The sequence below is a fragment of the Anguilla anguilla genome, chromosome 1 (genome assembly GCF_013347855.1).
Source record: "Anguilla anguilla isolate fAngAng1 chromosome 1, fAngAng1.pri, whole genome shotgun sequence".
Classification (NCBI taxonomy): Eukaryota; Metazoa; Chordata; class Actinopteri; order Anguilliformes; family Anguillidae; genus Anguilla; species Anguilla anguilla.
In genome coordinates, this window is record NC_049201.1 from 26,818,968 (window position 1) to 26,922,753 (window position 103,786).

The following is a 103,786-nucleotide window of genomic DNA, read 5'->3' on the forward strand; positions in this document are numbered from 1 at the left end:
TGAACAAAGGGTCCGAACCTAATTGACTGGTACCGTAGAGACTTAACCCCAGCTCAGCAGCTGACCGATGTATGAACCTGAACATTGTGGATGTCTCATTTGTAGATTTCCTTTTTAGTTGTTGATGTCATTTAAAAAAAGGTTTTTTTTTCAGTTTCCTTGAGACTTTCCTCTATTTGTTAATTTTATATTTCACGACGGCCTATCGGTAAGATTTGCTCTGACCAAGAGCTCCATCTGTGAAGAGAGCTGCAGCCAGGGTGGAGAAACCTCCAGGAAGAATGTGGTGGGTGGGGTGCATGGTAATTTGCAGGGAGGTTGCCTGGAGAAGTGGGCGCTCCCTTATTTCTGGGGTGACACTTCGTGACCGAAAGCTTGATGAAAAATACCAGGTTTCTGAGAAATCTGTAGCTTGTCAGATTAAAGTGAGCCTGCACCCTATAATTTGTAAATGTGTGAGAGTATGGATTTTATCTGTGTGTGTGTGTGTGTGTGAGAGAGAGAAAGAGAGCAACTAAGAGCAAATGAGAGCAGGAGAGAGGGAATAGAGTAAAGAAAAAAAGATAAAATCTTAAATGTAATAAAAGATGTACCTGCTATATGCAGAGAATGCCCCTGAAAGAGCTTTCAAGAGGTCTGCGGATACGACTGCAGAGAATTGAATTGATTGCTTTAAATGATTGACGGCTGATCCACAATTAAAACCTCAAAGAAGTGTTCCAGTGATTGAATTGTTTTGTCAGTATTATTATTTTTAAAATCTATATTTTCTCTTTTTTTTATTTTCAGTGTATGGGCAAAAAATGAGTATGGTTCAATAAAAAGTGAGTTTTTGTGATATCTGTGTGCTGCATGCGTGCTCTCTTCAGTGACCCTGTCGTCCTTGAGTTTGTACAGATGTATAGAGTACATGAGCACGGCCATTTTTTCATAAGAGGATGTAGATGCTGGATCTGGCGAGGACAGAGGAAGGCATGTGGCATGTGCAGGAAACGTCTGAAAGGAAATGGGCTGAGCGTGACTGCATTCATGCAGGCTTGTGTTTTTAGCCCTTGGAGCCCATTGGCTGTTTGGTGTACCATTAGAAGTGCATAGATTATTATTATTATTATTTTCTACTGTTACATGGTCACTGTCCTGGTGGCCCTGGCCCGTAACTCTTTTGGATGCTAGACTCTGGGGGTGGCGGGGTAGTTTGGGGGGGGGGGGGGGGGGGGGGTACAAACTGAATGGACACCCCTTACCGAAAACAAGAATACTATTATCATTCATGCCCGTGTGAATGTCAATGGTAGTCCTTCCACCGAGGTGGGGGGTTCCAAGGGAACAGATTGCCCCCCCCCCCCCCCACAGAGGGAGAAGAATTATAATTTCAGCTGAAAGCCCTGATGAGGTGAAGGGGGAGCTGAAAAGCAATTTATCCCTCCCTGATTGGTTTTGGCCTGCAGGAGGTAAAAATGTATTCTGCAGGAATAATGGTTCTGCTGATCCCCAGGCCTGATTTCCATCAGGCCACACTTGTCCTCTGCCCTGACCCTCGCCCTTGAACGACTTGAAATGCCTCTGCTCCCCTTCACCACCGCGCCTACGGACAGGCCGGACCCTCCAGCCCGTCCCGTGTACAGCGTTTTTACGCACCGTCCCGCGATGACTTTGCGACGGCATTTCAACGACAGCTCTTAGTTCATCGATCAGAGTTACGGTCGTCGGCGTTATGACACCTTTAACAACCGCAGCACGACCGTGCGATCGCACTTCTCGAAACGAGGCGCGCACGTGTGCATATTATTTTTAACAGGAAGCCATAACGGGGGTATAAAACGAAGGAATATGTCAGGCATCACTTCCTGTCGAAGTTGAAGGATGCGGACTGCCGTCTTTCAGACGCCGGCCTGCGAAAAGCACAGACGCGAGCGTCTCCGTCGCCTTGTTGAGGTTCTTCATCAGTAGACCCAGGCCACCCTGTCTCTTAACCTCAGAGGTGATGTGACCTGTTCCACCAGTAGTCTCTCAGTCTGGCTGCCAAGAGGTCGGGTCAATATAATCTCATCTCCCAAATTTGTTTTGAAACTCGAGTGGAGAAGTGGCACCGAAAAAGGTCACCGAAGCAGTGTTTACGTGCGATATCGTTGCTACGGGGTTATTTTTCTCCTCCCCTGACTGAACGCGCGCTGTCAGATGGCCATTCATTGTCATTACGGGATGCCAGATGGGATAAAACTATTGTGTCGCCTGAGCCGTGGCCCGAGAAAATCAGATTTATCCATTCATGTACGCTGGCTTGCCTGAAGCAGACTCCCTGTCCCTGTGCCACTGAAATGGGATGATGGAAATGGAGAGAGAGAGGGAGAGAGAGAGAAGATAAACCTCTTTGTTTAATAGCTGTCAAAAAGAGCATAATTAAATTGAAGAGAGGTGGGGTAAGGAAAAAAAAAACAAAACCCCAAACCACTTCTGTGTCTGCGTTGTACAAATTGCCCAGGATATTGCTCAAGCAAATCAAGATGATCAACACAAAATAGAGACAGAGGGCAGCCTTTTCTAGCCAGATGTGAGGATTAAAACTACATTTTGGTTAATTCCAGAAAACACTTTTCCAAACCCTCAGTGAAGTTTAGTATTGCAGCCAAATGTTAAAGCCTGGGGTACAATGATCACTGAAGCCAGACTGCTAGTCAGGAGAAATCAATATTTCTTTTGCTGTTTTTGCTGTTGTCCTTGCTACTACTAGAACAGAACAGTAGTATATTAACACTGGAAATGTGTAGATCACATTATAACTCACCAATAAATCATTTTGTAACAAAATGAGAGAGATTTCAAGGTAGGTATGCGCTGTATGTTTGCGCAAGAAGAGAGAGAAGCTTCTTCTTATTAACATCATTCACGTCATTTTCTTCTTCAGAAAAGCTTGTCCTCTTGTCAGGCAAATTGAATAATTTGATTATGAGTTCAAAGATCGATGTTTGTTCGATGATTAAAAAGCATGCATATCATCATCAAATAGGTCATGAGACCCAGGTACGTGGAGAAAGGCAACCGCGGGGAGGGGGAAAAAGAGGGGGAAGGAGGAGAAAGTGAGTGGGTGGAGAGAGAAAGATAGAGAGAGAGAGAGAGAGAGAGGGGCGGGCACATTGGAATTCCCTCTGCAACAGACCGGTGATGAAGGCCACAGGTCTCCATAATGTTCCAATTTAATAACACACATGACTGTGCACTGCAGCCAGAGAGGGGCGAGCAGCAGTCCTCAGCCTTCAGCCAACCAAAGGAATGGCATCTGATATCCGCAAGACAGATTCGCACAGTATAATACTTTATTAAGCTTATTCAGCTTGCTCTAAGCCTTTAGCAAGTGCACAAGGACCAGAAAGCATGGTGGGCATATCTAGAATCTGTCACTAAGCTACTGAAGAGTCACATTCACAACAAACAAAGAGTTTTCATTCACACTGCAAACGAATGTTCTCGCTGGTACTGTGGCACCAAAAAATTACTCACAATGACAGTCATAATTTGCCCCAGAACGGCGAATGTACTCCTTTCCAAACTGGTTTGCACAGACGGCAACTTGGCCTCTTGTCAAAGGATTCAGCTCTAGACTAGGAATGGAGAATTCTTGATGGCAACATTTAACTACAGTCAGACAACACAAAACAAGTTGGTATTAAACTAACAGCTATGTGATGGAATAGAGAATAGAGAAAATACGTGTAAAACGTTTTTTTTATATGGAGATAGGGATTTATGGGAGATGGGGGGGATTTATTTGTTACATAGTTTACCATCCTGTTTTTTTTCCTGTTGGCTCAAGAGATCACTGGAAGGACACATAGGGGTAGGATGGTAGTTCATCCAAACATGATGTGCTACATGAATCCAAGATTGATTTGCAGCATGCAGAGTCAACATGGGTCTAAAAACAAAAATATTTAAGTATATATGGGGACTACATGTATTATCAGCCTGGTGTGTATACCTATGTTACATCAAGTAGTATGACGATTCTATAAATAATGTTTTACATGGGAGGACTGACCAATGTAACACTACCGTGCTCAATGTAGTGTTAGTACCTCTACGTTATCACAGCCTGATGCCAGATGGATCCCAGTGGTGGAGTGTCGTTGCGCCCCCTAGTGGGGCCATGCCTCCTTTTTGGATTTTTAAAATTTATTTCGTCCTGCCAATTATGCGCCTTGATCACCACTGTGATCAGCATGTAAGTAGAGATGTGTCTGATAGCATGTAGGTAGACATATGTCTGATAGTCTGTAGGTAAAGATATATCTGGTAGCATGTAAGTAAAGATATGTCTGATAGACTGTAGGTAGAGATATGTGTGGTAGCCTGCAGTCATATGTATGTCTGTATAGCCTATAGTCATAGGTATGTCTGATAGCCTGCAGTCATACGTATGTCTGTATAGCCTATAGTCATAGGTATGTCTGATAGCCTGCAGTCATACGTATGTCTGCTAGCCTGCAGGTAAAGATATGCCTGTACAGCCGGTAGTCATAGGTATGTCTGCTAGCCTGCAGGCAGAGATATGTGAAGTAGCCTGTACTGTATGTAGAGGTACTGTATGTCTTATCGCCTGTAGGAATGCTGTCTGGACCCCTGCCTGACCTACACAGGCAGAACACTGCAGAGCCGCTACGGACTAAGACTGAGTGACAACCCAGGCTCTAATCCTCAACCTCTTGACCACGGTGCTCAGCCCGTGCTCACGGCAGACACCGAGCCTCCGGAGCGCAGTGTTCAGAAATGCGAAGCGCTGGGCCGGACCTAAACCCTCGAGCATTCCCCAACGCCTGATTAAAGCAACGCTCTCGCCCCGGGGGGAGTACCGCGAGTACAAGCGCCCCGGCTTCTAGGGCTTTCAGAAGCGAGAGCGCTCCCGGGGAAACGCAGTAGGACTGCCGCCGGTAATGGAGCACGGCTGCTCCCCCGCAGGCTAACAGGTACTGTGTGTCCAGAGGGTCTGTCGCTCAAGCGCTAGCCCGGAGGAGCTAATGAACCGCGGGAACCCCGTACCGTTGTGTGAAAGGTCCATCATAGCCCCCAGTGGTGAAGGTCCCTGCGGGGGGTCGTCCCCCTTTCGAAATGCGGGAAGGGCCGACGCTTAGGCGAGACACAAAAAAGCTCCCCCGAGCACCCGAGGGCCGCCGCCGCGTCTGAAGAGAGGGGGCCCGTCGAAATCAAACATCGAGCGATGGATCATAACGTGTCTGCGATCGTTCGATGCGCCGTGAGGAAATCCCTCTCGTTCAGCGGTAGCCAATCCTGTTCCCGCAGATCTACCGTCCAGTAGGTTTTCACTACAACCCTGACAAAGCAGCGCACCTCAATTCAACAGCTAGACATCTTGTTCAGCTGCAAATTAATAGAGTCAGGTGTGTCAAATTAGGGTTGAAATGAAAACCTACAGGACGGTAGATCTCCAGGAGCAGGGTTAGTTACGACTGCTCTAGTTTTAAAGCTTACCCGTGCGCTGGACTAGCGCCTGTTAAGACGCAACCAGAGGGGAAACACACCAGAGAAGGGGCTCTGGGAAGTGAAAGGGCCTGCTGGCTGGGTCACAGCCCCGCCAAATTTAATTTAGTGTGGATGGGCTCCTGCTGCACCACTGCTCCTTTTCAACTCACTCGCTTCTTTTCTCCACAGTTTTCTCCCCTTTTTCTTTTTCTCCCAATTCAAAATTGGCAATTATAACTTCCGAGCCACCACTCAGACCCCGTACACTGGGAGCACTGCAATGTGGCCAGGAGCTCCAAAAATCTCGCTTTTGACACACACAGAAAAGACACATTTCTATACGATAACTGGTCTCCAAAGAGACGAGGAGTGTTTTCAGAATTGTAGGGGGGTTCCCCGGAGTCCTGGCTAAAATTCCCAACCTGGCTCTCTCAAACTTGCCACCTAATCATCCCCTGATTTATTTGGCTAAAAACATGTTCTCCCCCTCTCCACCAGCTAATGTGTGGTAAGCATTCTGGCACAAAATGGCTGCCGTGCATCACCCAGGTGGGTGCTACACATTGGTGGTGGGTGTGGTCAGTACCCACTTTGAGCCTTCTGAAAAGTGCTATATGAATGCAATGATTCATTCATTCATTCATTGTACCAGAGTCATAATAATTTTTATAGATACAAAAAGCCCATCATGTGGAGATGCATACTAATACAAAATTTAAGCCCTGAAATGTACAGTATGTCATTAATTTATTTATTTATACAATGAATCAAAGTTTAAACATAAATAAACTGTCAATCAATTAGGTAAATTGACACTGCCAAATCTCCCCCTGAACCCTCCCTGTTTTGTGCGTTTCTGATAACCCGCAGTATTTATGGTCACTTCCCAACAGTGGAATGAAAGAAAGGAATAAACAAAGAGGCGATTTTGCGCAATGTTCGTACGGCTCCTCCTCGGGTGGCCGTAAAACACGGAACGACGGCGCGGACGCGGCGAGGCCGCACCGCGCGAGGACGCGGCGAAGACGGGAGGAGGCACCGAGCGGGGGAACTCTCCCTGCTGTCCTCACCTGACACCGGCCGGACAGAAAAGCCCAGGGCGGCGAATGGCGGAGCTGGAGCTGACTCCCTCTCATCCGTGCGCTCGGGCAGACGGAGGCCTTCCTGAGTGATTTGTTCTTTTCACACAAATAATTCACTGAACCGTGTTTATATACTCTCCTCCCCTATTAGAGCCAGGCCCCTCGTGAATAGCGAAGTCCTTGATCCGCAAACGTGCACTTACCGGATCCGCTGTCGGCTAGCCCCTCGAAGACACGCCGCCTGTGTGCACTGACTGCATATTTAATGGCAGCCTCAAAGCAACTCAAGTGGGTGACAGACTGGAACGGTTCCTGGTTACACTGGATGTGTGAGCGCGGGATATTGCTCTCTGTTTACTCCCCACAGGAGCAAAACTTTTCAAAGCAATTATCTCGGGGAGCCATGTTTAGCAGATAGGGGATAGGTGTAGATTTTGAGTGGGGGTCCTTTCCACCCTAACGATACATCATTTTTATCCGCACTGTGAAAGGCACGATAAGTTTTCGTCAATTCCGTTATATTGCTACCACCCTACCTTCTGCTATTCTTCAAAAAAAACTGAGTATGGTAATGTGATCCACTTGGATAGAGACATTTATAAAACTGCGAAGCATGATGTCATTGGGTCGTCAATGCACAGGAAGATAAACAGGCACGACTCTAGACGGTCTCACAGCGAGATTGTGGACCCAGTGCAGGTGGGGGGCCAAGAGCAGGGGTACAGGTGCAATGGGGGTGGGATTGGGTTGACAGCCTAGACAGATGATGCCCAAGGCGATCGCTTAGACTGCCTATGATTAGAATTAGCTCTGCTGATAAAAGGTATTGAGATACAAGATTTTACACTACATATAAGCCTTCTTATTTGTGAGGAAATTGCTACAGGTATCATTGCTAAAAGAAAGTTTCATGTTTAAATAACATTCATGTTTAAATCCAAGGACTAAACACAATGGCTCAGTAGAATTGTTAGGTATGCTAGCCAGCTAACTAGTCAATGTGTAATGAATAAATCTTTATTAATAAGTAAAGTTTTTTGATGGAACTGTGAATATTTTCTCTCTTAATTTTCATGTTAACAGCTCAGCAACCCATCCCCTTCATTGTTCAGATTCAAAAAGTATCAGGAGGCAAACAAAAATGATCTCTCTAATAGAAAGCATAGCTCAAAAGATATGGTCTGGGTTCTAAAAACAGACACAGCTATAGGCAGATCTGTAACAACAGATAATGTACTAAAACTGGATAAGCAATAATGTTATAATGCAATTACTTTTAATTACTTCATGTCATGTAATGTAATTTAATGACTTAATGTAATAACATTGGATATGTAATAACTTGATAGATAATGTAATAAGCTTATTGAAAGGATAATGTCATAACCTTTCTGGATAATGCAATAACATTACATTATCTGGTGGTGGTATATTACGTTATCAGGTGGGTAACAAATTTTAAATGAGCATTGTTATAACTTCAGTGAATAATGTAATAACTAACCAAAATCACGATCTCAAGTGTCTCTCACAGACCAAGCAACCACACAAATGCACATGACGATCCCAGTATAGCTTTCTAGACTGAAGCCATACACAAAGCATACCTTCTGTCCGTCTTTAAAATTCCCAAATTCTTGAAAATCTGTCTCTATGCCAAATCATTGATATCACAGTGATGCCACGTTACAACTGAACTTTTGCCATCTCTTGTATTCCTGCATCTAGCTATCAATAAAATTTTATCTTTATGCACATGATCAATGTGCACAATCTTCATTAGAAATTTTCTATCATTATAGTTTGAAGGAGGGGTTAATGGTTATGTATACATTTTTAAAAGATACACACATTATCCATTTGTCTCAACCCTCAAGATACCATGTCAAGACAGAAACAAACTCTTTTGTTCAGACCATGATGACCAAATAAATAATTTAATATTCGTATTTGCACCTTTTTTGGCCACTACCCGTAGCTACAAAATAAGCACCCGATTTAAAAAAGAAAGCTAGAGCAATGCAAGTAGCAATTCATTGAAGTTATTCAAATTAAGACTGGTGCATTTTGACTGCACTGAGTTATGAACAGGCCCCATTCCCAAAGGATTCGTATCTCAGAGTATGTGAGGGCTAGTGTGCAGTGAGCAAGCACGTGAGAACTGCACAGTAAAATGTTCAGCGTTAAATCCACTCTTACTAGAGTAGACTTACCTCTGTACATTTTACTGTGCACGAGAAAACAAAAAAGGGTTCTTGTTGCAATACTTGCTGAAGTCAGCTTTTCGCTTTTGCTTGGCAACATAAATATGATGTGGCAACTAAAGCCTGCACTCAGAAGTTCTCCAGAACCAGGATTGTAGAACACTTTATACTGCACAGCACGGTTCTAGTTATATTGTTTGTAAAGCAATCCATTGATGATAATATTCAGATTATTACTTTATGAAATCATATTTTTGAATGCCTACTGTCTACAAGTAATACTCATATTATGAATAAATCTCTTCTTACTGCAATATATATATATATATATATATATTAAACTCAAATTCATATTCTTTCTTTCTACATTGCATGAATGAGGGAAGAAAAGAACTTATAGAAAGAAAAAGATCATGCTAAGGTAAACTGTGTCACTGTCAATGGCCGCCTAGTGGTAGGTAATAGAAACTACAACGAGAGGCAATCAGGCATTACATGACATTACATAGCAGACCAGCAAATATATATATGTGACGTCACTAAAGCAAATATGCAAATTAACTATGCTAAGTAAGATCCCAAATACAAATTCTGAATACATACAGGTCGCAGAAAAAAAGAAAACACAAGAAGAAAAATCTAAAACCATAATCTGAACTAGTACAAAATGCATGAGCAATGGGTGTGAAGATGAGAAGGAATCAATTCTATGTTTCGGAGAAATTTGTAAAATGTAAAAAATAATGTAAAAAAGTTTTTACATTATTCATCAAAAAAGTTGTTACCCCCACATTTATTGCATTCAACTGTTTAATACAATGGCAAGCCATTATATTATCTGGTTTTATTACATTATAAGTGCAAAAGTTAATACATTATAGGGATATGACATTATCTGTCATTATTAAGGCCATTCAATGGAATATTATGCTGAAAAGAATATTCATTTTTGAAGGCAGTTAGAAAGTTACACCCCATAAGAGCTAGACAGACTCCTGGTGTTCGCCCAATTTTTTAAAAAATGTGTATGATTTTACTTCTGTTTATTGTGAAAGTAATATATATGAAATATAGCTGGGTATATTTTATAAGGTTCAAACTGAATGTTTTTGCAATTACAGAGAAACTGGACTTTCAATTTAGCATTGCTATGCAATTTCTATAAAGCATTTCACAAACATCTCATTGACATTGTTGATAAAGTTTTAAATAAATAGGAGCCCAATGCAAGGGACACATGGAAACGGCTGCATGTCTTTTGAGATAAGGTTTAAAAGATAGGAACATCATCTTGACAGGCTTGCTTGCTTGAAGTGGAAAATGGGGAAAAACATTTCTATTCAAAAGAAGACTCCGAATATACCATGCCCTTCATACTGTTTGGCACAAGGACGTATTGTATATTGATTCGGCTCTGTATTCTACAAAATGTGTAATCAAATAATTCACATGTGACATGTACATTCACACACACATTAAAGTACAGATTCTTGAGTTTCATTAAAGGCTATTTTTATAGCCCAACTCCCCCCAACCCCCATAGCAGGGCACCATAATGTACTGTTTTGGACAAATGGCTTCACTGGTGTTTCTGATTAGTCAGGTGTGTTCACTTGTTTCCTTACTGAAGGTATAAGGTATTCACTTGTATCAGATTGAAGGCAAGTGTAGTGGCCAAAAGGAACTGCTCAAGATCCAAAGCCCCTCCCCTCATCTGTGAACCACGGTGGTGGGGGTGTTACGGTTTATGTATGGCTGCCACAGGTACTGGCTCACTTGTCTTCATTGAGGCTTTAACTGTTGATAGCCGCAGCTGAATAAATTCTGAGTATAGAAATGTTATCTCCTCAAGGTCAAGCAAATACCTCCAAACTCATTAGACAGTGCTTCATCCCACAGCAAGACAATGATCCCAAACATACTGTTAAAGCAAGAAGGGAGTTTTTCAAAGCCGAACACTGGAAAATTCTTGACTGGCCAAGTCAGCCACCGGATCTGAATCCAATTAACATGCATTTCATAGTGTGAAGAGAAAACTTAAGGCAACTAGCGCCCGAAACAGGCAGGAGCCGAAGATGGCTGCAGTACAGGCCTGGCAGAGCATCCCCAGAGAAGATGCCAAGCACCTGGTGATGTCTATGGATCACAGACTTCAAACAGTCATTGCATGTAAGAATATGCAACAAAGTACTAAACATCACTACTTTCATTTACATAACATCAATATGTCTGAAACATTACAGTGCCCTGAAATGGGGGGGGGGGGGGGGGGGGGGGCTATAAGTAAAAAGTGCTGTAAAATCAGTGCTGTAAAGTACATGGTAAAATCAAAATGTACAGATACAGTTTATACTGTACATTATATAATACTTTTTTAAAAAAAGCTGGGAATGTACACTTTAACCACAAGTGAATTGTTTGATTGTAAATATAAAATAGTGAAGTACAGAACCAAATTAAGAAAAAATATGTCATTGTCCCAAACATTATGGAGGGCAGTGTATGTAAATAACTATATTCCTCTTGAAGCAGGGTGTGACTTTTTTCATGAATTTTGAAAAAACACAGCATACCAGCAAATATCCTTATTAGATGTGAAAAATCTTTGTTCTAGACTAAGGTGTGCTGTACATGAAGAGTTTTTTTGTGCAGCGGCCCAAAATGGTTCACACTTTTGATAAAAATGAGCAAAGAAGGCTGTACAAAATAACAATGCAGGTAATGAGCTATAGTGTCTGCTCAAAAATATTATTTCTCAATTGCTCTGAGAAAATAGATAATATAATAATCATATATAAATTATATAATAAAAGTAATATTTCCCCCAAAAATATGTCACAATTATTCACACCTCAAATTATTATTTTAAATAAAAACAAACAAAATAGATCTATATTTTAACATGGCATGGTTTTATGTTCATCTCAATCTGGGTCTCCCCAGACTGACATAAACTGGGCCTCCATGTAGCTTCTTGTTTTACTGGGTTATAAAAATGAAGTAACACGCATTTAAAATCCACGTGTCATCCATCACCAGGCAAATAACACTCAGAAGAAACAAGACATAGGCTTGTTCACCCTAGGCAGACAGGAAATAGTTACAAACATATTGGAAAAATGAAGATTCCAGTTACATCTATGACATAAATAATAAAGAGTTTTAAAACCACTGGGGGAGGTAAAAAAAAGAGCTTTTGTTGAGGCTTTTGCTGAGCTTTTATAGTATATTATATGATGATTGTTATAATGATTGTGTCTGTACACTGAAAAAATGCATAATTGGATAACTTTTTTATGTCAGTTTGTTACACCTATATATTTTAGGTTTTTTCAATTGAAAATGAAACCAAACATTTTCAGCTGATAAAACGTAGCTAAATAATGTAGGCGCAGCAAACTGAAGTAAAACTTTTAGGTACATCGAATTAAACATTTTTTCAGTATACCTTCAGCACATGAAGCCTCTTTCTTATCCGACTGCCCGTTATTCAGTAGTGTTTAAGTGCCACAAATGAACCAGGAACCAGTGCTATGACATAATTATCCAACTTAATGATGATAGTTGATTCATTAAAGAGAGTTTGAGAGCAAGTACACCAAAGTTCACTTCAAGCAATTATGCAGGCCCCTCATGGAGTGGACCCCCTAACAAATTATAAAAAGAGTTACATTTAAAAAAATTCATGAAGATCACAAAACTGGGAGTGAGAGTGTAGTCACTGACCCCCTACAGTACCTTTTATGACCAATCAGAGGTTTGTGGATGCCCTATTGAAAACCCTGGTCCTAAATGACGCAAAGTAAAGTCATCCAAGTTCTGATGCTGTCATTTACTGTCTGTGAGGAAACTGTGACAAAACTGTTCTCCGGTGACCTCTGTAGCCCCCAGAGGCCCTGCAGAAAACAGTTAAAGTATTGCAATAGTTTGCTGTAATACAAATGACTAGGATGACAAAAACATGCAGCAATTAAATGTTTTCAGAAATAATATTTACTTTATTTTTAGTGGATGTCCCTTGTAGTGGTGGTTTGAGCTAAGCAGAATATATGGTTCTTGAAATTAAGACCAGAGACTCATGTCCCCTACAGGGGACTAAAATGAATGCTGTGGCTTTAGGAGGTTAAGCGAATGAAAAGCAAAAACAGAAACAAAAAAAAGGGAAAGAACTTACACATTGGCTCACACATCATGCCTGAGCACAAAGACAATTCAGCTGCTGGACAAACACTGCTTAAAGCAACATCACATGGACAGCCTATTCCCTAGACTGCCTGCAGAGTACAATGTGTCCTGTTCTTTTTTATTGAAGAAGCCATTGACCAATTGAAGATGACAAAAGACATCAATAATCCATGATTCCTGTGCATTGAAAGAGGTTATGTGAGATGTAGGCTAGGTCCACATAGCTATAAAGCACTTCACCTCACTAGAACCCGTGGGGCAATATCAATATATAATGCTCAGCCTTAAGTTCATTTTTTAAACAGGTTAATCCTGTTACTGTATATCTGATTTATGAACAGTTCTGTATCATCACAAATTATAAAGATGCACAGGTGCTCATGTCTGTATTCTAGACATTGAATTACCTCTCTCCCAGCTACTGTTAAATATGAAATATCCCAATTTTATGCATTAGAAGTGCTCATGAAGGGTCATGGTCAAATATAATATTATGGATATCGTAACATAATCCCAGAACCTCTTGTTGCCAACAAGAACATCTTGCCCTTCAGCAGTAGAGAAAGTGAAAAGAATGTAGGAGATGACCATCTGGTCGGTCTATGGAATTTGTATTTTTGCCCATGGATTATCACACATGAAGTAGATTCTTCAGGTAGCCTTTAATTAGCTTCATGAGGGAGGAATGAAGCACTGCCAAACAATTCTGCTTGCACATGCAAACGTGCAACAATGGCGCACGTGGTTCGATTAAAGAGGTCGGGATGCTCACTTTAATTTATATTCAGAATTCACACCGCCTTCATATTTCACTTTTTGTGAGGAGCTGGAGCAGCCAGAGCCGGAAAATGTTTTCTGATGGCAATGTTCCAGCTGGAGGAGCACATACTCATCAAATTTTCCGGCACAGCCTCTCAGAACACTTTGAGGAGTTAGATTAGATTATATTAGATTAGATCAATTAGGTTAGATGCTTTTATTTTCCGTTAAAACGTCATAAATTAGAAATGTGTACTCTTTGGGTCATGGCAGCACAAATACAAACACAAGTAGAGCACACAGAGCACTCAAAAGCATACAACATAATGCGATTGAAGAAAATGCCCTTTTGTAATGGAGACAGTGGCAATGGCTTATCAGTAGTTCTTTTCCCAGGCCTGTCAGGACTTGAGCCAGTCACCTGCTGGTAGCTACAGTGTTGAGAGGTGGGATCGATGGGTAGAATCAAATCAATTTGAAGGGTCTCGCGCTTTTCGTAGTTCCTGCTAATTGGTTCATAGTTCTTGCCTGTACAGAAGTTTGTGGTGTCCAAAAGAACTGCGCCACTATAATAAAAATTTTTTTATAGAGGACGTAATTCATTTTCTACCTAATATTTTTTTTAACTGTGCCATTTGAAACCCAGTAATTAAAATGTCACTCTTATTTATTACCCCCATAATATTTGATGTTATAAAAGCAAGGAGGAGTGCACATGTAACATCAAGCCCCCAGCACTGGCACACCATGTTATTCATGTGACAGCTACTGAGATTCCACAGATTGCGTGTGTGTGTGTGTGTGTGTGTGTGTGTGTGCATGCGCGCCCGTGTGTGTGGAACCTATTTAAATCATGAGTCATCATTCTCTCCCAATTTGGAATGTCTAATTGTATTTTTAGGCTGACATATTGCTGTCTGGTTGGTAGAGTGGAACACACTCTTCAGAAACAGCGGCCACTAGTTCTATTTCTTGGTTTATATGGCAAGCCATATTTAATCAATATTGTCTTATCAAGCCTATTACTACTGTGTGAGAATAATAAATCTGACCAGATAATGGCCTACAATGCTGCAGTTCTTCAGTACTACAATATTGTACACTGTACAGTTCATGAGACATCATTAACAAATATACTAAAAACTATTTTGAACACCACATTGTTAGGAAGGTTCAAAAATGGAAAAAGGAGATTATATCAAATGATTTTAGTTTGAATAAACATCCGTTTGAACCACCTCTGCCCCTGAATGTGAAATGTGTTCGGTAACGTATGATTATATCAGAGTGGGTCGTTCCAAAATTAGGTTGATTCCACACCGACCGTAATGCATTTAATGGAAAATGGTCTTGTAAGAAAGCAAACTAAATAAAAGTGAAAGAATAATGTTGTAGTTATTGCATTGCAATGTTGTTACAAGCTTTGCTCTGTATTAACATTACTTTTTTTTGGAGAACATCAGTAGGCGCCGTGAGTAGATTATTTTCGTCTAAATCATGAATGTTGCATCAGTCTGGCTTGGCTTTTCCGGCATCATCGTAGGCAGGTTGTGGAAGTGCATTGATCCCTTCATTTTCACCTCCTCCTTCTCACAGTCCTCCCCCTCTCTCTTCTTCTTTTGTTCGCTCTCTGTTTAGGAGGAAAGCCACATCCCTCATTTGCATATGCTTTTACATATTCCCCTGGGCTTCGCCTACGACTTACAAAACAATATAAAACACAAAACAAACAAACAAAACCGCCCAAATTTGACATGACGTATTAGTTATTGCATATTTTATCGGATTGACACTGGACCCCACTCCCTGAAGTAACAGCACACAACACCCTTCCTAAAACATCTTCACTTAATATCAATAATATTCAGGTACTGCTGAATATTCAGGTACATAACTTTATCTATTTTATTGCTTGCCCTCCTTTGCTCCTCCCTTAGTTATCTGCTTGATTCTTATTTGCACTCCCCTAAAACTGCCTGGTCTTCTTTTCTGCTATCTTCACAAAAATCTTTTTTGTACTTGTCTCATGAGATCATTATCTGCGTCATCTGCATTTTGCCTGTGTTCCTTCTTTATTTTGCACCTCGAAGGCTAAATTGCTCTGGCAAACTGAAACTGCACAATTCTTTTATTTTACTCTCTCCAAAAGGAGGACACTGTGCAATGTGTTCACTGCTTGGGTGTAATGTAATGTGGGCTACTGTACTACTCTGATAGTTAGCCAGTTCCCGTCCACTATTCATAAATCAAACAACATTAAAGAATCAATATAACAAATGTGGGGAAATATCAGCCACCACAGATTGCAATATCAGCAAGGATTATTATCTAGAATGAATCCCCTGATGGGAATCTTGCCTTAAGCATGGGCATTTTTTATTAGAATGGTGAATTTTTACTAGTTCAGCCAGTCGACTTGTCGCATATACTGACAGACAAGCTATTTTCAAAAGAATGTGATTGATGGTCACCAGGTGCCGGGTCCTGTAAAACTGACCAATAAAGGTGGAGTGTTTCTGCATTAAATAAAGGGATGGAATTGGCCATTGAGTGAAACAGCTGTCCATATAATTGGACAGCACTATTTCAGCAGGAAGTGACAGCCATTTTTATTTGAGAGACTGTGCCATCACAGGGTTAACATCACATAATAAATAATATAATATTGGCATTTAGACACTCTGACCCAGATGGACTTACACAGCTGACATTTGTACATATAATCCATGTACACAGCTGGGTATTTACTGAAGCCATTTGGGTTAAGTGCCTTGCTCAAGGGGATAACTAGCAGTGGCCCACCTGTTTACTGAACCTGCAACCTATCAGGTAGAAGTCCAGTTCCCTAACCTTTTACTCTTAAAATGTGTTGTTAAAAGCCGCTAAATTGTCAGCCACGGCAATTCTATTGCTAATGACCTGGTTTCAATCAACGTTCTTAACTATGTTTAGCAGAAATTCTTTTTTTGAGTGAACAACCCAAATGAACTCTAAAATGTGTTTGCAAGTACACATTTTGGTTGAATCCTGAGTAGTCTCCAATTTACCCTGTGCTACAACCTCTCTGCTTTGCTACAGAAGAGCAAGGTGTTATGAGTGTCTGTTTTCCCACTCCGCCCAACTTTGAATCACTATGGAATGACTATGCATTATTTGCGTTCAGACAAAACACTTACCATTAATGACACGTTGTAACCGTTTGGGAGGAGCTGTGCAGCTCCCTTCTCCATCTTCAAAAAGCCATGCCCTTTTCAAGCAGAAGTGTTTTTACGGAGCTCAATGCAAGGGGGGATATTTCCACACATTGCAACCTCTCACATGACGCTAGTTCCCATTTAGCTCAATAACCAACCACACGAAGGCTATCGCTAAACACTGTTTACTACTGTAATGTTTAAACTGCTAGCAACCGTAATTCAAGATTTATTTCACATTATCAGCCTGAATATTGTTGTGCCACACAGAACTCTGGGAAAGCGGGTGGCTGTAACTCTGGAACAGCGCCGGGTGCTACAATATTAATACAATAACAATAAATTTTCTCAAACCGTGTTAGAGAAATAAGAATAAAATCAATACTTATTATGTTTTTAAATTTGAGCACCTTTTAAGATTAACAGTTGTTTTCCTCATTGGAGCGAGCAAAAATAGCTTTGGTATCTCTGATCTACACAACTAGCCTTGTTTGACCTCGCCATTGATTTTGAGCTTGCTAATAAAGGATTTCTCTTTTGCAAATTTAGTTGAACTTTGTAGTCATCCCCAGAAAGGAGCAACTCCTGACACATTGCTACTCTTTTGAACTACTAATACAGTATAAGAACTACAGATATGAGGAAAACAGCATATTAGCACATTTCACCAGATTTGGATAGCATGATTCTGAGATTCATAACATTATGACACCGATGGAATAGATGATCATTTTTATGTCATTATACTTGCTTGTTCCTGTTTCACTGTGTATGACCTGCAACATTGCAATGAGTTCACGGGGCTGGCCATATTGACTGGCCATATTCCATGCTCAACAGGGGAGGGCAAAAAATCTCTCACAAGTACTGGCTTGGCATGGTGTCAGAAACTGAGGCGCTAAATGAAAAGAACTGAGATAGGATGACAAAATGAGTGGGAGAGGCAGCGCTTTTAAGTATCTCTCTGAATGAGGAAGCAAAGGCCTTTCTCCTTGTTTACTGATGTAGGCTTCAGCTGTAAATGAGTTTAGAAAGCGTGAACGTTACACTATATGCCCTAATGCCTACATACTTCACTCATAAGCATACCTGTCATAACCAGTAATAACATTGCAGGCTTAAGTCATAATGTATTTAGCAAATCTGAGAGAACAAATATGACACTATGATGCTGACATTTGTGAATGACAATCACTCTAACATAATTACAACAGGATATGTAGGCTTTATGGCAATTAGTTACTAAACTATGACCACACTAACAGCATATTTAGATTGAATGGCATTCTAATTTTACTACCTCTATACCTCCATTATAAGTATGAATGTGTGCATTCATCCAGGAACAGGAATAAGCTTGTTTAAAATGATTGAATATATCATTGTGCCATTTCTATTCTTGTGAAATGTTGCCAGACTAAAGCGGACTTTCTTTATTTTCAGAAAAAGGTGCCATTAGTGCACCTGGAACTGCCCCTGAAGCAGTTTCTGTGGGAACAAAACAACCCACATGCAGCCAGTAGCTTACCCGCTCCCTGGGAAAGCTTCTTTTTCATTGTCATTGTCTTCAAACACAGTACCTCTTCATCCCCAGCCCTGGGCGACCAATAGGTTTTCCCTAATGTCTCATAGAAAACCCTTTGGCCAATAGCCTGGAGGCTTAGTGTTCAGTGGATTATGACATCTTATTTCAATTCCCCAATTACTGAGCAGTTTTTCTGGTAGCAAGTGCAATTTTGGAATCCTCTTGGGAGCACAAACGCCCAGAACTCCGGAAGACGGAGCGGAATATTGAAACTATCCGAGCATTCTCTCACACCCCGGAGGAGAGTTTGATGGAGAGGATAATCCACAGCGCATTTTCTGTTTAAAAAAGCCTCCGCTGGCTAATTATAATCATTTGCATTTTTCAGGGGGCGCATTTCCTGCCACAATTCACAGGCCTGGTGGAAGCCAAGGAAAGTTAGCGCAGCTGTACCAAAGTCTTCGGCTCCCGCTAATGCAAACTGACCTCCCCGTGAACTCTGGCCTGTTAACGAAGGGCATTAATTAGCATGTGTAAGTGCTGCTGATGCTGCCGCGCTTGGGCTATTGGCAGGGATCTATATTTCGCGCCATTTACACCCCCGCGGGGGAAAGAGCAGACTGCAGCATACAGGGAAAAATTCTACTTACGAGATGCGTGACATCAGAAAATATTAGTCTGACAGAGATGGACATAAAGTCCCACGGCCTACATACTGGAACACACTTAAAGTGTGCTTATGGCATGCATCAACCTCATATCACATGTACGTGATTAGGGATTAATAACTGATGTTTGGGAATGTGAACCACGCCTGATTCTACGTAATCTCACGAAGCACAGAAGTATAAATGCTCTCTTCCTTTTTCAGCAGACATGGCTAGTTGCGAGCTCTACGTCAGTCCAGTGCTCGGGGCCACAGTTGCTGTTACATGCTGGGAACTACATTCATTATTCAAATACAATATGAATGCTTAAGCCATTATCTTTGGTGTGGTCTGTTCTTAGTCAATGTGAAATATTTATGTGTGTACATGTGGGCGTGTGCAAATTACAGATCCAATTCCTTTTTCTTTAATTATCGCCATTAAAATGATTGAGATAGGGAGAGCATGTACAACAGACTGCAGAGAACAGGGTCATAGGCCAGTGCTGGTATCCAGGCAACAGCGAGCCTGGCAACTTTGCTCGTCCATGTAGGGATTACATTTTTTTTACCAGTGAAGTTTGACCATCTGTTTGCTGCTTAAAGCAAACCATTCTGGGGCACAATCGAACATTTAACAATTCATTATCATCAATGTCGAGGACCCTGGCAAACGCATGCATACAGATGCGTGGGAGCCACACGCGACACTCCGCTGAAATGCATGTATTCCTTCTTTTAAATGCTAAGGGTTGTGTTTCAAATGCTCCTCAACCATCCTCAATTCTGCTGGAGCTCTGAAGACAATATGCACTTACTCAAGATATGTATATGGTATACACACACTTCAGAGTGAGAATGGAGATGGCCCTCTGTATACGATATACACAAACTCTTTATTGGCAGGTAGAGTTCTGCCAATAAAAGTCAGGAAAGCCCTTACGAGGCTGAGAAATGAGAAGAAGAAAAAAACAGTCAGGGACATAGGCCAAACCTTAGGCATACCAAAATCAACTGTTTGGAACATCATTAAGATGAAAGAAAACACTGGTGAGCTCAGTAATCGAAAAGGTCCTGGTAGGCCAAGGAAGACCTCTACAGATTGATGACCAAAGAATTTTCACCATAATGAAGAAAAAATCCCAAACATCTGTCTTGCAGATGAGAAACTCTTCAGGAGGCAGGCAAGGACATGTCAGTGACAACTGTCCTCAGAAGACTTCATAAACAAAACTACAGAGACTACATTGCAAGATGCAAACCACTAGTTAGCCGCAAAAACAGGATGAGCAAATTAGAGTTTTCTAAGTACCTAAAAGAGCCTCGAGAGTTCTGGGAAAAAATCTGATAGACACCTGAGACCGAGATTCACTATCGGAATGACGGCAATAGCAAAGTGTGCAGGCCAAAAGGAACTGCCCAAGATCCAAAGCTCAGGTACCGGCTCACTTGTCTTCATTTATGATATAATTGTCGATAGCAGCAGAATAAATCCAATTGAACATGTGCTTCATATGCTGAAGAGAAAACTTAAGGCAACCAGCCATCAAAACAAGCAGGATCTGATGATGGCTGTAGTACAGGTCTGGCAGAGCATCACCAGAGAAGGTAATCAGAATCTGGTGATATATGGGTCACAGACTTCAAGCAGTCATGGCATACCAAAGATATGACACAAAGTACTAAAAACGACTACTTTCATTTACATAACATGAATATGTCCCAAACATTATGGTGCCCTGAAATGGGGGGACTGTGTATAAAAAGTGCTGTAATTTCTATACGGTGGAACAAATAACCTTAAATAAAATCTGAGAATGTGCACTTTAATCACATGTGAATTGTTTGATTACTGATCTAAAATTGTGAAGTACAGAGCTTAATCCACTTTGTTCCAAACATTATGGATCTTACTGCATGTGCACTCCACAGACATGGAATAGAGAAGGCCCTTTGTAGAGGATATACACACACTCCACAGAGAAAATGGGGTACACAGAAGGCATACACATATAACCAAATTACCACTGATGAATTAACATTTTATTTACGTCAGAGGTATGGGGGGGTTTAAGTAGAGCAGAGGTGGTGACCAATCATCAGAAGACACACTGGGTTACACCTGGCAGAACTAGCAACAACATATCTGTTTGTTGGAAGGAACCAGGACCATGCACCTTGTGCATGAACAGCCTGTGCCCAAAAACAATCCAAGCATGTATACATGCACCTGTATCAGCACCGCTGGTGCAAGCATCATGCCCCTGGGCAAGGTTTGACACCTTTATCAATTCTGTAGAAATAAAATGTATAAAATGAATACTGTGAATGACTTAAAACAAACTACTCTTTTCAAACGTAAAGGGAGCAATACTGCATACAAACATTTGAAACATCAAGCCTGACCATGATTGAATACTAATGAGAGACTTAGATTTCAGAAGAAATACTGTAAAAGATTAATTACATTATTTTTAGGGCAATGGAGTCAAATGTAATTACTTGCACTCACGCAAACTCCTACATGCAACCTCACAGCGAGAGTCAGAAACAAATGAATCATTTGCAAGTTTCAATCATCTGCAAGTTTTCCCCGGTGGCTGCCTGGCAGCTAACTACCTTATTTTAGAAGCAGCTGAAATGCATCATTGTCTTATCGTTCATAATGCAGTGGCAACACGGCGCATTTGACTTGACATCTGTGTTTTAAAACATGCTTAAATTGCCTAATTAAATTAACGTCATCCAAGCAACAGAAAGGGAAACGTTCTCAGAGATTTTACTCGCTGTCAGTTTATAGTACTGTAGAGGAAAATGGAAATGGAAGAAACCTGAAGAATTAAAGTCACAGTCGAGCGGCGCTGCTCAGAGCTTGTTTTTCAAAATGTCGTGTGGCACTGCTGAGTTGGCCCGATATTTATTAATAACACAAAAAAAAAATGACACGCTAAATGAAAAATAATTCATACTGGAAGTGCCGCGCTGAAAACTTATTTTTAGGCTGACGGTGAGTTTCGTATCTACCTCAGGGCTGTGCAAGCTGTCTCGGCTGCCTCGTTCTCAGGTTGCTATGATTCTCAGTCTCAGTCCCCTCTCTTTAAAAGGTGAGGAAACTATGGCGCATGCACCGTTGATCATCATCAAAGACGAATTACAGTGAATTCAACCTTACTGTAGTGCTGGTGACAGCGAGCACTGACATCAAAAGAATGAGTCTTCCTGTTCATTGCGAGGAGAAGCAGCAGAGGCCCGTTTTTGCCAGGAGAGGAACATCAGGGTTGGCCAACCCTGGCCCTGGAGAGTTTCCAGGATTCACCAAACTCTGTTTGTACCTTAGGTCTTGCAACAAATGCACACCCAGGACGCCAGGTGAGGTAACTGTGTGAACAACTGCTTTAATCAACCGAGTGCTGAGCGATAACAGTGAGAAAACAGCAGAACATGGCAGCTCTCCACGACCAGGGCCGGCCTAAAATGGCTGGCCTGACGGAGAACCAGTCCAGGAATCTGTAAATAGTTAAAGCATGAACTGAAGAGCGCTTCCAAGACTAAACCAGATGGAGGCAAAGCCTGAAAATTTCTCAGGGTTTGTTGAGCATGAAAGGCGGTGAGGTAGTCCCTCAAGGAACAGGAATGGATCTCGCTTTGTTGCTGTGAAGATCCAGGAGCTGTGTAAGAATGTAGACAGCAGGGGGGGACTCCTCGCAGAATGTTGTCAGTCTGGTTGGGTGCTGGATTGAAGAAGCAAAGACCTTTGAAGAAGCGACGGTTGGCAGCCTGAGTTCAGGTTTGCACCTTTGAAACACTGCGCCTCAGAAACTAATTGCGTGTCTGTTATTGTTTAGGTAACTTCGAGTAAGTTGTTAGCATAAAGTTACCTCCGTCCCTCGCGGGTTCCAGCCTGTCACCGGGGAGGAGCTGTTGACTGGTCGCACGGTTGAGGTCGGCGCGCCTTTATTTGATGCGACTGACTGAATGTGAGCAGATGCCAACGCGGCACAGCGGGTGTCGCCACTCCGCGAGCAGGCGGGTAAGCCGCGCGCCTTTCATCGCACCTTCACTCGCTTACCTCCCGATGGCCTTGCAGAGGTGTCGCAGTCATTGCGGTTTGACTGCTCTTCCGCTGGAACTCTTCTGCGAACAGTTTGTCTTCATTCCAGATTCCCCGCGTGTTGCGAACTCTATTCCCGCACAGCGTATTTATCACGTTTCTATTAACGCTGAGGATATTTACCATGATCGTAATCCAAAACGAAAATATTTAGCCATGATTCTAATGCCACATGGCATATATCACATCATCGCATTGCTCCAGCATATGTGCCATGATTGAACTCCCACAGAGGGTATTTAGCATAATTCTACTCCCACACAGGACAGGATTCACTAGGATGTACCAGTCCTGTTTTCTATTTTTCTGTTTTCTGTTCTATTTCCATACAGCCCATTCAGAAATCATATTCCTGTACAAGATATTGACAAAAAATATTGTATAACACCTGAAATAAAGAAACATATAAACATATTTTTTATGTCGATGTTATGGGATCCTGGCTATTTTGACATTTAAAAAAAATATCCATAAAGGTTTCTGTTGACCTATGTAAGCAACATGTAAATCACATAAATGAAAAAAAAAAACCACCTTAATCTGTTGAAGAGGAAGAAAGGGCTAAATAGGATTTGCTTTATCTGAACACTCCATGGTCCAGTTGAATTAATGATTAATGTTCTGCTAAACATGTTGCGCTTTCTCTTATGGGGCAGGGGATTTGTCATATCAGCGGTTTTGGAGGTCTGCACCTGTGATATGGGTTTGCATATTACCATTTCATTCAACAAAGCAATAACTGACATTTCAGTATAATAAATTGGCAACCAGCTGCCACGCAATTATTCTCACAGTGTGGGGGAAGAAAAAGAAACTTTATGATAGTATTTCTGCGATACATTTTAATGGACCAAACAAACTCTGATTAAAATGTCAACGCGTGACGTTTATTTTAAGATGCTTTAGGGACATGAAGTTCATAACAGGGTGGGACAAATCTTGTTGACAAGGCTTCTGCTCCCTTTGACGTACCACTGTATGCAAGAAAGCAATGCCAAAATAGCAACGGAGTTGCCTCACTGCCCGTGGACTGTCAGCAAATAATAATAAATAAAATTTTCAAAATGTAAAAAATAAAAAAAATTGAAAAGAAATAGAAGGGAATGAGGAGGGAGACAGGAATTCATGTGTGAATGCAGGTGGGTGAGTAGGGAACACACAAATATTGGCCACAGTTTTTCAAAGTAAATATTTAAAACATGAATGTTCTCAATGTTCCATGTGAAACCTTGGTAGACACAAAAAGAATTGGGGTCAGGTTTTTACATGCCTGCCTCTGTCCAAAGGGGGGCAGCACCGAGCACAGGGGTAGGCAGAGGTTTGTCCCTGTTCTTCCCTCAACATAAACACTGTGCTAACCGACTCTCATCCACGCCGCAGGGTTTCGGTCCCGCTCCGCGTATCAGGCTGTCTCGGGGTGGGCGGAGTCTCGGGGGTCGTGGAGGTCGTGGAGGTCGTGGAGGTCGGCCTGCTCCGGCCAGCCCCCCGGCCGGTAGACGAAGCGGTACTCCCTGCGGGGCTCGGCGTAGTGCAGGTCGGACTTGACGGACAGGGGGAGCTCATCCGGGCCCAACTGCCGGGCTTGGCTGTCCACCAGGACCCACAGTCCGTGTGACTCCGGGTCCGCCACCTCAAACTTACCCGCGCACTGCTCGCACAGGTCCCGCACCGTGGTGTTGGGGCACACGCACAGGGTCTTGGGGTCAGCCCCGGCATCTGGGAAGGACACGTTGATGAAGTCCTGCGAGGAAGAGGAGAGGTGAGAGGCAGGGAGGGCACAGAGGGACAACTCTAAACTAGGGGGAACTGGAGCAGATGGACAACTCTGACCTTAACTGTGCTAACCTAATGTTTGTGTTTTCATTCATTAGCATTTGAACAACAAGGTTTTTCATGTACTGCCATTTCATTCTGGTTCATTGAATGTATTTCAACTGACCGTGTCTTCAAAGTGCAACATGGACCAAGTACAGTTAAGTTATGTAGGCCCATATGCATTCATGTACAAGTTTCCTTCATGGAATGTATATATTTTCAATGTCTTTTCAATGCAGACTATGAGGTGCAGCTGAAGGAAAATTTCTACTTCTGGGTGGACGATAAAGCTGTTCTATTCCATTAGAAGTTGGCTGAACAGTGGAGACCATGCAGTATCAATAGTGATAGAAATACATTACATTGATCGGAGCATAGCCGCGAAGCGTTGAAATAACTAAGGCTGGATGCTCAATAGCAAGCACGACGTCAAGTCCCTCTCTCCAAACGGTTCACACATCAGGAGGTCCGGTGCGACCATATTCACATTGCCGAAAATGCACGCGGGTAAGTCAATAAGTCGTTAAGCACCCCACGCGACCCGCGAACTGCATTTTACACCACGGTTTCTCTCCTTGCTTGTTTCCCTGCGTCTAACAGGTGCTGCTGTTGCTATTATCGTTGTTTTCTGCATGTATTGTTTTTAACATTATGATGCCAAGCACTTTTACCTGCGATTTTCCTGCGAACCCAAAGGTTTATAGAAATACAATTTGCTTTATTGTTGTACATGAGAGCAATATGCTTTTACAATACAAAGCGGGGACGTGTCGCAAAACAGAAGAGGGCAAAATGAATCACAGGACCACCAAAGGCACCTTTTTAAATTGCTTTTACCTGCATGAGCGAGCAAGCCAATGGCAAACCAGGTACAATCATTTCTTTGAACGGCAGACACTGTAATCATTAGACTAGCAAAACGCACGGTGCGGCATGGTACAGTAGATCTCTCAGCGCCGAGCACCAGATTAATAACAAGCAGATAACTGTCTGTCCATCAGGTCAAAGCAACGCAATTTCACCTCCGGTGTGTCAACAACTATGAAAGGCCCGTGTGCTGCCCATTAGCCAAAGTGGGCTGGCAGAGTCAACGGCTCTGTCAGTCTCCTCGCCTTTGTGTCCAGTGTTGCAAAATGGTGTTGTTGTGCCTTTTAGCAGAAATAAGTTGAAAGCACCTTTTACCCGAAAGTTCTCTCTCCTCGAGAGATAAATGTCCAGGGAATGTGACCCCCCTCATGAACGATTGCAGAGAGGCTCAAAGTGCAGGAGAAGTTCTGAACATTGAAAATGCTATACACTTTCTTTTCATCTTCTGGCTAAATTAAAGGCAGGAAACCTTCAGAAACTGTTGACTGGCTGACCAGCTGGCAGGTCAGGTTGAATGTATCTGGCACTATTACATGGAAACCTAGAAGCACTGGCAGAATTTGACGCTTTTGCCTTACACATAGTGGCTTTTCACACCGTGTTTGTTGTTGTTTTTTCCCCCTTAAAAGCTGTTAAATGGCATATGGGATTTTTCAAGTGAAGAAACAGTGTTGGACTGGCCAGGAGACGCATAGCAGAGTAAAGATGATTCTGGACCGGTTCCCTGTTTTTGCATATTTTTATGAAAACAACCTTTTTTGTTTTCAAATGATTTTTAAATCATCGAAACTGCGGTGGTTTTTTTAAAATTGGAGATTCAGAATTGCAATCTTCAGGGACAGCAACATTAACAAGGTATTAAACTCACATTTTTCATCGTACTTCTTTTCTGATGTTAAAACATAAATTTTTGGCAAAAGTCCTACCAGGAAGATTAACAGTGGTGGGAGTGCCCGTGTTTCGACAAACTGCCCTACCCCTCAAGATGACTTACCTGCTCAAACTGTGCAGTTTATCTCCTTGCTGTCAATTACGTTACTCTCGCCCATAAAGCCTGTGCTACCTTGCGGCAATGAAACAGAAAATCCGACAAAATCAAACTGGTCTGTGAAATATTTCAACGTAACCTGAACTAAATGATCTGACAAGCTGCTGTCTACGGTTATAGGTACATAGGTTGAGTGGGAGTTTCTCTTCCTGGTATTTTAGCGATTAATTACATTTTAGTTCTCCTTTATATAACAATTCCATACCGCGTTTGCCACGATATCCTAAGCATGTATGTTTCAACCAAGCCGGCACGGTCCGAGGGGCCTGTCTTTCAGAGCGGTCTGACCGCTTTGAGTGGCGGGTAAATCCTCCGGCCCCCTTTGGCCGTGAAGCTCCGCCCCGTTGGTCCCCTACCTGCACGGACGAGCGGGAGAGGCGGGCCTTGTTGTGCGTGAGCCGTCGCTCCCAGCGATGGATGGAGTCCTGGATCTCCAGGGTCAGCTGCCGGTTCGGCGGCTGCCTGTCATAGCTCTTGATGTGCTCCAGCGCCCCGTACGTAGTTGTCAGGTAGTAGGAACCTGTGGTGTGAACGCAGCTGAGTAAATATGACAGGCTCCTTGAAATGTGTCGGTTGTACCGTGTCATTAGTTGGCCATTAGTTTATTCAGTTTTGTGAATAAATATGTTGGAACTGTTAACTTATTATTAGTATGTTATCATGTATCTGTATTTCCAAAAACAGCAGACACTGAGATAAAATACGATTTTAAAAATTAGGCTGGGGTTGTGCACTGCCTGCAGGTATTTGTAGTTTTCTTTCAATCAGCAGCCAATTTAGGCCTTGGAAACCAAGTATGTGGACAAGATGCCTATCAGTGAATTAAGGTAATCACTTAATCACGCTGAAAACCAGCAGGCACTGCACCCCACCAGGACAGGATTCTGTTTTACAGCCACAAGCAAAAGTGTTCCTTGCTTACTGAACACACTGACATGGCATACACCATGTTCACTTAGATTTTGGGACTGCTGTAAATCACGCTAATAATGTTCATACGTCCGTGTAACAAGACCTTGAGTGCTGACAAGGTTGTTTGTGTGTGTTTCTGAATGTGTGTGTACATTAGTGTGCGCCTATGTGTGTGTGTTATGTGTGTCTGTGGGTGTGTGCGTTTGTGTGCGTGTGTTTGTGTGTGTGCATGTGTGTGCGTGTGTTTGTGTGTGTGCGTGTGTGTGTGTGTGTGTGTGTTTGTATATTTGTTTTGTATGTGTGTGCCCAGTCCTGCGTAGCGTGTGAGATGGTTCAGCGCGGTTGGTGTGTTTATGTTGTAAATGGTCCTGCCTTCTCCCAGCTGAAGTGCAGGGTCCATGAGCTCCATCATGTACTCCACATCCAACAGCAGAGCGGCAATGTTACAGCGTACCAGCACATACATCAGCACTGGCAGGAAGTCATCCGCACCATGAGCCTTCCCTGCAGAGAGATAGAGAAAGAGAGAGAGAGAGAAAGATAGGGGGGGTAAGAGAGAGGGAGAGAGAGAGGAGAGAAAGAGAGAGAGAGGAGAGAGAAAGATAGAGAGAGAGAAAGAGGGGGGAGAAGAGAGAGGGAGAGAGAGATGAGAGAAAGAGAGAGAGAGAGAGAGAAAGAGAGGGGGGGAGAAGAGAGAGGGAGAGAGAGAGGAGAGAAAGAGAGAGAGAGGAGAGAGAGGAGAGAAAGAGAGAGAGAGGAGAGAGAGGAGAGAAAGAGAGAGAGAGGAGAGAGAGAGAGAGACTTACAAAGGTGTGAGCACACGCGCGCACACACGCAGCGCAACATCATGCATATCACCACCGCGCGGCCTCCCTGCAGAGCGAGAGACAGAGGGAAAGAGAGAGGAGACTCTGAGTCACACAATCACACAGGCATCCACACAGACGCAAGCGCTCTCTTTTGTACATGCACACGCATACACAGAGAGCCGTGATGCCGCGGCGCACAGGATTCTGACAGTCGAACACAAAGAAGCAGGCACACGCGCACACACACACACACACACACACACACACGCGCGCCACAGTAAACATAGGAAACGCATGCAGCACCCTGCTGCTCGGCGAGAAGTCACTGTGGAGCTCATCAAGCCTGTCGTACGTTTGAAAAAGGAAACGGCAGACTGTCATTCCAACACACACTAAGAGGCGACAGGAAACAGAATCGAGCGGCAAGCTTCTCGACACGTGTGTCGCTCAGGACAATATCAGACCCTTCCCAGGGTACGAGGAGCAGACCATCCCCTGAATATCCACAATTACAGATACCATAGGAGACTCGTCAGACGGCTGTCCCAGAAAAGAAACTTCACGAGAACAGGAGTATGTGTCATTACAAGAGCTGGCCGTTCAGCCCATCCAGGTGCACCATTTTACATACTACTGTAATAATATGTTTTACCGTCATTTGACAGACAGCAGCAGTGGCCAGTTCTGGTCCTGAACCCCCACAATCACAATCACCTTTCTCCTACCAATCATCAATTTCTTTTGTCACCTTAGGGCAGGGGTTCCAAAATTGCGGGTCATGACCCACACTTTTGTTCCCCAAAATTTTCAGATGACCCCATCCTCAAAGCAGAGAGTCACTTGAAAATTTTGGGCAACAAAAACAACAAAAATAATAAATAAAAAGCCTACATGTCTCTTTAAAATATACAAAGTAGGCTACTAGATTATTAATGTTGAACATCACAACAACCCGACTATAATAAAGCAATGAGGTATGAGGGGGTCATGGTATATTGCCAATACAGTTGCGGCTACACGGTTAGGCATGAGGCGGTTGTATTGGGGAGCATTGGGGTCACATGAATTTGTGGCCAGTCATTTTGGGTCACATCAGAAAAATGTTTTGGAGCCCTTGCCTTGGGGAAACATGGCTGCAGTGTCCATGAACAACAGACATTAAACAGCTTAAACCTTATTTAAGTGAAAGGGCATAATCAGACCCACAAGGCCTGCTCAGATTTATTTTCACCTTCGAGACAGCGACTAATTCAGACCCAAGGAACCAGGTGAGGTGAGCCAACGGCGCAATCGATCGCATGACTAGATCAATTAGTCGCAGAGTAATAAAAGAAATCCTGAAGTCCCTACAGCTTTCAAGGAACAAGGCTGGCCACCCTTGACCAACAGAACATCCAGTACTACAACAAACTAGTTTTTTAACACACAACGGGTCTGCGATTCCACTGCATATCCATTAGGGGTGGAAATAGCCTGTCAACTCGCCTACAAGGCATTTAAAGGTGATACATTTTCACAACTCTAATTTTAAATATATATACATATATATATATATATTTTTGAACACACTGTGTTACTTGTCAACATTCATTAAGAAACGTTTTGCATAATTTAGTGTTGATGTTTTAGCTCTAGAGGGCCCCCCCATGGCTGCACATAGAAGTGCGCCATACCCACAGCACCCCGTTAATTTCGCTTCCGATTGGACCGCAGAGTGGCTGCACCGACCCCGCGGACGGATCAACAGCTCAAAATGGCCGCACTCACTGGGGGAGCCCACGGACATGGACTCGTAGATGATCTTGCAGGTCTTGAGCAGGAGGGAGATCTTCTCCTTGGGGGAGTACTTCCTGTGCAGCATCTCCAGCTTCTGGTGGATCTTCTCCATGACGGGCGCCTCCGGCACGCTGGTGGTGATGCCCAGGTCGGTGGTGGTGGTGTTGAGCACCACCTGCTGGTTCTCCTTCAGCCTCTGCAGGGAGTCGTCCCGAGTGTGGATGTCCCGCAGGACCGAGTACACCGACTCCCGGATTGGCTTCAGCACGCCCTTGTACAGGGCCGTCTCTGCAACGGTTTCTGTGGGGCCCCAAGAGAAATGACTGTTACCCATAATTGTCACATCTGTTTTACTCAAGCATGATTACGGATTATTGACAGTGATGGATTGTCCCCTCTTTCCCCAATCAGCAAGAATGGATCACTGCTTATGTGTGCAATGGGATTTTGATAGAGTAAAGATTATTTATTTATGTATCAGAGGTAAATATATAGGGAAGTTCGTAAGTATTCAGACACTGACACAATTTTTATTTTGGCTCTGTACTCCAGCACATTGAATTTGAAATGAAACAATGAACATGAGGTGCAGACTGTCAGCTTTAATTTAAGGGTATATACATCAATATCCATTTATCCATGTAGGAATTGAACCTCTTTTGATACGTAGTCCTCCTAATTTAGGGGACCAAATTGGACCAATTAGCATAATGTTAAATAAAGTTGTTATGTTTATTACATGGCCGCAAATCTTTTGCATTCAATGACTGCCTGAAGTCTGCGACCCATCATCATCACCTAAAGCTGAGTATCTTCCCTGCAGGCCAGTTCTGCAGCCTTATTCAGTTCCTGTTTGTCTTGGGGTTTTTTTTTTGCCTTCGGTCTTATCTTCAGAAAGTGAAACACATGTTCAATTAGATTCAGGTCAGGTGACTGACTTAGCTAGTCAAGAACATTCCACTGTTTGGCCCAGAAAACCCCCTAGTTGATTTAGCAGTGTGTTTGGGGTCATTTTCCTGCTGAACGGTGAAGCATCGTTTGATGTGTTTTGAGGCATTTGGTTGGATCTGAACAGATGCTATGACTCTGGACACTTCAGACTCCATACTGCTGCTGCCATCAGCAGTCACATCATCAAAAAAGACAAGTGAGCCAATTCCAGGGTCAGCCATACATGACCAAGCCATAACACTACCTCCACCATGTTTCACAGATGAGTGACAAAGTACTTTCAGTCATGAGCAGTTCCTTTCTTTCTCGACATATAGGCCTTTACATCACTTTGGTACTGGTTAATGCTCACATAATCTGTTCATAAGATTTTGTTCCAAAACTCTTTTTAACAGTTTTTTATTTACTTTTTTAACAAGCTCTAACCTGGCCATTCTGTTCTTGCCAGGGGTTTGGGTCTTTCACTGTGCCCAGTGAGGATATGCTGGTGTATGCTGGTCTTCTTTGACACATCTATGCCTACATTATTGAAAGTATTCTTTATTTGTTTGTCAGTTGATTGGGGGGTTTTCTTCACAATTGAAAGCAATCTTTGGTCACGCACTACATTGACCTTTCTTGATCTAGCAGGGTGTTAATTAATGTTGAGTTCACCAGAGCTCTCTTGCTTCTTAGCAATGTACCAAAAAGTTTGTTTTGATACACCCAATGTTTTGGTGACTCTCTGATCAATTTAGTGTGATTGTTTTACTTCATGATGGCCATATTTTACTTCCATTGACACTTCTTTTGTCCCCATGTTGCAAGACAATAGCAACAGACTCCAAAGGCAAATTCTACACCTAATATCAATTCTAGACAGTTTGGGCCCCAACTCCATATTAGGAAAGATATGTGGCCCAACTATTTTTGTTTGGTGAATCATTTCACTACCATCTGGCCCAACGAAAGATTCACTTTGCGATTAATTATTTATTATTCAGAACTGACAGGAGCAGAGAAGTGTCTTTATCTTTTACACTTCCTATTGCTTTAAATATCAACACTGTGGGTGAGATTTACTGTCTGTTGCTTGTGAAGCTAAAGAGAACCATTAGATTCAGCGCCTGTCCACCATCGGTCATTAAAGACGTTCATTAGAACTCATTACGTGGTCCTCCTTGCACTGTGGTAGTCACCTTAGTGACACCTCTCACCAACAAATAGATCATTTTGTGGTTTAGCACAGCATAGCTGAACATAGCCAGTGTCTGGTTATAGCCGCTGATGTCATGGGTAATCCAAATGTGTTTTTAACACGCTGCTATGTATAAATGAACAACATTTACAGCACATGTACACTGGCTCTGTGTGAAAATATAGCATGGTGAGCGGTTGGTTGGACATGGCAAGTGTTCATAAATTTCCCCTTGTTAGGAGCATTGCCTAATTTTGGGCTCACTATGTCCAGCCGAAGCAAAATTTTTCCCTTGGGTGTTCATTTTCAAGTAATCGACTACTAATTAATTGGCTATTTTGGGAAAATTAGACATTTAATTCGAGCTCCAATTATGTATGCATGTTAAACTAATAAGTGACTAATAATAAATGAATGACTGCAGTAAAACTGCATATAATATACATCTGCTTGGCTCCAATTATATATGACTTCAATCATATTTGCACATTACATAATTATTGTAAACTGCTGAAAAGTGTGTTGAACAAAGTGTGTGATTGTGTGTCTGTGTAGGTGTGTGTGTGTGTCTATGTGGGTGTCTGTGTCTGTGTGTATGTGTAGGTGTAAGTGTATGTGTGTGTGTGTGTGTGTGTGTGTGTGTGTGTGTGTGTGTCCGGGTAGGTGTGTGTTTACGTGTGTCTGTGTAGGTGTATGTGTTTGTGTGTCTGTGTAGGTATGAGTGTATGTGTGTGTGTGTGTGTGTGTAGGTGTATATGAGTGTGTGTATCTATGTAGGAGTGTATGTATATGTGCCTGTGTATATGTACAGTATGTGTGTGTGTGTGTAGGTGTATGTGTGTGTGCGTGTGTCTATGTAGGAGTGTGTGTACATGTGTGTGTGTGTGTGTGTGTGTGTGTCTGTGTAAGTGTATGTGTATGGGTATGTGTGTGTGTGTGTGTGTGTGTGTGTGTCTGGGTAGATGTGTGTGTATGTGTGTGTGTCTGTGTAAGTGCATGTGTATGGGTATGTGTGTGTGTGTATGTGTGTGTGTGTGTGTCTGGGTAGGAGTGTGTGTATATGTGCCTGTGTATATGTACAGTATGTGTGTGTGTGTAGGTGTGTGTGTGTGTGTCTGGGTAGGTGTGTGTATGTGTGTGTGTGTGTGGATAGGTGTGTTTGTGTATGTGTGTAGGCGTATGTGTGTGTGCGTGTGTCTATGTAGGAGTGTGTGTACGTGTGTGTATGTGTATGTGTGTGTGTGTGCGTGTCTGGGTAGGTGTGTGTATATGTGTGTGTGTGTCTGTGTAAGTGTATGTGTATGTGTATGGGTATGTGTGTGTGTGTGTGTGTGTGTGTATGTGTATGTGTGTGTGTGTGTGTGTGTGTGTGTATGTGTTTGTATGTGTATGTGTATGTGTATGTGTGTGTGTGTGTGTGTGTGTGTGTATGTGTATGTGTAAGTGTATGTGTGTGTGTGTGTGTGTCTGTGTAAGTGTGTGTGTATGTGTGTGTATGTGTATGGGTATGTGTGTGTGTGTGTGTGTGTGTATGTGTATGTGTAAGTGTGTGTGTATGTGTGTCTGTGTATGGGTATGTGTGTGTGTGTCTGGGTAGGTGTGTGTGTATGTGTGTGTCTGTGTAAGTGTATGGGTATGTGTGTGTGTGTGTGTGTATGTGTATGTGTAAGTGTATGTGTGTGTGTCTGTGTGTGTGTGTGTGCTGAATTGCATTAAGACGAGGTGAGGTTACCGAGCTTCTCCTCGGAATAGGGTGCGGCCTCCTGCAGGGCGTGCAGCTCGGTGCTCTGGATCAGGTAGCTCTTGAGCTGGGTCAGCATCTGCCGAATCTCCTGCAGCATCTCGGTGCTGGAGCTGTGCTTGGTCATGGTCTCCATGGTGAAGGTCTGGTAGTCCCGCACCAGGTTGCCGAAGTAGGAGTCCCGGTCCCGCGCCAGCTCCACGATGCGCTTCTGCAGCTTCCAGTCGGCCTTCATGAACCTGCTGAACACTTGCGGCAGGGTCACCATGGAGAGCCTCTGTTTGGCCCGGTCCAGGATGACGGTGGGGTTCCGCCTCATGGTGGGCGTGGTCACGCAGTGCAGCTCCGCCTCCTCCTCCGTGCTGCTGTTGGAGCAGGAGTCCAGGCTGAGGCCCAGGGCCCCGCACTCGGGGGAGTGCAGCGACGTGTCGGAGCCCTTCAGGTTTTCGGAGGAGGTGGAGGTGGAGGCGGAGTCGGAGGCGGGCGCGGAGGGCGTGGCCGTGGGAGGGCGGGCCTCGGCGCCGGCCTGATTCAGGACCTTCTGGGTCTTAGGCGGGGCGGGGGCTGCCAGGGAGGCTTTCTTCTTCCGAGGTGGGGGTACTGGGGGAGGTGTCTTCTTGGGGACCAAGCCTGCCGCCCCTGAGGCACGCTTCTCTACCCGGGACTCTTTCTCTCTGCGGGTCTCTGCAGGCGCCACCGGCGGCCCCTTCCCCGACCGGGGGGCTGACATCATGGCGGCCGTCTCCTGCTGCTTCTCCCCCAGAGGACTCTGGGACAGAGACAGACTGGCCGACTCTGAAATGCTCACCGCAGGCTCCGGTGGAGGGAAGGCTCCCAGGCTGACTCCCTGCGCGTCGTGCGGCTTCTCTGACGCAGGAAAAATGTCGACTCCTTCCCCTTTCAGCCCACTTCCGTCCGTCTCCGTCGGGGTTCCGGCCTCGCCCGCCCTCCTGCCCCTCGACGCGGGATTCCCCGGGGGGTGTGACTGGGACTGGCAGGGCGTGCTCAGGCTCTGGCTCCGGGACTTGGGCTGGGCGGCCGTGCTCGCCAGGCCTTTGAAATACTCCTCCATGAGGATCGGGTTGACGTACCACAACCTGGCGCCCCCGTCGCCGGCCTCGGTCTCGCCGGCTGGGACGGCGCCGTGGCGGTCCTCTGAACGCGCGTTCAGGGCGGAGCCCCAAAAATCTGCGGGGAGGGGGCAGAGAGAGAGAGGCCAGGGCGTTCTTAACACGTTCGGCCACTGCCGAAGCTACTTCCCCTTCTGTCAAATGCTTCAGGAGCTTGGCCTACACTTAAATCGGTTCATCTGCAGTCTGATCATACCCACTTTTTTTCAGTTCCTACTTTGAAAAAAAAAAGATTTCACGCCATTAAAACGTTTGTTTGTTTGCTCGCTTTCAAAGATGCTCAGAACTCGCATTCTTGTCTCTGATAGAGCAGGATGTCAGAAAATGGGAAAGATTGCACGCTGTCAAACTGAGTGACAAAATACAGTTATGAAGAAACTGGAGAGGATGTCGGGACACAGCGATAGCTTTCGGACCCAAAGTCAAGACTCAAACCAACAAACAAACAAACAAACAAACAACAAAGCAAACGAATGAAGCACTTGAGGGAAATGGGATCGCTTTAGGCTGTGCGTTTCTAAATGGAAGCACTTCAACTCTACGAGCTTCCCGAACAGTCACGAGAAAAAGCGCTGGCAGAGAACTTGTAGAGTCTGAAAAGCATCGAGAGGTCCAGCAGACGCTCGCTAATCTTGCCTCAGCCACCGGAGTGTGTGCAACAATGGCGATTGTGTCACTTGCATCAAACGTACATAACTGTAGATGGCTATGGCTGGCCACGATAGAAAGATAGATAGATTTACATCTAAGATGCAAGAAAAACAGACAGAAGTCCGATAGTTATAGTGATTAACCAGAAATATGAGCAGATGGCGGATAGACAAACGGATGATCGATGCACAGAAAGACAGACACGACAGAAAAATAAATCGATGAGGGTGAAAAAAATAGAAGAGGGTGATTTTCTGTTCCCATCGCGGGAGCAGAAGGCACGCTTAAAAAACAAGGATAATAAGCACCTGGCCAGACCTCAAACTTAATCAGGAAAAAGCCAGCAGCCACGCACCTGCTCACAATCTACAAAAAATACTGCAGACACTAGCTATAAACTATAAACTTTTTTCTTCATTCATGCTCCATGCAGTTCATGCATTTTATATCAGCCTAATTTTATTCCTGTGCAATCATTTTAAAAAGATGTATATATATATATATATATATATATATATATATATATAATCACAATATATTAATTAACATTTTTCATACGTTGTCTCTTTTACCTTATTTTCTTTAGGGAATTTTGGGAGAGCTCTTCTTTAGAAGCGCGCAAATAAATGCACAATAATAAAACACAGCTGACGTGGCTATCAAGGAAGGAAGCTCTGCGCTGGCTGTGTCAACACAGTCAGGGTTGCGTAACTCAAACTGCCAGTGTGGTTTACGCCACAGGAGAGACCCTTTGGAGGAGAGCAGCGGCGAGCCGTTAATTCTCCTTTTCTTTTTCTGGGTGAAAGGAGGCCCCGTGGACGCCCCTCCCGCCCTCCCCATCCCCAATCCCCTTTACCAAAGGCAGGTCTTCATTACCACTCCACGCTACTTTCGCATTTCTCCCTTCTCAATTTAGAATCTGGCAACCCGAGATGGGGACACTGTGTTGTAGGAGGCACCGTCTTTTCAATGGCCGCATACTACGCAATCATTACAGATCCAGTAACACTAATCAAAAGAACAGGCATTCAATGCACTTGTATAATTCTCAAAATGGCTCTTCTGATCAGTGCAAATGTTTTCTCTTACAACTGATTGGCTACACATATCATGGGAATTCCCTCCCCACCGTGATTCCCCACTGTGAAGGAGAAATGAGCTCTCGGTTTTTCAAATAATACTCCAGGATAAGCAAAATAATAATAATAATAAAAAAAAAAGATAAATCATAACTACCTGGCTCATCTCAATCTCTTCTGTGAGTCAATCTATCGCACCAACCACCCCCTCCCCCCACCACCCATCCCTCAGCCAACGCTCACTTACTTGAACCCAGGCTGGAGATGATGTCCATGTCTTCGTATTTGGATGCCTGGACAATCACCTGCGGCAATCTCAGTGTAAATGAGAGGATGTCTCTATGGAACGGAAGGTGATGATGCAATGGTGACACCATGATACCGAGAAAACATGCAAACAATTCCGCCTCACGCATTCTAATACCCACATCAAGAAACAAAGGAACGCACAACAACTCCACGCTCTTTTTTCCAGATCGAGTTTGTCTCTTATCGCCCAGCGTGGCAAGAGATTGAACAAAAAGCAAATCCAAATGAACTATAATGGATTAATTTGCCAAAGGAGATTCAATTATCCCAGAAATGACCATGATAAAGCCCAGCGAGTTATCATGCAGAGCAAGGTCATCCTGACTTTGATCTGGAAGGCAGCAACCCAAGGTTTCAGGGTCTCACTATCTCGCTTGTACATTCTGAGAACAGAGGAGAAAATTGCATAAAAGCATAAATTAAAAGGATGAGCGGGGGGGTCGAGTTTTTGGTTTGCCCTGACTGTCATATAGCACATTGCAGGGGTAAGTCTTATCTGACAGCAGGGGGCAGCATTATGCAGGAATGCGCACTCGGGGTCGCTGTTGAAGGTGACTTTGGAGTGGAGCTTCTTTCCTGTCTTTCGCTGCAGTTTTCACTGCAGGAGTTTTAGCGCTGAGGCGTACAGTATACAAGCCGTGGGAGAGAGGACAGACTCACCGGCTAACGCAGTAGAAAGCGATGAGCTTGAAGATATTGTCAAAGACCAGGACGGAGCCCTCCAGATGTATCACTGTGGAGACGCGGCATGAGGTGACTCACGTGCGAAAAGCACTAGCATTTTAGACAGTTCTTACGCTGTGGTTATCAGACCACTTATTTTAGATGCCAGTCAGTAAATGAATGAATTTTTCTCGCACTCAGGGTTGAGTTTTACTGTTATTATCAAAAACAGGGATAAATGCGGGTGGGGCCACTGTACTTAAAACTTTAATACCACATGCGCATGGATGCGTGCATGCACACACACACACACACACACCCACACACACACACACACACACACACCCACACACCCACACACACACACACACACACACACCCACACACACACACACACACACACACACACACACACACCAAGTTAACAGATTATTCCCCGTAACATCACAATGGAAACTTCAGTCATCAATGAGCCACACCATTGCGCCACATGGTTATTGTTAACAAGTTTCCACAGGAGAGGAGAAATACCATTATTTTCTAATTTACTTGCCCCTTCACAATGCTGACTCTCTCCTATTTCCCGGTTGTTTACTTGTGGAAGACCAATCGCAAAAAAAAAATATATATGTGGGTGCTAAAACAGAGGCATAATATCAGTCTGCCAGAAATCAAATTTTATCTCAATTGCACTGATTCCAGCATGTTTCAGAATGCAATGTTCCGGAGCTAGCAGGAACTAGTCTACAGACCCCCGTGAATTTCAAATAACATTTCAGCTCCAGGCCTGAAAATTTTACGGTATTCTCGATTGCCGAATATTTATGAACATCTTAAATAAATACATAAAAATTAATAAACATTAATGTGTACGTAGCTTATCAAAATGGATCAGACAGAAGTAATTATTTGCACATAAAAGACATGGAATTAATAAACCATGGAGCTTATTAAAATGCTCGGAAGTGTAATGATAATGAGTCCAAAATGCTCAGGGGCTGTTAAACTACATTCATAAACTACATCACCCACAGAGCACAGCTGTGGGAGGGAGAGAGGTAAATGGAAAAGTCTATGTGAGCAGTGGTATGTGCTGCCAATTATTATTATTATTACTATGATGATGATGATGATGACTATTATTATTATTATTATTATTATTATTATTATTGTTGTTGTTAATAATAACAACAACAACAACAACAACAACCTAGTCTCACGTAGTCAAATGTCAGGTCTCACAAGCATACTAGCTAGTTTAGCAATTAATGCATATGAAAATATTCTGGATGACACGTCTCCCTGTTTCCCCCTCAAATCGACATGTGTAACTATGGGTAAAAGCATTGCATCGTTATTTATTTGCTAAGCAGACACCCTCATCCTGATAAAGCATTCCTTTTATTATACAGCTAGGTATTCATTGAGCCAATTCAGGCTAAGTACCTTGCTGAAGGGTACACAGGTAGTGTCACACTTGGGACCTGAACCTTTAACCTTTAACAAGTCCGGTTTCTGATCCATTAATATACACTGCTGGCCGTTACTGCACTACACGTAGAGATCAGTGCGACAGTCTCACAGTCCTTTAAAATGTTGGGTTTTGCCTGAGGCTGAGATCATTCAATAGTTCGATAGCCAGAGAACTGAGTAAGTCACTCTTACATGATTTCTCCTCTTTGATGAGTATTTCCTGGACCATCGGTGCCCCCTGCTGGTCAGATAGCCGTACTGACAGGATCATCATCCTCAGGGCCATGTTCTTTCTTACTAAGAAGATCTTTACAACAGAAAAAAAACAGCCTTAGTCACTATCCTGTCACGATGCATGATGATGTCTGTTTCCTGTTTCAATGTCCAGTGTGTATGTGTGGGTGTGAGAAAGATAGTGTAAATCAACAGTGAATTCTGTATGTGCATGGACAGTTGTGTACAGTGCTGTTAGTGTTATTCAGTCAATCCTGGTGTTTGTGTCTGTGTGGGCTTTGTGTGTGTGTGTGCATGTGTACGTCAGTGTGCGTGTGTACATGTGTGCCTGTAAGTGTGCGTGCATGCGCGCTTGTGTGTGTGCGTGTGTACGTCAGTGTGCGTGTTTGTATGTATGCGTGTGCGCATGCCCGTGCGTGAGAACACATCGCACTGCCAGTCTCACCCCAGGGCTCTCGTTGTGCAGGATGAGGGAGGCTCTCTCCTGCGACATGCCCAGCTGTAGCCACACAGGGCAGGTCTTAATCAGCTTCTCCAGAGTGCTGATCGCTGGAGGGGAGGGCTGAGGGAAGGGATAACAGGAAGGAGCGGAGGCGAGGGGTGGAACCCGGTCAGCGAGGGGGGGCGAGGGGGGGTCAGCGACGGGAGACAGAGAGCGGGCGGTGAAGGGGGCCGAGGAGCGGGCGAGGAGGCAGGGGGAGCGGGGAGTGGGGGGGCGTTTGGAGGGAGAACGGGGGCCCTGAGGAGAGAGGGGCATGGTGGGGACGGCGGAGCTTAGCCGAGCAGGTGGAGGTACGGAGGATTTTGAGACCAGGGCGGGAAAAGACGTGGGATTCACTGGAGACGAGGACATATTTGGGGGAGGCAGTGAAAGGCAGAAAGGACAGAGAGGAGGGGTAGGGTGCGTGAGGGAGGTGGGAGGACGACTTGACGGTCACCCTGTGGAGACATGTGGAGAGGTATCTGTTAATATTGCATACATTACAGGGTGGCACAGTGGTGCAGTGGGTAGCACTGTCGCCTCACAGCAAGAAGGTCCTGGGTTCAAATCTGGCCTGGGCATGTGCACATTCTCCATGTGTCCGTGTGGGTTTCCTCTGGATACTCTGATTTCCTCCCACAGTCCAAAGACATGCAGGTTAGGTTAATTGAAAACTCTAAGTTGCCCATAGGTATGCGTGTGAGTGAACGGTGTGTGTGTGAATGGAGAGTGAATCGTGTGATAGATCGGCGACCTGTCCAGGGTGCATTCCTGCTTCTCGCCCAATGTATGCTGAGATAGGCTCCAGCACCCCCCACAACGCTGATCAGGATAAGCGGGTATAGATGATGGATGCATACATTATACTTCTCTGACCCCTTGAAAGGTGTGTCTCATGGCTCAACAAATAAAGCTGGTTCAAAATTCATGACTAAACGTTCATGTTGTGTTGGTAAGTTTAATTTAATTCATTTTTTTGTTTCTGTGAATACCCAATCTAGATCCTCTGAATATAAAATAGATCCTCTGACATACAAATTATTTGGGGATGGGCGTTGTTCAGAACTCTGCAATGTTTGTAATGTCAGACCAATTTAGATTATTTTTTAAATTGTAATGAATCTTTTTTGATTGGCATGGTTAATTACATCTGTTGTAGCCTTTTTTGTAAGCAGTTTACACTCATTTTTGAAGCCATAGTAGTTTGATAAGTACAATAAGCAGGGCGTCTTTTCTCTTTATCAGTTTGTTGAATGATACAGCACTTTTTAAGAACCTTCTTCAGCCAGATTTGCAAACCTTTTGGTTTTGTTCTGGCTTTTATTTCAAAATATGACCTTCCAACACTGTATTTTTTTAAATTTTTTATTTTTAGCTACAGTGATAAGAGATCCCCCTTGTTTCCTGTTGATAACATTTCCTCTTCCTTCAGCAGTGCAGTGCGACTTGCTTCTGTTTAATGCTTGCCTCTTTATAGCAGTGATAATAGAAAAGTTAGGCTATGCCCTTGATAATAAGGCCATAACTGTGTGCGGAATTTCTGATTTCACACCTGCTTGTTTGACTGGACAGCCCATAACTCTGAGTTTTGTGTCTCAGAGGTCCTACTGTACAAGGCCTAACACTGAGGATATATAAAAGAAAAATGAAAAACAACTACAGTGCTGATATCCCCTGAATGCAAGCTGAATGCAAGTGCCATTTTGTTGTCAGTCTTGCCTGTGTTTCCCCCTTTCGCTAAATAATCACTGGTAACTTCAGACAAATATGAATCAGCCGAACCATTGTGTCATATGTTGTGTTATTTATACATTTATATTTTTGAGCCTCCGAGAACCTTCGTGTCATATTTAGTGTTCTGCATATACACCTACTGGGTTTGCAACACATTTTTAAAGGCTGCCTCCCAGTTGCGTTGCAACTATTCAAAAGCAGCCTTGCGTTCAGTGGACACTTGGGGCTGCGCAACTGTGTTCTTGACACATTCACACAGTGCTATTTTTGCAGAAAGCAGGAAGGAGAGTGAACAAAAAAAAAAAAAGCAATCTGTGGTTGAAGGTCTGGGGGGGCGGGGGGTAGCTTTGTGTTCCGTGTCCACCAAGAAATGAACATGCTAGAGCGTATGGCCTAACTGAAGCATGGACAGGACGTGGTTAGCACACCATAATTGTCACAGTAAGATGAGCCTCAATTGATGATAGAAAAGCGTTTGCACACCTCTGCGCCATTTAGGTAAATTCTGCTTTTAATTCACTTGAGAAATATAGCCCCCTTCACAATATATAACTCTTATCTACCGACTAGAAGAGGTGAAATGCCAATGCCTATCTCCCAAGTTATCAGAATAGCTTTTTTAACGGCATATATATACCTAGCTCTCACCTTTGTGCAGAGAAACGATTTAAAAAGTTCAAAATGTGCAAATGGGTAATGCGCAAGCAACAACACAGACGAAGCTGTTTCCAAGGCGCAATCAACCCCTCAAAAACACTGAATATGCTACCATTTTCTCCACGCAAAAAGTGACGCAAAACACAGAAGTGAAATCCACAAATTGCTTTGAAAAAATTCATTAAACAATGAATAAATAATTGACAGCACTGATTGATCTCTGTGCGTTTCATCGCCCGCCCTCAGCATTTCCGACAGAAGATAAATTTACAACAGGTGTGGCACAGCACTTACGCCCGTCACAGGGGGAAATAAAAACGTCTACTGTACATACCCTGAAGCCGACCCAGAGTCCTGACTGGAGACGGTTCTTCACAGCATGTTGTCGTTGGTAGGGGAAGCAGGGGCTGCATGTCTGTCTGTCTGTCTGTGTGTCTGTCTATGTGTCTGTCTGTGTGTCTTCACACCGGAGGGTTCACCCACAGCCGGGCCCTCTCGACTGCCAGCGCTGATGACGACAGAAAGACAGTCGCTCATCAACTCTGGCTGGCTGGTCCCGCCACACCCTCCCGCCCCCACCAAACATCACAACCCCTCCCCAACCTCCATCAACATCACACCCTCTCGAACGTGGGTCTGGGCCCCGGTATCCTCACCTGTCCCACTGATCTTGGTCCGGCTTTTTTTTTTCTTTTTTGCAGCCCAGCGAGCTAGCGCCAAGTGTGCACCCTTTCAGCCGGTTTCACTTCGACTCGTTTGACGTCTGCGGTCCTGGTTACGCCACAGCCCTGCTCCCTCTCCCCCCCTCTGATCGGACACCACGTGACCCGTCTCCCTGCTGCCCAGGCGGTACGGCGCTGCCGCTGACTCCGCCTCCCGTCGACCTCCGTCGTCCAATCCCAGAGCCCGTAGCGGGATGGGGGGGCAGGCTGTGGAAACCACACAGCCTACCTCCGCATTCGCCGAGTGTGATTATTTCACGATTTTTTTTGGGGTGTGTTTGCCGTGTTTATTTGAAAGCAGAGAGCGTGTAACAGCAGATGTTTCCTGTCGCTGGAGTGTGACTGATTGATGCGTGCAGTGGAGGATTGTTCACTCAGCACCGAAAGGACACGCGCAGAGAATACGCTTACTTTTTTTTTTTTTGTTAATCGTGACACTGAGTTATAAAAAAAAATCCTAAAGTTCTGTGGAAAAAATAAAACCTCTGACTCACTTTTCAGTTCCAAAAGAGTCCCCTGCTGCAGCAGTTACCACTTCTGCTTCCTCAGGCTTTGAAAGAGGGATGCAGTGGGAACAGAATGCTGAAGTTTTCATGCCGCATCAAAAGAGCTGGTCAGCAGAACTTACCACAGCCTACGCCAGCCTTCCTCTTGGCCAGGCCAAACCCAGCAAAGAAATTAATGTCTCTGCCAAGCAGTTATAACCGTGTGATAATGTTGACAATGAGTAGCACGGAGGTGGGGAACAAATTCTGTACACGTTTCTGGTTTCATGCCAAACATATGGCCTTACTTGGCCCTAATATTTACTCCATATGACATTTTGACAGCTATGTTTTCTGATAAATGTACAAATGACAACCGAAGACTGTACTTGTTTTAGTGTGATCTAATCCACGAGTCAACCAGTGTTGGTGAGTACAGCCAATTAGCTCATTCAGCCAAGGTAATTGGCGGGAACAAAAACCTGTGAACACACCAGCTCTCCAGGACCAAAATTGCCTACCCCTGGTGCAAAACCTGTCTAAATACCCATGGTCCCACAATCAAAATGATTTCTCTTCAAGTCGATCTGCAAAATCGCATTCGTACTTTAATTGGCAGTATAACACTTGCTTTTCAACATTGCTGGATGTGCAGTGTGATGGTTCAATGAGGCCCCATCATAATCAGCTTGTTTGTGCTGACAGAACCATCGTACGTTTTACTTTCATTCATCACTACTGAGTGACATCATCAAATCATTTCAAATACCTCAAAGGTGAATGTAGGACAAAAGATAGTGTGGCATGGCGGTGGGTGTGGCCACTGTACTGGGAGATGCAAAAAAAGGTGACCAAAATATTAATGAATTGACCGAAGGGCATATTACTAACCTACTTTTTTATTGGGAGGCGGGGGTGGGTGGGTGGGGGGGGGGGGTAATTAGGGGACATGAGGAAAACACCAACAACAACCGAAAAATGTGCAATTCAGACAGTGTGTTGGTGCTGAGTGAATCCCATAAAAATAAGTGTTAATATCTCAAGAGCAAAATTAGAGCAAACAATGGGTTTAACGGCACAAGACAGAAAATGGCCAGCACACAAATGAAAGAGGCCATGTTTGTGTAATTCAGGCAATGTAGGGGGTGTTGAGTAAGGTCACACATCCAAAGAGAATTTCTGTGAATATTTCACGAACAAAAACAGCGGAAATTATGGCCCATCTGGCACAAACCATTGGCAGGTGACTTGAACCTTTATGACTGCCCAACAGTAAATTACGGATATTACTCAAAGTCTGCATTTAACATGCAATTACACAGATGAATGAGTACAACTTTGTAAGCCACAGCACAGGCCAAAATGCAACAAAGAAGCATAATTCATGTTTTACATACAATATTTATTTCATGATTTATATAATGATCTTCATTACAGAAATTCTTTGTTATATATTTTCTTTCTGTTTATTGCTTTACAGTAAAATGCATTGGTAAGATACACTGATAGCAAGACAATACATTCATATAAGTTATACACAGATATCTTTAGTCTCATAGTAACTATATTCTATATTCTTGTTCATTTATTGTTCTGATGGATAATCCCACATCATTTCGTGCTCACAGTGCATTAGGTCACATTAACTCACAAGAGTACACACGTCTCATGTGCATGTATGTTTGTGTGTGTGTGTGTGTGCATGCATGTGGAGAGGACAGAAAAAGTTGTGTGAACACATGTCAATAACCCATTAAAACTGTAATACATGTATGGCTCCCATTTAAACCTCATTGAAACTGACTCCCAATAAAGATGTACAGTATGCAGTAAATATACTGCAGAATCTCACAATGACAATTGCAATTAATGTGCAGACACTGCTGGCAAAAAGGATGTGACCACACAGGAAAGTGATTCATCTTACCTTCTAACACTTACTGGCCTATTATTATCATCATCATCATCATCATCTCATCAGTGGGAATATACAATCAGCATTACTGGCGCTTGAGCCTGGGCAATAATGATAATAATAATAATAATAATAATAACAAGAGTGGGTGGGATGCATGATACTCACAAAAAGCAAAGAGCTGTTAAAGGTCAGAGGTTATATGAGCTCACTTCCTCCAAGAGCACATGACTAATCCCCAGTAACTAAAAGCTGCGGGGCTCAGATTCCATTACATGGAGAACAAGACTAATTACTTTTTGCCATAAACAGAATTTAAAAATTATAGTTGTAAAGGAACTGGCTTCTCCTGCCACTGGCCCAAAATCCAAAAATAAAAAACAAGACCAGGTCAAAACGTAGTCTATGGCTTGACCGGCCGACCAATGGTGTAACTTCATCACTCAGTCACTCACTCAGTCACAGACATTCATGTTTGTAGGGCTGGCCCCGCTGTTGTGGTCCAGCCAAAAATAAATTGTAACTCGGGTAGAGATCTAAAACTTCTCCAGAATTGAGGATTGTAAGGTTCTGTCTAATGTGCTTGGGCAGAATTAGTTCATGTAATTATTCTTGATTTTGCTATATAATTTTTCATTTAATAATTTTTATTTTAATATTAATTTTACCTAAATTAAAAGCGAGTTGAAAATCATATGGTAAAGAATAATGTTAGGATGTGGGACTTTAAAATTCTGAATGCTTGTTATCATAAAGACAACAGATTAAAATTGTTTTCGGTTTAATCTATTGCAAAGTTCCCTGGGTTTTAACAACCTGTGAGAAATTTTCACAGGACACCTATTGTACCAGTGGCCCTGTAACATTCATCTTTATTTGACATTATATGCCTGAACAAATGAGTGCGATTCAACAGAACAGCAATAGTTTTCCTGCACAGAGCATGTGGGACAGCTGTAGACAGTTTCCTGATAAGATCTGTAAATTCACCCAGCTGCTACTGTGACAAACAGCCATTTTTCTCAACCACTCCCTGTAAAGTAGCAGCAAAATTATACAGCAGTGGTCGACAAATGTTCAGAGCCCAGAATCCTAATTTGTTGTGCAGGTTAACGTAAATTTGGAATTACAATATTTTTAGCAAATGCAAAACAACTTCCTATACACTGTAAATAGTAGAGCGAATGCAACAGTGTTTTATCTAGGACTGGGAGTTTTAAATGTAAATTGAAAGTATATGACATTCAGTTATTTTATTCATAGTTATTTTGTGAACCATTCCAATCCCTCTCAGAGACTGCCCGTGCATCCCCAACCTACAATTTTAGAAAAACTGAGACAGAGGAAGAAAACAGGTGAATACAGCGGTCAGGAAAAACCCTTTGATGACAACAGGTTGGGGGTGGGGGCATTTGCATCAGCTTCTGGGAATGCATATTATGACCCTTTGACAGGAAACCATCACCAGGGCTTATCCTATTGAGATTGCATATATATATGTATATATATGAACATTGCAAACACCTGCCTTTCAGCAGTGACACAGCGACACTCACATTTTTTTAACACTGACACCAACAGCCACGTTCACCACATGACACCGACATAATTATGACACTCTGCTCCAGACAGGTGCGTTTCTGTATGAAATTAAACGACTAAAACGGTCCAATAGCTGCCGAGTTGTGAGGTGAGCAGGGGACCGTCTCCCAGGGTCCGAATCCGAATGCCCGGGAGCGTCTCCACGCTTCAGCATATGCCCCGGACCACGGGATTGCGCATTTCCCATCGTACACTGCCGACGCACCCATGAAAGTTTTTTTGCAGTGCCCGGGGGAGAGGTCGGATTGGTTGGCGCCTGACAGGGGGGGGGGGGGGGGGGGTGAACAGGAGAGACGTGGCGCCACCCGCTGCCTGACCAGAAGGAAACGTCGTTTTCCACAGGAGAGGTGTGCAGCTCGTTGAAGTCTCTTATTTACATTCAGGCCTCTCTGTCATTCAGAGCAGCAGCAAAAAAAAAAAAAAACAACCATGGGTACACCTTGCCTGATGTGTGAGGGAACCCCAAAAATAAGGGCTGTTGAGTACACCCCTGTGATCCCCACACAAGGTAAAGGTTGGCTGATTGTGGACAGATGTATATCAGAGATGGCCCAACGGGGGTGACTGAGAACATATTGACACCTGAAGTCTAGGACTATATCAGCCATGCTGAAGTACACCAACATTACACTCAACATATTTACACCAGATGCCATGGGTTACAGTTCCCGAATCAGTCATACTCAGATGGATACCAAGACTGAAGGCGATGGATTACAGATCCCTGATCAGTCATCCCAAGGTGGACACCATTCTGCCCTGTCCTGACTAAAGCCCTGAGATCCCCCATTTAACAGCTCCAGGGGTGGTAAAAAGGACCAACTTTGTTAATGAAATACGCAAACCAGGGTGACCAAACTCATGTGTGATGAACAGGGTAGCAGGAAGACCAGTGTGACTCTTGTGACACTGCTGAGCCAATGAGATTAGACCCATTGATTTTCGCTATGCAATATGTGAAGCTGGGTGACTGAGCTCATGTGTTGAACAGGGAAGCGGGAAGACCCGAGGGACTCATGACACTGCACAGCCAATGAGATTTGACCCTTGGACTTCTCTCCCAGGTAGAAACATGGTCACTCCCCAAGTCCTGAATGTCATGCTGCCACCTTTCGGAGTTGGGGTCATGACGGTCAATCAGTAGAGATGTTTACAGGGCTTCAAACAGTAACTCAGTGACAAGCATGACCATAGCGGATGGATCCAGCCGGTATGACATAACAGTAGGTCTGTGACATGGGTATTTTTAAAACCCATGACACGGTGCAATAGAAAGTCTGTTGAGATGTGGCACTTCAGTCCTCTATCTGTCGGTACTTCATCACCGGCGCCAAAGTTTCTCTCGGCATAGGGAACAGACATATCCTTCAGTGCACACACAACTTGCTGCTCTGAATGTACAAGGGGACTTAATCCATCCCACACACACACACGCGCACACACACTCGCGCACAAACACACTTACCGCACAGACATAACAGTACGTGTGCAAATTTGCACTCACGCAGCTCACACGCGTATATAATTTGTAACTTGAGATATCATCTCGGTGTTATGCATCGTTTGTGCAGCTGTCTCAGCCAGAAAGGGTGCCTCTTTCCCTAAGGGAGGAGAAGGGTGGAGCAACCCTGAGAGAGGGTATCACCAACAGCCGCAGCCCTCTCCTTATTGCACCCCTCGCGGAAGGACTGGAATGTTTCCCGAACCAAAAGACATTACAAAATGTAGTCGTTTTCTCTCTTTTTTTTTTTACAGCCCATTTCTAAAGTGCAACATGTTCTCCTGACATGTTTTTTCTTTGCTCGTTTATCTTTAAATAAAAAAAATACATAACGAAACAATGATTAAATAACAAAAAGAATACATTTGTGCAGTAGATATGTTTGATGCTGGCACCGAGCTGCCTGACCAAAATACAATCATCTAAAAAAGTGTGCTAGAAAAAGAAAATGGAGTGCAATGACCTACAGTGGAGAGGAGAGAAAGAGTACCCTGTTGTTAGGACACGCACATGCGGGACAAGGGTGCACACTAGCAGATCGGCGGTTCAGAGTTCAGAGGGAATTTGTCCACTGTAAGGTGTCTCGGGGGAAGAAGCTGAGCTTCTGGAGAGATGGCCGTCTCCCCTGAGCTGAGATATTAGGGGTTCTCTTGGCAGGGTTGACGTGCTCTGGAGGTGGAGATGTGATGAGGGAAAGGGGAAACCCTAGGCTTCCGACATCCACCCAGGACCAAAAGTACGTGCAGACAAGAATGGAAAAGACGGGATATGGGGTGGGAATCGAGAGGGATGAAAGTGAGGCCAAAGCAGAGGTTGAAAGAAGGGAAAAGAGAGGAAAAAACGGTGATGGGAAGGCGGGGTGAGGAGTGGGAGAGGGGTGCGGCCCGGCCTACAGCAGCTCCTGGCACATGGGCAGGTTGACGAAGGTGAAGACGTTGTATTCGATCATGATGGAGAAGCAGAGGAAGATTGCGTACATGATCAACACGTACACCCCCAGCTTCAGGTCCAGCTTCCACCCGTTCACGTGAATCCCCACGACCTATGGGTGGAGGAACACAGAGTGAAGTGCAGGCCAGCAGGTGAAGTCAGTAGGCCGTACAAAGAGCTACATCTGGCCAGACAAACGACTTCACAAATGAATAATTTGGACACAACGTATGGCACAGTATATAATACATTTCTTCAATTCTGGCCTCTGTTCATAAAATTACACAAGCAGTACAGGATGTCAGTAATTTCTGGATGTCCAGTGTCTTCATATCCTATGAGTGACAGGGAACACACACGCATGCACGCACGCACGCACACACACACACTTCCTGGTGCTGTATCAAATTATGTGAAGCATGGCTTGGGGGCCGTAACAATTATCCTTACCAATTAAGTGTATAAATATGCGAGCAGTTCAGTGTCTTCAGATGTCTCCGTTTGTCTCCCTGGGGGCCTAATTCTGCGTGTTACTTGTTCTGCGTGTTACTATTACATTGTATGCTACATCTTGATGACAGGATTAGGTGTAGGTTGTGTAGTTCTCAGCTGACAAAGCTAAAATCTTACCATCTTATCTGTGCTACTGTAGGGTGTACTTTTTCTACCATGGTACATTCTGCAAAGCAGCAGTGTATGCATAAGTGTTCATTCTTTTCTGAGCATCGCCTGTTGCAGTTTCGCTTATGGAAATGGCTCCTCCACTCCAGCTACAGGAAGAGAAATAGCCTAGCAATTGAAAGTTGATAATGTCCATCTTTCACAGGCCAGTGCAGAGTCCCAGGCTCTGTCATCAGTATTACCTGGTACCAGTGGTTCTAACCCTGATTCTGCATCCTGTCTGTAGTGCTAAAGTTCATGAGACAGAAAGACTTGTCTGTGTGGGGACTTCCTTTCCATGAAAGGAAGTCCCCTTCATTTTGTGGTAGATCTGGTGTAAGCATCAAAGTGGATTGAAGAGGCCCAGTCCTACTATCACTAGCCTATCACTTGAAACTACTGACTGAGCTTACTTCATCTATGATCATTTAGAGTGACAGGCTAAGAATGAAATTAAGTTTAGACCAAGGGCACGTAGGATCTCCTCGAAAAGTGGGTACACTATAACGTGATAGAAGAGCTGTTATTCAGCAGGTATCCTACCATATGGGGGTCCAGGGTAGGTCTGAAGTCTTATGGGATAAAGCTGCTCAGGGGTTTGCATTGGGATAATTATAGGAAATGGTGAGAAAGCAATAAGAACAGCTGAAACAACTCTTCCAATGCATGTTAGTTTTACAGAACTCCCAGAGTTCAACCATAATTCACAATACTTGTAAATTCTGTTGAAAACAAAGGTCTGTGATTGTGAACATGTAACCCCATCAGTCATACCCCTTTCTCCCATTGTCTTATGAATGCATCAGCCTCAATCCAGCCAGCAGGAAACGGGCTGATATGCTGGTGTCACAGTTCAAAAGGGGCCATTCCTGGCTCTTGGAATTCCAGTCTGATGAGTGACCCTACCATGTCTCCATTGTTACAGTAGGTCCCTGTCCACATTTCAATAAAATGATCTTTGAGAAGAATTTTAGTCGGGGGGCCACAGGTTATGGCTAATGGTCTCTACGTTGGGTACTTCGAGCTTGATATTGAAGTATTGGCTCAGACTATTCCAAAGAGTTGGGTACTGATGATTAAAGATCCCCCAGGTCCTCTTTCCAAGCCATGGGTGCCTAGTGCATTCATTGTGAATATTATACATGAGTGATATGACAAGCCATTTGAAATGCATAGCCTTACTCTTCAGTCCAACAGGAGAAATTGAAGACCTTAAAGCCAGATTGGAGACAGCGCCTGTATAAGCGTACGCAAACTTCTCTCGTCCTGTCATCTTGGAGGAGGATGCAAGCTATGGCAACCTTGGAGTAGTCTCACAGAAGCAGGGTGGCAAGGCATGACCCATGGAAATTCACCTGAACACATGGTCCTAGGTGGCCCAGCTGGCCGCCTTCAATTATACCCTGTTCCTGAGGTAGCGTCCTGCTTGCTCCATTGAAAATGTCAGCTTGCTCTCCAGGCAATACCTTCTGAATGAGCCCTGTGATTTCTCTGAAGGACTGGCTTTTAAAATTCCCCGACAGAACACTGCCAGTAAGAGGTGACCCAAGCAGGTAACCTAAGCTGCTATTATCTACACTTTCTTTCCACTCTGTTGCCCTGCAGGAAGCCAGAACTCAGAATGTTTCTGGAGTACTGGAGGAAGACCTCTTCTGTCTATAGTGAATGGCAGGGGCTCCATAACATGGTATCGGAGTTACTTAGAGGATGTCTCTTTCACTGCTTCAGTTTACAAAATGATGCTGGAGAGGAGGTACTTCCAGCTGAACCTACAGAGTGTTGAAAAGGGAACTCCTACATCAGTTGCATGACTGCCATAGACCCCAGTATTGACTGGGCCATTGATTTGGTAAGATAGAGGTGATATAAGCCAATAATGCCCAGGGGCCTCAAACTGTAAATGGTAAATGGACTGCATTTATATAGCGCTTTTATCCAATGCGCTTTACAATTGATGCCTCTCATTCACACTCACACACCAACGGTGAAAGGCTGCCATGCAAGGTACCAATCAGCTCGTTGGGAGCAATTAGGGGTTAGGAGTCTTGCTCAGGGACACTTCGATGTGTACTTCAAGCTGGCTTTTGAGCTAAATCAGATATTAGCTATTGATTTTACTCCTCAAGATGGTAGGGAACAGGTCCTGATTATAACGTGTCAGACATCAGTACATCAAGGCAATCCCAACCAATACCACCCGTAGGGGGACAGTCGGTGTGACCATTTTAGCCGAACCTTGCATAACCTCATGCGCACTCAGCCATCAGCTAAAACACTGGGCCGGACACCTTCCTCAGGCAACGTTCTCGTGTAACGCCACAACACACCGGTCCCCAGGCAATTCAGCAGCCTTTTTGTCCAGAACCTTCAGTTACCTGTCGACTTCCTCCATTATACGACTAAACCCGTCGTATAATGGAGGAAGAAAGGGTGGTGTGGAGAGGTGGGTTCATGAGCACCAGAGAGAGTGCCAAACAGCATTAGATAGCGCCATGGAGCATCATTTAAGGAAGGCCAGGTGGTGTATCTGTGTGACTACAGTGAGACAGGCAGAAATAGAATCCAGGATCTGTGGGACCCAGCATTCTACAAGATGATAAAAGCACCCATGGCAAGACACCCCATGTTTGCTATGGCTCCGGGCAACAGATTGAAGCAGGTACAGCATTACCATCAAATGCTGCTTAAAACCGTTTGAGGGAGTCTTTTTGAATTATGTCCTGTTAGGGATGGATCATTTTCCTGGTAATCCTCCACAAACACCACAGTGGTGAATTACCCTGATGATGATGGGTTCTCTTAGTCTTAACCAAAGCAGCACCAAGGAATTTATGACAAGCAGCACTTCTCAGGAAATACGTATTGTTAAAATCATATTGAATGTAAAACTAAAATATTGTCTCGTACTGTCTTTACGGTCTATACAGTATGTGGCAATAAAAAAACTGCAATACTTTCATTAGAATCTTTTGCAAGCGGTAGTCTATAAATGAATGGCTTTCAGAATGTTACGTGCATGAATTCATGCTATAACGTAGGGCATGCAGGTTCATTTTACATTGCAGTTGTAACTGCGTGCATTTTTGTATTTCCATGGGAAAATGCCTACACTAAGTGGAAAATAAAGCTGAATCATCTATTTCCACATACACTTCCTTTAAGTCTAGACATGCTGATGCACACATGAATGTGCTTGTCACGATATTTGATTATGAAAAACGTACAGCAGATTGTAGAACTTTCTGACAGGTTCTAAAATTGATATATACTTTTCTGCTGCTCTTACTAATTTATTGAATATGTACCTTGCATTGTAAGAAGGTTCGAAAAAGAGCACCTGCCAAATGAACATACTGTAAAGTACTTACAGTAAAAGCTACAGAACCCAGCAGCAGGACCACTGAGTACACCAGCCCCTTACTGTTGATCTCCACCTACAAGAGACAGACAGCCCACCATTTCAACACCAAACTTTGTGAATGAAATCCAACACGCTTCAACACATTCATCCTGCTGGGAGCCTACAACACACACAGAGCTAAGGGACTGAATTCCTTTTTTTTAAAAAGACGTTATTGACGACGGCCTGCAACCACAAACACGAATAGGACCGCAGGCGTTTGAACACCAGAAGGCTCAGTTTTGAGGAACTTTAAATAGAAGTTGTTGACTTGAGGGCATTCGTTTACTCTGCCTACCAATGATTGTGTGACTTTTTCCCATGTTGGGTAACAGATGTACATAAGTGCGCAGTGGCTTAGGGAAACCACTGGATATGTGACTTTTGTGTAGAACTTTTGGTGTGAAAAATCTGATGTGAGTATTAGTCTGCTTTAGATGTGTCATCTATTTAGAGGAAGAGCAAAAAAGCTCGAGACTATGATGAAATCAAATTACTCGCAAGGAAATGTATATGGCAACACTTTGTTACAGGCTGTGCTGTTTGCTACAGTGGAAAAAAAGAAAGGACTCAGTAAATGTCCAGGTAGCATTCTCAAATGAGAGCGAGTCTCACCTCAGAGCCAAAATCGACAGCCATGGTCTGGATTGCCCATGGAACGCCCAGGCCCACCAGGATGTCAAAAACATTGCTGCCAATGGTGTTGGAAACTGCCATGTCCCCTAGACCTGTGGAGAGGAAACATTAGACTCTCTCTCTCTCTCTCACACACACACACACACACACACACACACACACACACACTATGCATCCATTGCCATTGTTAGACAAACAAAACACACACGAGCAATAATACCCACAGAATACCAAGCGTTTTATTTAATGGAATGGAAAGAGTGAGTGGCACCTTGCCGGGCGACGATGAGGCTGGCGATGCAGTCGGGGACGCTAGTGCCAGCTGCCAGAAACGTAATGCCCATGATGACATCAGGGATGCCCAGAGTGTAGCCAATTACCGTCACCTGCGCGCATGAGTGCAACAATTAATGACCTGCCATCTGGTGATACCCATTAAAAAAAAAACACACCTCAGTGACCTGAAAGGTCATGCCAAGCAATCATGCACACACATCAGAGTTCTGCAAATCAAGGCACAGTGCATTGAGAAAAATTTGCATAAGGGTCTCAATTCACTGCTGCATCTTGGGTTCACAAACAGCCAAGTGAAAGTAAATACTTGAATCGTATTATTCATGCTCGTTGCAAAAAGATCTCATGTTTACATGTTTAATTGATCAATGATAACTAGTGAGCATATCACCAAAATCATCACATTTATAAAAAAAGTACTCAAGAGAGCAAAGTTAGTTTACTGAACAGACTTATCACCAACCATGTCTAGTTGGTGACTACTGCTGCAAATGTTTGCCTTAGTGGAAAATTTGTTGGCCAGCTATCTTGTATGTTAGCCATGTGATACTGAACATTGGTTTATTTAATAACACTCAATACAACTATAATTTAATCAAATCAACTTGTAGTATTGGTAGCTGTAGATTTGCATTTAACTTACGGTCAGTAAAGGACATTCACAGCTATTGCTATCACAGTATTATGAATATTAGCTTCAAAATGTTGTTTTTCAGGAGGAAAATAATCTCTTTAAATACTCTGGGGTGTTTATTTGGTTTACAGTTCATAGTAAGGATTTGAAAAATGTAGTAAGCGGTTTGTTTTAAGCAATAGTTTTGAGGAGCAAAAATTAATAACCACAGGAAATAAGAGTGCAGTCTAAGCTTGATGCTGTAATAACTTTGGGGGAAATGTGGTAGGACACCTTTACTTCCTGCCTAACACATACACAAGCAAAAGTTACAATCTCTCCTATTACTACAGCGTGGCTGCCCAATAAAATCCAAAAATGTTTACAACTCTGAAACTACTACAGTACATGCCTCTAACTCTCATGAAGTTGAAATGCACAATACCATTGGAGGAAAATAGTTAGGAATTTGAGAGACAGACAAATGCAAAGTGTGCACTTCTCGTCACAGTTTAGCAAGTTCAGCAGTCACCAAAATTACAGTATGAATAAACTGTGCCTGTGGAGAAAAACGTTGCATTTGTTTTTAATTAAGGCAAGTAAAAAAGCTGATTGAACCCAGGTCTTCATGTTATTCAATACATTCAGTGGCTCAGCTTTCGTTTCCTCAGTTAGAGGCCGAGGGTGACATCTGCTGGAACAGACGGGCTATGGCAGTCTGTGAGAAAATGCGGTGTTGCCTACACTAGAATGCACAGGTGCTATTGGAAAAGATGGTCTCAGTCTAAAAAGCGCTCACCGTCACAGGGCAGTAGCGAGTGCTCAGATAATCCTCAACTGACACCGTTCTGCTGTCTGATTAGCTTGGTTAAAGGCAATATGCTGAAAGCCAGCAGATTCTCCCAGTAGAATGAGGGGAGAGGACTACCCACTGTGACTAGGGAAATTGTTTTTGCCTGACTGCATGGTGGCCTAAAGTTGGCTTAGTCTGTAGTGGCCTTTGCTCTGGTCATTTATCTGTGCTCGTCAACTTCCTGTTGGAAAATATCCTTTCTAGACTGTGACTGTGAAAGCATCATTGTTTTTTGAAAATTTTAATTCCCAATATTTGAAACAGATTTTTTGCACAATTGGGCACGAACTGGCATCCTGCTTTAGAGCAGACTTGCCAAATGTTCATTGCAAAGTGGTTTATTTCTGTTCAGATGGCGGCATTAACTTCCACAAGCTCAGTAAATCCATCTTCGACAGCACCTGGCATTCAAAAGCACGCCCAGGCATGGACTGTTTGTACAACATCTTAACCACCACCTAGCAGCCAATGACAAGGAGCTTTCATCTCAAAGCAATGGCTCAGTTGTTCTGACCCTCCCATATGATGTGGAGAGCTCTGGGGCTGCCTGACATATGCCTATATATGCAAAACAGAGCTTTGAGCTAATTTTAAGCTACGTGCAATATTTGCACCTGTACAACAGAGCTTTAAGCCACGTCCAACATTTTGCACTTTTAGAAGAGTAGAACTACATTGACAAATGCACTGCTGTCTATTAAACCTGACTTAATAACAAGGAATCCTTGAAATCAGCACGGTCTGTGAATTCTTGAAGGTTATGACACCAAACTAAGGAAACACAAAACACAAAAACTCAATTTCAGAAAATTAAACATACTGTACTATCCCAGTTCAAATTAAACAAGTTCTTTCTCAGCGTAGGCTAAGCATCTCAAATGCTGCCAAAACAAACCCAAAAATCCACAAATGTTGCCAGTTTAATGAAATGGTCTCTAAACTTGTATTAAAATGTGTTTTTATAGTTACAATATCAGATGATGGGTTTGTAATAATATTTTGTTTTGTTTATTATTTTCACAATTTTCTGGCCTCTGAAGTGTTAAAGAATTGCAGATACATATCTAACCAGAGGGCTGCTAACAGTACATATACTCAAACCCATGAGCATGACTCACCATCCACACCATCAGGTAGGAGAAGATGGCAATCCAAAGCGTGGAGAGGAAGAAGGACAGCATGAAGCACCGTTCCCAGCGGGGCTTAGAGCAGTTTGGCACAGTGAAGTAGAGCAGCAGCAGCAACGGCCAAGAAACCAGCCACTTGCCCTTGTCGAGGATGCCCCCTGCAGGAAAAAGAGAACAACTACAACCCAACTACAAAAGTGCCTCAGCATGGTCTCTCTGTTCCGGTAGTCTGTTCCAGTGGTCTTCAAGGTGTTGGAACTCACCTCCCCTGTGATGGGATGCGACAAATGATATTTGTCATCCCATTGTAACTTTTGATAGACTCAGTTTGATGAATGTGACGGGACTTATAAAATATTCAACTCAACTATAGAAGAAGCATACATGAAGCACAGCATGTTAGTTACACGATAGTTGACATGGCAAGTTTTTTTATTTTTATAGTGAAGCTAGGCTAGTGAGCTTGGAAACCAGCTGATTAATAAACATCCTAAAACTTGCTAACACACTCTTCAGTTAAAAGCTGCAATCGCATTCAAAACCCTAGCATTAGTCCTTAATGTCCTTAATGTGGTATTCTGCTGCGCCGGTAGCCTTCAGACAGCTACCAGGTGGCTCATCTTGCTAACAGATGGATTTCTGTATAGCGCTGACAGTGGCCAGCATGCCCACAAGGTGGCTCCTATTTTCCAACATCCCCACATCAGAATAATGCTCATTAATACATGTTGATTTTGAATAGTAAAAACTAAAAATGATGAATTCACTAAATTTATATGCAAATTCAGATTTATTTTATTTTTTTCCCCTCCAATTTTCTCCCCAATTTAGTATTTATACCAATTCCCTGTGTGTATCACAGCCCTGGTCGATGCGCTATCCTCTGTCGGTCTGGGGAGGGTGTAGACTACCACATGCCTCCTCCGATACTGTATGTAGAGTCACCAGCTGCTTCTTTTCACCTGACAGTGAGGAGTTTCACTGGGAGAGTGTAACGTGCGTGGAGGTTCATGCTATCTCCCCCAGATCCCCTCCCTGCTGAACATGCGCCCCGACCAACCAGTAGGAGTCGCTAATGCAGCCATCAGGACTCATACCCTCACCGGCTTCCCACCCGCAAACACTGCTAATTGTGTTCGTAGGAACAAGCCGGAAGTACCGCTGCCAGGGATTGAACCCCGGTCTCTGCGGTGGTAGGCGAGTGCTTATACCTCTACGCTACCCAGGCGGCCCCGAAATTCAGATTTTTTGACTTCATAAAAAAAATCTTCATAAGCTATGACAACTCAAACAAATAACATTGTTTACAACTTTTCTCGGGTAACAAAGAAACAATTTCTGGGCACCTGTACAACACAGGTTAGATTCAGTACAAACTTCAGATAAAAATTGTCTCGTTATTCATTCCACTGTAGTCGCTCAAAACTACCCAGTCAATCTTCCCCAGCCAGACAATGTCATAGAAAATATCAGTGAGTTTAGTGCACCGCTGACACTTGTACTTTGACTCTACTGAGAATAGGAACATGACAGGAAGAGTGTCAGCCGGTCCATTAGTGTCTGGCTCTGTGAACTTCAAATTGAAAGCTCTGTCTCAGCGGTCACGTTTCCAAGTCTTCCCATTTACCACCAGATTCGGGGTTACTAAAACAGAGTTCAGACATAATGATACATGTCAAGCTGAACAGTTCCACTTGCATACATAGCTAGATTTGGTATGAGATTAGATGCAGTGGTCTGTCATATTCTGACTTTATGAACTTAGTCTTCATTGATAATAAAGCAGGGATAACAGATGTGATGGCACCTTACTTTGCAGGCACGCACCATAGAAGTAAGTATCCACCAATAAGCAATCGTCCTTGTTCAATTTATACCAATGTATGTAGTATTCAGTGGAGCTCCTCTGGTTTCTATTTGAAATAAGGTAACCATAAATTATTCCACGGTGATGACATCAACAAGCCATCCATATTTCATTATCCCTGCCTAGAATGAGGAAGAACAGAAGATGGAAGGAAAGAGTAGACAATCTGGTTTGTTTATACTTTTGCATTGCAAGCAGGACCATTGGCCAAGACCATTTGAACCTCTGTCTAAGTGTTGCAATGGCACATGGGGGTGTCTCACCTGGCACAGTGAAGGGAGAGGATATGCTACTCTCCTCCTCTACCTGCTTGTCTTCTGGAACGTTTCCATTCTCCATGTTGTCAGCTTTCCCGTCCACCACCGTGTTTTCCACCCCGTTGGAGGCTTGAACCAACCTCTACGCCAACCCCAGCAGCAGAAAGCCCAGCAGTGGCACATGAGGGGAACAAGGTCAGGCTGTCAATCTATTATTCATGCATTTTTTAAATACATATTCACTTAAATTCTAAATTGATTCCTAATTAGAATTCCAAATTAGAATAAAACTATAGGCCCATCTCACAGCATTGTCTCATCGCTTTGGGACCACAGTGGAAGACCATCTTCCTCTTCAAAACTGCAGGACCGTTTCACTGTCTAATGTTGAACCCATTCTTTCTCTCCCCTCCATTGCCACCCCCCCTCCCCCTTGGAAACATCCCCATCCAGCCCCCCCACCTCGTTGATGATGAGGCGGCTGGCCATTCGGAGTCGGGTTTTGGGGCCGAAGTGGTTGGTGATCATGACGCGGAGCCCGGCCTCGGGGAAGCGGTAGTTCGAAGAGCTGGAGCGTATCATCTCGTCCACCATGACTACAGAGCCCTGTCTGTACGTCTTATCGGGCTTCACTGGGAACACAGAGACATCGTCACACCCGCGCGCGAACACACCACGCGTGCAGAACAGCCACACTAACACGCGTGCAGTACCACCAATATGTACGCAAGAGCACACGGTCGCTGATGCACATACCTACACCATGCATCCAAACACAAAAAAAAACAAAGTGCAAATATACATGACCAGACTAATCTGAGTGCAAGGTACTGTACAAACCTGCATCTGGAGATACAAGCACATCCAAAAACACAGACATTGACTAATGTGCATGCATGCAGCAATCACCTTCAGCAAAATGTATAGCAAGTCACTTTTAGGAATAAACACGTAAAACACAGATGTACACAGACACACGCAAACAATATTTACAGGCAGACCCACATAATAACATACACACGTATGTATGAACACATGCCAAAGTGATATGTGAATGTCAGTGTGACATTCAAACCACCGACCAAGAAATTCTAGCTAAAGATTGTATAATTTGTCTTCAGGACTTTTCCCAGATAGTTAAAAATGTGTTAAACATTTTGACTCTCACAGATAATCAGATTCAGCCCAGCCAAGAAGAGTTGGACGAGAAGCCGGCTGCAAAACATCAAATTTGGGTATGGCTAGACATACTCTCTGAGATTATCCACCATTATCCATGCAAGATGAAAGAGACGCATTAAAAATTTTACAAAATGGAAAAAATCGGACCAGCCAGTGGGTTCACATATCAAGAGATGAGACGAACATAAAAAACATCAAGGACTACACATTAAAGACACTGCAGCAAAAAAGCAGAAGCGATGTTGGGTTTAGCAAGGCTAAGCAGACAGGCTTTTGTGAGCTTGTGAATTATAGTCAGGTTAGTTCTGGGATTAGCGTACAACAGCAGAGAACACCAGAGAAGGCTTTAACAGATTAAATCATTAGAGAGCTGTTATAACAATCAAAAGAAGGGAGCTAACATGAGCCATTATCATCATAATCATGATGGGCAGTGCTACCGTATGCTGGGTGACTCACCGACTTCAGCCAATCATTGCGCTCCACAGTAGAGCGCAAAAACTTTTGATCTTTTCAATCTCTTTGGTGACAACTCAGCTCACTGTAGCCCCACCCATTACGGGTTTTGTGAAACCTCATTTGCCGATCATTAGCACCAATCATTAGACTGAGTGAGTTCTGGAAGACTAGGAGAGGGAAAAGGGACGGGAAAACTGCAGTTGACAGAGGAGGAAAGAGGAAGGTAAAGGCCTGGAGCTGAAGCAACAGCACAGTGACATTTCCAGCACACTGAACCCTAACACGAGGGCTCCATTCAGGCCTCCGTACCAAACATACCTTAACACATTTACTCATGCTGGCACTGGACACTACTTAATATTGCATTTATTAATTTGGCTGATGCCTTTACCTAAAGTAATTTCCAATGCCATTCTGCCCAACAACATTAATTGCAAATAATCAGGATAAATAAAAACCACCATGAAAGAGCAGACAGTGTTGCTATAGTTACTTATTGCTGACCTAATAGGACTCCACTTCTGCTTAACAGAATGAAATTTAATGCACAAATATTTGACACCATGTTTCGATATTGCCATTTTCAAGAGATCTAAAATCAGCCAGATCCCCAAGAAACAGCCCAAGTCAAGTAAATAAAGTAATCAAATGTAATTGTCATCCTGTCATGCCAGATAACCTCTCTTGTTCATAACTGACCCGCTGAACCTCACCCCTCTATTCGTCAAGAGTCTCAACCCCACCCCCCAACATCTTCGGTCAGGACCCTAGGGACACAAGGTGACCCACAGCCTGTCTGTTTACCCTTACCTGGGTGTAGTAATGGCACTGAGGGGTCATCCCAAATATTGTCATAACATGCATTACCATCTTCCAGCTCATTGGCCACTGTGTTACCGTTGGCCACGCCCTTATCCTCTTTCCCTGTGAAGTAGTTCTGCATGCTTGTGTTAAATCTGAAAAGAAAGACAGCAAGCAGCCTTATGATGCAGGTAATAAATGTTCTGACAGTAGAGAGGAAATTTTTCAAATGCATGTGTGTTTCCGAGCGCAGATAGGTTAGCAGTTTTGTCTTGTAATAAGAGTAGTGTGTGTATGTGTGTGTGTGTGTGTGTGTGTGTGTACACGTGCGTGTGCGTGTGTGTAAGTGTTTTATTTGGATAAGCCACAAGCCGTAAGAGTATGTGCTGCTTGTGAACAAAGCGCATATCATTCCCAAACACAGAGATAGGCAATCGCGTCTTGGCCCATGAATCATGTCAGGGCGTTTGAGGATATTTAAACCCAGAGAGAAGACCAGTGCGTTGAAGGTCCCGCCGGCCCGCATGACATACAATAAACTTTTACTTTCTTTCATTAAGTGTTTGTTGTCATTGGTGAGTTCATACACTGTCCTGATTTGGATTCCACGGAAGGAAACGGGTTCGTTACAGTGCCTGCCTGCATATGTGTATGCATGTGTGTATTTAAGACAGGAAAACTAACTGTAAACTGAACCCCAAACACTCAGTCCTTCTAATGAGGGGACCACACACTTTAGCCCAGCTATTCACAGAGACAGATGCATGAAAGCACTTTAACAATGAAAATATCATGGTATGTTTTTACCATAAGCAAGCCTAAAAAGATGTGTGAATAGACCCTATAATGGGAAGGAGCCATATCAGAGTCTTTTCCTAGCTTTCCTAGTGTTCTGATGCTGAAAAGTCCTTTCTTTTATTACCCTTAATTTGCTGCAGGATTCAGCAGTGGGGCTTTCTGGCCCAAACAAAAAGCCTTGCCTTGCACATATTGATTCAAAATAAAGCATTGTGGTTAGCACAGACTCCACAAGATGTTTATGACTGTTCAATATCTAATGTGAAGACTATCAGAAATGAGAGAACTGGAGTTCTACCGGAGCTGGGCTTACTGTGAACATTACGTCTACATTTAAAAATGTAAAAATGTTATAAACTGCTTTATGAGGGTCCCCCCAGATTACACAGCCACCCACTCCTCCCTGTGGTGACCGTCTGAGGCCAGGCCATCGTTGGACTCACTTCATGATCAGAATGTATCCGGCGTACATCACCACCAGCACCAAGCTTTCCCACCTGAGAAACAAAGCAGAGTCAAAGCCCACGCCTCCTCACCGCAACCGACCAATCCCCTTACACTGCCCCGTGCATTCCATCCCCTAACCCCACCCCTCCTCACCGCAACCGACCAATCCCCTTACACTGCCCCGTGCATTCCATCCCCTAACCCCACCCCTCCTCACCGCAACCGACCAATCCCCTTACCCATTCCATCCCCTAACTCCACGCCTCCATTACATACCCCTAACTGCCACCCTCCTGCTTCACTACACCCATTTACCTCCACCCCCCACCTCTCCAAACACCTCCTCGCTCTGCTCAGCTAACAGCAAAACAATTAGCGGAGGTGCTTACCACACAATCTTCTCATCATAGATAAACTAGGAAAGAGAGAGACAGAAATTGTTTATTGTTAAGTGCATTACATTACAGGCATTTAGTAGACACTCTTATCCAGAGCAACTTACACACTACTTAGCATTTTTACCAAACATCCATTTATACAGCTGGACAGCAATACAGGTACCTCAAGAGCAGGGGAATGGAACCGCAACCTTTAGGCTACAAGGCCAGTTCCTAACCCATTATACTATGCTGCCATCCTAGTACAGTGAGGTACAGTGGCCGAACACCGATGTGATCATACGTGCGCTAACGAGAATGCGGTAGTTACGACAGACCAGTGGCCACGTGTTCACATCTGGGTCAACGGCGTTCTGAAGAGAAGAACCAAGGAACCAAGGATTCTGGGAAATGCACTGATGAAAATATTGTAGGAATAATGGAACACTCACCACAATCAGAAGCACCACTGACAGGATGTAGTAAAAAGAGTCACGGAAAACCGCCCACCGTGTCAGATACACTACCTGGGGAGATGAAAGAGAGACAGCGGCAGAGAAAGGCAGAGATATATTTTACACCTTTGTAGTATGGTTAGTCTTTGGCGATAAAAATAATGAAGCAAGTAATACAAAATGTAAATAGAAGTTCAGAGGGGAGGAGAGAGAGAGAGGGAATGGAGACCGCTCCACTCATTTAAACAGCGACTTCAGGGAACGAGGGAAAAAGTAAAGTTGCAGACCTGACCAGCAAAGATTCCACACACGCCTATGATGCACAGGATGTTGAAAACTGCCGAGCCCACAATCGTGCCCACTCCCACATCGCCGTGGGTGATGAACACACCTACGGAACAAAAAAAAAAAAAAAATTGTGAAAATTCATCGCCTGCACCTGAGGTGTTTGTTTATGTGCGTGTGCATGTATGTCTAACCGATTATAGAGGCAAAGAGCTCAGGGGCGGAGCTTCCTGCTGCCATGAAGGTTGCCCCGGCAACATCTTCACTCAGGTGTAGTTTCTGCACAGGAAATGAGAGGAGCAAAGTTAGGCGGGTCACAGTCACTTTTATCACCACATATAAACTTTCTCCTGCTGCTGTGTTTGTTGTAAGTGGTTGTGGTAGCCAAAGCCACAACTTCATTTTCTACTTTTGTCACAAATACATTAATTTCACACATTTGCTTCACTGCTGACTCCACAATTCTCGTAAATTTCAGACTTAAAATGCTCAAGGAAAAAAAGGAAAAAGCAGTATGTTGGCAAATGTTAATATTATGAGAGACTCAGAGGTGGAAACTCCAAGGGTCAGAAAGTAAAAGGGGCTATGTGTGTTTTGAACGTATGAACTCAACCAGCTGATTTTACTAATTAGTTCTACCTCCTGGCTAAAAAAATGTGCTAATTAGCAAATCCAGGTGATTCAAAGAAAATACTGGGGAGGACTTTTACTTTCTGAAGATGGATTTTCTGGATTTCTCTTTAGATACATTGGAATTTTTTCAAGTAAAGGAGATGATATTACTAAATAAATCGAAATAAATGAATAGATAAAACCAACAAAATCATTCTGTGTAAGAAAGGTCACTGTTTTCAAAAGTGGAAAAGAAATGCTTTGTTCAATTTATGTACAATGAAGTGGTCTCACACTTCACTGCTACATACTGCAAGTGTACATTTCTTAATCTGAGTTATTGTCTCCATCTATGGATCTCCTACCTCACAGATCTTCTCTAGGGACGTCACAAAAAAGTCATCACAGACAATCGCGAGGGCCAGGAACATATAGAGCGTCTGTAACATGGGAGATAGAAGAGGGTACAGGTGACGAAAAAAGGGAAAGAACACTTTCACCAAACAATGGCTCTGGTCCAGGGGTGGGGGCAAGGAGGGATATCAAATTCTGTTCACTGTAACCAAAATCCAATAACTTTCACTGATCAACTCTTAACCTCTTTTTAAATGGTAGAATCCGAAGCGACCCACACCGCTGACCTGCTGAACATGTGAAATAGCATGATGATGTTAAGCTAATCAGTCCGTGCTGGGAAGTCCTGCAGCAACGCCGTTCAGGTAAGAATGTGCTGTGCTGTATAGTGCAGTCTGTACTCTGCTAGGTTAAATGGACAGGCCTGGACCATATGTATAGAAGCAGTTATCTGGGGTTTACAAATGCATATAAACATCAGTTTGGAAGCAGTCAGCTAACCAGGCACTGCATGGCCACTCGCATGCAAATTCGCACACACAGAGACACATACATATGAGCACTTGCACAGCTCAATGAGCACGCACACAGATATGTAAATATACAGCAATCACACACACAATATAAAATCCACTGTTTGTGGTGAAGCTGAAGGCATGGAGGAAATACACAATGAAACTGGTGCGGAGAGAGACAGAGGAGGAGGAGGGAGGAGAGGAGATTGATGAGGAAGAGGAACCCTACCGCTACTATATGCAGCAGCACTGCTCCTTGCCTGCGCTGCATGTTGGTGAACAGATCTTCTGGGAACTCGTGAATCGCTGAAATACCAATAAAAAAAAAGAAGGCTACAGTCAGCCACGCAGTCAGCATTGCTCAAAATCGTGGGCCACCAAAACAAAATTTCTTAGTTGGTCACCACGGTTTGGGAGTCGCAATACGGACAGGAGGATACAGAACGAGACTAACCTCTGCATTTCTGCTTATACTTTCTGAAGAACCTTAGACTCCTCCTCCAAAGAACGCACAACTTTCAATGGTTATCAACTACCCATTTAAAAATTTTTCTTCTATTTGGAATGCTCAGGCCTCAGAATTATAGTCCTGTTCCATCACTGCAACGTTGCTGTCCATTTGGATGCAGGGAGTATCAAACTACGTTTGGAGGCAGGAGTGTATTTAACTACTTGTAATTAACTGCCACATTAGTTCTCACAGGCCATGCTTGGTGTCCACTGGCTATGAGTTAGCTAGAGACATGCTTTTCCTTCAAGCTCTCCAATGTACCCCTGTGCCCTGTATTGTGTAAATAGTCCCTGACACATAGACAAGGGCACTGGAGGAATGCAGGAAATGCCCATCCTGTGGGTGCAGGTGGCGCAGTCACTGCCTCCAGACTGTAGAGTGAAAAAACAGGATTAATCTTTACGCAGAATAGTGCCAAACTTCAGGCCTTGGTTATTTCCTGGAATATTCAAATAATGCTAATCACGAAAATGAAGAATGACTGACCAAAAATAGAATGCCGGCATTGTTGTGAGCACATCCAGCCTCTGGGGCGATAATTCCCTTGGACTTAAGTCATTAACATTGTGACATCACTCAAAGGAAGTAGCTTAAAAATAATTGTACACATAAAATCCCCTTGCAAATAAACTGGGCCGTACATTGAAGATGCTAAAAGCCCCTCGCTTATGCAATCGCAACTGCTACGAGGGCAGATTGATATATTAGAGGGTCACAAAAGAGGTGCAAGGACATTAGGTGGTATTTATATTCCTGTTTTTTTTAAGTGCTCGTGCTTGGTGATTGGAAAGGGGGCTGAGTTGGTCATTAGGGGTTGCGTATAGGTGCAAACTCATGGTGCAGTGGTATCTTAAATTTAAGGGGCCAGATTCAGCCACCAGAAATCAGTTCTGAAGGAAGAAGTGTTGTTAGTACCAGAGTGCTCATCTGGGGGAAAATTTGGCAGAAAACAACAATCTGTTAAAAATTTTGTGGAGGCATTCACACATAGATAACAATATCATATTTAAAGCAATGCATAACTTCACTGTATCTTGTAGGTCTTGTGACTTTGCTGTAGTGGTGTTGTAAGCTAACACCATCTACCAAATGACTAAATCGTCATTTTTGAAACGTGCAGTACATTAGAGATTGATTCACATGTGAAGGTTGTTTCCTGCTGGTAAGATTGCCTCCAGGCCATGTAAAGCCATATGGGAAACCTGGTTCCTGTGGAGTACCATTTCAAATGCATCAAATTCTATTCAAGGTTTATGGAGATGGAGATTAACAATACACACAGCACCAGCCCATTAAAGGAGCTTAGGACATTGTTGGAGGGTATTAACGGTTTCGACAAACAGCTGTCTCTCACTGCACAAAATGGCAAGAGATTGACCTCATCCAGAGATCTGAGAGAAAGGAAGAATTCACAAAAAAAAAACCTACAATGAACTCCAGCAGCTGATAAATGCATATAGAACATTTACACAACAGGTTCATAGCACAGACGGAACACTCAACAGTGAATGTATTAGGCTAAATCATTCAATGAGAAGCAACAGAAAAGCTCAAAGAACGTCACAACTGTGATATGAAAAAGAAAACACTGTCCAGTCAATCAGCTCAAATTTCTGTAGGTCAACAGGATTTTTGATCTTAAAAAGCTTGTAGCCTGTATGCAAGCCTCCCACTTGGTACTATTCCCGTCTGTCTGAACCTCAATATTACAAAAAGCATTCTGAGAAAAATACCCAAATGCCTTCGGACATATTCTGAGATACAAAATGAAAAATTCCCAGGCCAAATGCTGCTTGTCAGTTGTTACTGAATCTGTCGAATCCAAGCGCATCTAATTATACAATTAGGGACTAATTATGAGTAGCGCCTGGATAAATAATCGTGGTATTATTTTGCATGCATTTTAGTCCTCCACAACCAAGTGGTCAACAGAGCTTCTTTTAGAAGTCATGTCAAACGATCACTAATTAATTAAATTAATTATAGCAATGATCTCACTTAATCAGTCAATTACCACATACCAATTACAGCCAGGGCCAGGCACATGGGAAGAGGTGTATTAGACAAGTCTGCTGTAAATGCTCACTACATTAAATATAGTTTTTCTTTGAGGGGATAGTTAATGTATATTTAAAATGAGCACCTCCTCTACGGTGAAAAATATAGCAAGTTGAAAAATTAAAACAAGCAGTTTGCAGCAGGGGCACACCAAAAACAGGAGCAGGGAGAAAAGTCATGCAAACAGATCATTTATTTGGACTTTAATAATGATTAGTCCCTAATTGTATAATTAGTTGCGTATATGCTGATTGCCAATTACTAGAAACTAGGAGTGTCCACAGGGACACCTAGAGTACAACTGCCAAAATTAAAGTTGACAGCCCACTGGTTAAAGGCATGCAATGCAGGATTTTTTTTTTTTGGGTCTGCTGTGGTACGGTTTACATTTTTAAAAGTCTCCTTCTCCATCTTCAGCTCCTCCCTCACCCCGAGTAGGCTACTCGACCAAGTCACTGACACGTGAATTCATTAGAAACTACCGGTAAATTTCTACAATCGCTCACTTGGGACCATGGACCAGGCATCTACAAATAATTTGAAAACTGGACATTATGGTAAAAAACCAGATGTCTGCCAACCGTAGCTGGATAGCTACAGGTAACATTACTTACAGGTCCAACAGAAAACAAGCCAACTTCACGTCGCTAACACCACCAAGGAAAAGCAATTCCATGGTTCCACAGCTCCAAACTCTAGTTCTTGAACGAGGCCGGTCAGCTTGTCTTTTTGCTTCGCTGCATCTAGCAACAAAGACTCCACTGAGATCTGATCCAAAACCACAGGCTCTGTAGCCGCACCCACCCCTCCCCATACAGGTGAGAGTGCCATGCCCAGAAATATCTCGAACACATTTTAGAATAACAAATACAGGTAAAAGGTGCAAAGACAGAGATTGATAGTGCATCAGTTATGTATTAGCATGGTTATTTTGTTATATTTTCAAGGTTAAAATCCTGAATAGTATGCCTTTAACATGCATATTATTGGTGAACATCAGCATACTTCAGTACATGTAAGAATCAATCATAAACCAAGAGAACTAACTTTATCTGCAATATCTGCAATCAGAAACACCAAACTATTAAATTTGCATTCTACTAAGGGCAAAACAGTCAAGCCAGCAGAAAGGATACACAGTTTAAACAAAGAGTGGGAAACAAGGATACTGGACACAACCTTTCATGTAAAGGGAATGTGTAAAGCATCTGGATTGGCCAGTGCGTGGTCACACCTTCATCACACCTTTACCAACGTGATGCAAACTGAAATGCTGCATTGATGCTCCATGCACCAGCTTGTACTAGTCGCGTTAGTGTTTCCAAAATACCAAAACTGATTCAGACATGCACCTCCAACACCGTCTACCCTGGGGTTTTTACAATTATCTTTGTGCCCTTAAAATAAAGAACTAAATGCGGGTATAGTTTGCATAAACTGCACCCATTGTTCTCACGTGTGCCCAAGGCCAACCAACTGTAAATTGTAACTACCATGCTAATAAGATTATAGTCTTTAATTAATGATTTTATGATCATTCAAAATGAGCCTGTTTAAGTTATTATTATTATTATTATTCACTGTGTGAAGTACACTGTGAGGTATATCTGTGCATACAGTACACTGCTGTGTACACAGGTGTATCGTCCCCCTCCCCCCCCCCCCCGATTCCTTCTCCTGCAGGATGAGGTTTCCACATGACACAGATGACACCTGCTCCCTGGTGTGACTAACTACCCACCTCAATCATGGCTGCACGGAATCAACCAATCACAGCTAGGCACTGCAGACCCACCCAAGGACAGCTGCTGTATTGATTATCACTGTACACCAACTGGGTCAAGGTCACGTCTACGACAATCCCGTTCTTGCTGTGAATTGCATAAACATCACACTCACTGTGGAGGTACACTTTGTATGGACATTTATATAATATATACAACATATGAAATACTATATTTCATTGCGTGGGAATGTAAGCTAACGTTAGCATAACAAAGTGAGACTGTGATTTGAAATGTATAGTACTATAGTGTAGAACAGACAGGCTGTGTGTGTGTGTGTGTGTGTGTGGGGTGTGTGTGTGTAAATTGCATATGATCTAAATTATGCTCTGACTGAGTAACTTGGGCTTGTAATCTTGAATCAATAAATACTTTTCAAATTAGGGAAGAGCATTTGGAGAATTTTCCCCTGATTCACTTGAAAGATAAATCCTTTCATTTCAGAATGAACTGTCAGAGGTTTGCGATATCCAATTTCAAATGACTGGACTGGCTAGATATCAAACTTGCCATAGGCCCAGGCCTGCCCCTTCTGTTGGAATGAGGCTTAACCAGGAGCGAGACCTCTATTCAGCATCTTTTCCTGTACCTTTGTGACTGGTGCAATAGTATACTGTGTTGTGTTATTAGCTTTGCTAATAATATACTCAGCTTTTCTTTCAGCTGCACAAACTCGCAGTATATTGTGTGTTACTCTAAAATAAATATGCTCCTCTATTTCAAGAGTGAGTAGTGTTTTCACAAGTGAATTTCTCACCTAAGGCCGATTCAAAAAATTTCACACCTGCTTAAATGCTTTTGAGCCCAAATGCTCTTATCTCTGGCTAACATGGGACATCTCATACTCTGCCCCATGTGTGTGTGTGCGCGAGTGCGTGTGCATGTGTGTGTGCGTGTACTCCCATTCACTGAACCACCCAATTCAAAATGCAGTCAAACTGCCAATGTCTGCAAGTTTGGAATTAAGTAGACTTTGTGCTTGCATATCTTAGGACTGAATATGCCCCTAAGAGCAGAGAATCAATGAGAGAAAAGACTGCATTAGCTGAAAGAATTCTCTCAGTCCCTTCATTCATTAGCTACGGTATGTGCCAAGTGCCCGCTGCCCATTTCCATCTACCTGTACCGGCTTAATTCCCTTTGGAGGATTAAGACGTTGGCTCCCACCCTTCCCCTGTTCTCCCACCCTTCTCTCTGTGCGCACAGTATTCCTGAACAGGTGGTTACATTCGTCTCTGAGCGATAAGTCTCCCCCACCGACCAGGCTCTGCGTGTAAGCTGCTCTGGACAGACAAGTCGAAGGCATCGACCTTCCTCCTGTTCACAGCGTGCGCACGGCCCCTGAACACTTCTGCGCATTCTGCATTCTGAGCTAATTTCCCCCCCCGACCTCGATGGGCGCTTGTGTTGAGTCGCCCCGGAGGAAAAGATGAAAGCTCAAACTTTCCTCCTGTTCGTACCCTGAACACAGTCCCTGAACGGTCTATGTTCAATTCTGTGAGTAGCGCCCCCCCCCCCTCACCGACTTCCATGCATTGAGTCTGAGAGTCATATCCTGGAGGAGAATGGTATAGTCTTTGAAGTGCCAATCTTACTGGTTGTTAGCACGGACCCTAAGCAAGTCCCTGAAGCTCTCTGTGATTCCACCAGGAATCATCCATCAATTCCCACCGTACCGCACTTCTGCTCATGACTCTGCAGTAGACTCCTCGCAGCTCTTCTCAACTTAATACATGCTGTGCGGTCGTTCAGTGAGGAAAGGCAATAAAAACAGTAACACTTTGTCCCGGGCCTCTGGCTGCGCATAGGTAATATCTTCACTTGGTTAAGCGAGCTTGATAATGCAACCACGTAAAAAGACAACACACTGCGCCGAGCATCTGTCTTTGTTTTGCCGATATCTTGCCCCCTGATCTGAGCCTGTTAGAGCACACCGTGCATGTGGCCGCATGCATAGCAATAAACAAATATTGGATTACCAGTATTTATGAATTATTATTAATGTGCACTGAGGTTATGCACTGCTATCACTTCCACTGACTTAAGAGATAGTTCTTTGGCTGGTGTTTCCATGGCCAAAGAAAAAAGAATGCACCATCTAGCACTAATGAATAAAGGAACGCACTAGCATGCACCATCCAAGCTTCATTCAGGGGATAATCACCTTCATGGGAGGTGGGGGAGGGGGGGGGGGGGGGGGGGGGGGAGATGGGGTTGAGGCATTGTGTCTTGGGCCCCCCAGTATGCAAAGGATGGCCTCACAGATGATAAATTTAATGCAATGTCCATGCTAGCTTCAGCGTACTAGCTGCAGTGCTGGCTGGAAGAACATCTCTCTGGTGCCAGTTACTCCCCATCTCCGACAGCCCCCTGCCGTCAGGGCCAGCCTCCGATTCACCTCTCAAGTGATTAATGACCCAGGCTTCAGGAAACGAGGGCAACGTGCAGCACACGCTGCTCCACCCCAAAAGAGCCGCAGGAAAGAACGCTCAAACCTGGAGTTTCTCGTTCCAAACTCGCCGACTCGTCTGCACGGGCGACAGGCGTGTCCGCACCGTCCGGGTTACATTCGCGTGAAACTCGCCATGCTGGTACCGGCCCGAGCCGCTTTCGGCACAGCAGGGGGCCGCTCTTGAGGAGGCCGTGCCCCCCCCCACCCCCCACAATGCCATCCTCTCCCTCGCGTGCTGGAGACTGCGGCAGAGAAATCGGTCGTCCGGTGAGAGTTCCCGCCTCCCGCTGGGGTTCTGCCAAGTTCACGACCGCGGCTGGTGCAGAGGAGAGAGGGCTGTGCAAAGCTCCCTCTCGCCGACCCGGTGCCAGGAGATTTGTGCAGCGGCTGCACGGACGTCGGCATGTGTTTGTTAGGACCGGTTCTCTTGAAGTTGCAAATCCCGTGGCTCAGACACTGCTTCTGTGCAGCCCGGCGGCAGGATTTCTCTTAATATCCTCCCAGCCGCATGTTATTGCTTGATGATTGCTTACAAGAATTGCTGCGTTCAAACAGACAACACAGTGGGGGTTTTGTTTTTACCACCTTGGGCCACAGAGAGCACAGAATATTTACTCAGTGCTGTACACCCTTGTCACAGTAACGTTGCCGTTAGGGCTGTGTCCCGAAGGGGTTTCCGCATGACGGCTCAGGTACACATCCCCAACCCTGTGCTAGCCCATGCTGAAATGAAAGGGAACGATGGGTTACTCATGTAACCGCGGTCGACCTGAAAATTGAACAGACTACTGGGCAGCCTCGTTGCTCTGCCCCCCCCCCCCCCCCCAAAGACATCCAACATAGAAAGCAGCGGTCTTCACCCCCAAAATAAGGTTCATGCCAGGATAAAGGGCATGCCTGGGGGCCTGCAACAAAAATGGAATTTTGTCATTCGACATAAGAGACCCCAAACCCCCTGGCAGTCCATTCCTCTGCCAAACAAGTACAGTTACATGAGTAACCCACCATCATGTGACTTGTCACAGCCCAAAACTAACAGAGTGGAAACTACGTACTGTACAGTTTTAAACTAACCAGAAAACTATACTCGGAGACTTTTAATAGCCAGTGTGCAGTTTAAGTTGAATTTCAAGAACTGGCCTGTTATTTCATCTGTCTCAATGGACGAGTTCTTCTCCACATCAGTTCACAAATATGGGACATTGGTAGACTGAGGCCAGTCCACCAGTACAAGTAGCCTGAGAGGAGTGGGGAGAGACAAAGGCAAAAAGCAAATGGGGAAAGAGAGACAAACCAGGGATGTGGAGCCAGGGTAGGTAAGGTAGACACAGGGCATCGCTGCTTTCCCTGCGTCACCTGACTTCTCTCATTTGAGTGTGCAGAGAATATTAATGCACACATCCTGGTGGAGGAACATGCAGTGGAAGAAGCTTACGGAAAGAAAACTGTCTTTAATGGAGTGTGATACTCGCTGCTTTCCAAAATACATATTTCATTGCACGGCCCTGTAGAAGGCAGTCTGGAAGCTGCAACCAGAGCCACTTGTCATATGAACATTCATAACGGGGAATTTTAAGGGTTCATTTTGGGGCGAACCATCATTTAACTTGACAAGAGAACCTGAAGAACTACAAATGAGAAAAGGAACTGAGTACATCCGCTATCCGTTGATGATCTGCTGGCCTTCAGGCCCGGTGCATTCACCATACATCATTGTTTATCGGGAAAACATTCAGCAGACAATTTTAACTTTCAAGCTTTTCAAATCACACAATTTTTCAGGCTTCAAAATCTCAATCCAAAGTGATGTAATATGTCTGCCAGACAAGCTAAAGTAAAAGCAGTCAGCATTAAAAATACAAAGCTTTGAACTGGCAGTGCTGTACAGAGCTAGACTCACTAAGCAAATGCAAGGACATCTATTTCTGATGTAGAATGAGTCTTGCAGTTTTAAATCAAATGGCATTTTTGACATTGACATCATTTTAAGAAATAATCTAAACTTGCCAGTGCCAAAGCTGGCACCACTGAGCATTGCTACACTACCAGCCTCTCACTAAATTGCGAACAGCTGAATAGCAGAGCATGCCCAAAACAGACTTCACGTTCCCAACCCATAACAAATTACACCTGTGTGGGTTCAGGACATGAAACAATCTATGTACTTGTACTCGTGTCATCATAAACTTGTTTTCCAGCCAGTGAGTTTTAAGGCATTTGGCAGGATTTGAACAGATAAGATGTCACTGTCCACAGAATTCATCTTGCTGCTGCTGCCATTAGCAGTCATGTCATCAATGAAGACAAGTGAGCCAGTTGCAGTGGCAGCCATACATCCCCACACCACCATGATTTACAGATGAGGTGGGTGCTTTGGAGCATGAGCTGTTCCTTTCATTCTCCGTACTTTCCTTTTTCCATCACTTTGGTATAGATTAACACCAAGCAGCCAAAACTAGGCTTGGTTTTTTGAAGCTCACTTCCTGGTCTTGTTGAGAGACGTTGCCCACTAGTGCCAGTGCGGTTGGCTCCAGTATACCACTCGTTTCAATGCAAGTCAATGGTAACAATACGGTCAAAATAAGTCAAAAATATTTTCCCCCACAAGAAAATGTAGTCACAATGGGAGTTCTCTTTGTCTAATGTCTCCCCACATTCCAGTTGGTTAAGTTATTGTGTTACAAGACTAATAATTTTGTGGACAAAATATTTGGGCCACTGTCCAAATACTTACGGACTGTACAACTCTTCCACTTTTTAAAATGAAATATATATTTTTTGTAACTTTTTTTAACCATTGGTTCTTGTGCATCACATCTTAAAGGTTAATGATAGCTGAATAATTGTTTTTAAATTCTTTAAAAGCAGGCACATCTAATTTTTTTAGATATGTACAGTCCTTGGTATGACTGGAGAATACATACTAGATTGGGTTCTCTGTAAATACTGATTGCTGCTTCGGTTTCAGTATCCTGCCTAAAGTTGCCTCAATTAAAATTATTCAACTACTGAGATGTTGCATTCGAGAGAAACAAACTCACTGAAATACTATGCAACAACAATCTGACTGGCTTTGAGTAGAGAAAATGCTGGGCTGCTGAATGCTGCACATGCAGTGCTAACTTAAGTATTTTCAAACAACGGAAAAAATCGAAATTTAAAATTGACAGTAAGGGTGTATTTTGTGTAAATGGACCCGGATATTTGAAATGCATAACCCTAATCCTTCACTCCCCCGAATTGTTCACTTGGCATAGGAATAACTGTGACACACCATTAAAAGATTGTGAGGAAGTCCCAGTGTACATTACAGTCATGGTGCACATCAACCCGCATCGAGGAAGATGCCTCTTATCAGTGACTGGCAGAAACCCTGGTCTGGGCATGAGCCATCTCTGCTGCTGGAGGGGTGGGGCTGGGGTTGGACACACAATGGCCTGAAAAACATCATGACCCACGCTGATAGAGAATGGCGGGCACTACTATGTATTATTGTTGTTGATGTTATTAATATTAATATTATTATTAATGAAAGTGTTAGAATGTTGCATATCCAGTGCTTAAGTTATGCACTGGATATACAACATTATTAAATGGTCGGTGTGGTCTGCCAGTTTGGAATGCACATTTATGGAGGCAGTCCCAGCTCCATGCCATGCCGAGGTCAGTATACAACTGCCGTTGACACAAGGATAATACTTTTCCCAAAAGGTAGAAATTACACCACCGCCTAGACAGCCATCACAGTAGAAAATTTCCATCTTGTAGAGGTATACAATAGCTGAGGGGAATTACGTCCTAACATATTCATATGGTCACATTAGAAAGAGGCCAAAACCATGAATCTTTTGATATCTCAGTGCTTAGCCCTGCTTTCAACAACATAAGATCATGTTAATTAACAAGCAAATTGTCAGATTTTAGATAGGCTAGTCCTTGTTGTAAATTAGCCTGATGTCCACCCGCCCGCCCCCTTTTTGGGTTATTTCAAATCAACATCTCATTTAAGGTCTTCTGTTTAGTAAATGCTAAGCAGGGAGCCTATATTCAATAATGAATTAATTATTTCAATTGACTGTTTCTCACGTAATAAAATGATTTAACTTCAGTCTGTTTTGACTTGCTGGTTGATTCCACCAGGCTACTGTTAGACTCACCTATCAATAAAGTTGGCGATTTAATTGATAATTCTCATTTTCAGTAAGAATTATTAAATTTGTGTTCAGCAGTCAGAGTGCTGAAGATTTTAACAAGGGCACTGACAGTTGGAACCGCTGGATTCAGGAAAATAAACATTTTTTATTTAATCCTCACTTCTCTAACATGTAGTAGCCACAGTTGTAGCAGTTGTCTTGTCATAGTATTATTATATGTTGAATTTTCTAGGTAGGTGCAAAAAAACACATGTTCAACATATCACATTATTTGCCCCCAAGATGAACAGGCAGTAATTTCACCTGTAAAATAAAACTTAGGGACATATTTACAAAGCAGGCCGCAATTACAGTCAGGCCCTCAAAATTCTGCATCGCTGCATGTTTTCAATTTAGCAGAGTATTTAACTAAGACTGGTTATGCAAATGAGCACAGCCTCAGGGAGTTTATTTAAATGCACTGCCGGTATTTAAGATACATGTTGTTCCAGCATAAAGAAAAACAGCTAAAGCAAATACTGTCAGCAAAATGAAAAGATCTATAATTGACTTAAAAAAAAATGTTGGCAAGACATTAGACTTGCGACAGACCAAAGAAAAGATGGCATACAGTAGATCATTCATTAAAAGGATAGTTCACCCAAATCGCATAATTCTGTAATAATTGTCAATGGGTTGTAGCTTCCACAAACCGGCCCTTCTGCCCCCCCTGCTATGTTGCAGCCAATAGTGAAATTGGACCCTGAAGCCATTATTAGCTGCAGCGTAGCAGCAGTGGGAGAAAGGCTAGTTTATGGAAACTACTGCCCATGGACTATTATTACCGCAACTCCCTACTTGCAAGCCTGCCAGTCTGTGCCATACAGCCACTACAGATGATTCAGAATGCTGCTGCCTGACTTGTCTTCAACCTTCCTAAGTTCTCACACGTCACCCCCCTGCTGAGGTCACTCCACTGGCCACCGGTCACCGCCAGATCAGGTTCAATGTCCTGACCCTGGTCTGCACTGCAGCCAACAGGACAGCTCCTGCCTACCTCCAGGACATGATTCAATCCTACACGCCAGCTTGACCACTCCATTCTGCCAGCAGGGTGACTTGCACTCCCTGCCATCCGGGTGAGTGGTTCTCGCTTCTCCACCCTAGCTCCCAAGTGATGGAACAAACTCCCTGCTCCTCTACGAACCACTCAGTCATTGCCCATCTTCTGCTGTGGTCTGACGACGCATCTCTTAAGACTGCACGCGGACTAACTATCAGTACTCTGCAGGGCACTCCCAATCTAGGGTCGCTGTTATGATTTGTATCCTTCTAAATGTGTTACTGTAGCACTTTCATGTTACACTTGTACCTCCATCCAGCGCTTACAGTATATTGCACTTGAATTATCTTGATGTTGCAGCTTGTTGTCATGCCTCTTAGTTTGACTTACCATACCTTTCTGACCTAGCCTATGCTTACTGTGTGAACTGGACTTAATGTGGTCATGACTATGGATAACTGATACATGCCGAGTATTGTACCTTATCGGACTTGTGTTTCGTAGTAGTTCCAATGACCTTCGGCATGCACTTATTGTAAGTCGCTTTGGATAAAAGCATCTGTCAAATAAATTTTATGTAATGTATTATTGCATAATGCTATTTTGGTAAACCATCCCTCGGACTTATTTTGCAAAGGGAAAAACTAGGGTGAAAAACTCAAACAATGCTCACAAGAAACAACTGCAAGTCACTTCTGCACGCTTCGGTCTACCATCTCCCATACACATGGGCTTAGGAGCCCCGCTCTTCTCCTCTCACTCCACTTCAAACAGTTTCTCTGCCCTTCCATTGCGCACCGCAGTATTCTGGAGCATGCAGCAGACCACACCAGCGCCACTTCCTCTGGGCTGTGAGCTCCACCAGTACGGTCCAGGCAATGAAATGAGCTCTTAAGGATGCCAAATGTGCAGTCCACCATATTTCTGGCAAAGATGTGCGCATCCTTGTACCACTCCATCTCTAATGAAGTTGGATTTTGGACAGGTGTCAGCAACAGATGGCCACTGTCAGCTTCAAATGTGCAGGGAGAATGTTAACATGTCTCACAGGTAACCACTTCAGAAAACAGTTTTAATATTTCATGTTTAATTCCACACCCAATAGTCAACCATCTTCATCACTGTCTGAACTTCTCAAACAGGTGACTGTTCCTAAAGATGAAGGACTCACTTGTGTATTTGCAACCACATTGTGATGACATTGTGGAAGGCACACACAACCTGGACATTGATAGAATGTGTGTGCTTTCTGTTTCTGTACACAACCTCATTTGCTGGTGGGGTGTCAGCTGAACATGTGTGCAGTCAGTTGCACCTCGCACATTTGGGAAAATAGCGATGGTATACAATCCCCACAAAGCATTTGCCAATATCTCTCCCTACAATCACCATTTGGAACATCACTGACTACACCAGTGAAAATAAAAAACAAATTTGTAAATGTCTGTTCTGTCAGAAAAACTACAGTATGATGCTATTTTTCAAATCAAAATCGTAGCGAACACAAAGACGCACACACGCCAATGTGTCTGTACTCAGAAAGATGTACGAGTTGTTTATTTTTCTTAAATGTTCACCACTTCAACAAGTCTGCCGCAGCTGTCTCAAGGAAGCATAATTAGTTCAATTACTATTTCTAGGCCCCACTAAACAACTAATTACTCTTCATTAAGCTTATTTAAGCAAAATATTTTTTGTTTGTTTCCAAGTGACGCACATAAATAGAAAGCACTTACGTAAACCCTATACATGCTTATGTAAACACCACACATACACCATATCTTTATGCCAAAGTGAAGTTGTTTAGAGAACACAAAGTTTAGCCACTTGTCCAAGCACTGGCACAGCATTCAGACTGTATCACTTGACTTTTTTTTAAAGAATTTCCATTCTTTTTGCTGCTAATGAATAAGATGGCTGTTCATGACTTAACTAAAACGTATTCTAAATTTCATGCTGTTGCATGCTTGAATATATATCATAATTATAATAACACAATTCAGACAATAACAATGTTAAAAATAACAATAATCATCAGCATAATTACCATGATATTGTTATACGAAATGTGTAAAGCAACCAACCCTGGTCCTGGAGAGCTACAGGGTCTGCTGGTTTTTGTTTTCACCTTAAAATCAGCACCCAATTGAGACCCAAGACACCAGGTGAGTTGAGTTAACCGTGTAATCAACTGCTCTAATTGATTCATGAAGTGAGGAGTCACTATAAAAACCAGCAGACCCTGTAGCTCTCCAGGACCAGGGTTGGAGACCACTGGTGTAAAGCCTCGTAAAACCGACCAACCGACCCCTCCACTTCCAGCCTGCCACATACCTGGCTTTGTGCAGTTTCTCTCCTCTTCCGTCTCGTTGTCCCCTGCTGTCGCCATTAGTCTCCGTCCCCATTGTGCCTGAGCATCAGGCCCCACGTCCATGGTCAGTCCATGTCCTGCAAACCAAGAGAAGTAGTAGAACTCATTATGAAATCCCAAATCACAACTGTGAGCCACCTGCCCAGGCCACAGAGGATTCAATATTAGGAATGGGAGAATGAGACCACATGGAACCAATCCAAACATGGGTGGAGCTACAAAATGCCACTCATTGAATTAAACCGATGTTTTTGCCTTTTGTCATGGAGAGCAAGCAAGAAAAAGACAGACAGCTCAGGGAAGCCCAACCCATTGGTTTCATGAAATGTCACTTTCCAATGTTATATAACAAAAGGTAACACTGTATAACAGTAAAAGGATGATTATCAACATTGCTCGAGAGGTCACAAAGCAGAAGGATGTAGGCTAGCTAAATCAGAAAAAAAACAGCTTTTCTAAACACTGGCTGGGGTTCATACTCCGTAAATATTTTTCATATAAAACAAAACTAAAAACCATATCATTTCCACAAAGAAAAGACCATTTGAAAGATGTTTTTTTGATATTAAAAATCTTGTATAAGCTTTTTAATATCATGATCACAATGTGTTCATCTGACTTGACATAAGTTCAGTAAAACTATAACAGTGAAAGGCTCTTATGTGAGTAGCTATGGTGTTGCTAGAGGTACACATGTGCTACTCAGGATTTTACATAGAGGGACCAGCAAGAGAAACAGGATTTGGGTTTTTTACATTAGCAAGCTTATCCAGTTGCGTTATACATCAAAGAGCAGATATTACTACCCAAAAACAATGTACTACCTTTACAACCCTTAAACCAATGAAACATCTTCTAGTTTGGGTGTACTCATGATGATACCGGTCACATGGTCATATTCACCCCATGTTAAAGCATTTCCGTCTTGCTGAGATGGTTGTCTTTCACAACGACAATGCCCTTTCAGCAGAGCATGTGCAGTCACCCAAAAGGCACATGACACACACATTATCCATATCTCATGGTCTTCTCAGTAGTGGTGGTTTATTTGTGAATGACTGGTTCTTTTAAACAAATATTTTAATTATCTTTTAATTAATCATTCATTTTATTTAATTTTGACTACCCCCCCTCCCTTGTGCAATTCAATTATATCTAATCTCATCAGAAATATCTCCTTTAGGCCTTTTAGATGCACGTGGCAAAGAAATCTGCAAGGCAGATAAGGTGTGTTTGGGTAGCGGTTTGTTTGAATGTTAGAGTCACAACCAAAGGCAAAGGGTTCCAACATAACATCATTGGCACTTTAGGCAACAACTTTTGTTGGGAGGACACAGCTATAACTCTTTTGTTGATTGAAAGAATGAAAAGCTTTCCTGTTATTTTCTGTTAAATGTTTTCTGTATTATTGTCGGACACTGAAAAAAGAACAGTACTATATAGGCAATTTGCCTGGAAATTGAATAAATGAAAGGGTGGTCTCTGACTTTTGCATAGTAGTATCTCACTCACACACACACACACACACACACACAGACTCTAAGTGAAATTAAAAAAAAACATTTTATAAATCTGAATATGCTCATCTCTGCTGAATATGGGACACGCCCTTAAACTTTGTCCCATGCACATCATTTCACTTATGCACATTTAAGCATCCACTAAATCCGCTTAAACTGCACATTTTAGGAATTAAGCTCTCTGCAGTTGGAATAGGCCCCTAAATGCACAGTTCATATTCCACATCATGATGCATTCAATGCAGGAGGGACCGGGCTGGCTTTAGATTTTTTGCTCCTCTTTACAATTAAGTGCATGATTTAGCCTACATCACAAACAACATGCAGATCCTACAAACTCAACTCGCTTGAGTCGGACGGCTACACCAAAGCACATACCAGTTTACGCAACATTTACAGAACGCGACAACAGTAGATTGGTTTAAGCAAACTCCACCCAGGCTTTTAATGCCCGACGGCACAATGGTTGTGTCATGGCCGCAGCGGTGCCCAGACAGCCCAGCTCACAGTGCGCTAACAGGACAGGGCAGCGGGCGGCTCGGTGAAATTCACTACCGGCAGGTGATTAGCGGCAGGGAAAGACAGCACTGTGCGGGAAACCCAACCAACTGTGTAATTGCACCACATTGGTCTTCACAGCCGCTTCCTGGATCGAAAGCCCGTCCAATGGGAACAGGCCACAAGTCTGCTCTCGCACTGCAGAGGAATGGCAAGACGGATTCTGCCCAAAAATTTGATTGAATAGCAACTCAGCCAACCTAGGACATGAACCAGTGTAATAATTACATTTGTCCCTTAGGGGTCGGCAAGATGGGATGATGATTTTAATGGGGGTTTTTTTATTTATTTAAATGTTTTTCCATTTCAAGCATTCCCTCCAGAAAGGCTGTCAAAACGTTAACAAATTATTTAAAAAGCTACACTTTTTCCATCCACCCACAGACCTCCATTCAACGTGAAAATGTCGTATCAGTGAAATATTTCAGAAGGAAACGTGATGTGGTGAGATCTTGAGCTCGGCTGACAGCGAGGCCGCTCGGTCCGCTTTGACTCCTGAGAGCCACCTCGTCCCTCCGTAAAACTGATACCGTAGGAGCTCCTGGAAGGGAACTCTCCGGTTATGCATTCAGAGCGCGTGCACGCCGTTGTAAATGAACGACGTGGCCATCATTATTCAGAGCATGTGCGCTAAATGACAACAGGGCTATCACTGATTACCGCCGATTCCTTTCACACTCACGCTCGCTCTACAGAAGTAATATTGTTCTTCTCTGTGTGATATCCTCGCATAATCCCTTACACCTCCGGTTATTTTAATATGATTAATTAACTTTTGAGATGCATATTTAAAGATGTTTTAGTCATTGTGCTTGCTGAGTGTTTAAATGACAAAGGGGATCAAGTCAAATGGAAGTACTGTAGTTTTTCCACAAAAAATAAAAAAAACATTATCACATCCCATTTACAGTAGTGAAACTGAAACATTCACCTGGTGAGTCTATTTGGAGAAGTAATGATTTCAGGTAGTATAACATCTGAAGACGTGGTTTTGTAAACATACAGTAAGAAGCAAAGACGGTGCTTAATGATCAGAACTGGTCAATGAGCCTGTAAAGGCTCTTAATTTCTTGACAGAATCCAGAACTATGTAATGCCTGGTCTTCAACAACCAAAGATCTCTTATTCCACATAATCGCTTAAATCCCGCGAAGTAGACAGAAGGTAAAAAAATAACTTATCAACTTTATCTACAATCCATCAGATCTCCCTGAATCGGCCCTTTGCTGAGACTGAAGAGGTTAACGGATTTGCAGAAGTGATAAAGGGCAACACAAACACACATGCATGCCGGCACACAAGCACGCACACATACAGAAAAGTTAGTTAAATATCATCGCAACCAATGCCATTATCAAACAACATATTACGGCCCATATTTGGCACAGAGCAGCAAAAAGGAAAAAAACAAAAACAAAAACAGTGCAAAGTGATCTCAGCCAATCCTGTTAACTACCAATTTGCAAAGACCCTTAAGGAAAACAAGCAATTAAGTCACTCTACCAAAACATAACTTTTTCTGAGTTGTGTGAAGGCAACCTGTGTCTGCTCTGAAGTGACGCCACTGGCACCTCTTTAAAATGTCTGTATAAGGCAGGTGGGAAGCAAGTATTTTCCTGTAATGCGAACCCACAGGGAGCATCTGAAGGTCAGGGTAGCCTGCAATGAGCAGCATTTCTTAAACACAAAAAAAATTTTTAAGCACAAAAGGTCACAGCAACTTTTTACACCGTTGCAATAAAGTCATGCAAGTCTGCAGTGAATACAAAATTCAGCAACATTCTTTCTCAAAACAACTTTCTCAAAACAAAGCTTTTCAGCTACATTGTATAGGTCTCGATCACTTTTAGTTTTTTCTTTTTAAATCAGGAAATTTTTTTAAAGTGTCACCCTCTCCCTCGGAAAAAAAGAAGGAAAAAAACCAGGAGAACAATATTTCCGCAACTTTCTACAGCCTATAAAAAGATTTAAAAACATTTGCTCGGCTGCAACATGTTGTTATATCTGAAGATTCTGTGCTGCTGTGAATAGTTGATTTGGTAATCCAGAGGCTCAAGATACCACACACGCAATTAAAATATTTGCCAGTAATTCATCACGTGCTAATAAGTAACGTATAATCTGAATTTAATATCTAAACAGAATCCACAAGCTGTTCATTGAAAAAAAAAAAAAAGACACCCTTGATATTTTTACCAGTTTGAATTCAAAATCTGATGTGTCATATGCTAACTGTCTGATTGTTGTACACCTGATGGCAGGCCTATTGACCGTATTAAATCCAGACACTTAGCCACCTGCCATTAAGAGTTTATACATTTGTATATGGTTTCAAATTTTCACTTCTGGCCTATACAATGTAGCCTAATATAACCGCTTAATGTATAGGCTTTTTACAGGCAGGAGGATCAATATTTGGAATTTATCCTGTCTAAAAGCACAGATTTCCTTTAATTGGCATTTCGGTTTTGATGTCTTCCAGTGATACTCAGTAGCTGGCCAGCTAAAATGGGAAGGCTGACATCAAGGAAAAGGAAGAAATTCATATTTTAAAAAGTCCAGTGTCTGCTAAAGAAACAACTTGGGGTCACACACACTTGTTTATCCAGAAATGCTTATTTTTCTACATTACACATGGAAGATATTTTTGATGTTTTATGTTATAATATATGCTTTGCAAAAGACAATGAGTAGGAAAAAAAAATTAGTTTGTCATAGAACTTTCCAGGTAAATTGAAGGGACTACAAGTATTACTCCATTTAAAAACTACGTCTGTTAATAGAGCTACAGTAGAAAGGCTTTTTTCCCCCCAAAATTTATACGTTGTCAGTAAACTTTATAAAAAATAATTTTCTGAAAATTTGTTTTCCAAACTTTTTTTCTATACAGCATGTGGTAGACAGTACTACCCAGTGGATAATCACTTCTACAAGGTCCTAAGAATTTGTTTTACGTTGTATGGATATTATACTCCATTTACGTTGCAGAGGCACCACATGTGCAATACATACATCAGCAGCACCACTGGCACAGGGATGGAAATATCACTTCCACTGAACAGCAATTTCTGCATACATTCTGCTAGGTTCTCCATAATGTACAAGCATGCTTACGGTAAGACCTGGAATGGCTCAAACTACCATGCACTGAGTGCTATTTACATCCTAGCTTAGAATTAAACAAATGTTTTGTTTTTTTTTTTTTAAATTAAATGACAGCTCCACAGGGCTTAATTTTCAGAAATATGTGCTTTGATGACAGCTTTGTCTCTCTTTCAGTACCTGTCTGACTAATCCAGTGGGGAAAATTGTTCCATTAGAACAAATTTAAAGTGCTGTATTTCAAGTGTATATCCAAAGACAATTGTAAATGTATGTCAAGTTGAAGACCACATGTGATTTTGGTCACCGTATTAAGTATTTTTTTATAGTTCATAATGTATCATTCACCACGGAAACGTTTGAAATCTGAAATTTGATGGACTACTTGCCTAGTGCCTACCCTACAGTAACCTGCTAGCTGCCAGGCTAATCAACGGGGAAGGCCACAACCTACTCACTGTATGTCCACCAAACCAAGACTAAACCAAACCATGCATTTTCAAGAGAACTGCACGCCTGGATCCCTCAGTCAACTGAAGAAAAAAATTGTTATCTCCAGACTAGATCATCATGCCTATGCAGCATCACACAGATGTGAAGGAATGTAAACAGAACTATCAAAGGGTGACAGACTTCTCTTTTCCAGGTTTTACAAAAATCAAATAGCACACCACCTATGGGCAGGTTGTACTAAGTACAATCACTTTAATCTGAACACAACATAGATATGTATAGGACTGTTGTTTCCTTTCCTGTGGTGGAGAATATCTCCTACTTCACCTAGTTTCTAAGACAGTAGCTAGTTCAGGCACTATGCACAGCGAGTTAGTGAAATAAAGCCCCGATCTCAATGAACAAGTCCAACCTACAGACAGCCTTTCCCAAAATAGCCTTATGATACAACAAACAGCTGTTTGATTCAAACGTAAAGCAATTTAGCATACCATGGCGTGGTTGGGCACAAGAAAAGACAACCAGCCCTGGTGAGATTCATGAGGCATGAGTATGGAAAAAAATCCTGTAATTAACATCCTAACAATGGGTTTTGCTTACCCTCATGCCTCATGAATATATCACCCGTACCTTTGTTTTGGCACTCGCTGTGAAGCATCCATGCAAGGCCCCCGAAAATGATCACCCATAGGCAGAGAATCCCGACCTCAATAAAAATGCTTGATGTTTCACACCTTTATCTTGAACTCGCCATACGCTGCAATGCAGTGGCAGATTAACACACAAGTACACAGAGAAGCATGTCTCAGACGTGATATCATTATTTCATGGACTTGCAAGAGACATGAAGCCATTTCGTACAGACAATATAAATATTTCCTTTTAATCTTTGCAGAGGACTCTCTTTGAGTCCTTCCCAGACCCCAGACCTCAGTTTCGGAACATCTGACGTAGCAAGCACGCATACACAATGCATAAAATATAACAGCAGATCTTAAGATGTAGATTGTTACATGTACATCCAGAGACCCTTACCTGGCACACCTACTTCTACTAATTAGCAGCTGAACAAGATCTCTAGCTGTTGTAGCTGAGGTGCACTTTGCTTGGGTTGGAATGAAAACCTACAGGATGGTAGATCTCCAGGAACAGGGTTGGGAAGCCCTGGTGTAGCTTCCTGACTGTGTGTCACTCACAGACCCTTAAAATCCAGGAGAAAATGTTGCTGTTCAGCGGGGCAAGAGGACACAGCCATTGAGGAGGAATAAGGTGCAAAAGAAAACTTTTGATCAAGAATACTCCAATAACAAGCCAAACCATTCATTCACAACAGTACTTACAACATGCAGTAATTGGATTTATTCTGACTCTACACTGGGCAACAAATATATACAACAAATAATACAATATTTAAGTTTGTAAACTACCCTGAATTGGCCTGCATATTTTTGTTATGCGTGACAATAGTGAATTAGCAAGTTTAGTGTTGCTCCTGCAGAACTGTATTCGTAGATAATCAACATTCAAAGATAATTTTACCCTTTCAATGTACAATGAGCACTATTTATGTAGACACAGCACAAGATCACACATGACTAATCAGCCTCCTGAAAATGTTATTAATTTTCAACAGTACGACCACTGTGTATAACGGCAACCTCACAACTGTTGTTGTTTCAGCGGTGAATTTTGTGTGTGACAGTTGGGATAAGCAAGTAATGTTGTAGGCACAGCATAATGTCCTGCGCGAGACGCGTTGCACCAGCGTCCCCGCGAGCCACAGCTGCTGCAGAGCTACTTTTCTCCTTCGCCCAACAGTAGAAACTGGATAGTATTCTCGTGGATCTAACGCAGATAAAAACCGAACCTTCAACACTGATGACATCAAGGACAAAAACGACGCAGTAGAGGCGGTCGCGATTCAGTAAGCGGCTGTTAAAAGGGCTGCCGTTATGCACGCGAATTCGTGAGATAATTCACCTCTATCTCGCACACTGCGACATACTCACGAGCGAACGCCAAACGAGTGCACGTGAGCGCGCGCGTACACACACGAGGAAATACACCCTGCTTTAACCTATATCGTACGAGTCAAGGCCATCTCCGCAAAGCAGGTATCCAAGATTACCCTAAACACAAACGAGTCAGCGCACAGCATGCAATCGGTCAGAATGTGTGTGTTATCTGCCTTTGTTTGCTTACATCTAGGAGCTCTCATCCCATGTATTGAAATTAGTAGATACATAATCTTCGCGCAGCGATACGGCTGGTTAGTATAATTAATTATGCTCAAGATATCATGGCATATCGTGGAATTTCATAGGACAGGTTGAAATAAAGGTCTAAATTAATACATACATCATTTTAAAGTAACGATTGCCATAAGATTAAAATATAAACCAAAGAAACATCTCCACCATTCAGTAGGATTTCCAAGTTTAGTAACCACTCTAATTCCAGGGAAAGCAAGTGCCTGCCACAGCACGGAATTACACTGCAGAATTCTCAGACGTTAGTAGTCACGAGCAGTTCCAGCACTTACTCACCTGTTTTTGTCAGTAGTGCCGACATACACCACGCCATGAAGAGGACACTGCAGATGAAACAGACCTGCACGAAAAGCATTTCCCTCCTCTTACGAACTTTAAAAATCTTGGCTATGATGTTTTTTTTGGACACGGTGCAATTTGTTTCCTGATCCATGGTCTTCGGGCGCGAATAACGGGGGCTTCCGTCCTCTAATTTTTCGTCCCTCTTGCGTACTGTAGACAAGAAAAAGAACAGGAATGGTGTACGCTTTTACACAGGACAGGCTTCGCATGCGGTCCTCATTTCAAGCGGCCGAGGAGCAGATACTGAGTGAGGTAGCTAGTGAGCAGATATCATGCATGTGTGCTCGCAGCTGCCGGAGAAAAAAAGGCTGTTCGACCACTGGATTAGTAAACCTGCTCGTGAGAAATCGTGTCCCGCAGCAGGAGAATCTACCGGCAATGGTGTAATAATTGTACAGCATCAAACGTTCTTTTTTTTCTTTTTCATTAAAAAAAATATGGACAGCTTGCAAGATCGTAAGCTCTCCGTACTCGTAACAAGCTACAAACCACGCTCAATTAGCAATGTCCTCGACTGCACTCTGACGCTAGTATAAATAATCCTATATATTTTTTTGCATGTTGAGTTCAATGCTTTGAGGAGGCACGTTCATACATCGTGGTTACTTGTCTCGTTTGGTGTCGTCCCACTTTCTGCAAAGTAAGCTACCCGCGGGAGATACCCAATGCTATTCAAAGAATGAAGTCTCTCTGATTGTCCTACAAGATAAATTACTCCCTAATTATGAGCAGCTGCTATGCCACTTTGATTCCAGAATTGAAGTTATTGCACACACGTGATATATATATAATTGATTATATAATTGAATATAGTTAAATGTCTGTTTAAACAGCAACATGAAATATATACAGTGTTTGTGAATGTGGCCTCATAATCATTGATTGATTTGAAAAACAAATTTGACTAGTGCAGGGGAAAACAACCAATTCGTCACAACTGTCCCAATGATTTTCCATTTGAATTACCTGTATACATGATATCTAATCTCTGTGTCTTCATTTGGAACAGAGGAAACCATTTGAAACTTGTGTCCACCTTGACATATTGATTATCATGCCATTCCTGGCTGTTCTGTACAACGGTGACATGCTGATGGCTCCTGTGCCCTCCCTGTTGGTAGGGAGGAGGGAATACATGTGCACATTGGACAGACTGTAATTATAATAAAGTTAATCACACATGTGTTTGTGTATTTGTAAGAAGATTGCGTGTGTGTTTCCCTGTGTGTGCCATTCAGGTGAATCTCTATATATTACCTGGACCCCATTAGTTGAATATCTGATTTTGTGTATTGTTGCTGTCACAGATCATTAGACACAGCAAGTGCAGCAGCAAGGCAATGTACTTAAGTATCTTTATTGGCTGTTTGTGTGATGAAGGTGTGCGTCTCTGAAAGATAGCCTAATTGTTCACCATTGCTATTGTATTGTTACGGCCTTAGGAAATATACAATATCGTACCTAAGTTGTTACAAACCTGTTAGAGGGATGGGATACACACGTTGAATCTTTTATTAGTGGTGAGATAATACATTGTTAAGTAGAAAGGAGACAGAATAAAGTAGTGGTGCCCAAACTCTGGGTCACAACCCACCAGTGGTCTGTGGTAGAGTTACGCTGAGTTTAAAGAAGAAAGATAAAATAGTTTCAACTGACACGACAGTGAGGGCGAGACTAGCGCGTATGTAGGGTAGCCAGCTGTCAAACTCGTATAGAAACCCCCATTCAGTTGGACATTAAAATCCAGGCTGTGACACCTTCTGTTTCCAGCTCTATCTGCAACCCTCTCTGCCTTTCTCTCTTTCTCTGTCTGAATACAGTTAAATAAACATAAAAGGAGGGCTGACTGCCAGCTCTCCTTAAAAATAAAATCCCTGGAGACATTCACACAAGTACAATTCAACACCACATCAGATACACTGCACTAGTTACAGCCTTATTGGCATGTTAAAACTAATTTCATTCTGCAATGGAACATTAAAAAAAAGAATCCTCTAAGAAATTTTAATCAATTATTAATGTACTGTGTATAATTTTTTTTATTTTTCCATTCTAATTGACAAAAAGTGTAATTATGATAATTTTGTTAGTGCATTATTTGTACCTGCAGGCTGAAATGTGCTCTACAAATAAAAATCTTTATTATTATTATTATTATTATTATTATTATTATTATCTGTATACATTTTAATAAGCTGTGAAAGCCCCTGAACTGAAGGCAAATCCAACCCTGAAAAGGATTTATTAACTTTATGAAAGGCTTTCCATGCGTGATTTTCACATCACTTTCCAGATGAAAGAGCACAAGTTAAAAATAGACTACAGATAAAAATAGTTATAAAAAATAATAATAAAATAAAGCATGGCAGTTAAAATAAGCTTTTAAGTGATACAGGAGGTTTAAAGTATTATAAATCCCGCCACACATGCACAAAAACACACACACAAACATACACACACACACACACAGAAAAAGCTTTACTAGCAGTCAGCTGAAGAGAAATGGAACACAATGGAGTGCGTGTTATGGCTCTGCGTGAGGGCTCTCTTCTAGGAAAATATCACATGCTCCCTCAGGAGTTCTCTCTTGCCCATAGCCTCCTGCTCAGATGACTAACACCTTTTTATATACTTGGGAAAGCGAGTAAAGCTGTGGTACAGTAGACCTCTGGACACTATAGTAGATGGTGTTAAAATTTGTTCAAAACTTTTGTCCTGTTAAAATAAAAATTGGCTCAGTGTGCGGCAAACAAAAACACTTTGCAAGCGAAATAAAGCAGCTCCTGGTTTCAGTTTTATTTTGATGGGCAGATAGAACTAACATTTTCGTTTAATAAAAAAACATATCCGTTTGCTGAGTATTGGAAAGCTGTTTCAGTCAGTGGAAGCCAATGGGCTATAAAGCACAATTTTATGAATTGTATTAGATTCATTACATCACTGCATTACATCAGTAACATTGCCTGATTTTAGGCACTCTGCCAACCAACGTGGGAAATAAATTTCACATGCTTCCCTAGACGTACTCCCGAAATGCATCTTTGTTTCTATATCCCGAACAGCATCTTCATCTGCTGTCATTGTCAGTGTAGACAGAGGTATGTCAAATATGTTAGGAATTGGACTGCCGTGAGCCGTTATTTTTGGTTGTTGTTCACATATCTATCCTAGATGGTGCTCTCTACGGTTGCTCCTGCATTGATTAGATTCCTTATTTAGAAGAGACACCCTACATCTTGCACATAAACCTTTGGCAAAGCTATTGAGTGTACATAGATGAAGAATGCTAAACACCAAGCCGTGCTTTTGTAGATTTCATTTCAACTAAATAATTAGAGTACTCTTGGACTTTAAATGATCATTTTAAACGCAGGACAAGCCAGTTTATTTATCTTAAAGAGCACGTTGTGGGCACATATCTCAAGCTTGAATAGGTCCTATAATGCATAAACATGACTTCATGTCATTACAGTGATTAAATGCATAAGACTATTTTGAAGAAAACATATATTTACATTTTTATAGTGACGCTTTATAGTAGAACCCCTCTTAATCATTTGTAGATGTTTAAGGCATTAGCATGTAGCACACCCTGTCAAAAACACACTCCCGGAGAGGCAATGATGGATGACTTGTCACCTTGTAGTTGAATCAGGAAAATAGATTGCAGTGAGCAACTGAAATGTCAAATGAGCAAACGGAAATGTGAATTGGGAGAAGGGGGACATTGTCAGTGTCAGTGGGAAAAAAATGACAGACCATTTTTGGAGAAGGTGAAAAGAAGAAGGGTAAAGTTCTCATCAAGTGTCTTGACTTTGACAGTTTACCAATACAGCAAGTTGTGTAATTACTTGACTTGGTACTACTGTGCAAGTTGAGTAATACATAATTTGGAAATAAATATTCAAATAAGGAAATTCTGGTTCGGGAGAAATTATGAACGTTCCTTAAATGGCAGTCATAATGCTGAATTTGCTGAGGACAAAAAGGCTACAGCAGGATGGTCACTGTTGCTGCTTTGTGGAGTGATAGACCAGGGTTTGGTTCTGATGGCTGGCTCTTTGCCGCTTTCAAAAGCACAAATCTGACCACTACTCTCTATTCTACTTCAAAGCCTGTGACGGTTCGGGTGCTGGGACCCAGGCGCAGAGTGGGAAAAAAACACGAAACTCAAAAAGGGGAAAATTAACAAAGACTTTACTAACGGGTAAACAAACAGGGAACAAACAAGGCCACAATGGGCAAAACCACAAATTCAAAAAATAACTAAACAAAGCAGAAAACAAGAGGGACTCACAAATACAGGCAGGGCAGAACACGGTCAGGGCAGAACACGGGAAGACAGAGCACAAGGGAAGGTCAAACGAAACACAAGTCAGGAACAAAATACAGGCAGGTACAAACGGTTTGTAACAAATAGAATTCAGGAACAAACACAACTCGGGGACAAACACAAGTCAGAACAAACGCAACTCGGGGACAAACACAAGTCAGAACAAACGCAGGCAGGTAAATATGGTTTGCAAACAGAGATAGGAAACAAACACAAGGAAGAACACACGCAGGCAGGTAAATATGGTTTGCAAACAGAGATAGGAAACAAACACAAGGAAGAACACACGCAAGGAACCAGCACCCGAGTCAAGGGAACAGAGAACTTAAATAGACAAGGGGTAACAAGACACAGGTGAACTCAAAAAACAATCAAACCAGAAGGAGGGGATAACAAGACACAGGTGGGAACCATGATGGGATAACGAGACAATTGAAACAATCATACAATTAACAGGAGGGGAGCAGGACACAAAACAGAAGTGCCGCCATCTGGCGGCCCAACAAGGGAAACACAGACAGGAACACAGGACCATGACAAAGCCAGTTTTGAATCCACAGTGAAATTGCTTCTTTCACTCCATAATATTTCATCTTGATAAGAAGAGACTAGCTTGACTTCGTTGAACTAAGCCCACCTAACTTTGACTTGAGTTATTAATTAATTAATTAATTCATTCATTCAGGACTAAAGGACTAAAGGTATTGATTGTTCTTGTATGATGTTATTCCCTTTCCCTCATTCTTCATTGCTTATCCATAAAAATAAATGATCTGGGTTCTACATTTAATAAATTGTTTCTAAGTTCTATTACTTTCATTTTTATCATTCAGTTGCAATATGTGTGCTATCCATAAAATATGACTATAAATATAATGTAGTGTGTATTGCTTTACAGTGTATTTTCTATTGCTTGCTTTCTGTGGGAAAGACCTGAGCTCTGGCCTTAAACAGTGATCTATGATATTTATCAGCAGTTTATATAAAAGAACAGTTTGGAATGATCTGTTTTGGCCTTTCCTTTAGAAAACCCCTGTACCTTTATTTGAGCAAAGCTCTTTGTAAGTGCCAGCAAGGAGAGTTGTATTCCTTCCCAGATTCACTGAGCCCTTCCCTTAATAAAAGTAGGTTTGTAGGAGTCGTGGTGCATGAAACATAAAATCCTTCATCCATTACTTCTGAATCTGGACATGTTCCTTTGGTGCATTACTTTACTGGTGCTGCTACACAGTGCAAGAACATATCACCAGAATACTCTGAAAGGTCAAGCAGGAACCAAACACTGATTAAATATCTGCAGTGAGCACAGACACTGAGATAAAGTGTGAATACAAACGATGGATGTATTATTTGTAACATAATTTCTGATGTTTTGTTGCTGATCAACATAATATTATATGTCGATATGAGGTCAAGCTTTTTCTGTTTCAAAATATGGTATTGCTCATCATACATGTTTGCATGTATAGCATTGCAATATGTCTGTGTGGTCAAAGAGTTGTTGGAACTATTCTATTTGATGTAGGCCAGGGTTTGCATATACTTCTTTTTACTTGAGTATAAAAAGCACAGGCAAGAGAACTTCCTGGTGGGTAACATGTAAAAGCATTCAAAAACACCCATTTCCAATATGGTTCTCAATGGGGGACAAAAAAGAGGACAACAATACATGGACAATTAGCTCGGTGCAGCAGTGCTATTGACTCTAATCACCTAACCTGGCTGTACAACAAAAATAGGGCCAAAAACACAAAGTCAAGTGAAGCAATTGCTATACACAACACGCCAAGCACCGGAGATGGAAATGGCCAGATGACAGATGACCAACCAGAAAGATGACACACTCACGGCACGGAGACAAAACAAAAGTTACGATACGATAACAATATCCTGTATACACCCACTGACCACATTATGAGGTACACCAGCTTGTAAATGCAAATAGCCTGCTCCTCCAAACAGCGAATCACGTGGCTGCAACTCAATATATAAAGCATGTAGACATGGTGTAATTTTTTGTTTGACAAAACATTACCATGGTCAAGATCTAAGGTCTAAGGTACAGCAGCGCCTGTATTTTCTCCGTAGGCTAAGAGTCTTTGGTGTGAGTCAGAAAGTGTTGCTCCTCTCCTATCATGTTGTAGTTGAGAGCATTCTGCGGTATGGCATCTCAGCTTGGTTTGGTAACCTCTCTGTCCAGCTGAAGGGCCAGATCAACCGACTCACCCAGACAGCCTTGAAAATCATCGGAGTCAGGCAACACCCTGCACTCCAGATTGTCTTTGAGAAGACACTGATCAGACAGGCAGAGAAGATCATTTCAGATCCCACCCATGTGCTGAACCCTGAATACCAGCTCCTCCCCTCAGGCAGACGCTTCAGGATCCCCCAATGCAAACTGCCTTGTTCCCCTGTCTATTAAAGCTCTGAATAGGAGCCTAGAAGGTAAGGTTAGGAGCTAGGAGGTCCACTGCATTGTGCACTTTGTGTATTATGTATATAATGTATGTATGTGCTGTATGCATTGTAGGTACCTGTCTTAAATGTATGTATAATGAGCAATGTGCAATTGTGCTGTCCTATTGTGTGTTATTATGTACACTGTCTTCGTACAGCAAGCACCAGATGTGTCTGAAACAAATTTCCTTCGGGACAATAAAGTTTATCTTATCTTATCTTAAGATGCGTGATCTAAGCAACTTTGACTGTGGTAGGATTGTTGGTGCCAGACATGGTGGTTCCAGGATCTCAGAAACAGCTGCCCTCCTGAGATTTTCATGCACTTTAGTCTCTAGACTCATAATTTACAGAGAATTGTGCAATAAACAAAAGACACCCAGTGAGCAGCGGTTCTGTGCCTCAAAACACTTTTCTAATAAGAAAGGTCGGGCAGAAAATGGGCAGACTTCAGAGTTCAAGCTAACATAAAGTCCACAAATTCTCAAATAAAAGCTGTTTACAACAATAGTGTGCAGAAAGGCCTCTGAATGGACCACACATAAAACCTTGAAACAGAAGAACAGCAGAAGACCACATTTGGATCCATTCCTGTCAAGAACAGGAAGATGAGGCTGCAGTGGATAGGTGATCTCCAAAACAGGACAACCCAGAGGAAAAAAACTTTTGCTCAGGATAGTCTTTTCTTTAACTCTTGAGAAAGTAGTAAGATCTCAGATGCACATCTTTTTGAGATCACTTCAATCTGAATTGTTTCTCCTAAAACCCCCTTAGGAGAAAAGATGAGATAACGAGAGAATGAATTTGAGACTTCATTAAGATGAATGGATATTGAATTGAGATGTGGTTGTTTCTCATGAGGTCACTATGAGAAAACTGAGACATATTTGAGAAGAATCATGAGATCCTAGGAGTCATAGCTGAGTTTTCTTTGAACTCAGTTCTTTGAACTGGACAATTGCTTAATCTGACGAATCTTGAAAAACATTGGATACTTCCAGCAGCATGATTCGCCATGTCACATAGCACACATCATCTCTAGCTGGTTCCATGAACATGACAGTGACTTCAGTTCACTCCAATGGCCTGTACAGTCCCCAGATCGTAATCCAAAAGAGCAAACAAAACATTTGCACCTTGAATGTGTGGCCGAAAAATCTGCTGGAACTGAAGTGATGCTATTGAGTCAGCATGGACCAAAATCCCGAATGAACGTTTTGAGCACCTTGTTGAATCCATGAAGCAAAGAATTCAGGCTGTTCTGGAGGCAAAAGTGTATGTATATGTATAACTCGTACCTGCTATCTGCTGCTGGAACAGGAAACGTCATCATACAAGCTGATTTGCCATTACTTGAAGTATAAATTCTTGCTTTAGACCACGAACCCTTGAATTTCCCTGCATGACAACATTTTAATGCCAGCAGGCCATCAGTAACATAGGTAATGTATCTTAAAATCTTCATTGCACACAAAAACTGTCTTGGCCAGTATATGCCTTTAACAGGTGCGTAAATAGGGCCTTATGTGACCACCATCTGTCTTAGGTTTGTGTTGAGACTGGAGGAAGATAAGGGCTGTCATTGGTCCCTTAGGCACATCATTTCCACGGTATACCCTCCAGCTTGGCTGTTTTACCTCACATGTTGAATCACTTCTCACATCACTGTCAAGAGATTAGTCTTGGACCAAGCAAGAAGGCTATCAGAAGAGGACCCAAAGGCAATGGTATTTAAAAGTTTCTCTACTTGGCTTTATCTACTGCTTCTATATATGAACAAGCAAATCCTCAGCTTCTGCAGGGTAGGCTTTGAAAATGCCTGCTGACCCATATTCACTGTGGTAGGATCTAACAGCAGCATTTCTGCATGTAGCGTAAGTTCACTTTACACCCTAATTGAGTTGTGGAGCTGTCTCACCTCATGTTGCTTTGATTTCCCTTTGTTGCACACACACCTACTTAGGCCAGGCCTTACCCCTTTCTTAGCAATTGGAACATAAAGGATCCCTACACCTGGGTTAAATCTTACACCTTTCTTAGCTGTAGCTACATAGACCTCACAGCTGTTTGGGTAGTCACATATTTGCAGGCCAATGGAGTAACGGTCTGAATAACTCAAAATTTAATTACAGTAAACTCTTACAGGTATATTCTCACGGAAGTCGTCTAGCTAATATGATAAAACGGAACCATTTCTGCACATTTTTTTACACTTTACACTTATAGATTGTAAAAAAGTCTTTTGACAGTGATGATCTCCACTATCTCGCCGTAGATAAGAGCATCTGCTATGTAATTATAATGTCACATCATGTAGTTTGTGGGTATTGGACTCTCAAGCAGTAATGGTGCCACCTCCTTCTACCACAGGTCAGTCTAGACTGAGGGCAGTACAGATGCTGTGTCACAAAAGCCGGTCCTGTTTAATATGGTTTAACATCTGCAAAAAGAACATAAATACCCATTTCAGAATAACTGTTGTGTTCCCAGGAAGGGAGTTGGGATGCTATCCACCAGGGGGCAGCACCGGCCCAGCACACAGATATGGCCACAGCTGTGATGCTTTGTAATCACTACAGATGTGGCCCATTACCTAATCACTGGGCCTAAAAAAAAGCCTGGTTCCCAGGCCAAAAAGGGAGAGTGTTTTGGACAGCAATGGAGCTGTGGTATGCACAGGGTGGTGAATTGGTGACAGATTTTTGGCGTGGTTTTTGTTATTTTTTAGAAGTTTTGGCCTTTTTTTCTGTTTTTTGAACCAATAAAAGGTGGCAAGCCAACACTTTTGTGTTTTCCTGTCTGTTCACCACGTGATCAGAGGCCACCCCCAGCCCTGCATAGATAGATAGATAGATAGATATACTTTATTGAACCCTGTGGGGTAATTTGTCCTCTGCATTTTGACCCATCCTAGTTACTTAGGAGCAGTGGGCAGCCACAGTGCAGCGCCGGAGGACCAACTCCAGTTCTGAGGCCAGTGCCTTGGTCAAGGGCAACTGCAGGAGCGTACCTAACATGCATGTTACACTATTTTATCACAACAATTTGCAATTTGCCTGTCTTATTCATTTCCATTTCTTTTTCTTGAAAGATGGATAAAAGACCTGATGGACTGAGGAACCCTGGGGAGGACCACGCTGTCATGTCAGCCATTTTCCCTCCCTGTCTCCACACGGGGGCGGGGAAAGATGAAATGATGCTGTCAGCTGAAAGGAGAGACTGGCACCTCAGTCACTGACAGAACTCAAATATTTAGGCAAAAAGTAAAAAGCAAGGCACTTTCAAAAATAAAATGAAAGTTCCTTTATTATTTCAGCATTTTAAAAACTCATGACGAGTAGTTGGATAAAAACATGTTTATGCTGAGAAAAGCGTTTGTCTAGAAGCAGTGAAGCACATATAATTCTGTGATACCCCATTCTAAAGATTACTTTCCAGTATCCTTCCATTTAGTTATTAAGCAAAACGTATTTGTTGATTTGTGAGTTGATTAAAAATTGGGTGGGGTAAGTGGGAGGGGCAATCTCCTGTGTTGCATTTGTAACACAAGGGCCAGCTGTGCTCTCCTCTCCAGTTAGATTCCACAAACAGATTGACTAAGCAGAAATAAACATAAAAAAGTACATGAACATACGGATAAATAACATCAAAAAGAAACCATTGATTCAGTCAAGAAATAAGTACTGAAAAGCAGTCAAAAATAAACATTTTCCTTTTATAATATTAGAAGATGTTCCCAGTCATGTTGATTATATCAATACACTGAAAAAAAGAAAAATAAGATATTTAGGGGTTCTTAGTGGGTCTGGGCAATGGCCATTATCACTAAGAAACAACCCCTAAATATCTTATTTTTCTTTTTTCAGTGTGTTCATATAATCAACATGACTGGGAATATTTATGTTTTTCATTCAAGTATCATCTCAAAAATTGTTATGGCATGTGGGGCGCAGTGCTTGCTATGAAGTCAGATATATGCAGCTGACTTAGCCTACATAATAAATAAATAATTATTTTACCACTAACCTGGAAAAAACAAAACAAAATGACTGGAAACAATACTGTTTCCTGTCACAATAGGGTGTGACATTGAGGTGAATATGCTGCGTACTGATACAGCTAAGACAAAAAAATACAAAAAACTAACTACAAAAAAAAAAAAAAATCTAAAAATAAGGAGCAACATGAGTTTTCCTGAACCATGCTACAAGTATGCTCCAAAAACGATGACATGCTGTTTTAATCGGCTTCTAAGCTGAACTCATGTTGGGCTTTTAAATGAAGGAGCAGAGAAACTGACTTTGGGACACAACAACTATTTGGATAAGTCATGCACTTGAGTCATGACAAACAAACTTACAAACATTAATTCCCACATTTTCCACTTATGACTACAAAGATGTACTTGTATACGGGTAAATTTGTTTTGTGGGAGTTCAAGCCGAATTTAATGTAATAAGGAATGTGGCTTAGCTTTAACCCTCCCTCGTGCCCTTCCCTACCCCAGGGAGCCCTGCGTTCGCTCTGCACAAAGAGTTTTTTCCGCGACGTGACCTGGGGTGCAGACCAGCTGAGCGGAGTCATGTGAGCGCTTGCACTGTGGAAGTCAGAGGGGCCACTGAGCTCTGAGTAACAGTTTCATGGTGTCAGCTGACGGGGGTTTAATCCTGCGGTACCAGGCAGAAGAAGAAGAGAGAAGTGGGCCGGAGCAGCGGGTATCTCTCTGGCTGCCATCGCTGACTTCGGCTGCATTGATGGTACTGACCAAATGACCTTAAAGAAGTGTGGCGATGCTGCCTGAAAAGAGTACCTCCAAAAACGATTTTCATTGAAAAAAACTTGCCTTTAACTCAAAGTCAGGGGAAATGTTGATTGAAAGCAGCCCTATCCTGTGGTATGTTGGGTGGTGGGTCCTGTTAAAGCACTCAGTATACAATGCAGTGCTGTGTCCTGATGCATCCCCATGATTTGGCATCTAATCCTGACTATGCCAGTGCTGTTTGTGGTTGGTAACCACGCAATGTGGTGCATAATAGGCTGTAGCATTGCGCAGGGAGTGAGGGTTTCGGTTGGGCTGGGCAGGGTACTTCCCCACTATATTGCATAGTCATAGTCATATTCTGCTGGTCAGTCTGGTATCTGCAGTGTTCCTTTGCCAGCTGCATAATTAGTACAACACTTCAGAGCAATGATTAAACTGTTTAGCTTCAGGGCTGAAGAGAAGTGGTGGTCATTAACATTAATGCTCATCAGCACTCTCCTGAATCAATGGTAGACAGGTCTACATATACCACGCCAAAATTACAGTCATTTCAAATTGTGAAAAAGAAAAAATAGAGTTATAAAGTTTAAAAGAGGTCTTACCTCAATGAATCAATCTCTGTTATAGGGCATTTATATTTTCTGCGAGAGAAATGGAGAAAAACTGGAAATTGTTCCCTGAACGCAGGAATAGGCAGAGAAATTCCTGAAAATAACAGAATGGAAATTAAGTAGTGCAACAAAGAAGCAAATAAAAATCATGTAGATAAGCTCTATCTTTTCACTACATAAATCCAGATGTGGAAGCATGGCTTGAGCGATGGAGCATTCTCCAAATGTGTCAGGGAAAAGGGTGTACTGCTTTACATGACAAAATCATTATCTGTAGACCAACCGTGGGATTTAATCATCATATTTCTGTCATGCAGTAGGCAGGGTACTCTGGTTTGGCACACGAGAGTGACATCTGCTGTGTAACCAGTGTGTAAGTAATCCAAAAGTAAGTGAAGTAAAAATAAAAAATAATCCTCGCCCCCCCCTCCCAGTTAAGCCATTCAAGCTCTAGTCCCTTGGCTCAAAATAGTCAGAGACCACACCCCCCGGTCTCAAGGAATTTTGCAGCAGTCAGACGTGAACCTCTGAAGAGAGCTTCTGACTCAGCTGAAGTTGATTATCAGGGAGAAGAATGCATCAATGAGAGGGGAACAATCCTTACTGCCCTGGAGCAACGGAATGGAATTTGAAATGAATTCCTCTGAGAGGCAGAGCCAGGTGTAATACAGTACTCATCAAGCAGTTGCACTGTTACATCATATGTTCAATACATCATGTATTTGCAGAGCAGGTATCAAGGGCTACACGGATCAATTTATTTCAATATTCCTTTCATAGGGCTGTAAATTTTTAGTGAAGCTGTTCAGGTTAAATCATTTTCTCAAGGACAAAATGGAAGGTTATTACCTGGGGTCTAGCCAAGGAAATTCAAAGTCCAGTTCTGTAATCAACTCACTACTCTGCTGCACTTCAGTGATCCAATGAAAACTACACCACAGATGCTCCAGAACAAAAAAGATAAACAAAACAAATATACATGAGCTAAATTCAGTAAAAAGTAAATATACAAATAAATCAAAGCTTCACACTGCCATAGTGTGTGAAATCGATTTAGAAGTTTTTATTGGATTGAATGTATGTGGACAATTGAATAATCATGAAAGTAAGCTTTATCTACAAGGCATTGCTCTAAATTTTCCTCAATAGCAAGAAAACAACAGAGAATAATAAGCGTTTTTTTAAATTATTTTTTTAAACAAGATCAAACTAAATATGATATAACTAGCAAGCAGCAAAATATACAAATCATTTGAGATTTAAAAGCAAGACTCAAAACTGGAGAAGCAAGAGGCCCTCTCTTATTTTCTGGCAGGTCATTATGAAGTCAGTGTGAAAGCTGTGTCACTCTTGGACTTTAAATAGGTTTTTGCCGCTCACATGACCAATGACATCTGCGATGACTTCATAGAGACATATGGGTCATGGGGAGTCAGTAGTACAGTAAAATACCTGGGGGCTAATCTGATCTGACACACCAAAAAGTGTTTCAATGCCAAATAAAGCATTCTAGTCTAGTTAGTACATGGTGTCAGGACCATTCCTGTTACCCTGCATCAGACCTCCAAAGCAGCTGATGCCAAGACACTCTCGTACCTGCAATAACAGAATAATAATACATTTATTTATATAGCACCTTTCAAGAAGAAGAAGAAGGGGGTATGGCTCCCCTTAGATCAAGGGAAGCTCAGATATATGGCTATGTCTTTATTCTAGAGAAACACTGATTTCACTATGAGTTCTACTACATGCATTAGCAACAAACTCTGAAAACTAGTAAAAGATGTGATTGTTTTTCTATTATACTTAGAACAATAATCTAAATATAAATGTTATTGATCAAATATATGATATAAATTCATATTATCAAAAATGAACAAGTTGGAAAATGCCAGCCAGTTGCTTTACACTTGACAGCTGTAATTTCACTTCTCAGGGGCAGGGGGCAGAGCTAGGACCCATTGACATTGCACTTACGTGCTATAGCTCTTCAACTTCCACAGCACAGCATAGCTGCTTGCCACATCAGAATGAGGATTCTGTGACTAGCGTCTGCATTAAGTCAGCATTAATACAAGTAAGAGGATTAGCTGGTGGACATTTCTGCCATTTGGGGCAGAAATTAAGATTGGCATCAGGGCTGAGTTATGATGTCCTGCACCACAGACAGCAGCAGCAGCGGCTACTGCAGTTCAACCCAAAGACATATTTTTAGCCATTCATTTTGTGTACTATGGATTATCAAATTGCCTTTAAAAATTACTAGTTGTAAACAAGAAAATACATAAGAAAGTTATACATTTTTGCTGTTAAACTTAATTTAATTACATAATGTATTTCCAGTGTCATTTTTACATACACTATATGTGCTGCTTTATATTTGGTTAATTTTTTTTAACATTTAAATGCGTAATATTCTGACATCAGAATATTTCGATTTTAATATTTACAGTGTACAGTTTGTGTGTGTTAATGTTTTTTTTTTTTTTTTAACTTGTGTAAATTACTTTGAGAAGCAAATCTGATGCAAGTGTGCTTTAAAAATGAATAGCTTACATAAGGAAAAGATGCTTTCCAGCACTTATGAGTGTATTGAGGACAGAACTACAGTGGTTGACATGTATGGATTACGACTTAAGATGTGTACAATAATACTGACTTTTAATTGAACATTGCACTGTTACTCAACAAATTCTTTGTATTAATGTACCACATTAACATCATGTAGGGGACCAAGTTTAACACTTCTACAAACCGTATTTTGTTTCTTTTACAAAAAGTAAGGCTGAATGACAGATGATTGTAAAATATTTTACTGATATGTAACATTTTCCATTTGGAATATCGGCCAGAGGCTGTTGGAGTGTCTGTGCAAAAAGAAACAAATATATATACATATCTATTAATTCGTGCCACTTTTGCTAGCTCTCAAGTCTTACCAATACTTGGCTCCATTGTTCACCTTTAGCATGTAGTGTTTATATATGTTCTAGCCTACCATGTGTTCATCAATAATAATAATATTACCATACAATACCTTTCTGAGAAAATCATAAACATGAAGGAGATATGCAGTGAAAAAAAAATGCATTCAAATGCAAAACTATTTTTTTCTGAAACTACATCTAGTTTGTATTCTTAATAGACTTTTACAATGCTTACTAGTAAAAA

At 42.6% G+C, this 103,786-nt stretch overlaps 2 protein-coding genes and 1 long non-coding RNA gene across 5 annotated transcripts; all 3 read right to left on the minus strand.

Annotated features, from left to right (window-relative positions):
• Window positions 1-15,026: 15,026 nt before the first annotated feature.
• Window positions 15,027-16,948, minus strand: LOC118209223. The gene is made up of 2 exons (XR_004761686.1): window positions 16,882-16,948; window positions 15,027-15,335 (listed from the first exon to the last, which is right to left on the minus strand). It is a non-coding gene; the product is annotated as an uncharacterized LOC118209223 (long non-coding RNA).
• A 7,093-nt stretch (window positions 16,949-24,041) lies between these two features.
• rin3 (Ras and Rab interactor 3) lies at window positions 24,042-43,479 on the minus strand. Of its 2 annotated transcripts, XM_035384379.1 has the most exons (11): window positions 43,345-43,479; window positions 43,023-43,196; window positions 40,262-40,755; window positions 39,775-39,889; window positions 38,107-38,179; window positions 37,385-37,476; window positions 34,269-35,465; window positions 30,400-30,708; window positions 28,196-28,327; window positions 27,268-27,431; window positions 24,042-24,922 (listed from the first exon to the last, which is right to left on the minus strand). In XM_035384379.1, the coding sequence occupies exons 3-11, from the start codon at window positions 40,667-40,669 to the stop codon at window positions 24,584-24,586; spliced, it is 2,829 nt and encodes a 942-aa protein (XP_035240270.1). In that variant the 5' UTR covers window positions 40,670-40,755; window positions 43,023-43,196; window positions 43,345-43,479; the 3' UTR covers window positions 24,042-24,583. The 2 variants fall into 2 exon arrangements, with proteins under 2 accessions (XP_035240270.1, XP_035240276.1); XM_035384385.1 differs by lacking the exon at window positions 43,023-43,196 and having other exon boundaries at window positions 43,345-43,476.
• Window positions 43,480-47,132: 3,653 nt separating this feature from the next.
• slc24a4a (solute carrier family 24 member 4a) lies at window positions 47,133-89,155 on the minus strand. 2 transcript variants are annotated; one of them, XM_035381276.1, is made up of 18 exons: window positions 89,048-89,155; window positions 88,387-88,602; window positions 80,171-80,284; window positions 66,065-66,141; window positions 65,332-65,406; window positions 64,549-64,633; window positions 64,357-64,460; window positions 64,067-64,141; window positions 63,627-63,652; window positions 63,234-63,287; window positions 62,002-62,147; window positions 60,013-60,182; window positions 59,557-59,692; window positions 57,418-57,584; window positions 54,811-54,925; window positions 54,519-54,631; window positions 53,872-53,937; window positions 47,133-49,955 (listed from the first exon to the last, which is right to left on the minus strand). In XM_035381276.1, exons 2-18 carry the CDS (start codon window positions 88,541-88,543, stop codon window positions 49,803-49,805), a joined length of 1,833 nt encoding a protein of 610 aa, XP_035237167.1. In that variant the 5' UTR covers window positions 88,544-88,602; window positions 89,048-89,155; the 3' UTR covers window positions 47,133-49,802. The 2 variants fall into 2 exon arrangements, with proteins under 2 accessions (XP_035237167.1, XP_035237178.1); XM_035381287.1 differs by having other exon boundaries at window positions 62,059-62,147; window positions 89,048-89,154.
• Window positions 89,156-103,786: the final 14,631 nt, after the last annotated feature.

What these genes read in the sequence shown, in the direction of transcription:
- rin3 (XM_035384379.1), bottom strand. Translation starts at nt 40,669, where the DNA reads ATGTCCTCGTCTCCAGTGAATCCCACGTCTTTTCCCGCCCTGGTCTCA. An exon ending in CATCAAAGAGGAGAAATCAT is followed by an intron (nt 38,180 to 39,774) that starts GTAAGAGTGACT and finishes GCGTCTCCACAG; the next exon opens with TGATACATCTGGAGGGCTCC. An exon ending in CATGTCCGTGGGCTCCCCCA is followed by an intron (nt 28,328 to 30,399) that starts GTGAGTGCGGCC and finishes ATCTCTCTGCAG; the next exon opens with GGAAGGCTCATGGTGCGGAT.
- slc24a4a (XM_035381276.1), bottom strand. Translation starts at nt 88,543, where the DNA reads ATGGATCAGGAAACAAATTGCACCGTGTCCAAAAAAAACATCATAGCC. An exon ending in GAGAAACTGCACAAAGCCAG is followed by an intron (nt 66,142 to 80,170) that starts GTATGTGGCAGG and finishes TTGGTATTTCAG; the next exon opens with CGATTCACGAGTTCCCAGAA. An exon ending in CTGTCGATTTTGGCTCTGAG is followed by an intron (nt 53,938 to 54,518) that starts GTGAGACTCGCT and finishes TGTCTCTTGTAG; the next exon opens with GTGGAGATCAACAGTAAGGG.